General features: G+C 34.8%; 6 protein-coding genes, 1 long non-coding RNA gene and 2 pseudogenes across 14 annotated transcripts in view; all 9 read left to right on the forward strand.

Annotated features, from left to right (window-relative positions):
• Positions 1-572: 572 nt before the first annotated feature.
• On the forward strand, positions 573-1244 carry LOC146915136 (albumin-2-like). The gene has a single exon (XM_085721253.1). It carries the CDS (start codon positions 573-575, stop codon positions 1242-1244), a length of 672 nt encoding a protein of 223 aa, XP_085577379.1.
• A 16208-nt stretch (positions 1245-17452) lies between these two features.
• Positions 17453-18130, forward strand: LOC146915137 (albumin-2-like). Its single transcript, XM_085721254.1, has one exon. The coding sequence runs from the start codon at positions 17453-17455 to the stop codon at positions 18128-18130; it is 678 nt and encodes a 225-aa protein (XP_085577380.1).
• Positions 18131-20991: 2861 nt separating this feature from the next.
• Positions 20992-21681, forward strand: LOC146915138 (albumin-2-like). Its single transcript, XM_085721255.1, has one exon. It carries the CDS (start codon positions 20992-20994, stop codon positions 21679-21681), a length of 690 nt encoding a protein of 229 aa, XP_085577381.1.
• Positions 21682-35296: 13615 nt separating this feature from the next.
• LOC146915139 (uncharacterized) lies at positions 35297-37903 on the forward strand. Of its 5 annotated transcripts, none has more exons than XR_015014487.1 (5): positions 35297-35515; positions 35621-35958; positions 36534-36628; positions 36724-36925; positions 37488-37903. It is a non-coding gene; the product is annotated as an uncharacterized LOC146915139 (long non-coding RNA). The 5 variants fall into 5 exon arrangements; XR_015014486.1 differs by lacking the exon at positions 36534-36628 and having other exon boundaries at positions 35621-35708; positions 35817-35958; positions 36727-36925; XR_015014485.1 differs by lacking the exon at positions 36534-36628.
• Positions 37904-43285: 5382 nt separating this feature from the next.
• Positions 43286-44274, forward strand: LOC146915140 (uncharacterized; annotated as a pseudogene).
• Positions 44275-44871: 597 nt separating this feature from the next.
• Positions 44872-49660, forward strand: LOC146915141 (uncharacterized). Of its 2 annotated transcripts, XM_085716292.1 has the most exons (3): positions 48434-48517; positions 48670-48800; positions 49190-49660. In XM_085716292.1, exons 1-3 carry the CDS (start codon positions 48434-48436, stop codon positions 49485-49487), a joined length of 513 nt encoding a protein of 170 aa, XP_085572418.1. In that variant the 3' UTR covers positions 49488-49660. The 2 variants fall into 2 exon arrangements, 1 of the variants encoding a protein (XP_085572418.1); XR_015013252.1 differs by lacking the exons at positions 48434-48517; positions 49190-49660 and adding an exon at positions 44872-44971 and having other exon boundaries at positions 48670-48719.
• A 2174-nt stretch (positions 49661-51834) lies between these two features.
• Positions 51835-57631, forward strand: LOC146915142 (DNA-directed RNA polymerases IV and V subunit 2-like; annotated as a pseudogene). The gene is made up of 5 exons (XR_015016597.1): positions 51835-52054; positions 52101-52192; positions 52967-53019; positions 53094-53383; positions 54231-57631. The product of XR_015016597.1 is annotated as a DNA-directed RNA polymerases IV and V subunit 2-like (transcript).
• A 344-nt stretch (positions 57632-57975) lies between these two features.
• LOC146915143 (uncharacterized) lies at positions 57976-69732 on the forward strand. Of its 2 annotated transcripts, none has more exons than XM_085717680.1 (14): positions 57976-58252; positions 58333-58896; positions 59245-60456; positions 60599-60926; positions 61423-61678; positions 61767-61983; positions 62069-62421; positions 62500-63030; positions 63953-65153; positions 65240-65593; positions 65899-66136; positions 66553-69152; positions 69266-69403; positions 69536-69732. In XM_085717680.1, the coding sequence occupies exons 1-13, from the start codon at positions 58115-58117 to the stop codon at positions 69287-69289; spliced, it is 8016 nt and encodes a 2671-aa protein (XP_085573806.1). In that variant the 5' UTR covers positions 57976-58114; the 3' UTR covers positions 69290-69403; positions 69536-69732. The 2 variants fall into 2 exon arrangements, with proteins under 2 accessions (XP_085573806.1, XP_085573807.1); XM_085717681.1 differs by lacking the exon at positions 69536-69732 and having other exon boundaries at positions 66553-69057; positions 69134-69152; positions 69266-69384.
• Positions 69733-142158: 72426 nt separating this feature from the next.
• The window catches only part of LOC146915144 (uncharacterized), a 4110-nt gene continuing 2089 nt past the window's right edge, over positions 142159-144179 (forward strand). The window contains exon 1 of the mRNA XM_085721256.1: positions 142159-144179. This exon is cut by the window's right edge and continues 280 nt beyond it. Within this exon, the coding sequence (XP_085577382.1) occupies positions 142159-144179 (2021 nt within the window).

Here is a 144179-nt window from a genome sequence, read left to right on the forward strand (position 1 = left end):
AAAAACGTTGTCTTGATAATAATTTAGTTTTGAATGTGCAATTGCTCTAAATTTTTATTTTTATTTTGATTCCTAACAAACTCCAAGAGAAGACTTTGTTAATTTCATTAGTTTTAATTGCATTTCAAGAGAAGACTTTGTTATGGGCCTTAATTATTCTTCTTAAAAAAATATTTAATCAGTCTTTAACTAATGTAATTATATTAGTCCTCTAAAAAAATGTAATTATATTACTGACTTAAAAATTCTTTTAAATCTTTGTTAATGAGTTGCACTCAACTGGCAGCATTATCATCTGGCAGCATGCTTAATTAAATGCATGATTGGCAAGAAGGCTAGGGATTAAACTTTAAACAATCCTAGAAGCAAGGTCTTAAAAAATTTAAATTACCATCCATACCCCTTGAATAGCTTAGGTGTCCAAACGTGTTTTGGACATTATTTCAAATTGAGTAGTTTGTGTTCACATTACTACAGGTAACATCCTTCTATTTAAACAGAAGCTTTCACAAACTGATAGAAAAACGTATTCATATCCCTTTCCTTAAAATAAATATACCTCCAATAAGAAAATGTCACACTTTGCTGTTGGTGCCGCATTCCAGTCATCTGTCGCATATCAATGTTACATTTTCGTGAAAGATCAGTATGTGGTTTTAAATTATAATAGCGCAAAAAACGATATTGTTAGTGGCCCTGGCGATATTACTGATGGGTTTCCAATGCTTGCTAACACTAAATTTGAAAAAGGAATAGATTGCGCCTTTGATGTCGAAGACAATGATGCATTCATCTTCTCTAAAGATCAATGTGCCAAAATAAAATATAATCCACGTTCAGAAGCCAAAATGTTTGCTGCTCCTATTAAAATCGGTGAGATGTTTCCTTGTCTCGTGGGAACCCACTTTGAACATGGAATAGATGCTGCAGTTAGTTATGACCGTTGCAAAGCTCTCTTATTCAAAGGAGATCGCAGTGTCTTGCTAAACCACTTCTCAAAGTCTTGTGAGGCAACCGAAAAGATTGCTCATCGTTTTAGTTGTTTGTATGGTACAGTGTTTGAGAGTGGAATTGATGCAGCTTTTAGTGTGTATGGTCGACGTCGATTTTACATTTTCAAAGGAGAACGCTGTGCATTAATTGACTACGCTGGATCCAACATCAGTGACTATATTGTCGGAGGAAGAATAACACGAATCAGTGCTGATTGGCCTGTTCTTCATGAGATGGTAGAAGAAGAATAGATCTAATCGTACAGAACTTCTAGAAAAAAAGATAATTAGTGATCAAGTTTGGTGACGAAAAAATGAAATATTTCTCTTATTTTCTAGTCACTAAATTTGATGACAGAATTAAAGATGGAGATTTCATGTTTTCATTCAAACTTCTTCATTGATTAATTTTTCTTTTAGTGCGTGCATGATCACAAATATATGTTCATGTGTGTGGAAATAAGTGTGGTAAGCTGCTAGTTGCTTGCTCCACCTCTTGTGGTTGTTTTCTTGTGTTGTTAACGTTTACTTTCAGCACGTCGATGTTTGATGTGCATGGTTATTTTGCTTCCTTTTCTATGTAATAATAAATGTGATTGTGAAGATTCATTATTTCACATTTGTTGAATGTTTCTATTTATCAATGAAAGCTCATCCTTTTTGTCAATTTCATCATTTCAAATATCATCTATTTCGTGGTATCTTCTACCTTTAAGGCTCTTGATTTTCTGGCTTTCCCTTTTTCTTTTAAAGCAATCAATTTATTTGGATTGTTTGAAGGTTCCTCGTCTCATGTTGCCTTAAAGGAAATTGTTGGAACATGTGTGGAAATTGAGTAAAAAAAGACTAAACACAAATTCCCATGTTGGGTAGAACTAGTGTTGTGTGAATTGAAAAAAGTGGAAGTCCCACATCGGATGGAACACACACATTAATAGTGTTTATATAGTGGGGGTGTACCTCTAATTAATGGGGGTACATAAGCACTAGAGAAAAAATATATATTGATATATATATATATATATATATATATATATATATATATATATATTATTATTTGGAAAATAATTATTATTTGGAAAATATATATTGATATATATATATATATATATATATATATATATATATATATATATATTTGGAAATGATAAATTAAATAATTAATTTAATCATTATTAGAAAGTGCTTACTTAGTCCCCAAGTTTTGCTAAAATATTTTGGTACATAATATAATATATTTTTGTACTAAATTTAATATATTATTATTATTTGGAAATGATAAATTAAATAATTAATTTAATCATTATTAGAAAGTGCTTACTTAGTCCCCAAGTTTTGCTAAAATATTTTGGTACATAATATAATATATTTTTGTACTAAATTTAATATATTTTAGTACTCAATTAAGATATTTTTGTACTAGATCTAATATGTGAATTACTTAATCGCAAAGTAATATGTTACTTGTTCCCAAAGTTTCTCATATTACTTGTTCCCAAAGTTTCTCACTTATTAGTTGTGAATTTTCTCTATAAATAGAGAGCTCACACAGTGCATTCCACACACCAAAGAGTTTCATTGAGTTGTCGGGAACTCTTTCTCTCTTCTCCCTTTTTTGACTTGTGTTGACGAGTCTTTCATCTCTTCTCCCTCCTTCGACTTGTTTAACAAGTCCTTCTCCTTTTTCTACTCCTTTCTGTCCCTTCGGAATTAAGAGTGTTCTTAAGACCATAGTCCCTTTTCGGTTTAATGTCCCTTCGGAATTAAGAATGGTCTTAAGTTCATAGTCCCTTCGGAATAAAGAGTACTTTTAAGATCATAGTCCCTATTTGGAATAAACAATGTCCCGTCGGAATCAAGAATGATCTTAACGGTATATAAAAATTATTCAATAATTTTATTTGAGGAGAAATGGTGGTAACACCATATTTGAGTGGTCATAGTACCATATTGTTTGGAGAACTTAAAGGTTAGAATGGTGGAAACACAATATTTGAGTGGTCTTAGCACCATAATAGAATGGTAATGATACCATATTAAAGTGGTTTCAGTATTAAAAAGTGGTCTTAGTACCATATTTGAAGGTGTAATTCTCGAACGGTTTTCTACAGTGCAGTAGTTAACCGCACAGTTGTAGCTGGGCTTGTTTTATCCTGGAGGCGGCGTGGTTGATAGTCTACCTTGCACAACTTTGGGTAGTGCCACGAAACGTCTTAAAGAGAGTGACCTGGTCGTGACTCAACCTAGTAACAACTTCGGTAGATAATAGAATTTGGAAATCCAAATACAATAGTTTGAATATCCAAAAACAACAATTTTAAGACGTTTCTATCTGCTATGTCTACCGAAGAAATTACTTATTGAGGTTGCGTAGTCCCTTAATATAAAAAAAGGATAAATCAAGCTATAGAATTACATCTTTCGACTGAAACAATGAAGTGTATGTTGTTATAACAACAACACTAAGAAATTCACATATCTGACTTGGAATTTGTTTGAAATTTATTTTCAAATTCAAAATCGAATTGTGAGTAAGTAACTTTAATTGTTTGGAGAATAGAACCTGTGTTGCATCGTCTACTTGACAAACAAATACAAATAACAGACTAGTTGAAGCAAGCGGTGGTCAAGTATTGGAAAAAATTTGTACAGTACAATGGCAAATGTAAAAGATGCAAAGGTTCTAATTAAGGTTGAGCATGAGCTTACCATATAAGAAGGATGTTGTGCTTTTTTTTTCACTAGACCAACATTCTGTTCGAGTACATGGACTAAGATTTATTTGGTAAATTAAAGCACATGTACATCTTTAAGAAATTGAGATCGAGTACCATTTTTTGGACATATATGAACTCGACCACTCAACTATTTTTGGATGTTAATCCTATAAGAACAGGTCTAGTGACTTGTACTCTATGCATTCTTATGAGAAAAGACTGCACTTTGATGGCATGATCAAAATTAAATTCTGCTTCTATTTTATTAGTTGTGTGATTTTAATATTTGACATGTGAACAAGCTTTTAATTTTAAATTTGAGTAACTTGGATTTAATTCCAACGTTATAATTAGACAATTTTATTTATTGCAGTCAAGATATATGAACCAAAAGTTCATATAAATCAGAATTTAGAGAATATGAATCTCTAGACATAATAAATTATGATATGTGTGAATTTGATGACACATAAATTAGAAATGATAAAATGATGTTTTTATCATATTTATTGATGACTGTGAATTTTGGAAAATAAAATTGATATGCTTGAATGTTCAATTTTTATAACGAAAATTGAAATTTATAGAGTACCCAAGTCTAAGAACAAAAATTCTAATTAAGAAATTTTTGAAGAAAAGACAATCCAACTTGTCTTATTTTTGAACTTGGGATTGTCCGGACTATATTTGGATTCTGGACCCGGAGAGTTGAACTCACTAGTAAAGCCTATGAATGTGTATTCATCGGGTATGCGATAAAATAACGAAACATATATGTTTTATGACCTAAATGTTAAAGTGATCATAGAATTTAAAGATGCTGATTTCTATGTAAATGTTTACCCCTTTAACTAAAGAATAGTGGGGGCACTAGTGGGGGCTCTAATGGGAGCACGACATTAGTGGGGGCAAAATAACTTCCCTTCTAAAAATTAAGAACTAGTGGGGGCACTATATCTAATCACATTCATGTAATTAGAAATAGTTATGAAAACATCATACGAGATGTTATAGAACCTCAAGGAGGTAAGAAAGCTAAAAATGCTAAAAGAGTATGAACTTGGTTTATACATTGGAAGAAGATTCATTAAGCCTTAAAGACGTTATATCCCATTGGATGCTGAATTATGGCAAAAAGCAATAAACGATGAAATGAATCTTCTAGAGTCTAACAAAACATGACACTTGGTTGACTTGTCTCATAGTTGCAAAATCAATCGGTTGTATTTGGATTTTGGAAAAAGGAACTAAAACCTGATGGTACGGTTGATGAATACAAGGCTCTCCTTTTAGTCAAAGGTTTTAGACAAAGAGAAAAATATAGACTTCTTCGACATTCATTCACCAGTCACGAAAATCATATCCATAAGAGTACTAGTCCCTTTAGCCGCCGTTCATAACTCGATAGTACTCCAAATGGATGTGAAAGTTGCCTCCTTTTATGGTGAACTAGAAGAAGAAATCTATATTAAACAACCTGAAGGTTTTGTGATTCACGGACAAGAAAACAAGCTCTGTAAGTTAGATAATTCTTTGTGAGGTCTAAAAAGGAATGACATAAATTTTTTGACATTCTAATGCTATCGAATGAGTATAAAGTGAATGAAAGTGACAAATAATATTTGTACGATCATAGTCTCTATGAAGACAACTTGCTCATATTTGGTTTAAAGATTCATGTTATGAATTATGTGAAATCATTGTTTATCAACAACATTGATAAGAAAGACCTAGACAAAGTTGAAGTAATTCTTGGTTTCAAGATTACTAGATCAGAAAATAGAACTTTTTTGATAAATCTCACAAAGTTGAGAAGATCTTAAAGAAATGTAATTATTTCACCATAAACTTGCAATCATATATTATGATCCAAGTGTAAGAACACTTGAGATGGAGTTAAACAAATAAAATATGTGAGCATCATTGGCAGTCCTTAGGTAAGCCACTGAATGTATTAGACCCGACATTGCCGATGTCGTAAAACTCTTGTGCAAGTTTACTAGTAGACGGATGAGAAGCATTGCCATGCTAAAGAAAGAGTCATGAGGTGCCTTAAGAAGACTATGACTCTAAGATTACTTCACTAGGAGTAACCTATTGTACTTAAATGGTACAAGATATAAAATAGAACATCTTTCAGATGAATATTTAGCGACTAGTGTTTGCATATTAAACATCACTAAAGGAGTTGTTTGTTAAAACAAATGATATTGACTCAGTCCACTATGGAATGAATCTGAGATGAGAGCACTAGAGAAAACTAGTGGAGAAGCAAGTTGACAAGATGCTTGCTAATTGAGATCCCTTAGTTGATAAAACTGTTTCCAGAAGTGTTAATTCATTGTGATAGTCTGCAGCTATTACAAAAATTGAGAATCGTTAGAGACGATAATTAAGGCATGAACACATAAAGGATTAGAGAGCTAGCTACTCTCAAAAGGAACGGTTAAAGTAGATCATGTACGTACTGATAAAGAATTAGTTAATCCTTTGACGAAAGGAATTACTAGAAAGAAAGTCCTAAACACATCCAATAGGATGGGACTAATGCCCAAAGGTCACAAGTGATGGTAACCCGACCTACATGACTAGAGATCCCAAGAAATAGGTTCAATGGGTAATAACAAGTCACAAGTGATAGAACATGCTATGATAAAAGTAAGAAAGCATGATTCCTGCAGCGATAGAAGGATGAGATAATAGAAACTCTTAATGAGATCTATACTCTATTTGGAGTGGAGTACATAGCTACAGGAGTACTCTTGATAGACTCACCTATAGGAATGTGGAACTAAGGGCCGGTTCATATGGGATTCAGGGCAGAATACCTAGAGCGTTCGTTAAAACCGGGATACATGTGCAAGGCCATAAACGCACGGGCTTTTAGAATACACCTTATGAAAAGGTTTGTGTGTGAGTTCTATGTCTGAGATAGAGTTCAATGCTGTAAGCAACTCTTGTTAATCAGAATTTTACTCGCTATGCAAAGGTTCAAGTTGTAGGCGACACCTTTGTTTACTAGCAAATCTTATGGAGACGTTTCTGACGTTATTTCTGAACCCATTTTTAAAATTCAAGTGGGGGATTGTTGGAAGATGTGTGGAAATTGAGTAAAAAAAGAGTAAACACAAATTCCCGTGTTGGGTAGAACTAGTGTTGTGTGAATTGAAAAAAGTGGAAGTCCCACATCGGATGGAACACACACATTAGTAGTGTTTATATAGTGGGGGTGTACCTCTAATTAATGGGGGTACATAAGCACTAGAGAAAAAATATATATTGATATATATTTTATTATTTGGAAATGATAAATTAAATAATTAATTTAATCATTATTAGAAAGTGCTTTCTTAATCCCCAAGTTTTGCTAAAATATTTTGGTACATAATATAATATATTTTTGTACTAAATTTAATATATTTTAGTACTCAATTAAGATATTTTTGTACTAGATCTAATATGTGAATTACTTAATCGCAAAGTAATATGTTACTTGTTCCCAAAGTTTCTCATATTACTTGTTCCCAAAGTTTCTCACTTATTAGTTGTGAATTTTCTCTATAAATAGAGAGCTCACACAGTGCATTCCACACACCAAAGAGTTTCATTAAGTTATCGGGAACTCTTTCTCTCTTCTCCCTTTTTTGACTTGTGTTGACGAGTCTTTCATCTCTTCTCTGTCCTTCGACTTGTTTAACAAGTCCTTCTCCTTTTTCTACTCCTTTCTGTCCCTTCGGAATTAAGAGTGTTCTTAAGACCATAGTCCCTTTTCGGTTTAATGTCCCTTCGGAATTAAGAATGGTCTTAAGTTCATAGTCCCTTCGGAATAAAGAGTACTTTTAAGATCATAGTCCCTATTTGGAATAAACAATGTCCCGTCTGAATCAAGAATGATCTTAACGGTATATAAAAATTATTCAATAATTTTATTTGAGGAGAAATGGTGGTAACACCATATTTGAGTGGTCATAGTACCATATTGATAGTTTGGAGAACTTAAAGGTTAGAATGGTGGAAACACCATATTTGAGTGGTCTTAGCACCATAATAGAATGGTAATGATACCATATTAAAGTGGTTTCAGTATTAAAGAGTGGTCTTAGTACCATATTTGAAGGTGTAATTCTCGAACGGTTTTCTACAGTGCAGTAGTTAACCGCACAGTTGTAGCTGGGCTTGTTTTATCCTGGAGGCGGCGTGGTTGATAGTCTACCTTGCACAACTTTGGGTAGTGCCACGAAACGTCTTAAAGAGAGCGACCTGGTCGTGACTCAACCTAGTAACAACTTCGGTAGATAATAGAATTTGGAAATCCAAATACAATAGTTTGGATATCCAAAAACAACAGAAATGGTTAACAAATGCAAAAAAAATTAAAATTAAAAAACACGATTCAAATCATCCTTTTTTTTGTTCTTCTCCCACCTTCAGTTAGTATCAAAGCTCTAGTCTCTTGACTGACCACTCAACTGTGCAAGAGTAAAAATCATGTTTATTGTGGAAGAACTCTCAAGTAATGAATTTATTTGATCTGATTGAAGGTGCCTTCTAATGAACTATTCCTGAAAAAAAATAGTTATTTTAGAAAACCAATATATATAAACCATTATAAACACTTGAATAGAAGGCAAGCGGACAACAAGCTACGTTGCCAAGCCTTTTTGGATGGCAAAACCAATTCTCGTAAACACAACATTTATGGATCTAGGAATCATGACAATGCTATGCATGTCCTTTTGAACTCTATGTAGAAGGTCAACAACCTCTGGTGCTAAGAAACCGAAAGTGTCAAAAGTAAATGGTATAAAAGCACGTTGATTGTCAGAGCACGTTTTCTCATGTTTTCTCAGAGTCTTGAACAAAGTTCAGAGTCTTATGCAGCAAATAATGTAAAGAGATAGAGAGAAGAGAAAAACACAACAACTATACAGGTTCATTCCACAATCCGGAAGTAGTCCTGTCCCCTTTGCACTTCAAAGGATAGTTCACTAAAATCAATATCTGATTACAATTGCTCAAGCAAAAAAACAAGAGACTTCAAACTACTCAAGTAGAAAACCAAGTGGTTTCCTATGCTCAAGCACACGGGCAAGAGACTTCCTATGCTCAAGCACAAAAGCAAGAGACTTCTAAACAAACACAATTGCAAAGAATATGTTTGAGGTTGAACACTTGATATACAATCAGTAGTGTTCATAATACAAATCAGATACATACTCTTTAAGACTCTAGAATTTCTAAGATATGAAAGTGATTAAGAAATTCAAAGTGAACTTGATTTGAAAACAATTTCAGCAGAGTTTTGGAACTTGTAAAATTTTTGTGAGTCTCTTGCAATCTTCAAGGCTTCACTCCTTTATACAGTGGTGTGAAAGAGACGTTGTTTGTTGCCAGCAGATCAAAAGAGTAGTTGTTGAAGTTTGATAATCACTAATGATATGTTGTTTGATTTGGTTACTGTCCTATGAAGGAACAATTTCAAATTCATTCTCTGAATAGAGAACAACCAGCCAAGTCACAGCCGTTGTCTTGTACTACTGCACACATGATGAGTGGAGTAGTGGAGGTTGTACAATTGTACTATGTCCTTTTTCCTACGCTCTTTATAGTGGATAAGCATCCAATGCCTTCTAATTCCTCTAAAATAGTCGTTGTTCCAGGCTTTCATTCCTTCTGCAATCATATGCATTCAGAATAACAACTTTTAACTAACTCCAGCTTCTAGTCTTCAGACTCTGATGAACTTCAGCTTCTGTGGCTCTACAGACTCTCTGATGATGTCAACTTCTGGTAGTCACCTTCTGATGGTCTTCAGACGCTCTTTGTCTTCAGACTCTGTCTTGAATCTTGCAACACTAGCTTCCTTTTTGTAAATTCCATTGCTCTCATTTGTTCTTTCAGAACCTATACTTGACTTTATAATTTTTGACTATGGTCCTGCACACTTGAACAAATATTAGCATATCCAATTGACATTTTAATACCTTGATATCATCAAAACTTAAAGGTGTTAATGTTAAACACATTTTGTTCCAACAATCTCCCCTTTTTGATGATGACAAACACTGGTATTAAAGGTCAATTGTTGTTAATCTAATTAACAAGTTGACTTTAGGGTCTGAGGTTTGTATGCTCCCCGTGAGTCTGATAGTTCTTAGGTGAGGTTTGTAAGTTCCCCCTAAGTTCCATCCATGTTAATTAAATTCATTTTAAACTTAAAAACGTCACTCAGAAATAATCTCACATGAAATTAAAGACTAAGAGATGAGAAGCAGGTTCTCCTAATTTAATTTTAAGTTAAATTAGTGAGCTCAGAGCCTAAATGTATATTATATCTACTCACCCTTTTGTCATCAACAAAAATTAAAAACAATAGACCAAAAAGAGAAGTAAAAAGAACATGAGATATTTCTAAGTACACATCAGAGCATGGTTAAAACAATGTATAATAACCTAAATATTGAAGTATTAGAGCAGGTTAACAAAGTATCAGAGAAAATAAGATGAGGAACAAGTATCAGAAGCATAAATATAAGAAACATATGAGACAATAGAAACAACAAAAATTGTGTGCAATCTAAGGTTAGGTTTGTTTCTTCATCAACTCCATCATTTCCTTCATCATTGCCTTCATCTCTTCTGATTGCTTCTTCAAGGTTTCCTCAAGAGCATCTGATCTTCTAGCTTGGGCTTCTTCCCTTGCTCTATGCTCTTCTTTCATCTCAATCATTTGTCTCTTCAACTTTTCAGACAACATCTTTTGTTCAAACAACTCTTGCTTTAGCTTCTGAATCTTCTTAGTTTGCTCAGGATCTTCCTTTAGCTTCTCAAGAATTGGAATATCAGCTTTGACCTTCACTTGAGTTAACCATGAAATGTTAAGATCCTCTTTGACTGCAGAAGTTATAAGAGAAGAGGCATCCAAGAAGAATGGAGAGTTTGATAAATAAAGTTTGTGTCTTCAAATTTCCACTTCTTCCATGCTTCTGATTGTAACAGCCTGATTTTTCGCTAGATTTATTTTATTATTTATTTAATTGCTTTTATGTGCATTTGTATGTGCTCGTATGTGATTATTTACCTATGTGTGTATTTTGGTTGGGATTTGTAGAATTCGGTGTTAGAAGGGTATTTTAGTCATTTTGGACTCAGGGGTATTTTGGTCATTTTGTGAGTAGGGGTAGTTTAGTAATTTTGATGAAGATTATTTTTAGTGCTTAGTGAGAGCTAGTATTATTTTACTAAGTTGCTAGAGAGTGTAGTAATTTATTTATAACCGGTAAGTGACCGTTATTATTTCATTTTACTGTTAAGTGGGTAGTAACATTTTGAATTAGATTAGTAATGGGTTAAGCCCATTAAGGCATTGTGAGTTGAGCCCCATTATGTAGAGCCTATATAAACTCTAGTGTTAGAGAGAAATAGGGTTTACACCATCATTTTTCTATTTAAGAGAAGAGGTAGAGAGAAAGGGCAAGAGACGATAAGGGTTTGAAGAGGAAGATTTAGAGAGAGCTAGAGGGAGCTAGAGATTCAAGTTTGGGAGCTAAAGTGTGTTGGATATTTGTATGTTGGCTTCACTTTTGCCTAAAACAAATATTCACTTCAGATGTAGAACACAATGTTCCAACATCCAGACCTGGTCTGTACGTTCTGTGCTTTGCCTATGTTTACGCATGCGCTTGCTTGAATGAAGGAATCCACACCAGCCTGAGTTGGTCTGAACCGTGTGCAATTATGAGGAGATCAGAACATATGTGATTTCTTAAGGAAGTGTTAAAACGACTTAGGAAAGTTTTTTAAGGAGATGATAATGTGACTTTTAATGAGCCTACTTTCTAGTAGTTTCCTTATCCGACTATGTTGATTGAGCATTAAGTCACTGATCCGATTTGAAGCATGATTGAAGGGATGACACGCCTTGCTTCAGTATATAAAGGAGGCTGCAAGACCTGAAGAATTATTCAAGACATTGTTTAACAAAATAGAGTTTTTGTTTAGGTTTTGAGTCTTATATCTTGTGAGCCTTTCGTGTATCATCTTGATGCATGTTTAGGACTGTACTTTGAGTTGTAATACTGTGCACTACTCCGAAGCTTTTAAGCAAGGAGTTAGGTAGATTGTGAACTGCATCTAAGCTTTTAAGCAAGGTTGCATGTTGTTATTTTTTAGGGTAACCTCATTTGATTTGAGTCTGTAATTTGGGAATCACAGGGGAATTTGATCTGTTGTAAGGGAGTGAGATGGGATCTCAGATCTAGGAGTTCCTAGGTTGAAGTCTTGTTGGGGTAGGTCCTAGGTCATAAGTGCAAACGTGGTTTGCTGAGAGCTTTTGAATACGAACTGCACTAGTAGATTTCCTTCCTGGCTTGGTAGCCCCCAGAGTAGGTGACGTTGCACCGAACTGGGTTAACAATTTCTCTGTGCCTCTTTTCTTTCCTGTCTATTACTTTGTTTTATTATGATTATGTTTGTTAGCTTAATGTTCTAAACATCATATACAACATCTTAAGCCTAACGTGCCAGAATATCAAAGTGAAGCCTTAGTTGGTGATTGTGAAGAATTAAGGTAAGGGGGTTAGAATTCAAGCATAATTAATAGTTGTTGTTCTTCCCTAATTCTTTGTTTAAGTGGTTAATTTGAAATTGGTTGTAGAAAATCGTGCTTAATTTTGGTGACATGATTATATACATGAATTGAATGATAATTGTGTTGTTGTTGTTGAATTTGTATGTCAAAATGGGTTTATATGTATATGCCATGTTTCAAAATGATTATGATGAAGGATGAAGTTGTGGTTGTTATATTGTCGATGAAATCATGATTAGATGTTGTTGTTGTTGTTGTTAGATGTGTTGTTGATGAATTGATGCTTTGGATATCATGTATTGGTGGATTATGATGAGAATTGAATGGTTGTTGAAGGTTTTGTAAAAATGGGTTGATTTGCTAAATTGTGTTAGACTGGTGTTTGATTTCATGTTTGGTTGTGTTTTTGAAAGCCCTTTTCAGTACATATACATGTAAACAACCTTTGGGAACAAATCTGGATGTTGGGGGATCAAAATTTGGGTTTTTGGGTGAAAAATGGTGTCAAACTCGTAACTACAGGGGAAATTCGGTAAGAAACTCGCTAATAGCAAAACTGTTTGGAACTTTTTCGCTAATAGCATTCTCTGTTTTGCGTTCTTGTGTCTTTTTCCCTCGTTTCTGTTTTGAACTGGCTTTTGGTGTAAACATGAAAGTTTTAGATAATTGTTTTAGCTTTCGAATGGTCTTGGTTTGACTCAAAAATGATTTTTAGATTTTGAGTTATGATGAAAATACTCCAAGTGGGTCTTAGTAAAACTTTATGAAAATTCAGCATAACCCCGAATTTTAAATGAAAACTGGTGTTGATCAGTGTAAAATTGGCCTTAGGTGTAAACACGAAAGTTGTAGGTAAGGATGTTACCTTTCTAATGTGGTTGGTTTGACATGAAAATGATTTTTGGTTTTTGAGTTATGAGGAAAATACTCCTAAGAGGTCTTAGTGAAATTTTACGGAAAATCCGCATAACTATTTCTAAGTCAACCCAAATCTCATGGATTGTTTCTTAACTTCAAACTTATGTTCTATGACTTCAATTAAGGTGTTTAATGATATTTAAACTATGATGTGATGGATCTAACTTGTTTTGAATTGAAAATGAGAATTTCTTGAAAAATGATAAAGAGAGACGAACTTCATGATTTTCATGATTTCGTCGTATTTAGCCGGTGAAACGTAACCGTATGCTCTACTGCACTTATATGTGGCCTAGAGGTATACTTAGTTGAGACATTGGATCTTGTTTACTTGGTTTTGGTTTAATTACTTCAATTATTTTGAAATGGTGAAGTTAGAGACGAATTTTGATGAAAATGGTTTTAAGAGCCGAATGCTTTATAAATCCTTTATGAATAGATTGATATGATCGTAAGAAGATGTATGCATGATTGTTAGGTGATGAATATGATGTTTGTTATCATATGTTGTATTGAATGGAGTTGTTGAACTTTATGATAAAGTTATATGTTGTTGATAGCCGTTGGTTATAGCCGTTGATTATAGCCGTTGAATATAGTCGTTGAATTGTTATGAACATATGCATAGTGGATTGAGTCATATGTTCATGCATCATATGTCATGTCGGATGTTATATCCATATTGCCGTTGAATATAGTCGTTGATAATGATGTTTTTGTTGCATCATGGGTGACGACCTTGAGGAGATTTGGTACCACATGCATATATGTGTCTAGTCTAGGTGCATATCATTATAGCATGAGTCGTAATTGTTTTATTGGATGATGAATGTGATGAAAGTGTGATTGATGTATACATACTTGTGATGATTGATATTGTTGTGTGAATGTGTAGTTGGAGGTCAATTGTTCATAATAATTGGTGAAGAATGGAATTGAACTGAATTGATTTGATGTATTTATGCCAAGTTGTTTATTATTAATTATGATTGATGTAAAGCTAACCTCCAGTGGTTTGACCGCCTACCTGTCTGTATGGATGGGTAGACGTTGTGCAGGAGTAGTTGCTTTTGGTGAGTGCCTGGATAGCGGGAACTTTTTCCGTTATCAGTTGGAGTCGTAGGTTTAGGCTCTGATTAGGCTGTAGTGTCTTTATGTTATTGTTGGACTCTGTTTTTATGTTGTTGACATTTCCCACTTGTCGGGACTTGGAGGATTTTATATGATGGTGTATTGATGACCATGACATGTTTATGTTGGAGATAAATGATTTGTATCCGATGTGACTATTGAGGTATTATATATATATATCTATGTGATGATTTGGATTTTGTTTAGACGTAGCGTCTATTTCTTGAATATTTGCTATATTCGCGTGTTTTATCGCTTTAATAGAAATAGGGCGTTACACTGATCACTTCCTTAAACCAGTTGTTGAAAGTCTTCTTTAATTAAGTTTAGGTGTTTGGGACCCATTGGTATGCATTAAAAACTGAAAAACGACAAAAAATCAAACTTGCCACGCAAAGAGGGGGGCGCACGGTCGTGCCACCTAATATCGAGTGATGAGGACGGTTCGTACCCAGGCACACGGTTGTGCTTACTTGCTAGAAGGAACGAGCAAACACATTGAAGCAAAGTACCATTTTCTCAGAGAACAAGTGAACAAAGATGCTCTCAAGATCATACATTGCTTCAGTAATATGCAGCTTGCTGATATGTTCACAAAAGCCATTAAGATTGATAGGTCCAACGAGCTTAGAAGTTTGATTGGCAATGTAGAATTGGAAACTTGAATTAAGGGAGGATGTTAGTTTCTAATTCAAGCTTTAGTTAGTATTTTTTAGTATGTTAATCTAAGTTTGTTTTGGTTAACACATAATTAGGAGTTTGTTACAAGTTGGTTACAAAACTAGCTTGAGTTTGTTATCTTTGTTTAGATAGCTTACTAAGGAAGCAATGTGAATAAGCATCTTATATAAGTCATGTTGTAATCATTTTTCACTACTAATGAAACTCAATAGATCACAACTATAATCTTCTCTTTCTTCTTTCAATTTCTCTCAATTTCAAACCCAAATTTCATAACCAAAATCTCATTGCTTGCATTAGAAGCAAGCATAGAAGCAAGCATAGCTGAGCTATCAATCATCATGTGGTTTCTAACACTATATATTCCATCGTATTAGCTAGTGAGTAAAAAGTATACCAAATTCACTTAATAGAATAAAAAATCTCCAAAAAAAGATTTAGTGACAGCGAAATTACAGAGATATTTCATTTTTTCTGTCGTTAATCTTAGTCATTAATTTAACTTTTCCTAAAAGCGACGTGCCATTTGAGCTAATCTTGAAATATTTCATCATGAACGCACCAATCATCCTTGTAAGAAGAAAAAGCTGCATAATAAGGCGGATACGTTCATAATATTCTCCTTTAAAAATTAAAGTTTAATTCCTCAAAGTAAGAAGAAAAATATGAATCAATTCTTTATTCAAAAACTGTACGAACCAAAGTAAGAAGAAAAATCTGAATCAATACCTTTGCCGATAAAATGGTAATACATGAGATTATTAGATTGATAGTCTATTAGGGCATACTTGTCCACTTTAAATAACAAAACTTGACTCTGCGTAGATAAGGAGACACGACGCTGATCGGAACTGAACCTATATCTGTTCCGGGAATTTTTGTTTGTGGAGCGAAGCATATTATGGCACATTGATTTCCAAAAAAGATGAATGCCTCATTGCCATCAGTGTTTAAGGCACAATTTATTACGTTTTCAGATAGTGTTTTAGCAATCTTTGGAAACCAATGAGAAATACGAGTCAGCGCTTCAACAATTTTCTTTAGCATCCATGATTATATTTCAAAAGCACATAGTTTTTATTAACGAACATGTATCATTCGTTGGACTGAGATGAACGTAATGCAGCATCTATGTAATGAGATGGCATATTTCTTTTTGGATGATTTATTTATTTCTTTTAAGATAAAGTAGATAATATGTTTTTACTTAAATTTGCACACGTTTGGATGTGACCAATCTGAATCACAGATTGTAATCATGGAAAAATAATGTTGATTATTTAAAGACCCCGCAGCTTCTATTATTTATATATTAAAGAGTGACCAAGACAATTAACAATGTCTTTTCTTGGTTACCAACGATGAATTAGTCAAAGTGGTAAGGGTTTGATATCTCTGGCTCTTGCACAAGGAGATAGCACCTTGTAGGTCTCAAAAGTTTTCATGCGGATATAGTCACTACCAAACGATAGTAAAAACATCGTGCTGATAACATGGTAACGAAAAAATGATCTTCTCTTGTTTATAAAATTATGTGGTTAAATCCAACTTGCTTACTAGATTTATTTTTCGACAAAACTTGCTTACTAGATATTAATGAATGACCAAGACAGTTAACAAAGTCTTCTCTTTCCTTATATAAAAAGTTTTGTCTTAGTGTTTGACCTTAGGCTGCGCTACTTAGACACACAACTTCAAATAAAAAATATTTAGGGACGCATAGAAATTGAAACAAAAACGAAATATGCAATTGCTCCTAGAGGTAACAGAATTGATTCTTTATGTCTCCAAATCAATGGTAAGAGGCTTTTACCATGAATATATTTTGATTTTTATTTTGATTCCTAACAAACTCCAAGAGAAGTCTTTGTTAATTTCCTTTTGTAAAAAAAAAAAAAAAAAGTCTTTGTTAATTTCGTTAGTTTTAATTTGCATTTCAAGAGAAGACTTTGTTATGTGCCTTAGTCATTCTTCTTAAAAAAAGTGCCTTAATCGGTCTTTAAAATCTATTGAACAATCCTTAAAAAAAAAAAATTATTGAACAAGTTGGATTTAACTAATGTAATTATATTAGTCCTCTCAAAAAAAATGTAATTATATTAGTGACTTAACAATTCTTTTAAATCTTTGTAAATGAGTTGCACTGGCAGCATGCTTAATTAAATGCATGATTGGCAAGAAGGATTTAATTTAAACTTTATAAAATCCTAGAAGCAAGGTCTTCAAAAATTTAAATTACCATCCATACCCTTTGAATAGCTTAGCTGTGTCCAAACGTGTTTTGGACATTATTTCAAGTTGAGTAGTTTGTGTTCACATTATTACCGATAACAATCCATCTATTTAAACAGAGGTTTTCACAAAACGAAAGAAAAACGTATTCATATCCCTTACTTTAAATTAAATAATCCTCCTAGTAGAAAATGGCAGGTCATACCGTTGGTGCTGCTTTCCGGTCATCTACCAGCCGTCAATGTTACATGTTCGTCAAAGATCAGTATGCGGTTATAGATTATTGTCCGGGATACCCTAAGAGTCGTGTTATTAGTGGGTCGGGCGATATTACTGATGGGTTTCCATCGCTTAGTGGAACTATATTTAAAAATGGAATAGATTGTGCCTTTGACATTGAAAACGACGAGGCATACATCTTCCTTGGAAATCAATGTGCCAAAATTAGGTACACACCACGTTCGGAAGCCAGAATTCTTAAAGGTCCTAAGCCAATTGGTGCCATGTTTGATTGTCTTGCAGGAACACGGTTTGAAGATGGAATAAACGCTGCAATTAGGTACGACAAGGGGAATTCGTCCGTTCTCTTTTTCAAGGGAGATCACACTGTCTTAGTAGACTACAACTTAAATTCTCGTGAGGGAACCGAAAAGATTATTCGTCGTTTTAATTGTTTGTATGGTACAGTGTTTGAGAGTGGAATTGACGCAGCTTTTACTTCTAACGTTTATCGTCAATTTTACATTTTCAAAGGAGAGCGCTGTGCGCGTATCGAATATTCCGATTACAACAATTCTGTTATTTTCGGAGGTAGAATTAAACGAATCAGTGATGAATGGCCTGCCCTTCATGACATGTTTGAAGAATAAATCTAATTGTACGTGACTTCTATAAAAAAGAGAGTTAGTGATCAGGTTTAGTGAGGAAAAAATGAAATATTTCTCTTATTTTCTTGTCACGAAATGTGATGATAGAATTTAAGATGGAGATTTCACATTTTCTTCCTAAACCGTCTTCATTAATTTAATTTTTCTTTTCTTGTGTACATGAGCACAATTTATGTTCATGATTGTGGAAAATAAGTGTGGAAGGCTGCTAGTGGATGTGGCTAACTCTCTTGTGGTTGTTTTCTTGTGTTGTTAACGTTTATTTTCTGCACGTACGTGCATGAGTATTTGCTTCCTTTTCTATGTAAGAATAAATGTGATTATGAAAAATTCATTATTTCACAATTCACATTAGTTGGATGTTTCTATTTATCAATGAAAGCTCATTCTTGAGTTGTCAATTTCATCATTTCACATATCATCTAGTTCGAGGTATCTTCTACCTTTAAGGCTCTGGATTTTCTGGCTTTCATTTTTTCTATTAAAGAAATGAATTTATTTTGATTGTTTGAAGGTTTCTTGTCCTCATTTTACCTTAAAGGATATGGTTAAACAACGCATAAGTTTTTAAAATTCAAAAACAGGATTCAAACCAATTTTTCTTGTGTTCTTCTCCCACCTTTAGTCAGTATCAGAGCTCTAGTCTCTTGACTGACCACTTAACTGTATAAGAGTAAAAATCATGTTTATTGTGGAAGAACTCTCGAGTAATGAATTTATTTGATCTGATTGAAGGTGCCTTCTAATGAACTATTAATGAAAAAAAAAAAATAGTTATTCAAATTTTAGAATATTCAAGTTTTTAGCATTCTTAGTAACTTTTACCGTTCGCATCTTTTTTTTTTTGGTGTACAATTTGTTGAATAATTTTCAATTGGACATATTTAGGAAAACACTCACACTTTCACGTACAAACACACACTTCACGTGGATGAAACTTACACACACTATGATCAAAGAGAGCGAAAGCTCTAAAACCTTGGTTTTGCAACATGAGAAATGTTAGAAACCCACTCTCGTACCAGTAAAATCTATGTAGGTCTCACCACTTTATGTGGGATCTATTTTCAATGTGTGAGACACACACTAATTTCATCCAATAGGGAGAGAGTGTTCGTAACACTACTCTATGCAACATACTTCCTCTCATCATCTAAATATGTACTTATACAACTTACTAAATGGGATTGCAAGCAACTAACTAGTCCCAATACCACATAACTACCTCAATTCGTTAAGTTGCTTGTACTCAAAGCATATAACTAACTTTGTTAGTTAGTTAATTACTTGTACGACAAGTAACTAAATCGTCACTACTAGAAAACATCATTTCATCCTCCATTTTTGGCTTTGTTCCGCAACACTTACGCTAGTGTCTGTTTAGAGTCGGCTTAACCCAAGATAACCACCCAATGCATTCTTTTTAAGTTTACTTGATTTTATCTCATTAAATTTTTCAGGTAAGATTAACATTAGACTAAAATTAAGATTAACGTTTGATATATTTTTAACAAAGCAAAAATCATCGTGACTTGTAGTGCACATATAAACATATTCTTTATTTTTTTAAAAGGGCGCAAACCTGTTTGTCATGATTGGTAGTCTTCAGGGAATAATAATTTAGTTTTGAATGTGACATTTTTTTCTAATTTTTTTTATTATTATTTTGATTCCTAACAAACTACAAGAGAAGACTTTGTTAATTTCCTTAGTTTTAATTTTCCAATTAGCATTTCAGGAGCCCTCGGAAAGTAATTCCAAGAGAAGACTTTTTTAAGTGCCTTAATCATTCTTTTAAATCTTTGTGAATTGTTTGCACTCACCTGGCAGCATGCTTAAATGCATAATCAGCAAGAAGGAATTATCAAACAATCCTAGAAGCATGGTCTTAAAAAATTATAATCACCATCTATAACCTTTGAAGATGATAGCAGTTCAGGTTGTGTTCACATTACCGGTAACATCTATTTAAAATAAATAATCCTCCAATAAGAAAATGTCAGATCATACCGTTGGTGCTGCATTCCGGATATCACCTACTAGATAACAATGTTACATTTCGTGAAAAAACAGTACATGGTTTTAGATTATGCTCCAGCATGTACGGAGAAAGATATTATTATTGGGCCGGGCGGTATTACTGATAGGTTTCCATTGCTTGAAGGAACACCGTTTGAAAATGGAATAGATTGTGCTTTTACATTGAAAACAATGTGGCATTCAATTTTCTGGAATCAAATGTGCCAATATCAAACATACTCCCATGTTCAGGCGCCAAAATACCTATAGCTCATAATATATTTCAATCTTTAAGATGTTTCCTTGTCTCGAGAAACATTGTATGAACATGGAATTGATGCTGCAGTTAGGTACAAGGATAATTGCTTTGTTATCCTATTCAAAGGAGTTCACATTGTCTTACTAAACTACGCCTCAAAGTCTCGTGAGGGAACCAATAAGATTTCTATTGTCTTGAGGGAATAATAATTTGGTTTTGAATGCGCAAATTGCTATTTTTTTTTTTATTCCTAACTAACTCCAAGAGAAGACTTTGTTAATTTCCTTAGTTTTATAAGGCCAATTTGCATTTCAGGATTTTCGTAGCCCTCCGAAGTCTAACTTCTAGAGAAGACTTTGTTAAGTGCCTTAATTATTATTTAAAATATTTGTTAATTAGTTGCACTCAAGTGGAAGCATTATCATCTGGCAGCACGATTAAATGCATGATCTGGCAAGAAGGAATTATACTTTAAACAATCCTATTTAAACAGAGGCTCTCAGAAACTGAAAGAAAAACATATTCATATCCCATACCTTAAAATAAATAATCCTCCAATCAGAAAATGTCTCATCATACCGTTGGTGCTGCATTCCGGTCACCTACCAGAAATCAATGTTACATTTTCGTGAAAAAACAGTATGTGGTTTTAGATTATGCTCCAGCAGGTGAGGAGAAAGATATTATTAGTGGGCCGAGCGATATTACTGATGGGTTTCCTTGTCCCGTGGGTAAACCGTTTGATCATGGAATAGATTGTGCCTTTGACATTGAAAATATTAATGAGGCATTCATCTTCGCTGGAAACAAATGTGCCAAAATCAAACATTCTCCACGTTCAGACGCAGAGATACTTTTAAGTCCTATTCCAATTGCTGACATGTTTCCTTGTCTTGAGAAAACACCGTTTGCACATGGAATAGATGCTGCAATTAGGTACAGGGATAATTGGTCTGTTATCCTATTTAAAGATGCTCACAGTGTCTTGCTGAACTATGACAAAAAGATTTGTGAGGGAACCGAAAAGATTACTCGTCGTTTTGGTTGTTTGTATGGTACAGTGTTTGAGAGTGGAATTGATGCGGCTTTTACTTCTCACATTAATCGTCAATTTTACATTTTCAAAGGAGAACGCTGTGCGCGTATCGATTATGCCTCAAACAGCCATCATGGTGACTTTATTTTTGGAAATAGAATAAAACCAATCAGTGAAGAATGGCCTGCTATTCATGAAATGTTTGAAGAAGAGAATTAGTGATCAGCTTTAGTGACGAAAAAATGAAATATTTCTCTTATTTTCTTGTCACGTGGCAAAATTAAAGATGGAGATTTCATATTTTCTTCCTAAACCTTTTCAGTAATTTAATTTTTCTTTTGGTGCGTACATGACCACAATATATGTTCATGATTGTGGAAATAAGTGTGGAAGGCAGCTAGTTGATGTGGCATGCTCCATCTCTTGTGGTTGTTTTCTTGTGTTCTTGAAGTTTACTTTCAGCACGTCGATATTAGATGTGGATGGTTGTTTGCTTCCTTTTCTATGTAATAATAAATGTGATTGTGAAGATTCATTATTTCACATTAGTTGAATGTTTCTATTTATCAATGAAAGCTCATTCTTGAGTTGTCAATTTCATCATTTCGTATATCATCTATTTTGAGGTATCTTCTACCTTTAAGGCTCTGGATTTTCTGGCTTTCCCTTTTTCTTTTAAAGCAATCAATTTATTTGGATTGTTTGAAGGTTCCTCGTCCTCATTTTGCCTTAAAGGAAACGGTTAAACACAGTGCAAAAGTTTTTAAAATTAAAAAACATGATTCAAACCATCCTTTCTTGTATTCTTCTACGACCTTCGGTTAGTATCAGACCTCTAGTTTCTTGACTGACCCCTTAACTGTGATAGAGCAAAAATCATGTTTATTGTGGAAGAACTCTCAAGTAATGAATTTATTTGATCTGATTGAAGGTGCCTTCTAATGTACTATTAATGAAAAAAATAGTTATTCAAATTTTAGAATCTTCAAGTTTTTAGCATCTTTAGTGGTTCTTACCGTTCACCTCCCTTTTTTTTTTGGTATGCAATTTGTTGAATAATTTTCAATTGGACATATTTAGGAAAACACACACTTTCACGTACAAACACACAACACACACCCACAATTCATTTAAGAAAAGAGAAAAATTGAAGAAAGAAAGAAAGAAAAGAAAAAAAAGAGAGAGAAACCTAGAGAGATGCTAGAGAAAGGAAAAAGAAGAGTTTTGAAGAGAAGAGGAATTAAGAGAGAAAAATGCAGAGGAACTTGATGTTGACGAAACTTACACACACTATGATCAAAGAGAGAGGAAACTCAAAAATATTGGTTTTACAACATGAGAAATGCTAGAAACATTTTCTTTTTAACACTCTAATTAATACCCACTTTCCTACCGGTGAAATCCAAGTAGGTCTCATCATTTTATGTGGAATCCATTTCCAATATGTGAGACCCACATTGGTTTCATCCACCAGGGAGTGGAATGTTAGAAAGAGAGTGTTCATAACACTCATCTATGCAACATACTTCCTCTCATATGTACTTATACAACTTAGTAAATGGGCTTGCAAGCAACTAACTAGTCCCAATACCATATAACTACCTCAATTCGTTAAGTTGCTTGTACTCCAAGAATATTAACTAACTTCGTTAGTTAGTTAATTACTTGCACTACAAGTAACTAAATCGTCACTATAATCACCATCTATACCCTTTGAAGAGGATAGTTGTTCAGGTTATGTCACATTACCTGCAACATCTATATTTAAGCAGAAGCTCTCACAAACTGAAAGCAAAACGTATTCATATCTCTTAATTTAAAATAAATAATCCTCCAATAAGAAAATGTCACATCATACGTTGGTTTTAGATTATGCTCTGGCAGGTAAGGAGAAAGATATTATTACTGGGCCAGGCGATATTACTGATGGGTTTCTGTCGCTTGCAGGAACTGTTAGAAAATTTTGTTTTCTAAGTATTGGTCTTCCATTAATATATAAAATTTAACATTTGGTTGAATGGTATATATTCCATGTAAATGCATGAGTCTGAAACTAAGTCTTTGATACCACATGGTTGCAGTGAACCCGTATCTGAAAAAAATTTGGTTTCATGAGTTCGAGGCCGGAAGAAACTCAAGAAGATACGAGAAATATTTGTATATTCATTGTATGTTTCAAGTACAAGGTAGTCGTCCTATTTATATTATAGGATTGAGACAAAGAAACACAAACTATAATTACACATAACATAATTAATTACAATAAGTAGATATTTATAATAAATCTTAACATCCCCCTCAAACTCAAGTGGGCAAAGCTTCAACCAACTTGATTTTGGACACTAAAATGCGGAAACATCCAAGAGAATGAGGTTTTATGAACAAATCAGCCGGTTTACCAAAAGTGTCAATGGAGATAAGATGAAGTTCACCACAGATAAGATGATGACGAATGAAGTGACAATCAATTTCAATATTTTGGTTCGCTCGTGGAAAACATCGTTAAGGAAAATTTGAATGGAACTTCGATTGTCACAATATAGATAAGTTGGTGAAGATTATGATGTCTCTAACAAGATGAATTGTTAACAATATGAACAACGTATGAAATATTTGGCTGAGTAACAGTGAGGTATATCAGACTACCTATAAGCTGCCAATAAAGAGTAGCAGCATTAAGTGAAGTACCATCTTGAGGACTAAATCATAAGTTTGGTTTAAGAGGAGTGTTCAATTTTACTATCACTAAGAACTGCTCGAGAGACAAGATCAGAATCATACTTAGCCTGTGAGAGACATAAGCCGTTACTCGAAAGTAATTTAATGGTCGAAGATCCTTAATCCTAAAATGTTGACACAAGAATTTCTTAAGCTCTTTAGTTCCGACAGAATCATCTCAAGTGATTATCATGTCATCAACATAAAGAAGCAAGACAACAGTGCCATTATCAATTTTTCGAGTATAGAGAGCTGAATCATGACCACTAAAAGAGAAAATCAATTGGGTGATAGTCTTGTGAACCTTAGCAAACCAAGCTCTAGGACCTTGTTTGAGATCATAAAGAGCCTTAAGAAGGGGACATACTTTATTTTTTTGACAAGTATATCCTGGATGAGGATGCATGTAAACCTCTTCTTCTAACTCGCCATTGAGGAATGTAGTTTTAACATCCATTTGAGTGAGTCTCCATTGAAGTAGATATAATAGTCACAAGGAAGGGGGTTTGAATTGTGACCCTTTTAAAATTTAATCATGTACTTAAAAATGATTCTCAAATTGAAACTTGGAATGGTTAAATTAAAACAGACTTTAGAATTTCTGAAGTGTTAGTGTAAAAAAAATATTAAATGTAAATGATTGTGTGTTGTATAACACCCTAAACCCAATATGCATTAAATCATGCAAATAATTCAATTAAATCAAAAGAGCTCAAGATGTCACCACTTCGTTTTTTCAAAACATGCATAATTTCAATTTCATAAAACTTGCAGAGGAAAATCATCATGCATAATAACTCATCAACATGTAATAATCCTCAAATAGATGAGTAATTAAAACTCAACACCATAACTCAGGTTTCAAATACATAACCATAATCTCATCAAGTAAAATTCAACAACGGATAAATGACAATAAACATAAATGTCTGACACCCTAATCAGAGCCTAACTAGACTTTGAGCAAAAGGTAAAAGAGGTAGCTCCAAAAGCAGTCCTCGAGTACTCACAAGCAAAGCAGACCCAGTTCTACACGCCGTCTACCCATTCATACAAATAATAATAAAATAGCATTCAAGGATTTAAAGTATTACACATATACATACTCATCATTCCTAGAATACTAACATCATATGAATGTCATCTTAAATTCAATCATAGCATATAAATTCTCAATTCAACATCATAGTCAAGTAAACATGTGCATACACATTTCCACATCAAAAGGTCCCCACATCACCAACTAACATCACAATTTCAATTGGACACATTGGTAAATATGGACTTTCAGCACAACTTTTCCGAATTTAAAATGAAAACTGGTATTGATCGGTACAGAATTGGTCTTAGGCGTAAACATGAAAGTTTTAGATAATTTTGTTAGATTTCTAGTGGCTTTGGTTTGATGTGAAAATGATGTTTGGTCTTTAAGTTATGATGAAAATACTACAGGGAGGTCTTTGCGAAATTGTACAGTGACAGCATTCTCTGTTTCATGTTTTTGCGTTTTGTTCATATGTTTCTGTTTTGAATTGATCTTTGTTGTAAACATGAAAGTTGTTGATATTTGTGATATCTTTCCAGTAGCTTTTGTTTGACATGAAAATATGTTGTGCATAATTTATTATGTTTTTACAAAGATACATAGTGAATTATTGTTGATGTTTAAATACGATGTTATATGAAGTTGTTTATGATTGATGAATATGATGTTTTAAGATGTTGTTTATTATCATTTGATATTGTTATATTATGATATGACATGAATTATTTATGTGATCCATATGTTGTCAAGATGCTAAGATGTTAAGACGTTAAGATGATAAGAGTTGTTAAGTCGTCGAGTCGTTATGAAGTCATCAAGTTGTTAAGATGTTATGTTGTCAAGATGTCAAGATGTTAGGATGTCATAGATGTTCATGAAGTTGTCTAAGTTGTACGAAAGTTATGTCGTTGCATTAAAGTTGTGTCGTTGCATAGTCAGAGATGGGGGCTTAATGCCCGACAGGTTCTTTATGACCTTAGCGATGGGGGCTTAATGCTCGACAGGTTCTTTATGACCTTAGCGATAGGGGCTTAATGCCCGACAGGTCCAAATATGACCTTAGCGAAGGGGGCTTAATGCCCTGGTGGTACCACATACATGTTGAAGTTGTCTAAGTTGTTGTTGAAGTTGTCTAAGTTGTTGTTGAAGTTGTTGTTGCATTGTAGAGTCGTCATAACTTATATTTAATTATGATTTAATGATGATGATGTTTGACGATGATGTTGTTCATGTTTGATGATGATGTTTGATTTTGATGATGATGTTTGACGATGATGTTGTTCATGTTTGACGATGATGTTGTTTAGGATTGATGATGATGTTGATTATGATTTGTTTATGATGGTTGAATATGAAGTTGTTATGATAAGATGCTATGTGATTTATGATATGCTGATATGTGAATATGATAAGATGTTATACGTTTACTAATGATGATGCATGATGATTCCTCGTGATTATATTTAAGATGGATTGTTTGTGATTATGTTTATGGTTGATATATAATGTTATGAGATGGTTATGAATAGTACTTGATGTTATATGATGTTGTTTATGTCTATGCTTATGATGCTATGATTAAAAGGATATATGATAATGCTTATGACTAATATTTGTAGATATGTGATGATATTTATATGATGATATAATATGAAGTATATGACTAATGTAGGAAGAATAATGATACTAGTTAAGGAAGTTTAAGTTGCTAGATATGATTAATGAATTATAGGATGTTTAAGTTGTTGAATGTACATTACATGATTTATATGCTTTATATTATTGTTTGAGAAATATCACCCCTCTGCTTGGAAATGTTGCTCTTCGTATGGGTAACTTGCAGGTAATCAAGATTAGAGGCATCGTGAGTGGACTCCTCACATGTGTGTCTAGGTGCTCTGATACGTAACGGGATGGGATTATGTCTTCTATTTTTATTCCTTACGTATTACTTATGGATTTTTATGAATAAATGTTGAACAAGACTTATGAGATTTTATGTTGAGGCCCTTGTGCCAAAGATTTATTTAAGTTGTTGAAATTATTCCGTTGCGAAGTTTAAAATAATATGATATTGGATTTTGAAGGATAAATATTTATTTATTCAGTTTATGTTTTTAGAAAAAGAATGCGACATTCCGTTTAAGTTGAATTACTCTGATTTTTATTATGAAATTCTTATGTTGGGAAAACGGGGTGTTACAATGTGGCTTGCTGACTGTGTATTTGTTTTTTTTTTAATTTTTAATTTCCACGTGGCACACATAATAATTATTTAAAAAAAATAATACTAAATATCTGAAATACCTAAAGTACCCCTAATGCTTAATAAAATAAGAAATTTTTCCAGAAAATATAAAAAAAAATTGAAAAAAAAGTAATATTATCTAATTGTTTTATTTTGAAAATTAAGTTCCATAATTTTCTTTTATAAAATTATATGAACCTTTTTTTCTAATTTTTTAATTTCGAAAAATATTTTGTAAAAATTATGGAATAAAATTTTCAAAAAAAATCTTAAATTAAGATTTTGACAATTAAAATAAAATAGAATTTTGGATTGTATAATTTTTCAAATTTTATTTTCATATTATAATTGGAATTCAAAAAAAAATTATTTCCAGATTTTAAAAAATTAAAATATTTTACAGAATTTTTATTTTTTGTTGAAAAAATAAAAATAAAAAAATTTATTTCAAAAAAAAATCTGAACTTTTTTTAATTTCGATTTTGTTTTCTATTTTCTATTTTTTATTTTAATAATTAAAAATTCAATTTCTTCTCTCTTCTCTTTTTCTTCAGCAACTTTCTTCTTCTTCCCAACAACATTCTTCATATTTTCATCAAACTCAATCCCCAAATTTTTTACCTCATCAGCTTCTTCCCTCTATCTCATCTTCTCTTTCAAGAACACAACACAACATAGCTAACACCACACAACAAAAACAACAACAACAACCCACAATAACACAATTCCCTCACTTTTCCTCTCAAATCCAAAAACACAAACCACAACAGCAACAAACACAAACCCAGGAATAGAAATGCTTTTTTCCTCTCAAATCACGGCAACAACAACAACCCACAACAACAACACGCAACAACGACAAATTTCCCTCAAAAAATTAGCCGCCGCCGCCAAACAACTGTCAAACAAAATTCGCGTTTGGGTTCGTTCTCCGGCAAACAACTGTAACACCCCCGTTTCCCAACATAAAAATTTCTTAATAAAATTAGAGTAAATCATCTCAAACGGAATGTCACATTTCATAAAAATCATAAATGGATTAAATAAATATTTATCCGTCAAAAATATAACCACATAATCTTTAAAATCTCGCAGCGGAGTTATTTCAACGTCATAAATAGTCTTTGGCACTAAGGTCTCATTATAAAAGTCTCATAAATAGTCTAAGACATCATAATTATTTCAATTCAACAGCTTCATTAAAAATCTCATAAAACAATACGTAAAGAATAGGAAAACAATGTCAAAACTCCCATCCCGTTACGTATCACCACCTAAAGACACAATGTGAGGAGTCCATTCACGACCACGCCTAGTCTTGATTAACTGCAAGTTACCCATATGAAGAGCAACATTTTCAAGCAGAAGGGGTGAGATTTCTCAAACAATAGTATTAAGTAGGTAACTCATTAATTACATTTAACAACATAAACTTCATATAATTCAACAATTATACTCGAATACATAATTATCATCAATTCATCTTAGCAATATATCATCATATAACAGTCATAATCATCGTCACATATCACATATTCATAGACATCATCACCTATCTTCTATTAGTAAACATAACATCATCACATATCGTCTTAATCATATTTCGTCATTAGTCACTTCGTTAAAACATCACAACTTAACATCCTGACTCAACAATGCATCTAAACTTTACTATGCAACTCTTAACATCTTAAAACGTCTTGAATCATCATGAAATGCAAATGCATGTGGTACCAATCTAGGGCATAAGCCCTCGTCGCTTATTGATAGAGCCAAACCGCAAGTGCACGGTCTATCGAAGTAATAGTAGTAAAAGAGTATCGTTCCGCTAGGGAGTTATGAATTCAATTAACTTTTAGAGAATGATTAGAAAAGAAGAAAGATTATAAAAAGGGAGGTTTAGTTGCTGAAGGTAAATAACAATAATAATAAATAAAGAGCCTTGGGATTATTGGTTCGTCATAACAACGAATCTCTTCACAAGCAAGCCTTAAACTTATAATTATGCGTTAATCTTAATTTCTAAGGACAAGTTTCTCTTTAGCATATCACAGCTTCTCTCGAAGTCAGTGAGTGTATCCCTCCAACAACCACACCTATTCTCATGGGTGATTGCCTTTGGGACCCTTGAAGATCGAAACTTTATGTGTCCCAAGGTTTGCTAGACTATTCTCATGTTTCGCAAACCTTGTCTAAATTCACTTGTTCGGATATCAAAGCTCCGCGTTCGCTTTATGAATTGATATCTGTGATGATGAATTAACCATTATCAAACCCTCCGCGTTCGCTTCCACAGTTTGATAATAATTAATTCATGTTAAAACGGTGAATTTAGATTAGGAATTAAGGTAACATATAATTAGGGTTTAAGGCTTGGCTTGATCCGGATTACGTCATTAGACTTATCCAACAATCCCAAGACAAAGAAGAGTCTACTCACTAACGTTCATTGTAGACATGGGGGAAGAAGAGAGAAAGCAATAAAGTAAAAGAACAATAATATAAACGTGAACTTTTATTCCAAGAACAAAAGATGAATGTTTATGATGGAGTGCTACTCTATTTATAGCTTTACAATTGACTTAGAAACTAAGCTACTATAAGGGCAAAACAGTAAAGCTGCAACGGAGTAACTTGGGCTTGAAGAAAAGCAGCAAAAGTGGTCCTGGAGGGTGGCACGGCCGTGCCACATGTTGGCACGGGCCGTGCCAAGCTTCTGACTTGGTAGAGACATATTTTTGTCTCGTATCTTCGTATTCTTGTATTGTATTTGCTCCAGTCCTCTTTCTTTTGCTCCAAGACACCTTCCACCATATATTCGTTCCTAAAATATAATAAAATGCAATTTTTTTTTTTGGTTACAAAAAGTTTAGGTGGGTTCGGCTCCGGTAACCACCAGGGTCAGGGCAGGCCTCAGGGCTCAGAGGAATTTCTTCACAAAGAGCGCTTATAGAGGTTCTTACAGATCACCCACCAATACTGTCCTCACATCGGCAGAGGGAGTCGAACACACAACCTTCTGCAAGGAAGTGGCCCGCTCCTTACCAACTGAGCCAACATGTATTGGTTATAATAAAATGCAATTTGAAGTAAAAGATTCAAAAAGGAAATAATATTAAAATAAAATAAAACCAAATCTAAATAAAACGATACTAAATAATGCATAAAAATAGACTAAATTATGACTCATCAAACTCCCCCACACTTGAATCTTTGCTTGTCCTCAAGCAAAAGGCAATGGACATAGCAGCAACTAAAAGATTATTATGGCAATATTAAAAACATAAGTCTCAAAGAAAGGTTTTGTCCCAAGTACACTAATTACAATCTCAAATATTCCTCATGAACCTATTCTACCCAACATCAAGTCTTAAGTGAGTGTGTGTGTGCAGTCCAACCCTTTTCTTGCTCCTGTATAAGACAGATATTATGAGGAACAGGTTCTATCCCTAGTGCTAAAGTAACCGAGAAAAGTCCTTTCTTCATTTCATATAAGAGTGATGGGAATTTGAGTTAAGATTAAATTAATTTAGCAATTAAGCACAAGGGGCTGCAGATGCTTAGGGGCTATCTATCCTCATAGGAAGTCTTCTAGGATGTAATTGTCCTTTCCCCCTAGATTCAAAATCACCCTAAGCAGTGCTGCAAAATTTTATTTTATTTCATCTCCGCGTAGGAAGTCTTTTTGGATGTAATTGTCCTTTCCCCCTAGCATTGATGAATTTGTTTCACTTTAGGTTCAAATTAGGGAGTCACCACCACAATTAGGAAGTTAGGGATTGTCCTTTCCCCCACATGTTGGTGCCATTCTCCCGCCCCATTTAACATTAACAAATTAATAAAAATATAACAATTAAGAACAATTTGATTAATTTTCCCACACAAACTTATACTACTTTTACTCTTAAGACTTTAAAGGGTCTAAGTTAACACTAAAGATAGAACGTGCTCCTTAAAATACCTATTCATACATTTGCTCAAGGATTGCAACCGGTTGCTTTTCTCATTGGAGAATTTTCACATTAAAACAAGATATGGGTATAGTAAGAACACAAGAAACACTAGAAACTACTTTCATGTACAAGAAGCAACCTAAGGAAAAGACAAAACAAAAATTTTCATGCCATATTTACATTAAAAACAAGCTACTTTAGTTATGCCTCTTGCTATAAAAACAAAACAAAAGAATAAAGTTCAAGGGAGTTTGGGAACACTACGACTCTAGACACTTTATTAGGCTCCCCCCACACTTAGGGGAAGCATTGTCCTCAATGATTCAAAGAAAAAGAAATTAAAAGAGAAGAAGTAGAAGAAGAGGAAAGAAGAAGGAGTAGAAGAGAGAGTAGGAGAAGGAGAGAAGAGATAAGGGAAGATAGGAAGAGGAAAGCTCACAATTGTACATTGAGGTCCATAAGGTGGACTTTGGAGGGTGAAGGTGTTGCGTCATGTTTCGGAGCATGTGATTATTTTCTTCATTTATTCAATTGCTCCTTTGGACATTGTTCTTTTCAACACCTTGTCCTTGTTTCTCGGTGCTTATTCTTTGAGCTTTGGTTTGCATCTATGCCCGCCGTTCATCATTATAGCTTCCACCGGCTTCTTGTTCATGGTGCAAGTTTGCACCTACCTCCTCTTCATTACCATCATCATCACCATCATTATGTACCTGTGGGTTAGTACCAACATAAAGCAAATTTTCCACCACCTCCGGATTAGTTATTTCCGAATTAGATAGAATAGTCAAACAAATTCTCCATTCATATTGGTAATTGTGAATAGGGCCATGGGTTCTAAGGAAGGACAAAATTAGTATATAAGTCTAGATAATAGTTCCCCTCTATCCTCTTGATCCCTTGATTCACACTCACCCCAAACTTCCTAGCAAGAAAAGTGATGATTCCACCTACCATTATATCACCCTTATCATTCGGTTTCTTTTTAACAATTGAAACAAGATAATCAAGAAAATAATAGCAAATGTTAATATGATGGTTATAAAGCATAGTCCACAACATAAACAACTCATTAATCCTCATCATTCCTACCTCTTTCCTAGTCTATTATGCATCCATGCCCATCTTTGGTTTTCATTAAACTCACCGGCTTCATGGCCATGATATTCTTCCTCTTGGTGCAAGTTAGCACCTTCTCCCACATCATCATCTTGCTCACTAAGAACCTGCACATCATCAACATACAACAAATTTGCTTCCACCTCGGTGGTAGTCCGAGATGGGTTAGGAAGTAAAAACATGATAGGCACAATAAACTTGAGTTGGTGATGGAGTGAGGTGTGATGAAATTTATAGCAATGAGGGTGTCCATGTTAAGTCTATTGTTTCCCTCAATATGTTTGATCCCCTCATCCTCACCAATGTGAAGATGCCTAGCTATGTATGTAATGATGTCACCCACCACTATATCTCCTTTACTTGTCGGTCAAGTACCGACAAAGTCTAGGTAATCAATCAAATAAAAGCAAGTGTTGACCGGGTGGTTGTAGAGAATTGTCCAAAACATGAAGAGCTCATCGGTTCTAGTGTTTCCTAGCTTGGTTCTACCCCAAATAGTGCAAGCCATTACCCTTTGAAGGTACCTAAGTACGGGTTTGTGAATGTTGCTAGATTTATTGGCTCTAGAGACAAAGGAGCTAAGGTCGGTGATACGTTCCCAAAAGACAGCGGGTTGATAGTCAACCGGCTTAAGGCTAGGATCCCAAGAATCATGGATATACCGCACTACACCATTTGTTGCCTCTGGCAACACTTTTTTAGCCAACATGTAAAAATTGTTGCCTAAAAGTCGCTAAGGCAACGTTTTCTGATTGTTGCTAGAAATATTTTCGCAACACCCGGAAAATGTCCCCTAAAATACTTCTGGGGACGTTTTTAGAATGTTACTTTGTTATCTTTTTGGCAACGATTGTTAATTGTCCTCCAAAATACTTCGGTGGACGTTTTTTGAGTGTTACTCTAATATCTCTTTCGCAACAATTGTTAATTGTCCCCTTAGATACTTCTGGGGACATTTTTAATGTATCACTATATTATTTCTTAGAAACTTCTATGTTTGTATGTTGATGATTTGAGTTTTTTTTTATGAGTTTGATGGATTCTTAACAAGTTTTTATTTTATTTTATTTATTTGATGAAAACCGATACCGATGTTGATATTTTATAATAAAAATGATTAAATCAGAAGAAGAAAAGACGAAAGTGTTATCTGAAATGAAAAGACACCGTTCATAATTTTCAAACGTTATTGCAATAAAAAGAGTGGAAAGACGGATAAAGATTTTGAGTTGAATTTTTTATAATTCCAATTATACCCTTAAACAAATTTTCCTATACTGATGTTATAATGTTTGTGGTATTAAAAAGGATGTGGATTTATATTATATTTGTTAAATTATTGTTGTTATTGAAAAAGATAAACATGATTTTTTTTTGGGTTGTTGCGATTTGAAAGTCACAAGTATTTTTATTAATAATTTTAATCAAAATCAAAATTTCATATAAAATACCGTTCATAATTTACATGTGCCAGCGCAATAAAAAGAGCGGAAAGACAGACAAGTGTGTTGGAACAAAATGAGTTTAAACAATGCATCTTAAAATTTGATGATAATAAGGTATTAAAAGATCAATTGGATATACTAATATTTGTTCAAGTGTGCACGACCATAGACTAAAACTTATGTCTTAAAACAAAGTATTAGTTATGGAAAACCAAATTAGAGCATAGGAATTTTTCAAGAGAAGCCAAGTTGCAAGTCAAAATCTGAAGAAGTCGGAGTCTAAAGTCTATCCGGAAGCTGAATGATCAGAGTCTGAAGTTTATCAGAAGTTGAAGGCAGACAATGAAGTCAATAAAACACTAAAAAAGCGTCTATTCAGCGGTGGAGCCATGAATTTTATAGAGTCTGGGCAAAAAAATTATCGCAAATTTATATGTGACATTATATATATATAGACACACACACACACTCATATCGTATTTGTTATTTTTTTTTTAATATTTAAATTTATTCTTATCTATTTGTTACATGTGTTATTTTTATTGAAAATTAAAGACATTTTTGAAAAATGAAAAAGTCAACCCAAAAAAGCTAAAAAAGATTATTTTCTTTATATATAGTATAGATAAATAGTCATAAATCAAAATAAAATGGGATCGTCATTTTGTCAGAAAAAGTACAATTTGAAATAAGAGAGATGGAATATAACCTACCAATAGTGTGCTAAATAAAACTATGAGGTAAATGGCCTTTCCGATACCTCTTTACGGTGAATGTTTGAATAATATCAACATTATCAAGTGACATTTGTTGTGTGCGTGTGAAAAATATTTGAGTTTGCCCAATTTTATTTTTTTTAAAGTGGGTTAATGTGCTATTGGATTGGACCTAATATAAAGAAAGTATCAATTGATTCCGGGCGAGTGGCCGGAGTCGTCGGGAGGTGTCTCCGCCACTGCGTCTATTAGTGTCGTCGAGATAAGTATATAAAATAGTAATAAATTTTGTTAAGAGAAATAATAATATATATAAAATTTATTTTTTATGGTTATCTATATATACATATTTTTTTTGAGGGAGGTTATCTATCTATATATACATATATAAACACTTTTTTTTTAACGGATATAATAATAAACATAGTTCTTCAAAAAATATTAATAAACTTAGTTATAGACTTATCGTATACACCTATATTACTAAAAAGAAGTTTTTTTTTTTTTTTTTTAAGAAAAAAAGAGAGAGAAGTTATGATATATATATATATATATATATATATATATATATATATAATAAAACGTCAATAGCTTCTTTTCTTCTCTCGCGTTCAGCTTCTTCTTTTCCCTTCAAATGAACGTATCACCACCGCCATCCACCCATTCTCGGCGCAGGTCTGACCATTATGTGTACAGATCGGAAAAAGTAAGGCAGCTTTCTTTACCCTCTCGACGAGAGCTTTCCATTGGTGCAATTAATTTCATAAAAGGAGCAGCTTTTTCGTCGACCCTTTTTTTTCTCCGTCGTGGTAAGGGATTTTCCGGCCACCATACTTTGTCTTTCTTCTTCTTCTTTTATGTTTCAGTCATATTTTTAACAAATTCCTTCTTTTCACTTCATTTGTTGGTAACAGTACCAATTTGGGAAAACCACCGTTTTGGAGTTTCTCTGCTACCGTGAACACCGTACCGGAGACAATTTGGGGCTGAGATTGAAACAAGGTGAATTAATTTTCTCTTTTTCCTCCTTGAGTTGACCGAAACATCAAAATTCATTTCCCTAATTTTCTCAATTCTCATGTTTGGTTGAAATTTTTATTTCATGCGGAGTCCTCTCGCCCAAAGAGTGTGTATATATTGAACTGTTAAGGGCGGGAATTTTAATGGAGTTGCAGAAGAAGAAAGTGTCGAAGAAGATTAAGAATCACAGCCTTATGCTAATTATTTAAAACTTTGTCTCAAAATGACTAAGGTATGTTCTCTAGTAAGCTTGAATTTGAATGGTAATTATAAGATAATGTTACTAAATTAATAATTAGAATGAGGTGATTAGTAGAATTAATATTTTAGTTTGTTGATGAAGAGGGAATTAATAATGAGATTTGTTAGAACACCTAATGTTACACTAGTTGATTCTTGAATTAATCTTTGAGTTGTCGTGTTCTTTATATTATTGTGTTTTGCCATTTTTGCCAAGAGAATGATAAAGATGATTGTGAGTTAAAGACCAGAGGGAGAGGACCTTCACATTTATGTCCCCATACCTTCGATTTAGGTACCAAACTATATGAATCCTTGTATGTAAAAGTAAAATTATTTATGTTGTGTCTCTTAATTTAGATTAGGAGGAGCATCTATTTCTTTTTTATCTTTATTAAGTATATGATCAAATGCTTTATGAAAAGCAAATGCATGGAATTTAACAAAGTTGATACTTTAAAAAGTTGAAATGAGTTGGTTTAGGGACATCATACTTTACACCTTTTGAAACCATGTTTGTATTTTTTTAAGAAACTATTAAACATAAAATGTTTATCCTATTGACAGTAACATATTTAGAGACATTAACATCACAAAAATGTGTAGCTATGAATGAAATGTGATAGGCACTGCCTCAGCAAAAGTTTTTTATGCATACACCAGTAAGTGTTAACTAGGATTAATTTTTTAGAATTTTTAACTAGAAATTCCTCTTTAAAATAAACAATTATCACTTGTCTATGCTTTAAAATGCAAGAAGGATTAGATGTTGGTTCGCGTAGGAATACTGGTCAAAGTCCTGCTGAAGGATTAGATTTACCTTTTCAAGCTAGATCAAGTGCTAAGTTGAAAAGAGATGGTACTGCATCAAATTAAGCAAGAAAAAATTGAAAAGTTGCATGAGAAGCTGCAGGGAAACAATATAGAAATGCCTCAAGAGATTGTAGAAGTTGTAGACGGTAAATCATTTTCTTGTCTCATGATTATGATTTTATAAAATCATTTTCTGTTTGTGTTGCAAAATTTTATGCATATATTTTGTTTTGCTCGTTAATATATATGCAAAAAGTTGTTAGTAGTGACATCACTTGAAATGTAGGCAAGTGCCTGAAATTGTTAACTTGCGTGTGTAGGGTCTGAATTAGTGTTGTGTGAACTTATGATTATGTTGTTTGGCTGAATTTTTTAAGCGTGTCCAAGGTTGGATTCTGATTGTGTTGCAAAATTTTATGCATAAATTTTGTTTCTGCAATTTGTGGTGTTTATGCGAACTTGTGATTTATTTTTCTGCATTTTGTGTTTGTTTCTGTGTTGCATAACATGGCACAAGTTGCAGAAACTTAAAAATGGGCTTGTAATGATAGAATAAGGAAGGGAAATGTGTAAAACAAATTTCCTATTTGCGGTTATGTTGAGTGTGTTTTACTTGTTGTTTTGGTTTTTATTTGTGCGAGGTGATGTCCTGATTGTCCTTTGAACCAACAATATCTATGGTTGATGTATTTTGTTGTTCTTATGCAGCAAGGTATCAATGAATATGTTGAAAAGGATGACATAGATGAGGAATTGCAAGAGGAAGACGTAGATGATGAATTTCTCGAGGGCAACATAGGTGATGAATTTCAAGAGGATGATATAGATGATACGAGGACGGCCTAGATGATGAAATTCAAGAGGATGACATCGATGATGAATTTGAAGTGGATGATTTGGATGATGAATTCCAAGATAAACTTGAATAAGTTGGATGGTGTTTTATTTTAGATTGTAGTTAAACCATTAAACTTGACCGAACTATGGTTTTGTTATTTTGCTAGGCTCATACTTCGAAGCATTAAACTTAATAAGTAATGTTCAACATTTTGATTACTCTTATGTGTTGAATTAATGTTTGAACTATTTTATTATATTACATCTTTTGTGGATGTATTGCTAAATTCGATCATGTTTTGAGTTATAATTGACAATTTTAATATTGCCTTTAAGCTATAGTTACATTTCAAAAATAATTGGAAAATTGTAATATTTTACGAGAATACTCTAAAAATGTTGCCTGTAAGCTATGGGGACGTTTTTATATCTTCTTACTGATTCACATTTAAGGCAACAATTATTAATTGTCGCATCCTATGGCAACATTTAAAAACGTCCCCTTAGATTCCCCGAAAAATCGTCCCCTATTCCTAGGGTTTAGGGGACGTTTCAAAAAAGTGTGCCCAAAGATCATGAAAAAACGTCCCCATAGACTATAGGCGACGCTCGCATAGGAGACCCCTGAAAAACGTCCCCTATACTTTTAGGCAACGTTTTTCATAGTTCTGGCAACATTTTTCAATTGTTGTTATAAAGGATAAATGGTGTAGTGGTACCCCTCGTTTGCAAAACCTAAGGCATCACAAAAGTGCTGAAGAGACATATCATAATCAATATTCATTAGCCTAAAGGAAACTCTATGGTTAGGGTTATCATAATTCAACCTATCTTTAGTAAAAACAATGGAACTCAAAAATTCATAGGTGAAATTCTCATAATCCCTCATAGGTTATAACATATTAGTCCAACCTAGCCTTCCTATCAACCTATAGACATCATTTCTAAGCTCTAGCATATTCAAAGTATGAGAATCAGGATATCGAGAAGGATGCAAGGGTTTAAAGATTAGAATTTTATACCTATCCCTTTGTGAGTTGTCCTTAAACTTGATCCCATGATTCTTGGCTTATGCTTGCTTCTTTGAGGGAGGTCCTCCTTGAGACCTTGCTAGTTCCTTACTACTTCTTCTTGAAGCCATTAGACCTTGACCTTGGGTTGACTTTGTGTGGTTTGGTTGAAGGTTAGGGTTTGGAAGATTTGTAGTGGAAAAGGATTGGTTTAGAGTTGGGGTTGATGTTTGGAATGATGAATTGGGATAATTTGGTTAAGAATTTCTTGGATTTGGTGGAGTTATGGAGGTTTGGAGGTTGGGGGTTAATGGAGTTTTTAGAGAGAAGTGAGTGAATGGGGAAGGCGAAGAAATTTTTTGAAGGTATGTGGTGCAGAAGCTTGGCACGGGCAGTGCCAATATTGGCACGGGCAGTGCCAACATTCTGCCAGTTTTTTGGTTTTGGGTGGTTTTGGGTTGGCACGGCCGTGCCAACCTTAGCACGGGCCGTGCCAACATTCTGGTCACGGGGGCTTCAAAATTTTCAGTTTTTCTTGAATCATGCTTGGACAATTACCTACAAAACAACTTAAAACAAAGAAAAACAAACAAAAAAAAGCAATTAAATGCGTGGGTTGCCTCCCACGAAGCGCTCGTTTAATGTCATTAGCTTGACGATCAAAAGGTTTCTCTATCCGATACCTAATCTCTCACTAAGGGACAATGGCATCAAACTAATATTCTCCCCCAAATCACATGTGGTTCTTTCTATAGTCTTGGATCCTATGACATATGGTATGGAAAAACTCTCTGGATCCTTAAGTTTAGATGACAATTTGCTTTGAATGATTGCAATGGAGTTCCTAAACTGCTCATCTAACTTGGACTCATCAAACCCTTGTGGGAAATGAATTTTTGGATCATATGGTGGTGATATGTGAGGCTCTCCACTTTCTACTACAACTTTCTCACTTTGTGGCTTTTCACTCTCTACCTCAACCTCAATTTTCTTGGTTTCCACAACGGGGTCTTCTAATTGCTTACCACCCCTAGGTGTAATAGCGTTTATTAGGCTTTTGGGGTTGGCTTCAGTTTGGCTCGGGAAGACTCCGGAGGGTTGTGGGGAAGAGGTTACTTGTTGGGCTACTTGAGGGATTTGAGTCTCAAGCATTTTGTTGTGAGTAGAAAGAGAATCCACTTTTGCGGAAAGCCTATTGAGAGAGTCATTCAAAATTCCAGTTTTGACTTTAAACTCTTGGTTATGCCTAATGTTATCTAATTCAAAATTCTCTATCAAAAGTTCCAAGTCGGATTTTTGAGAGACTCTTTGGTTGTTTGCAAAACCGGGTGGTGATGTTTGTTGTCCAAAAAGATTTTGAGGGGTTTGAAAAAAAATTTGACTATTCCTAAACCCATAGTTTACCTGCTCGGGACTTCTAACAACATTGTCTAGTTGACATTCAACACCAGTGTGACCAAAAATTTCATAAGCTTTACAAGGTGGTGAAAGGGGGGAAAAGGTCCATTGATAGTAGTTTTGAGCCATGCCTGAAATCAAAACTGTTAAAAGATAGAAAAAAAAGAAATAAATAAATTAAGAGAGAGAGAGAGAGAGAAAGAAAGATATGTATTTTTTTTTTTATTTAGGAAAGAAATATAAACAAAATATAGAATAAAATAAAATAAAGAAAAAGATTTTTTTTTTTTTATATATATAAAATCAAATAAAATAAGGAAAAAGATTTTTTTTTTTTTATTTTTCAGTCTAATCACTATTAAAAAGTTAATCAAATTACAACAACTCCCCGGCAACGGCGCCAAAAACTTGATAGAGCCAAACCGCAAGTGCACGGTCTATCGAAGTAATAGTAGTAAAAGAGTATCGTTCCGCTAGGGAGTTATGAATTCAATTAACTTTTAGAGAATGATTAGAAAAGAAGAAAGATTATAAAAAGGGAGGTTTAGTTGCTGAAGGTAAATAACAATAATAATAAATAAAGAGCCTTGGGATTATTGGTTCGTCATAACAACGAATCTCTTCACAAGCAAGCCTTAAACTTATAATTATGCGTTAATCTTAATTTCTAAGGACAAGTTTCTCTTTAGCATATCACAGCTTCTCTCGAAGTCAGTGAGTGTATCCCTCCAACAACCACACCTATTCTCATGGGTGATTGCCTTTGGGACCCTTGAAGATCGAAACTTTATGTGTCCCAAGGTTTGCTAGACTATTCTCATGTTTCGCAAACCTTGTCTAAATTCACTTGTTCGGATATCAAAGCTCCGCGTTCGCTTTATGAATTGATATCTGTGATGATGAATTAACCATTATCAAACCCTCCGCGTTCGCTTCCACAGTTTGATAATAATTAATTCATGTTAAAACGGTGAATTTAGATTAGGAATTAAGGTAACATATAATTAGGGTTTAAGGCTTGGCTTGATCCGGATTACGTCATTAGACTTATCCAACAATCCCAAGACAAAGAAGAGTCTACTCACTAACGTTCATTGTAGACATGGGGGAAGAAGAGAGAAAGCAATAAAGTAAAAGAACAATAATATAAACGTGAACTTTTATTCCAAGAACAAAAGATGAATGTTTATGATGGAGTGCTACTCTATTTATAGCTTTACAATTGACTTAGAAACTAAGCTACTATAAGGGCAAAACAGTAAAGCTGCAACGGAGTAACTTGGGCTTGAAGAAAAGCAGCAAAAGTGGTCCTGGAGGGTGGCACGGCCGTGCCACATGTTGGCACGGGCCGTGCCAAGCTTCTGACTTGGTAGAGACATATTTTTGTCTCGTATCTTCGTATTCTTGTATTGTATTTGCTCCAGTCCTCTTTCTTTTGCTCCAAGACACCTTCCACCATATATTCGTTCCTAAAATATAATAAAATGCAATTTGAAGTAAAAGATTCAAAAAGGAAATAATATTAAAATAAAATAAAACCAAATCTAAATAAAACGATACTAAATAATGCATAAAAATAGACTAAATTATGACTCATCACTTATGAGCATAAATATACTCCTAGGGCATGACCCCTCGTCGCTATTGAGCAAAAGCTCCTAGGGCATGATCCCTCGTCTCTGTTGAGCAAAAGCTCCTAGGGCATGAGCCCTTATCTTTTAAATGAGTATGCATGGACTCAGCATCTTACATCTCAGAAACTTCATGAACATCTTATAACTTCTTTGACTTAGACTGGCATTTACAACTTAGTAAAGATCAACAGCAACACATGCATCACTTATAAATTCATATCATAACGTTGTAATTTAACAGCATCAAATGATAATCAACAACATCTTAAACATCGCATTAACATAAGCATCATAAGTAACACATAAAGTGCATATATAACAATCTCACATCATTAATAATTTAGTCATATTAACTTAGTCTTTTAGGACAGCTTCCAATAACTTAAATATCATTCATTCTCTACTCAAGGTCCATCTTTAAGCTACACGTGCGAAAGAATAGCAATAAATCGAATTGGGCAGAATGGGCTACTTGCTCGCTGCGGCGAGCAAAACAAGCTCTCTGGAGTCTCAAACCTACTTGCTCTCAAGGCGAGCTAACTCACTCGCGGTGGCGAGTACATGGGTTGCTCGCTGCGGCGAGCGATGAACAGTAGGCTCGGGCAGAATTCGGTTTTCTCAAAAACTCACCTAATCTCTTGGTTATAACCTCAAAACAGCTTCAATTATTTGTCTTATGAATCATCTAAGGTTTGTACATCATTCTCACATCAATTAAACGGTTTACTAACATCTAATCATCAAAATTCTCATCAAATCCTAATCTTTATAATCTCACAACTCATCCTAAAACATGTTAGATGCAATCTAATGAATCACAGACTTAATATTAGTGAAAGATAGTCCCACCCTTACCTTATAACAGATGAAATGGGCAGCCTCCAGGTCTCCTCCCCTTCTCTAGACTTTTCTCCCCTTTTCACCAAAAACTGATCGTACGTTATGTCTTTCTCTAAACCTAACTTCTCTATTTATAACACCTCTTCTATTCTTTCTATTTCCTCTTGAACCGCCAAACTCTCTAAATTTATAAAACGGCCCCACATCTCTATATTTATTTTATTTTCAAATCTAATTTTATTAAATAATAAAATAAGTCACAACATCTCATAACATCTCTAAAAATCACATAACACATAAATCATATAATATTATAAATCACGTAAATCTCATAAAAATCATATAAATCACGTAAATCTCATAAATCTCATAAGGAGGAAGAGAAGAGAGGAAGGAGGAAATGGGAATGAGAGAGAAGGGAGGAAAAAAAAAGAACAGAAAGAGAAGGGAGGATAGGGATTATGGACGAGAGAGAGAAGGAAGGAGGAAATGGTGAAGAAAAGATTTTTTTTTAATGTTTTTAATTTATGAAATTAAGTTTTAATAAAAGAAATTCAAATGGAACAAAAGAAATTGGAAAATAAATTTAAAAAGCCACGTCAGCGTGCCACCTCTTTAATTAGTGCACAGTCAGTGTGCCACATCATCTCTTTAATCCAGTCAGATGGCCTTAGGGGGGTAAACCAAGGAATCTTTATATTACAGGGGGGAATCTCCAAGTTTTTTTCTTAGGGGGTATACCAAAAGTCCCCCAAATGGCGGGGGGTAAAAGATTATTAACTCTTAAATGTATATGTGTGCCGAAAATGTAGAAGAGGGTTTCGTATTTTGTGGGGATACTGCACAGACCATTGCAAGGGGAATTGATTTTAGGTTCCAGGATATCAAATCTCTCTTGTATATATTTGTGCTAGAATCAATGAGAAGTTTTGATAACCACGGAAAAGATAAAGTGAAAGTTTCAGAAACCTTTTTGTTGAATCAAAACTTTCGAACTCATGCTTGAGTTTTGAAATTATCCCAGAGCACCATTGAGCTTCTTTATCGTTTTTTCCCTCATTCCATTGATGTTTTGAAGTTTGAGACCAGTTTGATATACGGGGAAGCTCCAGTTGTTCTTGAATGCGGAAGTAGAAAAAATGTCATTGTAACTATTTTTGGCAACCCTGGACATGACAGTGGGAAAATTGTTGGCTTTGGAGCAGAGCAAGTGATTTTGGTCCGTGATGATTACGCTCGGAAGGAAATTTTAGACTATGTTGGAAAACAAGCTCTGGTTTTAACTATTTTGGAGTGTAAAGGGCTTGAGTTTCAGGTAGTTAAAAAACCATCTTGTCTGATTAATTTTGTTTTCAATGTTTTGTTTATTTATTTTAATGGTCATTTATGTTATTTTGCAGGATGTAGTGCTGTACAACTTTTTTGGCACTTCACCTTTGAAAAATCAATGGAGGGTGATTTATGAGTATATGAATGAACAAGATATGCTGGAACCTACAGAATCCAAGTCTTTTCCCAGTTTCAATGATTCCAAACACAACTTTGTGTTCTGAGCTTAAACAACTATATGTGGCTATAACTAGTACAAGACAGAGATTGTGGATTTATGAGAATGCATAGGAGTATTGTAAACCCATGTTAGATTATTGGAAAATGAAGCGTTTTGTACAATTCAAAGAACTGGATGATTCCCTTGCTCAGGCAATGAAAGTTGCTAGTAGTTCAGAAGAATGGAAGTCTCGTGGCAAAAAGGTTGTTTTTGTGGTCCGCCATTAGATTCGTTGTGCTTTCATAGTAATGAATTTTATTAATATGTCTCATTTTTCTGTTAGATAGTTATTATAGATTTATAATTTTCTTTGCGGATTAAATTATTTCTATAGAGGGGTAACCTTGGCGCAACTGGTAAAGTGGTTGTCATGTGACCATAAGGTCACGGGTTCAAGTCCTGGAAACAGCCTCTTGTGTAAAAACAGGGTAAGGCTGCGTACAATACACCAAATGGTGGGACCCCTTCCCGGACCCTGCATATGCGGGAGCTTCGGTGCACTGGGTTTCCCTTTTATTAAATTATTTCTATACCTAAATACCTCGTAGGTGATATTATACTATATCACAAATAGTCTTATACTTTCATTACAATGTAATGCGTAGAGCAAAGCTTTTTGTTTTACCGCATTTGTATAGTATTCTTTTTTCTCTAAATGATATATTATTTTATCCGTTCCTTTGCAGTTATATTATCAAAATAATTATGAGATGGCAACAATGTGTTTTCAGAGAGCTAGGGACTCTTACTGGGAAAAAAGGTCTAAGGCTGCTGGTCTTAGGGCAACTGCAAACCGTTTACATGACTTGAATCCTAAGGATGCAAATGCAATCCTCAGGGAAGCTGGTGAAATTTTTGAAAGCATAGGAATGGCCGAGTCTGCTGCCCAATGTTTTTCTGATTTGGGAGATTATAAAAGAGCAGGTATGAACTTCGGTTTTGGCATCTATATCGTTATTTTATGGCATTTTCTATTGAAAAATGTAAGGACATCATTTTAGAACACAAATAGCATGTTTATACTACAAGTTCCATATTGTGTTCATTTTTCCCGATTTTAGTTTGAATCTGCTCTAGAATTTTAAATTATAAAGTTCTTTTAACTAATGAATATCAATCCTCATAATACAAATTGGTTACAAGTGGTTCTGTAATATAAAACTGGACACCAACATTTGGAAGTTGTCTCCTTGATTTTGATTTTATGTGTTGTTTGGTATTCGGATGATTTCTCTTTTCTACTCACCTTAATAAATTAATTCTTCTATGTTAGTAATAACATTGAACAACAGTACCACACTTATAAGCATGAAGTGTGTATGAAACAGTGCCAAGCACCTACAGTAAATTTGTTTACTTCAAGTTATATAACTGTTCTTTCACTATTTGTTCTTCCAAAGATATGGAGAGTATATAAGGAAATAGAAGAAATGCTAAAATCATATATGTAGGAAGCGGTTGATATGCTAACAGGTTGGCTAGTGATGGTATTAGGAACAATTTTATTGAGAGGTTATTTATGGGGAGAGGGCAATCTGGTAGTCGTAGGAATATCTCACATCTTTGGGAACTGAGAGATAGTTTCTTTTATTCAATCTGAACATTTTGTGACTTGCATATTTCCTCCAGACAAAGCATGTGTTGTGGTTACAACTTTCATCTATACCTAACTTTTATTGTAGTTACCGATACTATTTAAATGACTTCAGGTTATGTGAGTGTCGGTAATAGTTTTGTTGTTGATGATTCCGTCTGATTTGAGTTATGGATTTGACTTATTTTGTTGTAGAAGCAAATATTATAGGGTAATCATCTTTTTTTAGTCCCCTAATGGCAATGCCAAAGCTTACACACATTTTAATTGAATCTCATGCTTAGATTATTTTTTGCATTATGAACTTTTACTCAAAATTAATCTTATTTTTGCTAACAGGGAAGCTTTACTTGGAAAAATGTGAGTCTGATTTGAAAAGGGCAGGGGATTGCTTTTATTTAGCTGGTTGTCACAAAATGGCTGCTCAAGTGTATGCTAGAGGAAATTTCTTCTTATATTGTTTGAATGTTTGTGCAAAACGTGGATTGTTTGACATTGGCTTACATTACATTCAGCACTGGAAACAAAATGAAAGCGTGGATCCTGGTAAGGCTAATAGTCATAATCTGTACGCAATTGAACAGAAATTTCTGGAAAAATGTGCCCGAAAATATTTTGGCTACAAAGATATCAAATCTATGATGAAGTTTGTTAGAGATTTTCATTCGATGGATTTGAAGCGTGAGTTCTTACAATCATTAAGCTTAATTGATGAGCTTCTTGAATTAGAAGAGGAATCAGACAACTTTATGGAGGCTGTAAACATTGCTAAGATGATGGGTGATATTCTTCATGAGGCTGATCTGCTAGGAAAAGTTGGTGAATTCTTGGAAGCATATGAACTTGTGCTTTTCTATGTACTTGCAAATTCTCTTTGGCATGAGGGAAGCATAGCATGGCCCATGAAGCAATTTACGCAGAAGGCCGAGCTTTTGGGAAGAGCGTTGGCATTTGCAAAGGAAGTGTCAAACAGATTTTATGAGCTTGCATCAACAGAAGCTGAAATACTATCAAATGAGCATGATAACATTTTTGAAATAATGAATCAGTTGAAATCCTCTCGCATCTACAAGAGTATCCAAGGGGAAATATTATGTTTGAGGAAACTGCTGGATTCTCATTTTCGTATGAACACCTCTAAGTATGTATGCCAAGACAATATGTTAGATGTTTCTGCCGAAGGCATGATTTTGAAAAATCAATTTTCTGTGGAGACATTGTTTTATTGTTGGACATGTTGGAAGGATAACATTGTTCATATGCTAGAATCCCTTTTAAATTTAAAACCTCAAGAGCCTCATCAGCATTGCAGTTATGTAAAGTTTGCATTCAATTATTTGGGTGCTCAGAAGCAGATTTATAATCTCAATGACATTTACCTTTTGCTCATCCCTGACGCAAACTGGGTGAAGAAATTGGGAGATAGATTGCTAAAGAAGAATGGTAGGCTAGTCTCTGTTGATTTTCAACCTTTACTTTCTGTTGTTCAAAATTATTGGAGTTCAGGGTTACTATCTGTTGGCATGGATGTTTTGCGCAACCTCGATGCACTCTACAAGTTTTCAGTTAATAAGGCTTTTTCTGAATTCTGTCAGGTACAGTCTTTATTGTATATCTATGAGGTCTCAAAATTTCTTCTCAAGTCCAAATGTTTTAGCCATGGACACTGTAACTTGAAAATATTTTACAGAACACCAATCGAGTGTTTATTCCACCTTCTAGTCCCCCTTGACTGCAAGAAAACACTGACAAAAGAAATGTTTTATCTAAGGGAAACTAAAGCTTGTCAGAATATTTTGAAAGAGGTGATCTATGAAAACACTAAACAGAAAGGAAGATTGACCTATGGTCAAATTGGAAGGGTGGTAGTTATGGTTCTTGGCACAGCTAATGTAAAAGATGAACTGTTGTTGCAAATTCTGAAAAGATTTGAAGATAACAATACACCCTGGAAAGAATTCATTGAAAGCGTACAGTCAAATTCAGAAAATGAAATGACTTTTGAGGTTGGTCGCACTTATAGGCTTTTCAAAGCATTGTAGTATACTTGTAGTGTGAATTGGATGAAGGAAGTTGACTATATGTCTCCCAGCTGCTTTATGTATCTTATTGAGAGGCTACTGCTGTATGTATCACATTTGAACGGCTACTAGAAATGTTTCATTTACACAACAAAGTCATCTTTCACGGAAGGGCTTATTTGCCAAGATGAAAATTTTCTTTCAATGTTGAGCATTGTGCCTGTTGTAGAGTCAGACATAATATCTGTCCTTGATTTCATTGCAAATATCCTGCATGAGTTATTTCATGATCAAAATGGTACCAAAACCTGGATTAAAAAATCAAACTTGGATGTGAAGAATGATTTTACATTGCTTCTCATTAGATTGGTTACTTCAGTGTGTTTGCTTCATCTCAACTTTGGGGGTTGTGTACATTTACTTCACTATTTCTTGAAGAACAGCGATATAACCGCTCAATTTCCTTTGGAATTTTGCAATGTTCTTCGGAAAGGAAATAAATACATGGGTTTGGAAGTCATTTTTGATGCATTCAAAGTAATTGGAAACCCCTTTGGTCATTGTCAGGTTTCATAACATTTCTTCCGAAATCGTGTGTTCAGATGCTGTTTTTGTGGATTAAGGGACGTGCCAAATAGAGAGCTCATATTACAAACATTATTTCCCAGCAGAGTCGACAGTATGGCCGTGGAAACTGCAACAGTAATAACAGAACCCTCTATTTCTATTTTAGATCAGGAATCAGATGGACAAATTCAAGATGGAATTGACATGTCTATGAATGTTGTCTGCTTCTGGGATTTGTCGGAAAAATTTCAGTCGGCAACCGATGTTTCATGTCTTACAATAATACAGGTGCGCCCATTTTTTCCCGTGTTTACATAAAATGCAAATATGCCCATTTTTTCCCGTGTTTAAATAAAATGCAAATATAAGCCTCTATCAAAATATTTATATTATTTTATGACAAGTATATTGTTTTTTCACCTTTTTCATTATTTCTTCAGGATTTTTTTGATCCTTGCATTCAACTTTTGACTTCGTTGGTACAAAATCCTATTAATCTGGAAAACAAAGATGAAATGGGAGAGTTGGTGAGTTTGCTTGATGAAATGAAGCAACTTAAAGCCTCGTCGAGGTAAGTTATATATGTAACTTGCCACAAATAATCTTATTCAACTTTTTTGGTTCATAACTTTAAGACTTTGCAATATGTTTCGTTTTGCTTTGCTGTTAAATTTTAGTTTATATATATGTTCACATATCCGATATCATATATGTTACGAGAGATATTATGATAAATGTAGATTATCAATTAAATTTTCAATCGAGGATACATATGTATCCTTAATATACCTAAACGGCTTCCATTATCGGTATCAAACAAATAGCGGTTTATACAAGCTAAATCTTCTAATCCATAATTTGGAAAAAGAAATAATTTAAAATTCATTAGGGTTTTTTTTTCGCTATCAAGATCTTTATTTTTAACCAAAACTTGACAAAAATTATTTATTTCATTATCAGCCTCTTCTCCAATGATTCGGTGATAGAGAAGTGCACTGCAAATGAACTCTCAAAGAAAATTTCTGCAATGCCATCAAAAGTAGCACACATCTTGAATCAGCTGAATTTGTCTTGCAAGAGGAATACCAATGTTCAGTCTGATCCATCACAAGCCAACACTGCAGTAGGCAATGATGGTCGTGGACAAAATGTTTTGAAGGAATCAAAAGTAAACATGTCCAATAATTCTCAAGGAACTAACAAGGGGAAGAAAAACAAATCCAAGAAAAAACAGGGAAGGAAAAAAAATGGGAAGTGAAAATGCACTTATGATAAACTTGTCATGTCTTTTGTTCATGCAAATGTTGTAGTAATTTTTTGTTTAAACTTCAAACTGTTGCTTTGGTATTTCCTGACTATGGAATCTTTGCAGTAAACCTTTGAAAAGTATTTTAAAGATTAATTGATATGTAAATGTATCCCTTTATCATACTTGGTCTTTGTACACTTCTTTTCAGCTTGGTATTTTTCAAAGTTCTCTGATGAATCATATAGTCTTTCTTGGAAAAAATGTAAAAACAGTTAATTTCGGTTTCTTTTTTTGGATTTAAATTTAAAAATGCTTAGTGACACAAACTAGTTGTACAAAGTGAGTGATTAATTCTAGTTGTCTTTCAAATTGCAATAGGCGTCAATAGTAAGATGATGCATTTCACATTGTCTTAGATGACTCACCAAAATTTAGACTTGGTGAAGAAGGAAGTAGGGGTAATTTTGGCTTTTCGTATTTGTCTTTGCTGAGTCATCAGAGTGATTTCACGGTTAGATAGTGTCATGTCATTGCCATGTCAGTAACCCGTGCCAAATCAGTAATCAAACGAGATTAAGACTAGAAGGGAAATAATTAATGTTTACGGTGGCGGCTGTTTGAAATGATTGGTAAGTTAATAGACGAAAACTCGAATGATGTATATTTAAGCAACAAAAATTTAATAAATGACTTCATTTGACCATGCATACACCCTTTAATAATTTACTATACCCTTGACTAACTTACTTCTATGAATGAGAATTTCATTTAAAGAAAATGCTAACAAATGTCTTAAGGGCATTGTTTAAGGATCAAAAAAAGCAACTTTTGCATAAAAAAAAATGTAATTATGATTTTGACTTGTGTTTGACTTATATTTTTAAGATAAAATTTTCTTTTAAGTATTCTTTAAGCAATGCCCCTCATGACACTTATTAGCATGACACTTCATTTAATTGATGATATTGTTCAATAATATCATGTTTTTCTAATTAACATTTGTTTGATGCAATCTATATTTATTAATTGGTCTTGCTAACCAATGCCCAAGTAACACTCGTTAAATATTCTAAAATAAGACACTATTGTTCGATAATTTCCAATGCACTAATTACACAAATTTTCATAAAAAATTACTCTATCCGTTTCAAAATACATGTCGCATTTTTACAACGTGCACTATTCGTATGACTTACTTTGACCCTACTTTCTAATTAATATATAAATACAAATGTTGGCATGTAATATGTTTTTTGATTTGTCTCGACATATTTTTTTAAAATATTAAATTCTTATAGTTTTTTTTTTAGATAATTAAAGATATTAACGGTCAAAGATGTGCATTGACATGTATGAAGTGGTTGAGAGCGACATGTATTTTGAAACGGAGGAAGTATCATTTAAAGTTCTTAAAAAGTGTCACCGAACACTCATTAATATTTTACTTTATTAAGTAAACATGACCCTAAAACTATTTTATTGACATCTCATAGTTTTTTTGGGAAAATACTTGGGTGACATAATGTCACCGTGACATTAAAATCTAGGCCACACAAATGTACTCATGGATGTGTTGTGTGGCCCAGATGCAAATGGCAATGTATGTTGTGTGGCCCAGATTTAATGTTACGGTGGCATTATGTCACCCAATTGCTGCCCGTTTTTTTCCACTTAATACCATTTACGCTTCATTTGAGGTGTCATTCTTAATATTGGATCTAATAGAAGTTTTCTAATTTTTAACCTTTTCAACTAGTGTCCCAAAAACGCTAATTAACATGACCTTAAATTAAATAGAGCTCCACTTTTTAACAATAAAAATTCTAACACATGTCTAAGGACATATGTTAAAAATATTAAATATAGAAATTATATATTAAAATTTATGTCAATTTATTTTTAAAAAATTGAAAAATTACTGCATGTTAGCACTACCTTTAACAAAACTGAGACTTGTTATTATACTATAAAGAGATTACAATTTTGCAAAAATAAAGAGATTAAAATTTAAACCTTTATTTGAGCATAAATTACTATTTTTTTGCTTAAATTAGTAATGTGGTTCTTTAAGGTGGGAAAGTACTTACAAAAAATTTCCCACCATGGAAAGTTGCTTTTGCCCAAAAAAAAATGGTGATTATTTTTTTATTTTTTTGGTACAAAAAATGGGGATTATTGAACAACAAGAGTAGTACTACTACACATTTCCGCAAAAACTCAGTCACACTCCACAGTACACTAATGGAGTAAATTGTACCAAAACCCTTTCTCCATAAACCCTAATTTTCCATCTCCGTACAACAATGGAGGATCACATAGGTTCAAGCAAAGACGCTAACAGCATATCTACACAGAAATGGACATCGACCTCAACGATGAAGAAGAAGATCCATCCGAAATCCTCAACGAACTCGGCGAGGATATGGTCAAATACTTTTGCAAAAGAGCTTTCGTCATGTTCTTCGATCAATACGGTTTAATCAGTCACCAAATCAACTCCTATAATCAATTCATCACTTCTGGTCTTCAATCCGCTTTTGATTCTTTCGGTGATCTCACTGTTATGCCATGGTTAAGTTTGGAATGTAACGCTTGATCGACCTAAGTTTTGGTGTGGTGAAGGGAATGCTCAAGAGATGAAGATGCTTCCTAGACATGCTAGGTTGCAGAGGATGACTTATGCTTCCAAAATGAAAGTTGATGTTCAACTTCAGGTTAGTCATTTTTTTAAAGTTTTCAATTTGAAATGTGGGTTAACTTCATTTGGAATTTTTTTGTTCTTATTTCATGTTTTTGTGTTATGTGAAATGATTTTTTGACTTGAAAATTACTTGGGTGTCTTTTGGTTTTTGTGTGTAAATAGTGGGAAAAGGTTTGGTGGTAGTTGTTGTTGTTGTTGTTGCTGTTGTTGTTGTTGTGTAGATAGTAGTAGAGCTGGAAATAAACACATAGGTTGTGTTTGTATTTTGATGTTCAAATAACACAACTGCGTGTGTATGTGTGTTAATCACAGGTGTATTTTGATGTTCATTTTGAAAAGTGGGTTAGTATGATTTGAAATTTGTGGTTCCTGTTTAATGCTTACACCCTCCGGTCACTATTATAAGCAAAATTTTGCATTTTAGATTCATTCATTAAATGATGTATGTGGTCTATAATAAAGACCATATACATCATTAATTGAATGAATCTAAAATGCAAAGTTTTGCTTATAATAGTGACCAGAGGGTGTATGTGTTAACAAGAAATGATTTTTGACATTAAAATCACTATCAGCTTCTGTAATGTGCTTTCATTGAGGGGACGTAAATGTAAAACAGTACGTTCTAAATGAAATGGTTGGGTAATAAATCATGTTAAAACCTGTAAATTAATCTCTTCTTTAGTCATCGCCAGCATGAGTATAACTTTATAAGTATCAACTTCCCAAACTTTACATGGATTGATCTAGTCTCTGGCATTGTCTTAGTAGCTTCAAATGTGTGTAGTGCAATGATTACTTGATTTGTCTTTTAAGTTTAAAGTTCAAAGCTGCTGTCTTGTATGTTTGAACTATTGCTTTATGATAAAAATTTAAATGCTTTCATTTATTTTAATGGAAGCTTATGGTTGCAGGCATCCTTCTCATTGGGGTAAGGTTTGTTTCCTTTCTACCCCAGATGGTGAAAATTGTGGACTGGTAAAATTTGGCTGTCACAGGAGTAGTAAGTACCAATGTAACTGCATCCGTAGTTCCTCAGCTGTTTGATTGTGGGATGGAAGAACTTATTGATGATACTATGACCGTTCTGGGGAAAAAAGACAAAGTCTTCCTAAATGGGGACTGGGTTGGAGTTTGTTCAGATTCCACATCATTTGTAGCAGAGCTACGAAATAGAAGACGGAGAAATGAGTTGCCTCATCAGGTTCGCTTTTAATCTACCTTTGTCATCTTTTATATATTTTTAAAGCACTTACTTTACATATGAGTCATGGAGAGAACCCATATGGTGGAAAAAGGTTGTTGTATTGCTGTTAATTTGATATTAAATAGCTTAACCTAAAGCATTTCAACTTGCGTAGCAGATGATACATTAATTAACAAATAACATAGTTATTTATGTATTAAGTATCTGGAAACTTGGCCTTTATTGAATATAATAACTTTGCAGCTTAGTTTATGTCCAACATATGATTAAATGGTTAGCATGATAATATTATTTGTTTGAAATTTGCTTTCTGTGTGAGCGAGACCATGTCTCTATATACACTACCTCTGCAAAACACTGTCATTTATGTGTCCCTCTCCTCTGTCAAAGATTGATTTATATATATTATGTTCTCAGTTATCTTTCAATTTACTCATTTGTCAATAGCTTGCCATTATTTCAGTTTTGGAACTTTATTGTTTTGATAAGATTGTGATAGCACCTTTTATAGAAATAGAGAACAACAACTTAAAGTGAAACAATTGCTCAAAATACTAAATTAAAGAATCTCAATGCTGAGCATGCACATCCCCCACTTTCCCCTTGTGAGAAGCTTCCAATACTGCTTTTTTTCACATTTCTTCCTCCTACGTTATGTTTTCAATTATGTTGACTTTGTAAGCTTTCGATTGTATTATTGTTTCCCTATTTTTTTTCCTGGTTCAGTATATAAAAAATATGCCGTAGCAATTGCAATGTAAAACATATGCTGTAGTAATTGCAATAAATTTGTGATTTTGTTGATTTTGATTCTTTGAGCCTAGCGTAAACCATTTCTATTTAGGTGGAAATCAAAAGAGATCAGTATCAACAAGAAGTGCGCATATTATCTGATGCAGGAAGGATTCTCCGTCCACTCTTGGTTGTTAGTAATCTGCTCAAGATTAAAGGATCTAAGTCGGAGCATAAATCTTTCCAGTCCCTATTGGATAATGGCGTGATTGAGCTGATTGGTCCTGAAGAAGAAGAGGACTTCAAGACTGCTTGGGGTGTTCAGTATTTGTTTGGCAAAGAGGGAAAATCTTCCGTGAAGTACACACATTGTGAACTTGATATGTCGTTCTTATTGGGTCTAAGCTGTTCACTTGTTCCATTTGCAAATCATGACCATGCTAGGAGAGTGTTGTACCAATCCCAGAAGCATTCTTCTCAGGCCATTGGCTTTGCTACGACAAACCCAAATATAAGAGTCGATGCTTTGTCTCACCAACTGTTTTATCCACAAAGACCACTCTTTCAGACAATGACATCCGATTGTCTCGGAAAACCTGGATATCTAGGTCAGAGTAAAGTTGTTCCGAAGTCTGAATTCTATAATGGGCAGAATGCAATTGTGGCTGTCAATGTACATCTCGGATATAATCAAGAAGATTCCTTGGTTATGAACCGTGCTTATTTGCAACGAGGTATGTTCAGATCTGAGCATATAAGGAGTCAAAGCTGAAATTGAGAATAAGGAATCTTCAGAAAAGAGAAAGAAGCCTGAAGACATTGTTAATTTTGGAAAGATACAGAGTAAAATTGGTCGAGTTGATAGCCTTGATGATGATGGCTTTCCATTTGTTGGAGCAAATTTGCAGAGTGGCGATATTATCATCGGGCGGTGTGCTGATTCCGGGACGGACCATAGTATAAAGCTAAAGCACGCCGAAAGGGGTTATGTTCAAAAGGTTGTGCTGTCTTCGAACCGTGAATTAATTTCAAAACCACAAAGTCCATGATATATTGTGACTTCCGTTCAAATCAAAAAGTTACAGGTACTTCCGTTCAAATCAAAATCGAAATTTTTTTTATCAATCTAAGATCAAGTCATATGAATAGGATCTGAAAAGAAAAAAAAAATACAAATTAGCAAGAATAATAAAAATCAAAGAAAAGTAAGCGGGTCAAATTCTCCAATTTAACAGCAAATGATCTGCTACCATTAGAGAAGCATATCTAGCATTACCTCAATCAGCCACTGAGTTCAGCGACACAGATGAAAAGGTGGAGGGACAGGTTTCCGATGAGAAAATGGTGAGTTGCTAGTTGCTGAGGAATTACTGTAGAAGCAAATCAAAGAAGATTAGATGGAATTACTAAAATTAATAAATAAGGATTAATAAAATAAGGGAAAAAAAGGCAAGAGGATGCAAATGAAATTGGTACGATTTTTAGATGAAATTTGTTAGGTTAAATTATTGGCTAACCTAATGCAGCAAATGAACGGGAAAATATTAGGTTAATTTACTGCAGACTTAACAAAATTAATAAATAAGGATATTTTTCGTCGTTAACTAAATACCCCACTAATAACGACAAAAATGGATAGGACTCCTAGGTCCTAGGTAGCCTAGTAGCAGCAGCTGTTTTGGCTAAGATAAGAAGATGAAAAATTAAGGAAAAGAAACGACCCGACCCGACCCACCACCTTGTGGCTTGTGAGTTGTGTTGTGTCACCTTGGTAATAATCACTATGACCGACCATAGTCATTGGTCAGTCCGTATAAGACAAAATTCGTGCAAACTTGTTGAGGAAGGAAACCAAACGACCTCAACTTTTTACTTTACATTTATTTTCCTAGTCATGTTTACATTTAAATGAAAAGTTTTTTTTTTTTTTTTGAAAAGTTACCACTTTATTTTTCAAAACCTATCACATCCAATCTTTACCGTACATCTTTTTTCTCACTATCAAAATCAAAGCGAAAGTAGTATTTTTTTGTAACTGATGACCACATTAATCTTAATCTTCTGATATATTGAAATTGAAATTTTAAAATTGTCTTAGAATATACATTTCGTTGGTCAAAATATTATTTGGCACTCTTTTCGTTTCACAATGAGTGTCATTTTAGTTAAAAAAATGTTTTGAAATAAATATTACTTTACATTTTCAATACAACTTTATTTTCTTTCTTCCAACTTTACCCTCAATAAATACTCCAATTTTTCTCGCACACAATTTTCAATGCAACTTTAAGTTTGTCCTTTTTTTTTATAAAGCAAAGGCAGTTTAGTAAAAATGGTATGTCTAATGATTATTTAATTTTATTTCATAATCTGTGTATCAAAACCTTAAGTATTAGACAATAACTCTTGGGCATTGGTCAAAATTTTATTGGTCGTGTTAACCGGTGTCCCAGGGCATTGGTTAAGGAATCCAAAGGAGGAAAATTTGAATTAAAAATAATACTTTTTTGACTTTTGAGAAATTGATTACACAATTTCTAATGCAAAAGTTACTATATTTGCTTCCTTAACCGGTGACCTGAGACACTGGTTAACATTTTTCAAATTTTATAAACACCCATATGACAGTATACAAATACTAATAAGGATTTATACGAAAGTAAATAAATATGAGTCTTGTTTTTTTTTTTTTTTTTTACAAGAAATATGAGTCTTGTTAACGAGTGTTTTTAGGAAATTCTTTAAACATTCATAATGTATAAATTATTTTTTAATAAAATTAAAGATTTTAATTTTCAATGCAATAAATGCAAAAACTTTCATAAAATATACCAGTAAAAATTGACATGACAATATTAATGAACATAAAGTAATTATAAGTGTTTGTTACCAACTAAAATGACTATTTACCCCAAAATCATTTGGATAATTACTGAAAGGAAGTTACTTCTTCGGGTGATTCAGACTAGTACATTTTGATTTTGATTTTGATTTGTGTGTTTGGTGTGCCCGTGGCTAAAATTGATTCTGACAAAATTGATTTTGATAGAACTGATTTTGGTTAAAAGCGTGTTGAGTATAAATTGATTTGTGTTTGGATACCTTTATGTAGAAGTGATTCTTATTAATTTATTTTGTTTGGATAGTTGGGATCAAAATTGCTTTTGAGGGTGTAATTACCAAAAGGGGTGTATTTAAACACTATATTTACAAGTTTTTTGTTTCAATTTAAACTATTTAAAATATACAACATAAATTTAAATAACGGTCCAAAATTGATATAAAATATTAATTTTTTTTTTCTGCTATAGGTAATTATTTTAATTTTTGTTGGTAGAAGTTTTAATTTCATAGGGTCCCACCATTTGGTGTATTGTACGTAGCCTTACCTTGTTTTTACACAAGAGGTTGTTTCCAAGACTTGAACCCGTGACCTTACGGTCACATGACAACAACTTTACCAGTTGCGTCAAGGTTACCCCTCAATATATAGTTATATTAAAAAAAAAGAAATTGTTGGTTGACTACAAAATAATTAGTAGAGTTAAATTACAAAATTCATGTGTATGCGAATAAGCATTATACTAGCAGAACATTAATTTATTTTAAACAACGTGACAATAGTTGCACGATATATTTGGTTACCAGTCTATGGGCAATTAAGTAAAAGGCAATTAAGAAAGATATATCAGACATCAAAGTTATGGTAGAATTGATTCTCTGATATGCAAAAGCTACAAATTGGAGAGTTGGCTAGAATCAATTCTAGCAACAAGAATTGCTTTTCTCTAAAAGATCCAAACATCTTTTTAGTACATTAGAAGTGAGTTTGGCCGTGTCATTTCTATTTCTATTCTTGGTTATTAAGAAATCCATTTCTTTTAGTTTTATTCCACTGTTACTGTTTCTACTCATTTCAGTGTTCTATCTATCAACCAAAAATCTCTTCTTTAGATTTTTGTTTTGGTTGCTAAGAAAGAAGAAAACCTCTACACAATGAACCGTTCAACTTCAACTTCAACTTCAAGGAGGAAGAAGAAGAAAACTACTTACCATGACAATCGAAACTTCATAGACACCATCTTTTCTTGGTCTCTCCAAGACATTTTTAACCAGGATCTTTACAACAACAAGGTTTTCAACTTTCTTCTCTTACTTTATCACCTTATCTTTCTTTGACATTACATTTTAATAGTTTATTTTTGTTTTTGTAGCTGGATCATATTGATTTATCATTCGATTCCGCTGAACGATATTTTCAGTCATTTGTGTATCCGTTGTTGGAAGAAACTCGAGCACAACTCTGTTCTTGTATGGAAATTTTATCAAGTTCACCTTATGCTCAAGTCATTCCACTTGAACATTCATGGTCACATTCCTATGGTAGGAATCACTATGTTGTTAAAACTGATACTTGGAAAAACAGGTCATCTGGTCATGGAAAAGAGTTATACAAAACATTGTTCGGCGATGTTTTTATTTTGGCTGATTTTAAACCTGAAACGGTTAATGATTTGCAAAGGTCTGGAAGGAATTGGAGTTTTGTGTTATCGGCTGGGATTCTTGATGAAGAGATTGAAGGTGATGATGATGAGACTAAACTTATATCTACTTTTAAAGTCATCGCTTCTAAAGACATTGAGATTGATGAAATGGGGCAAAAATCTTTGTTTATTATATTCTTGATGAATATAATCCCCAACAGAAGAATATGGAGCGCGCTACATATGGATGGAGATTCAAAGCTGATTCAAAAGATTTTATGTGCTAGTGATGTGGTAAAAGTGTTGTTTTTATGTTAAAGATTTGATTCAGTGATTCAAAGTCTATAAATATAAGATTATCATTTGTTCCCGTGAAATAATTGTAGTTTATGTCATTTTGATATTCACCATTGATTGATTGTTATGGTTATAGCATTATTATAGAAAGAAAGTATGTAGTTGGAAGTTCTATTGTTTAATTATTTATAAAGGATCATGCTAACAAGTGCCCGAGAGACAATCTTTAGCATTTCCCTTTGTGGTGAATGGCATTTTCTAGTTTATTGATATTGATCCTTCCAAGTAGAACATATTTTGACATTTCATTTATGCAAACTCTAACGGATGTATTTTGTAGTGCAGGTTGAGGAAAACTGTTATTACTGTTCTCCGAAGACTGATGCTCTTAGGGACGAAGAAACATATCAAAGGTTGTCCTCTGAGTTGAATGAGTCACAAAACAAGGCTATTTGTGCTTGCCTTTCTTCCTTCCATTGCAATCACAAGTCTACAGTGGATCTTATTTGGGGTCCACCAGGAACCGGAAAAACAAAAACATTGGGCACACTGCTTTTTGCTCTATTCAAAATGAACTGTAGGACTCTTGTTTGTGCTCCAACAAATGTTGCCATTAAGGAAGTGGCATCGCGTGTCTTGAGCATGGTGAGAGAATCGTTTGATAGAAATTCCGATGCTTTGTTTTGTAATTTGGGAGACATGCTGTTATTTGGGAATCACGAGCGGCTCAAAGTTGGTGCAGAAATTGAAGAGATATATTTGGACTATCGTGTGAAGCAGCTCATACTGTGTTTCAATGGTTGGAAATATTGTTTTGCTTCAATGATCGATCTTCTTGAAAACTGTGTTTCCCACTATCAGATATTCATTGAGAACGAGATGGGAAAGGAACAAGATCAAACTGATGACAATAACTTTAATAGGGCAAAAGATGACAGCCCATCAGATTCTGGTGTGGGGATTCACAAATCTTTTGTTAAGTTTCTCAGAGAGAGGTTTCTGGCTATAGCATCGCCACTCAGAGACTGCATTTCCATCTTATGTACTCATATTGCCAGAAGTTGTATTATGGAACATAACTTGAAAGATTTGGCTCATCTTATTTACTCTCTCGGTTCATTTCAAGCTTTGCTGTTTGAAAATAACATTGTTTGTGAAAAATTGGAAGAGCTTTTCTCTCCTCTAGAAAGTCAACACCGTTCTTTCGAGTCAGTTGTTGTAAGTGCTGCTGAATACTCATTGCACCAGAGCAGAACTGAATGCCTTTCTCTATTAAGAACCCTTAAAGTTTCACTTGGTGACCTCAACCTTCCAGATGTTGTGACTGAAGAGTCAATCAGAGAGTTCTGTTTACAATCATCTTTATTAATATTTTCCACTGCTTCTAGTTCCTTTAAGCTGCATTCTGTTGACATGGAACCTCTAGACGTTTTAGTAATCGATGAAGCTGCACAGTTAAAGGAATGCGAGTCAATCATACCTCTACTACTTTCGGACATAAATCATGCCATTCTTGTTGGAGATGAACGCCAGCTACCAGCCATGATTGAAAGTAGTGTACGTATTCTGAAAATGACCCTTTTAGTTAACTTTTAGTACCCCTGGTTATAAAATTTTACTAATGTTCCCACATTTTTACTAATGTTATAAAATTTTCTATTGACAATTAATAATAATACGTGTCCTTAATATGTCGAAGGTTTCTTTTGAAGTTGGTTTCGGAAGAAGTTTATTTGCGAGACTGAGAAGATTGCGTCATCCAAATCACTTCCTCAATATACAGTACAGGATGCATCCTGCAATTAGTGCCTTTCCAAATTCATGCTTCTATTTGAACCAAATTCTTGATGCTCCAAATGTTATTGCAAAGAACTACAGGAAACAATATCTCCCCGGGCAAATGTTTGGTCCATATTCCTTTATAAATATAATTGGTGGCATCGAAGAGTTTGATGATGCTGGACGAAGCCGGAAAAATATGGTTGAAGTGGCTGTTGTGATGAAACTAATCAGAAATTGTTTTAGAGGTTTGTATGTGTGCGAGTGTGTATAATTTATGTATATAAATCTTCTGTTGTTATTTATCATGTTTGAATTCATGCACTCTCTGCACAGGATGATACTAGTCCGTAGAGAAAATATTTCTTTAGATTGTGATTGGTTTAATGTTTGTTTATCGGTAACATTTCAAGCATTAATGTATTAACAGTCCTGTATAATGTTATTGTGTTTATTTTCCTTTAGAGAAAATACTTCTTTAGATTGTGATTGGTTTAATAAAAAGATAATTTTTTTTGTTTGCTAAACTTTATAGTTTTTATAATGTGGTCAACTTTATCGGGAAAACAATATTTTTTATTTTAAAATGATACTAAAAATACCCTCAAGCAAAGGACATAAAGATACATTATAAAATTGTGGTACACACTAGATATTATGTATTATTTTTTAATGATCTGTTAATGCGAAGCATATTTCTAATAGAGAAATACTGCCTGCTTAATTATTTTGCGTGGAATGCAGCATGGCTTGAGTCAAATGAGAACCTCAGTATAGGTGTAGTGTCTCCATATGCTGCCCAAGTTGTTTCACTTCAGGATATGCTTGGACAGAAGTATGATAAGCACGAAGGTTTCGATGTGCAGGTGAAAACAATAAATGGTTTCCAGGGTGGGGAGCAGGACATAATTATCTTATCCACCGTCAGAACTGATTGTAGTACTTCACTTGGGTTCATTTCCAACAACCAGAGGACTAATGTTGCTCTCACCAGGGCTAGGTAAAACCTACTAAGTGCTGTTACAATTGCATTTGTTTTTGTCCAAAACGAATGTTTGCATCAATACTATTGCTTTTATATTCAACAGGCATTGTCTTTGGATATTGGGAAATGAAAGGACCCTAGTAAGTCAGGAAAATGTATGGAAAGATTTGGTACTTGATGCTAAAAAGCGACAATGTTTCTTTAATGCGGATGAAGACGTGGATTTAGCGAAAGGTATCTGGGATGCCAAGAAAGAGCTGGATCAACTTGACGATTTGCTTAATGCAGATAGTCTCATTTTCAGAAACTCTAGGTGGAAGGTATTTGGATTACGATATTGTAATATTACTTATTGTGATCATGTGCTTTACCTTTTGTTCCTTTTAATCCTCAACACCTGTGCAGGTTCTTTTTAGTGATAACTTTCTCAAGTCATTTAAAAATCTTCCGTCAAAGCGGACAAAGAAGTCGGTGCTTAACCTCTTACTCAAACTCTCTAGTGGGTGGAGACCAAAAAGAATAAAAGTGGATTTGCTTTGTGGAAATTCATCCCAGATGTTAAAGCAATATAAAGTTGAAGGTCTTTTTATTGTTTGTTCAAAGGACATAGTAAAAGAATTGAATTTCACTCAAGTTTTAAGGATATGGGATGTACTGCCTCCAGAGGATATTCCGAAAGTAGTGAAGCGTCTTGATAGTATTTTTGGAAGTTATACTGATGATTTTATAAGGCGCTGCAGTGAGCAATGTTTTGAGGGGTAAGTACTTAGAGTTGTAGTTTATTACACCCTAAGCTACTATAGCTAACTGATTGTGGTTTTGTTTTGCTTTTCTAGGAAAATGGAGGTTCCAATGAATTGGGAGAAATCAACAGAAATCATCAAAATTAAGAATCTTGATAGTAATGGAAATGAAGCAGAATCGAGTTGCTGCGATCAAAGAATTTATGTTGAGAATTCAAAGGTTGAGGAAAGTTTTTTATTGATGAAATTCTATTCTTTATCATCTGTTGTGGTTAGCCACTTGCTATCTGATCGTAACAGTAATGAGCTGGAACTTTCATTTGAAGTATCAGATGAAGAACGTGACATAATACTCTTTTCTAAAAGTACATTTGTACTGGGTCGCTCTGGTACTGGGAAAACCACTGTTTTGACCATGAAGTTATTTAAAAAGGAGGAATTGCACCATGCAGCTCTTGAACACACATATGGAATTAAGAGTGTTGAAGTTCCTTGTTTGAATGATGAGAAAGAGTATAAAGACAGTTCTACTGTGAATGACAGGCCTGTCTTACATCAATTATTTGTAACAGTGAGTCCCAAACTTTGTCAAGCAGTGAAACAACAGGTCGTTAGAATGAAAAGGTATGGAGCTAGTACTTCAGACTCTCAATTTTTCTTTCTTCTTGTTAGATAAATTACTGTTAAAATATCTTGTTGAGCCCTATGTGTCTGTCAAAGGATATCTTCACCTACTTATTAATTCCAAAAGCTAAAAATGTGGTCTATAATACTAGGACTTGTTTATTTTTAGTATCTTTAACTTATCTGTTTGTTTTATCTGTGTTATTTTTTTAATAAATACACATTGATTTTTTTTGTCCTGACAATATCTGTGTGATTGTTTTCATATAATTTTTGTTGTTTCTATACATCATTTTATAGTTTTCTTTATGTAATTATTTTGTGATCTATTATGTTGCTTTTTATCATTCATAATATGGTTTTGTTAGTTTTTATCATGCATATTTATTAACCAATATTTATTTTAGGAATGCACAGTTTTTAGACTAATATGTTTATTATTGAAGCAAAAAAGAACTTATTTTTTAAAACATTAATGATTTCCCCCAACATTTCCTGCATGAATTGCAATTTCAGTAGTGAATTGCATGCTAAGGTGCACCCAGGCGGATGGACTGCCCCCCGAACTTTGTACTATTTCACTGTGTTCTTAAATGCCTATTGGCCTTCCTTGTATGTCGCTTAGTGTTAATTTCGCCTCCTTATACCAAGTTTTTGGCTCGCCTTCCGGTATATAGTAAATTTCTTCTGAGATTACAGTTTTTAACTTCGCATTCTACTTAAGAAATTAAGTAATGGTGTAAAGGATACACTGTTGTAACTCCTTAATTTTAGTAACCATTGTAGTATCACTTTGCAAGTATTTTAAATAATTTGGTCCTCATGTTTATTCACTGAGTTCACTTAAGTTTAATTTATTTCATAGTTTTTATGCAGTCTTTAATTGGTATCTAATCTAATATTATTTGTCTTGTGCATACAGATTCATATGTGGCGGGGATATTTCTGCCAAAAGTTGTTCTATTGATGAAGATATAGTCGATGTTGATACAGCAATACAGTTTAATAATATACCTGATTCTTTTGTTAATCTTCCCACCAACTCATATCCACTTGTGATAACTTTTCAGAAGTTTTTAATGATGCTTGATGGGACTGTGGGGAATTCTTATTTTGAAAGATTTAGTGATGTATCTTCTTTAAGTGAGAATCTTGGTGTAAGATCTGTTGCTTTGGAGACTTTTATAAGGAAGAAGGAGGTGACGTATGACAGGTTTGATTCATTATATTGGCCACATTTCAATTCCCAATATACCAAGACGCTAGATTCGTCCAGAGTGTTCACTGAAATCGTGTCTCATATAAAAGGGAGTATGGAGTCTGTGGAGCCTGGTGAAGCGAAGTTAAGCCGTCAGGATTATCTATCATTGTCTGAAAACCGGGCGTCAAGTTTAAGCAAGCGGAAAAGGGAGATCATATACGATATTTATCAAAGTTATGAAAAAATGAAAATGAACAAAGGGGATTTTGATTTGGCTGATATTGTTGCTGACCTTCATCGCCGACTCAGAATAAACAAATATGAGGGTGATGAAATGCACTTTGTATATATTGATGAAGTGCAGGATCTAACCATGAGTCAGATTGCTTTGTTTAAATATGTGTGTCAAAATGTAGAAGAGGGTTTTGTTTTTTGTGGTGATACTGCACAGACCATAGCAAGGGGAATTGATTTTAGATTCCAGGATATAAAATCTCTCTTTTACAAGAAGTTTGTTCTAGAATCAAAGAGAGGAACTTATAACCAAGGAAGGGATAAAGGGAAAGTTTCTGAAACATTTTTGTTGAATCAAAACTTTCGAACTCATGCTGGAGTATTGAAATTGTCTCAGAGCACCATTGAGCTTCTTTTCCGTTTTTTCCCTCATTCTATTGATGTTTTGAAGCCTGAGACCAGTTTGATATACGGGGAAGCTCCGGTTGTTCTTGAATGTGGAAGCAGGAAAAATGCAATTGTAACTATTTTTGGCAACACTGGACATGAGAGTGGGAAAATTGTTGGCTTTGGAGCGGAGCAAGTAATTTTGGTACGCGATGATTATGCTCGAAAGGAAATTTTAGACTATGTTGGGAAACAAGCTCTTGTTTTAACTATCTTGGAGTGCAAAGGGCTTGAGTTTCAGGTAGTTTAAAAATCATCATATCTGATTCAATTTTGTTTTGAATTCTATGTTTATTTATTTGAATGATAATCTGTGTTCTTTTACAGGATGTACTGCTGTACAACTTTTTTGGCACTTCACCTTTGAAAAATCGATGGAGGGTGATTTATGAGTATATGAACGAACAAGAAATGCTGGAACCTACAGAATCCAAGTCTTTTCCAACTTTCAATGATTCCAAACATAATATTTTGTGTTCTGAGCTAAAACAACTATATGTGGCTATAACTCGTACAAGACAGAGATTGTGGATTTGCGAGAACACAGAGGAGTATTGCAAACCCATGTTTGATTATTGGAAAAGGAAGTGTCTTGTACAATTCAAAGAGCTTGATGATTCACTTGCTCAGGCAATGAAAGTTGCAAGTAGTCCAGAAGAATGGAAGTCACGTGGCAAAAAGGTTGTTTTTATGCTTGATCATCATATTTATTGTGCTGTCTTAGTAATGGATTTTATTAATATGTCTCATATTTTTTTTATACTGAATCATTAAGCAGTATTACTTCTCAGCTTGTTTTTTTATTTTTTTATTTTCTTTGCAATTTAAATTATTCCTATACCTAAATGCCTCTTATGTGATATTATGTGATAGTTTTATACTTTTTTTTACTGTGTAACGTATAGAGCAAAGCTTTTGGATGTGCTGCTTTTGTCTAGTATTATTTTTGCTCCAAATGATATATTCTGTTGACTGTTCCATCGCAGTTATATTATCAAAATAACTACAAGATGGCAACAATGTGTTTTAAAAGAGCAGGGGACTCTTATTGGGAAAAAAAGTCCAAGGCTGCTGGTCTTAGGGCAACGGCAAATCGGTTACGTGACTTGAATCCTGAGGATGCAAATGCAATCCTTAGGGAAGCTGCTGAAATTTTTGAAGGCATTGGAATGGCTGAGTCTTCTGCCCAGTGTTTTTTTGATTTGGAGGATTATGAAAGAGCTGGTATAAACTTTAGCTTTGGCATCTATGTCTATAGTTTTATGTCATTTTCTGTCAAAAAATATTAGGATATCATCTAAACATAGCTTTTGTTATAGAAACTTACACTTTTATTATAACTATTTATTATTTACAACATTCATCTAGACCTAACTTTTGTTGTAGTTACTGATATACTAATTTATTGACTTCAAGTTATGTGAGTGTTATTAATTATTTTGTTGTTGATGAGTTCATTTGATATGAGATAGGGATTTAACTTATTTTGATGTACAAGCAAATATTATAGTCTAAACATCTTTTTTAGTCTCCTAATGAGATCACCGAAGCTTGCACACATTTTTATTGATTCTCAGGTTTAACTTATTTTTTGCAAGGTGACTTTTACTCTACAAAATTAATCGAATTATTGCTAACAGGGAAGCTTTACTTGGAAAAATGTGAAGAGCCTGATTTGAAAAGGGCAGGCGTTTGCTTTTATTTAGCTCGTTGTTTTGACATGGCTGCTCAAGTGTATGCTAGAGGATGTTTCTTCTCGGATTGTTTGAATGTTTGTGCAAAAGGTGGATTGTTTGACATTGGCTTACATTACGTTCAGCACTGGAAACAAAATGAAAGTGCTGACCCTGGTTGGGCTAATAGTCATGATTTGTACGCAATTGAACAGAAATTTCTGGAAAATTGTGCCCGCAAATATTTTGACAACAAAGATATCAAGTCCATGATGAAGTTTGTTAGAGCTTTTCATTCGATGGATCTGAAGCGTAAGTTCTTACAATCGTTAAGTTTACTTGATGAGCTTCTTGAATTGGAAGAGGAATCATGCAACTATATGGAGGCTGTAAATATTGTTAAGATGATGGGTGATATTCTTCGCGAGGCTGATTTGCTAGGAAAAGCTGGTGAATTCTTGGAAGCATATGAACTCATGATTTTCTATGTACTTGCAAATTCTCTTTGGTCTGGGGGAAGCAAAGCATGGCCCTTAAAGCCGTTTACACTGAAGGCCGAGCTTTTGGGAAGAGCTTTGACATTTGCAAAGGGAGTGTCAAGCAGCTTTTATGAGCTCGCGTCTACAGAAGCTGAAATTCTATCAAATAAGCATGACAACATTTTTGAAATAATGAATCAATTGAAATCATCTCGCATTCATAGCAGTATCAGAGGGGAAGTATTATGTTTGTGGAAACTGCTGGATTCTCATTTTCGGCTGAACTCATCTAAGTATGTTTGGCAAGACAACATGTTTGATGTTCCTGTTGAAGGTATGATAATGAGGAATCAATTTTCTGTGGAGACGTTGTTTTATTGTTGGACATGTTGGAAGGATAACATTGTTCAAATGCTTGATTTCCTTTCAAATTTCAAAACTCAAGAGCTTCATCAGCATAGCAGTTATGTAAAGTTTGCATTGAATTATTTGGGTGTTCAGAAGCAGATTTATAATCTAAATGACATTTACCTTTTGCTCATCCCTGATGCTACCTGGGTGATGAAATTGGGTGATAGGTTTCTAAAGAAGAATGGCAGGCTAGTCTCTGTTGATGTTCAACCCTTAGTTTCTTTTGCTCAGAGTTATTGGAGTTCAGAGTTACTTTCTGTTGGCATGGATGTCTTGCGCAACCTCAATGCACTCTACAAGTTTTCAGTTCATAAAGCTTTTTCCGAATTCTGTCAAGTGCAGTCTTTATTGCATATCTATGAGGTCTCAAAATTTCTTCTCAAGTCCAAATGTTTTAGCCATGGCCACTGTAACTTAAAAACATTGGAGAGATTTTACAGACAGCCAATTGAGTGTTTATTCCACAATGTAGTTCCTCTTGACTGGAAGAAATCGCTGGCAAAGGAAATGGTTTATCAAAGGGTAACTGAAGCTTGGCAAGATATTGTGAAAGAAGTCATAAATGAAAACACTAAACGGAAAGATACATTGACCTATGGTCAAATAGGAAGGGTGGTAGTTATGATTCTCAGCACAACTAATGTACAAGATGATATGTTCGTGCAAGTCATGACTAGGTTTGATGATAAAGATGACTGGAATGATTTCATTCAAAGCATGCGGTTGTATTCAAGAAATGGGTATACCGATAAAGCGATTATAGAGATGCATAGCACTTGTAAACTTTACCTTGCATTGCAACATACCTGCAGTGTGAATTGGATAAAGGAAGTTGACTATATATCTCCCAATTGCTTTATGTATCTTGTTGAACGGCTACTGCTGTTGACTTCATGCTGGAAGGGGTTTATGTATGCGACAAAATCATCTTTCACTGAGTGGCTTATTTGCCAGGATGAAAATTCCCTTTCAAGTTTGAGCTTCATGTCTGATGAATTAGACAGTGCCCATGATTTTATAGCCAGTATCTTCCGCGAGTTTGTTTATGATCAAAATGGCACCAAAACCTGGATTAAAAAATCAAACCTGGATGTGAAGAATTATTTTCCATCTCTTTTCCTGAGGTTGGTTGTTTCAATGTGTTCACTTCATCTCAGCTCTGGGAGTGGGAAGTATTTACAATTACTTTGCAAGTTGTTGGGGAAGAGACATATAACCAATCAACTGCCATTGGAATTTTGCAATGTTCTTCAAAAAGGAAAGAAACACCTGGGTTTGGAAGTCATTGCCGAGGCATTTAAAGTGATTGGCAATCCCTTGATAATTGCCAAGCTTAAGAACAATTCTACAGAAATTGCGTGTTCAGATGCTATCTTTGTGGATTTAACGATATGCCAAAAAAGAGAGCTCATATTACAAACATTGTTTCCTAGTACAGTTGACTATGTGGCTGAGGAAACAATTGCAGAAGCCTCTGATTCAAAATCTAAGGAGTTTCCTTCAAACCTTCAAGATAAAAGTTCTGCTTCTGTTTCATATCAGGCATCAGATGGACAAATCAAAGATGAAATTAACTTGTCTGTGAATGATGACTTCTTGAATTGGTTGTATAATTTCGAGTCTTCAACTGATGTATCATGTCTTAATAATGTTTCACCTGATTTCATGATGATGAAGGTCAGCCAGGTTTTTGTTGAGTTTAAATAAAATAACGTTATTACATCAAATGATTGATATTTATATTCTTTTATCACAAGTAATTTTTTCTTCGCTCTTTTCATTCTCTCCAGGGTTTTTTGGATCAAATTCATTAGACTTTGGAATTTGTTGGTACACAACCCTGTCAAGATGGAAAACAAAATTGAAATGGAAGAGTTTGTGAGCTTGCTTGATGAAATGAAGCAACTTCGAGCCTCTATGAACATGAGGTAAGTTATATAGTAATTGTAGACAAGTTTTTAGGTTGCTGTCCAATACTAATCAGCACTTTAAGACATTGCAATATGGTTTTCTTATTTTGCTTTCCTTACTTGTAAATCTTTCTGTTGTTTATTATCCAGCGATTCGGTGATTGAGAAGGACACTGTAATTGTACTTTCAAAGAAAATTCTTTCAGGACGATCAAAAGTAGCGCACATCGTGTATCAGCTGAATTTGGTTTACAGGAATACCAATGTTGAGTCCGATTGTAGGAATTGCCTTAGTATTCCGTATGATATTATTAAGTTTTTTATGAGACATTAGTGAGTTGTCTTCAGTTATGTTTTGTTTTAAAGACAATAATCTTAGGAGTTTCTTTTTGTTTTAAGTTATGTTTCAGCTCTATTTATAGAGCATTAGAGTGTTTGTAATGGTGAGCTTTATGTTATAAACATATTTTTGTCTTCCAATATATCATTTCCATAATACCTTTTCTCTCATATCCCTTCTAAAACCAACACCGATCCATCACAAGCCAGTACTGCAGCAATAATGACCACGAGCAATATGTTTTGAAGGAATCAAAAGGTAACGTATCCAACAATTCACAAGGTGCAGTTAATTCAGGACATGAAAAGGCCAAGGAAAATGACAAGGGGAGGAAAAACAAATCCAAGAAAAACAAGGGAGGAAAAAAGGGTAAGAAGTGAAAATTGTCGGGTGTTCTGTAAATGCAAATGCTGTAGTAATTTTTGTGCTTTCACTTCAAACTGTCTTGTTATGGTATTTTTTGACTGTGGAATCTTTGCAGTAAACTTTTGATAAGTATTTTGAAGATTTATTAATGATAACTAGAGCAAAATACTCGTGCATCCACAGAACCGTTGATTTATAATTGACTAATCACCTACCAATTTGTGAAAGGTAAAAAAATCATTCCTAACACCAGATTCTTCATCATCAGACATCACTCCTCACGGCACAGCCAAGGTTGATATATCATGCAAGAGTACAGATGAACATGGATGTTTACATTCCAACCAAGAAATGACACAGATAAAATAAAGAATTCATGCATTATAAAAAAAAAATATATTGAAATCATTTTTCTTTCGATTGAAGTCTTTTTCATGATAAAATTATAAAGAAATTATATTTGTATAACCATTTTTTAACAATTTTTGTGACAATTTTTTCTCTCATACTTATATTATGTTTTTACTTCTCTCTCAGTTGCTTTGGTTTTTTGTGTCAATACCTTATTTTCTTTATAGATCATAGTTGTGCAATAAGTTGTCATTAAAATGGTTGTTCAAATAACACGACTCAAATTTTAACGTCCTCCACACCACCTTTCCTCAAAGACTACCCAAACTTATCTCATTCTGTTTTACTTATTTAAGTCCCAAATAACTGTTATATGTTTCGATAGACTGGGAAAGAGAAAAATGTATTCTTACCGTGAAATTTGTTTTAGAAAGTGAAATGTATTGGAATTACAAAGGAAAACTTTGTTTCAATTTCGATTCTCTCCCGTGTCAACTTGAGTGGATTAATTTAACTTCTTAAAAGAAAAAAAAAAGTAACGTTTTATATAGACTAACAAACAATTAACACACTAATTACTATCTCTACGTCAACAACAACAATCAAGCTTTATCGACTCGAACATTAATTAGTGTGAAATCGTTAAATCTTCATACATAATTATCTGTCCCACTATAATCATCGTGAAGAACAGACTGGGCACGTTGCATGAAAACAAAAATTAAGGAAGAATATTTATTCAATTATTCTCCTCAGAAAAAAGAATATTGATTTTCTGAACTTTAAAAGGATTTTTAACTTTTAATCAGCCAAGTTCCTCTAGTACGATACTCCTTAAGTCTAGAGTTTACGAATTTGTAAGAAAATGTTTAAAAATAGCTGCTACTACTACTAGATAACTAAAAAGTCCACAAGCTTTGCCCCATAATTATCTTTAGGCTAAAATAGGGTTTTAGTCCCTGCAAATATGTCTCGTTTTGGTTTTAGTCCCTCTAAAAATTTTTTGCTTTTTGGCCCCTGCAAAATTTTTTGTTTTTTAAAATAGTCCATGACCCCATTTTTGTGATGGTTTGCATAAGTGACACACGATGACTGAACCCATTTTGTACTTTTTGGTCCCTGCAAAATATTTTGTTTTTTAAAAAGGTCCCTGCAAAATTTTTTGTTTTTGAAAATAGTCCCTCCAGGGACTATTTCAAAAATCAAAAAATTTTGCAGGGACCAAAAACAATTTTTTTTTATACAGGGAGTAAAACCAAAACGATGCATATTTACAGGGACTAAAACCATATTTTAGCCTTATCTTTAAAATAGTTTTACAAGTCAAACATTTTTAATACAAGACAGCCCCAAAGTCCACAAGCTTACTTAAGGAAGGAAACGAAACGATTTGTTTGTTTTTAATAAAGAATGCTATTTTTTTGTGTAAAATAATGAAAAGGTCTATTTGTTTGAAAAGTTACTTTTATAAGACTATCCTAATTCCCACTCAGTTCACAACTTTTTCTCAATATTGAGAGTGCATGCATAATACAGTTCTTTATTTCTATTCTTCTTTAGTATTAACAAATCCATTTTCAAGTTTCCACTCATCATCAGTTCAGTGTTTCATGAAGTGAAAACTCTTGAGATTCTTAGTTAGGAAGAAAACACAATGAACCGTTCAACTTCAAGGAAGAAGAAAGCTAGTTACTATGACGATCAAAACTTCATCAACACCATGTTTTCTTGGTCTCTTCAAGACATTTTCAACCAAGATCTTTACAAAAACAAGGTTTTGAAAACTTCTTTCTCTTACTCTATCACATTGTCATTTTCTTTTCTTTTTCACCTTTACATTTAAATTGCTTTTTTTGTTTTTTGTAGATGGATTATATCGATTTATCATTCAGTTTTAGTGAACAATATTTCAAGTCATTTGTGTATCCTTTATTGGATGAAACTCGAGCACAACTATGTTCTTGCATGGAAATTTTGTCAACTTCATCTTATGCATAAGTGATTTCACTTGAGGATTCAAGATCACATTCATATGGTAGGAATCACTACGTTGTTAAAACCGATAATTGGAAAAACAGGTCCTCTGGTCATGGAAAAGATTTATACAAAACATTGTTTGGCGATTTTTTATTTTGGCAGATTTTAAACCTGAAACTGTTAATGATTTGCAAAGGTCAAGAAGAACGTGGAGTTTTGTGTTGTCGGCTGGTTTTCTAGATGAGGAGATTCAAGGTGACGATGATGATACTAAACTTATGTCTACTTTTAAAGCGATTGCTTCAGAAGACATTGACATTGATGAAATGGGGCAAAAATCTTTGTTTATTATATTCTTGACGAATATAACTCCTAATAGAAGAATATGGAACGCACTCCATATGGATGGAAATTCAAAGCTCATTAAGAAAATTTTATGTGCCAGTGATGTGGTAAGAATGTTATTTTTATGTTTTTTTTTTTTTTTGAAGAAGCAATGTTATTTTTATGTTGATTTGAGTTGGTGTTTCAAAGTCAATATAGTGTAATTTAAATTATAAGTTGTTCATGTTATTTTGATATTCATTGTTGATTGTTGGTTTTAGTTTTTTATAGCACCATTGTGGAAGAATGTAGTCGGAAGTTATGTTACTTGATTTTTTAATAAATTTGTCAATGGAATTTTCTAGTATTGTTATTGTTGAAAAGTGACTCAAAAATGTGATCCTATCTGTCAAAATCGGTGGCCAATTTGTACCACACGGTGGCCGATTTTGACCTATTTTTTGCAGACTTTTGTTTCTGGAAAAATCGGTGGCCGATTTTGCAACCTCGGTGGCCGATTTCGCGCAGGAGGAGAAAAATAAAACAGCTTGTGGGCCTGTTTTGTTCCAATTTTTGAGGGATGCTTTCCACTATAAATATAAGATTTGTATCAGATGATTATGTGTGTAGAAAAACAAGGTTTAGAAGCCAACATACAAACTAGGGTTTGTAGAGAATTTCTCTTGGCAACAAACACTAGGGTTGGGATTGTTTTGATTCACCTTGAACAAAGCACTATTAAGATTGAGTCTCTTGGTCACGGGAAGAGTCTGGGACTGAGGGTAGAGTTAGGTTTGAAGACTAATTCTTGTAACCTTCAATATCTCTTTGTAAAGAAACTCATATCATTATAGTGGAACGGAGAGCTGCTCTCTCCCCCAGAGTAGGTCATCATTAGACCAAACTGGGTAAACAGATTCTTGTGTTCTCCTTCTTCCTTTATCTCTTGCTGTTTATTTTTGTTTGAATTATTTTGTCATCCGCTTCATTTGATTGCTTGGTATTAATTTGCTCCACGCATCAATTTTTATTATTGGTGTGGTTTTCATAACGAATTCACAACAATTGACGCCCACCGTGGGGCAAAGGTCAAATCAAAAACCAGGTATCATGGGTTCGAAGTGGGATATTGAAAAGTTTACCGGTAGTAACGACTTCTGGTTGTGGAAGGTAAAGATGAGGGCAATTCTAATTCAACAAAAGTGTGTTGAAGCATTGAAGGGAGAAGCACAGATGCCTGCGCATCTAACACCTATTGAGAAGGCAAGATGAATGATAAAGCTGTCAGTGCTATCATTCTGTGTCTTGGGGATAAGGTGTTGAGAGAGGTAGCAAGAGAGACTACTGCTGTGTCTATGTGAAATAAACTTGATTCATTGTACAAGACCAAGTCCTTGGCACATAGACAATGTCTGAAACAACAACTCTACTTTTACCGAATGGTGGAGTCAAAACCTATAATGGAGCAACTGACGGAGTTCAATAAGATTATTGATGATTTGGCGAACATATATGTAAATCTGGATGACGAGGATAAAGCCTTACACCTACTGTGCGCTTTACCTAAGTCCTTTGAGAATTTCAAGGATACAATGCTTTATGGCAAGGAAGGCACTATCACTTTGGAGGAAGTTCAAGCAGCTTTGAGAACCAAAGAGTTAACCAAGTTCAAAGAGTTGAAGGTTGATGATAGTGGAGAAGGCTTGAATGTCTCAAGGGGGAGAACTCAAAACAGAGGAAATGGGAAAGGCAAGAATTCCCAAGTCAAAGTCTAGGTCGAAGGGTGGTGGTAATAAAACACAGTACAAATGTTTTATTTGTCACAATCCAGTTCACTTCAAGAAAGATTGTCTAGAGAGAAAGGGCAATGGAAGTGGTAATCCATCCGTTCAGATTGCAAGTGAAGAGGAAGGTTATGAGAGTGCTGGAGCACTAACTGTGACAAGTTGGGAACCTGAAAAGGGCTGGGTCTTGGACTCTGGGTGCTCTTATCACATCTGTCCGAGAAAGGAGTACTTTGAAACATTGGAGCTGAAAGAAGGTGAAGTTGTTCGCCTTGGTAATAATAAGGCTTGCAAAATTCAAGGTATGGGTACTATCCGTCTCAAAATGTTTGATGACCGTGATTTCCTTTTGAAGGATGTGAGGTATATTCCTGAACTTAAGAGAAATTTAATATCTATAAGCATGTTTGATGGTCTAGGATATTGTACTAGAATTGAACGTGGTATGATGAGAATTTCTCATGGTGCATTATGTTATACCCTAATTTTGGACCTAAAAATACTAGTCAATCTTTCCTTTCTTGCATTATAAGTCATTTGAACTGTCTCTGATCAATTGCATCTTTCTCTGCATTTTATTTCAAAGTTATTTGCAAAATTCACATGTAAGGGTATTTTAGTCATTTCCCATGTCAAATTTCTTTCAGTCTTTTAAAAGTTTGTTTGAGTCCTTTCATATAGTTTGAATAAGTCCCTGTTTCATTCTATGTCAAAATCCATTTCAAAATTTGCATTTGAAGCCATTTTGAGTCAGTTTTGCCCCTAGGGGCATTTTGGTCATTTCAAGTGTCAAGTCACTGTTTAAATCCTGAAAATTGTCTCTGAGTCTTTTAATGTTGCTTATGTGAGTCTTTGATTCAATTCCTTGTTAAAAATCCATTTTAAAATTGCATCTGAGTCATTTTTAGTCGTTTTTAGCCCCAGGGGCATTTTGGTCATTTCACACGAAATTTCGGCAGAGAGGTACTTTAAAGTACCTCATTTAGGCCATTGGTTCGTTTTAGTCCGTTTTGTCAATTTTAATTGTCTCACTTTACGTTTAGTCAAATTACCATTTTTATTCCAATTTTATTTTTTTCTAAGCCCTAAGGTTTCTAATTTTGCATTTTTAGTCCTTGTGTCTTTTTTTTCTTTTTTATTTTTGTCCATTATTTTTTATCATTTTGCAGATTAGTTTTTTACAGTCAAGTCCTTTAAGTCCAAAATATTGTAAGGTGGTCCTTCTCTTGTCCAGATTATCCTTTTAAGTCCTTTCTATTTTGCAAGTTAGTCCCTCAATTTTACAGAATTGCAGGAAGGTCCTCAGGTCCCAATTTGAGCCCAAGTTCGAATCAAACAGGTCCAGTACAGGTGTCAACAACACATTGGTCCAGAATACTACACTTGGCCTATAAATAGAAGACACATCACCAATTACACAGAAGATTTCACCACACAATCATTGCCAACTCATCAATAACAGAATCATCTTTCTCTCTCTCCTCCAACTCTCTCCGCCGTAACAAACTATTACGGCCACCACAGTCACCACCGTAACCGTTTCCAATTCATCAAAAATATACACAATTGCACCAAATTCAACACAAAAACACTCCAAGTCAATGAAAGTTGCAAAGATCGAAGCAAATTCAGCAAAAACGTTCAAATTGAATTGAGTTCTCAGAGATTACTTGCGTAATCTTCATCATCGAACCAAAGGATCCTCTTCCTGCAATTCGAACGTAAAAAAACGCGATCACAGGGAGGATTTTGAAGAAGAGAAGAGAGGGAATCAAAAAAACCAGTGAAATCACAGAGACGAAGGGTGAGAAGACGCAAAGCTTCGATTTATTTTCGAAGTTGATTCAAGAACGCATCAGAGACAAAGAAGAGGCTTAAGCATCTTTCTCACGTCTTTCTCTTCGGTTCGAATCTCCAATTTCAAACAGGTAAACGCGTAAACCTCCTCGTTTCTTCCTATTTTTTCTTCATCGAAGGCTTACGAACAAAATAAACGGTGAATCAAGTAGATCAACAAGTCCTTAGACTTGTTCGTTCGAAAAAGTGAAAAAGATTCAAAAAGAAACTGAAACCGAAACCCTAACGCATGAATCCACAAAAATCCACCGTTTATTTTGTAAAACCAAGCATATATTCGAAATCAGCATGAAAAATAAGTGCAAAATTAGGGTTTCGTTTCCAGATGCTTCGAAATTTTGAAGATGCCGTAGTTTTAAACCTAGATCTACAAGGTTTCACCGTTCTTTTTGCAAAACTGAGTGTAAATCCATAACCAGCGCAAGAGATAGTACAGTTTAGGGTTCAGATTCATGTAGATCTGAAGAGATTAGGTTTCCGTCGCCGGCGGTGGTCAAGTCCGCCGGAGAAGACAACCGGTGAGGCTAGAGAGAAGGGAGAGCGTTTAGGTTAGAGAGAGGAAGTTGATTGAGGAATGAGTTAGACCGGTACTCCCATCCTTTTATAGCTAGCTAAACCGGACCGGTCTGATACCGGTCCACCCCATGCGTCCTGAGTCGCTAGATCCAGGGTTTAGCTTCCTGGGTTGATCTGACGCCTCTGAACCCTTCCTGTGCGATCCAGACCCGTTCAAGGTTGGGCTTGGGCCCTTGTGTAACCTTTTTCATTTTGTATGGTTTTTTTCTTGCTGTTTGCACTATAGGACTTGCTTCCCACGCCCTCGTTTGTTCAAAATTCCTTTAGAAAAATTCCAAATAATTTTCCATGAACTCTTGATAATTTTCTTGGTGTTCTTGCAATATTTTTGCACTATAAAATTTGATAAAAATGTGTGTGTATAATTTCTTGTTACTTTTTACTTTTCTTGTTATTTTTCAAGGAATTTTGCTATGATTTTGGACATGGTATATTGATGCATGCTATGGGTACTTAATATGTGATTTTGAGATGTGTTTACCACTGTTTGTTATGTTTACCCCACTTTTATGTGATTGGTTTGTTAGTTTTCTTGTTTTGCTAGCCTTGTGTAAATAAATGATGTAAATATGTCTAAGTTTGCTTCCAAAATGTCAAGTAAATCATGTAGCCTTAATTCCCATTCCAAAACTTGTTTCTAAACCTCTAAAATGTAATTGGAATGTGAGAATTATAGGCCACTTGGTTCTTGCATTTTATGAACAAATTTTAGCTATATTTGCACTATTTTCTATCCTTTATATTCTAGTATTTCTCTTACTTCATTTCTCTTGATATTGTCATGTGCTACTAATTCCTTTCATTTCATATTTCATATTCACCATAAGCATCTCCATTTCATCCCATTTTCATCTCTATTCTTCTTGCAATATGATTTGTACCAAAGTTAGAATGTAAACACTTAGGAATTCTTGTAATATTTTTACTTTCATGCTTTTAATTTTCTTGGCAAAGAGGCCATAGAATGTATCTAGGGTATGATGTAAAGGACAATGGACTCTAATGATGTACACCGACACAAGCACCGACACATGCACACACATCACTAAGTAGCTAGAATATGCATGTTTAGATGTATGTTTAGGATTGTATGCTTAGATGAATGCCTAGGGTTTATACTTAGAAAAAAACCAATTTTCCAAACAAATGTGAACAACTTCACTCAAACCTTTTCCAAATAAACCTTGGGATCCAATATCCCATTGTATTTTCTTTTCCATTTTCTTAATCAAATTTCAATGAAAATAATCAAACTTTGACCATATTTTGCAATTCACTAATTCAACCTCACTATTTTCTAATCTCATGCCCTTGAGGCCTCTTTCTATTCTTCAAAATCCAATTTTCAAACTTAAAATCAACCAACAAAAACAAAAAAACATTTTTGAGAGAGAACTACGGTGGATTTGATCCCTTAAACGGGTACGTAGGCAAGGAACAAAATTCCTTCAATTCAACTAAAATAAAATTCCAAAAACATTCTTCTCCCTCCAATTCTTCATTTAGTAATTCTTAGGTGTAAATAACATTTCAAAATAGCATTTAAAAATAAAGCGCGCGCGTAGAAATTAAAGACGGTTCCTATAGGTTACTATAGTCGTTATGGGTGCCTAACACCTTCCCATAGCGAAAACAACTCCCGGACCTCGGTTCTCAAGGGTTTTGCTTACTTTTTCCCTTCCCAAGAAAAAAATAAGATATCACCGGTTTAAAAGGTTCAAACGTAATCAATGTTTGACACCCGAAAACCAAGATAAAACAGCTGGCGACTTCACTGGGGAGATTCGAGAGTTACGCCTAGTCTTTATTTCCACGCTTGCGCTCTTTTTACTTGTTTCTTTTACTTACTTTCCTATGTGAATAAATGTTTAATTTCTTGCAAACGTGTGGGGTGAGAATATCAAAAGTCCTGCACCCGGGCTGAGTGAACTTAGGATTTAGGGGGGATATAATCGACAATTCATTCCGGGGGTTGCCTCGTGTTTTGGATTATGCGATCAATCCCACATAGCTGAGGCATTTTGGAGGTGATGTTGTCGGCGCGAGTTGTCGCGTTTAGGCACTTTACTTCTAATTGTTCTATGACGCTATGAACCGTAGATAACCAAACCCATCCATGGCCATTTTCTAGGACGTAGTGCGGAGGCTAAACCGAGTGTCGTCTCGAGTTTTAGTCGTCACGCGATACTACACTCAAGTTAGACCTTCCACGTATAATCATGGAGCGAGTGTTGACTCGTGACACCATGAGATACGCCGGAGAGGTTGCAACTTGGGAACCTTTTTAGAACCCGGTTACTATTATCCTAAAGCCCTAGTTTCACCGGACACCGTGTCCACCCATGACTCCTCGACTTTGAACTTCAAACCCACCATGTTTTCTCCGAACTTGAACATAATCATGCATTCATGCATACATGCATACATGCATAAACTTTTTGTCATGCATCGTTATCGGAGGGCTTAGACAAATTGAAATTGTAAACATTGTAGGGATGAAGATGACTAAATCCTACAAGTTCAAGGAAGTGGATTTGGCTAGTTTGAGGGATTTGGCACTCAAGATTGAGGATCCGACTGGTTTCCGACGCCGTTACGGGACTTTACTTCCTATTCTCCATACTAATGTGGATGAGAAGCTTGTGCACACTCTAGTGCAATTCTATGATCCGGGGTATCGGTGCTTCACTTTTCCAGACTTTCAGTTGGTGCCTACTCTAGAGGCTTATTCTTCCTTGATGGGTTTATCTATTGCTAAGGGGGTACCTTTCTCAGGACCTGAAGATCCTCTTCCTCCATTGGTTATTGCTAAGGATCTCCATCTCAAGACCACCGATGTCTCCAAGAATCTTGTTACTAAGGCACACATCCGAGGGTTCACTTCAGAGTATCTTCTTGGGAAGGCCAACCTCAATACCACTTGTCAGGACACTCTCGAGGCTATTCTTGCACTTCTCATCTATGGGCTTATTCTCTTTCCGAATCTGGATGGCTTCGTGGACATGAATGCTATTATGATCTTCCACTCCAAGAATCCGGTTCCTACTTTGCTAGCTGACACATACCATGCTATTCACGACCGTTCCAGCAAAGGTCGTGGATACATTCTTTGTTGTGTGCCTCTCCTCTATAGGTGGTTTATTTCGCACCTTCCGCAGTCTTTCCACGACAATCCGAGGAATTGGTCTATTTCACAGAGGATTATGGCTCTCACTCCTAATGAAGTGGTTTGGCTCACTCCCGCTTCTAGGGTTAAGGAAATTATCTTTGGTGGTGGAAAGTTTCTTAATGTACCTCTTCTCGGTACCCGGGGTGGAATCAACTACAACCCGGAGCTTGCTTTGCGACAATTTGGTTTTCCGATGAAAGATAAACCCATCAATCTTGCTACAGCTCCTTACTTCTTTCACTACTCCAATGCTCCCACCGGAATTAGAGAAGATTTCATGCAAGCTTGGACTAAGCTTCGGAAGAAAGAGGTGAAGCATATGGGTGTAAGGTCCGGTATTGCTCATGAGGCCTACACACAGTGGGTGATAAACCAAGCTGAGGAGATTGGTATGCCTTACCCCTCTATGAGATATGTGTCTGCATCTGTTCCTACCATGCCTTTGCCTCTACTCCCACCTACCCAGGAGATGTATCAGGAGCATCTAGCTATGGAGAGTCGGGAGAAGCATCAGTGGAGAGCTAGATACTATGAGGCTGAGAACTTGATCATGACTTTGGATGGAAAAGGTGAGCAGCAGACTCATGAAGTCTTGACACTGAAGAAAGAGTTAGCTAAGGCTAAGAGGGAAATTGAAGAGAAAGATAGGTTGCTTATGAGAGACTCTAAGAGGGCTAGGGGTGCCCGTGACTTCTATGCACGATACTGCGACTATGAGTCCGACTCTGAGGACGACGCTTCCACTTCCTATGCTTGAGGACCTCCATTTCCTGTTGTTATTTCCATTTGTTCATGTTGGATTTGTCTTGTAAAACTATATGTTAGTTGTTTGATTCCCGTTTATGTTAATTGTTGTTTAGTAATGTTTACAAGTTTATAATTTGTCTAAAACCCTTCGGTAACACAAAAAGAGTCTTTTTGCATATGCATTAACACATTTCATGCATCATATGCATTCATTGGCTACAAAAAACTTCTCTCGTGCTCATTGCCTCCTGGTTTTGTCCGCCGCAGTCTGAAAAGTGGCTCGTGTTCGCAAAGTCTACCAACCAGACAGAATTCATCAAACAAGATTTCACAAGAGAAGGATGATGGCTAACTTTGAAGAAGAAAATGCTCAGCTCCGTGCCGAATTGGCTGCTATGAAAGAGGACCTGGCTAAGGCTCATGACGCTATGTCCGCTATGATGGCTTCACAGGAACAACCAGCCACTTCTATTCCAGTTACTGCTGAGGTGATTCCCTCTATCCCACTATCTACCGTGGCTACTGATGCTCGCTTTGTTATGCCCAACGGCCGTCCTTATGGCCTCTCAGCTTACTACTCTCCTAATACTGCTGCTGGTGTTTCTGGTTTTGCTGGTCAAGGACAGATTCCTGTGTCTACTGCTATGCCTCAGGTGACTACCGTTGTTACCGACCCTATTGTACACACTATGCAACAGGTGATTGATGTTGATACTCCGCGCGGACAAAATCCCGCAATGGAAGCTATGAAGAGACAGTTAAGGGAGTTGGCTGGAGAACTCCGTGAGGTCAAGGCTAGCCGAGGAAACAATGGTGCTCCTGCTAAAGCTCGTGATCTGTGCTTGGTATCCCGATTTGAGGTTCCTAAGAAATTCAAAGAGCCAGAATTTGACAAGTACAATGGGACTTCTTGCCCACATAACCATGTTATCCGGTATGTCAGAAAGATGGCTAACTACGCCGACAATGATGCACTGATGATCCACTGCTTTCAGAGTAGCTTGACAGATGATGCAGCAGATTGGTACACTAGTCTGAGCAAAGATAACATTCATACCTTTGAGGAACTCGCTGCTGCTTTCGAAGGTCAATATGAGTTCAACACCCGTCTGAGGCCAAACAGGGACTCTCTCAAAGCCCTATCTCAGAAATCAGATGAAACATTCCGTGAATATGCCCAAAGGTGGAGAGGGGCAGCCGCCCGTGTCTCTCCTCGACTTGATGAGGAAGAGTTAACACAGACATTCCTGAAGACTCTGAAGAAGGAATATAAGGAGAGAATGATAGTCTCTGCTCCTAACAACTTCTCTGATATGGTTACAATGGGAACGCGTCTAGAGGAGGCCGTCCGAGATGGTATTATTGTCCTAGAGAAAGGTGAATCTTCAAACAGTGCACCAAAGAAGTACGGTAACGGACATCACAAGAGGAAAGAATCTGACGTAGGGATGGTGTCTGGAAACCCGTCTGCAGCAGCCATGCAACTACCTCTGCCTTATCACTACATGCAATACTCTCAACACCCTTTCTTCCCACCATTCTACCAGCAATATCCTCTGCCACCGGGTCAACCACCAATGCCCGTCAATGCTATCCCTCAGCAAGTGCAACAACAGCCTCCTGTTCAACAGCAACGACAGCAACAACAGGGTCCCCGACCCAAGCCTTCTTTTCCACCAATACCAATGCGGTATGGTGAGCTGCTCCCAACTCTATTGGCTAAGGGACACTGCGTCACCAGACCAGGCAAGCCTCCGCCTAATCCATTACCTCCCAGGTTCCGTCAAGACCTAACATGTGAATTCCATCAGGGTGCTCAAGGCCATGATATTGAAGGTTGCTTTGCTCTGAAATATATTGTGAAAGATCTGATAGAAAAGGGACGGTTGACTTTTGAGAACAGTGTTCCCCATGTCCTTGACAACCCGCTTCCAAACCATGCTGCTGTCAATATGATTGAGGCCTTTGAAAGGGCTCCTGTCCATCAAGAGGATCCCAGGCTGGATGTCCGCAATGTCGTTACTCCCTTGGTGCCATTACATGTCAAACTTTGCCAGGCTTCTCTGTTCAATCATGATCATGATTCTTGTTCAGAATGTCTGCAGAATTTTATGGGCTGTTGTGTTGTGCAAAGTGATATCCAGAGCCTGATGGATGACAAGTACTTGATTGCCAGTGATGTATGTGTGATCGTACCAGTGTTCCATGATTCTCCTGTTGAAAGTGCAAAGAATGTTGAGCCTCTGGTGATCAGGCTACCTGGTCCTGTATCTTATACCTCTACCAAAGCAATTCCCTACAAATACAATGCAACCATGATTGAGAACAGAGTGGAAGTGCCTCTCGTATCCCCAGCTACAGTTGATAATGTTGCTAGTGAAGTTACAGCTCTGAGAAGTGGAAAAGTCCGTCCGCCCTTGTTTCAAAGACAGGTGTTAACACCTATTGCCACGGTAACTCCACCAGTTGCTCCTCCTGTTGACAAGAACACCAGCCCAGCAGGCCAATCTATTGAAGAGTCCAATCTGGACGAAATCCTGAGGCTTATCAAGAAAAGTGACTATAAGATTGTTGACCAGCTGCTACAAACCCCATCAAAGATATCCATCTTGTCTCTGCTCATGAGCTCAGAGGCTCACAGGAAGGTGTTAATAAAGATACTGGAGCAAGCTTATGTTGACCACGAAGTCTCTGTGGATCAGTTTGATGGGATAGTGAGTAATATTACCGCCTGCAACAATTTGGGATTTGGCGATGATGAACTCCCCGCAGCAGGGAAACATCACAACTTGGCTCTACATATCTCGGTGCACTGTGGATCTGATATGATATCCAACGTGTTGGTGGACACTGGATCATCGTTGAATGTAATGCCTGAGTCCACACTAAGGCAATTAAGTCATCACGGAATTTCCCTGAGGGGTAGTAGCTATCTGGTTAAAGCTTTTGATGGATCCCGCAAGGATGTTCTCGGAGAGGTAGACTTGCCAATTACCATTGGTCCAGAGACGTTCCAAATCACTTTCCAAGTTATGGACATCAACGCTTCTTACAGTTGTCTCCTCGGAAGGCCGTGGATCCACGACGCTGGAGCGGTAACTTCTACATTGCATCAGAAGCTCAAGTTCATGAGGAATGGTAAGATTGTCACTGTGCATGGTGAAGAGGCATTTCTAGTTAGCCAAGTATCATCATTCTCTTGTGTTGAAGCAGGGTCCGCTGAAGGGACATCATTTCAAGGCTTGACTGTTGAGGGCGCGGAGCCTCGAAAAGCTAGTGCTAGCATAGCTTCGCTAAAGGATGCCCAGAAAGCTGTTCGAGAAGGGCAAGCTGCCGGCTGGGGCAAAGTGATTCAGATTCTGGAAAACAAGCGTAAAGAGGGCCTTGGATTCTCCCCGACATCTGCTGTTTCAAAGGGAACCTTTTACAGTGCTGGGTTCATCAATGCTATTACTGAAGATGCTGCTGAAGGTGGTCACGTGCCTGCATTTGTTATACCAGGAGGCACCGTGAGAAATTGGGAAGCCATTGATGTTCCTTTAGTCATGCATGCTTCCATGTAATGTGTTTTGTTGCTCATGTTTTCTGTTTTCAAAATAACAATCCTTTCGCTCTGCCCAAGGCGAAAGTGATATCTTTGTAAGGGCGTGTTTGTTTCGGCATTGCCGTTAATCAATAAAAAGTTGTCGTCTTTCTCACGACTCTTTGTTTTTTACTTTTTAGTGCCTTTTTCTTGGAAATAATGGTAATGCCAGAAAAAACCAAAACATTTGTTATTTTTCTTATTAATTTCAAAAATCTGCATGAAAAACATTTTTCTAAAATCATCCCAATCATATTATGCAGATTGAACCACAATAAACCCGTTGAACACAGTGACCCTATGGTTCCTCCAAATTTTGAATTCCCTGTATATGAAGCTGAAGATGAGGAGGATGATGAAGAGATACCGTATGAGATCACTCGATTGCTTGAGCAAGAAAGAAGAGCCATTCAGCCTCACCAGGAAGAGATTGAACTTATCAACCTGGGTACTGAAGAAAAAAAGCGAGAGATCAAGATCGGTGCGGCACTTGAGCCAGAAGTGAAAAAGAAGATCACTCAGCTTCTCCATGATTATCCAGATGTCTTTGCATGGTCCTATGAAGATATGCCGGGTCTAGATCCCAAGATTGTGGAACATCGGATACCGACAAGACCTGAATGTCCTCCTGTCAAACAGAAATTGAGAAGGTCTCGTCCAGACATGGCTCTTAAGATCAAGGCTGAGGTACAGAAGCAAATTGATGCGGGTTTCCTCATGACAGCTGAATACCCTGAGTGGATTGCCAACATCGTACCAGTACCAAAGAAAGATGGGAAAGTTCGAATGTGCGTTGATTACAGAGATCTGAATAAAGCCAGTCCAAAAGATAACTTCCCATTGCCTCATATTGATGTTCTTGTTGACAGTACTGCTCAATCCAAAGTATTCTCTTTTATGGATGGTTTCTCCGGCTATAATCAGATACGAATGTCTCCTGAAGATAGAGAAAAGACGTCCTTCATCACTCCGTGGGGAACGTTCTGTTATAAGGTAATGCCGTTTGGCTTGATAAATGCTGGTGCTACCTATCAAAGAGGTATGACAACTCTGTTTCACGATATGATTCACAAAGAGATTGAAGTATATGTTGATGATATGATTGTGAAGTCAAGTGATGAAGAGCAGCATGTTGTGTATTTGAAAAAGATGTTTGAAAGACTGAGAAAGTACAAGCTGCAGTTGAATCCTAACAAGTGCACATTTGGCGTAAGATCTGGAAAGTTGCTAGGCTTCATTGTCAGCCAAAGAGGCATTGAAGTTGATCCTGACAAAGTCCGAGCCATCAGAGAAATGCCGGCCCCTCAAACTGAAAAGCAAGTCAGAGGTTTCCTCGGACGTCTGAACTACATTTCAAGATTCATATCTCACATGACTACTACCTGTGGACCAATTTTCAAATTGCTCAGAAAAAATCAGCCTATTGTATGGAATGATGAATGTCAAGCAGCTTTTGATAGCATTAAAGAATACCTGTTGGAGCCACCTATCCTTGTCCCGCCAGTGGAAGGAAGGCCTTTGATTATGTATCTGTCAGTGTTAGATGATTCAGTGGGCTGTGTTCTCGGTCAACAAGATGAGACTGGTAAGAAAGAGCATGCTATCTACTATCTGAGCAAGAAGTTCACCGACTGTGAGACTCGGTATACGATGCTTGAAAAGACTTGTTGTGCTTTAGCCTGGGCTGCCAAACGCCTGCGTCATTATATGGTGAATCATACAACTTGGTTGATATCCCGAATGGATCCAATCAAGTACGTCTTTGAGAAGCCTGCTGTAACTGGAAAGATCGCACGTTGGCAAATGTTGTTGTCTGAATATGACATTGTATACAAAGCTCAGAAAGCAATCAAAGGAAGTGTCCTTGCTGAGCATCTTGCTTGTCAGCCTCTTGATGATTACCAGCCAATTAAGTTTGATTTCCCTGATGAAGAGATTATGTATCTGAAAGCAAAAGACTGTGAAGAGCCACTGATCAATGAAGGGCCGGACCCCAATAGCAAATGGGGATTGGTGTTTGATGGTGCTGTCAATGCTTATGGTAAAGGAATTGGGGCCATCATTGTAACTCCGCAGGGGCACCACATTCCTTTCACCGCTCGAATAACTTTTGAATGCACGAACAACATAGCTGAATACGAAGCATGCATCTTGGGCATTGAAGAAGCTCTCGATCTGAGAATTAAGCACCTTGACATCTATGGAGATTCTGCACTTGTTATTAATCAGATAAAGGGTGAATGGGAGACTCATCATGAGAAGCTGATCCCTTACCGTGACTATGCAAGACGTTTGTTGACATACTTTACAAAGGTTGAGCTGCACCATATCCCTCGGGATGAAAATCAGATGGCTGACGCTCTTGCCACTTTATCCTCTATGTTTCGTGTCAATCACTGGAATGATGTGCCTGTAATCAAAGTGCAGCGTCTTGATAGACCCGCTCACGTGTTTACCATTGAAAATGTACCAGATCAAGCTGATAAAGATGTGAATGATAAGAAGCCTTGGTATCACAACATCAAGCAATTCTTGCAGAACCGTGAATATCCACCTGGTGCTTCCAACAGGGATAAAAAGACTCTGAGACGGTGGGCTAGCAAATTCCTTCTGGACGGAGAAATCCTATACAAGAGGAACTATGATATGGTCTTGTTGAGATGTGTTGACAAACAAGAAGCTGAGAAGTTGATGCATGATGTACATGATGGTACCTTTGGGACCCATGCTTCGGGTCACACCATGTCAAGAAAGCTGTTAAGAGCCGGCTATTACTGGATAACCATGGAGCGTGACTGCCACAGACATGCCAAAAGATGCCACAAATGTCAAGTTTATGCTGATAAGATTCACGTGCCTCCACATGCTCTCAATGTTATCTCTTCCCCATGGCCTTTCACTATGTGGGGCATTGACATGATCGGAAGAATTGAACCAAAAGCGTCCAATGGACATCGTTTCATTCTAGTGGCAATTGACTACTTCACCAAGTGGGTTGAAGCTGCCTCCTATGCCAATGTGACCAAGCAAGTGGTTGTCAAGTTTATCAAGAATAACATCATCTGTCGATATGGTGTTCCCAACAAGATCATCACTGACAATGGTTCCAATCTGAACAACAGCATGATGCAAGCTTTATGTGAAGAATTCAAAATTGAACATCACAACTCTTCCCCTTATAGACCTCAGATGAATGGTGCAGTTGAGGCCTCTAACAAGAACATCAAGAAGATTGTTCAGAAGATGGTCACTACTTACAAAGACTGGCATGAAATGCTACCTTTTTCCCTGCATGGTTACCGTACTACAGTGCGCAGTTCAACCGGGGCAACTCCTTTCTCTCTTGTATATGGTATGGAAGCAGTTCTCCCTCTGGAAGTGGAGATTCCATCTCTTCGAGTAATCATGGAAGCAAAATTAACTGAGGCTGAATGGTGTCAAAGTCGGTACGATCAATTGAATCTGATTGAAGAGAAACGTATGGATGCCATGACTCATGGACAGTTGTATCAAGTGCGAATGAAGAATGCTTTTGACAAGAAAGTCCGACCTCGAGAATTCAAGGAAGGCGAACTTGTATTGAAACGAAGGATAAGTCAGCAACCCGACCCAAGGGGCAAGTGGACACCTAACTATGAAGGTCCTTATGTTGTCAAGAAGGCTTTCTCTGGGGGTGCTTTGATTCTTACACACATGGATGGTGTTGAACTTCCAAATCCTGTTAATGCCGATATAGTCAAGAAATACTTTGTCTAGAAAGAAAAGAACAGCGTGGTAGGTCGAAAACCCGAAAGGGCGGCCTAGGCAAAAATGCGCTTCCCGGTGGATCGAAAACCCGAAAGGGCGATCCAGGCAAAAGTTAGGGACAAAAAAAAAATGAATATAAAAAGCTCGCTGAGATTGTACGCAACTCAGGCAAGAATGAGCGCCTCGATGAGCCGAAAACCCGAAAGGGCGGTTCATGCAAAAATGAGGTTGACAATAAAGACAAGTAACTATGTTTGGCAAATCACCATCACCCCTTGGGGCATCTGCAACTGTCAATGATCTTCTTCATCAGAGGCTTCTGTACTTGTGAATTCAAAATTTCTATGAAATGTAGCGGTCATCGTGTTCAATGTATCACCAACCAATAAAATTACCATTTTCCAAGCTTTGTAAATCCGTGGAGTCGCGCCCTTGGCTGACTTTCACTCTTCTACATCAATTTGAGCCTTTCTATTGTTTGAAACTCTATTTCCTTTCTACTTTCAATGCTATATACAAAACATTTTCTTTCCATTTGATAATGTCAATGTCTGAAACAAACATCTTTGAAAATCGAAAAATCTTTTTCTGTCTATTTTGAAAGCAAACCTGAGCAACAGGGTACATTTCAATGAAACATGCATGAATAAATGAATATCAATGTCTATTTCAATACATGTTACAAGCAGGTTACTCCCCAGGATGATCTGTGGTCAATGGCAAGAATGAAAAAACAGAATGAAAATGAAAAAATGAAAAAAAAGAAAATAAAAAGCTCGCTAAGTTGAAAACCCGAAAGGGCGGCTTAGGCAAAAATGAGCACCCCGCTGATTGACAACCTATGAAGGCAATTCAGGCAAAAATGGGGCAATGCAAAGAACCTATTCCCCGGTGAATCGAAAACCCGAAAGGGCGGTTCAGGCAAAAGTGGGGTTTGAAAATGAAAAATGAAAGAATGGAATATTAAAAAAGCATTGACCACAGATGCGAACATCCAATATTTACCCAGCACTGACACGCCTAGCAACGGCGACCTATATCCGAGGACTTTCCAAGGGTCCCTCCTTTACAAGTTTTATTGCCCTCAGCCATGGTTTCGATACGTCTCCCAACGACGGTCTCCCCAAAAGAGGTTTTTCCCCCGTGAATATGTTGCAGCACGAGCCACTACGTGCCCAATCTTCCAATGTTTCGTCAGTCTTCATGAAACTTCCTTGTCAAACTGCCAATCGATCATGCATTTCAAGCATTCATACATGCATAATCATGCATTTTATGTGCTCATACATCCAATAATCTTGCTATACCATACATACATGTTGCATATCCAACTGTCAACTGTCAAATTCAACTTCAAATTTCAATTCTAATTCCAATGTCAAGTTCAATTCAATTTCAACTGTCAAATTCGAAGCAATTTCCAATCTCAATTTCAGTTTCAACTGTCAAATTCGAAGCAATTTCCAATCTCCAATGTCAATTCCAATCTCAATTTCAATGTCAAACTGTCAAATTCAACTCAATTTCAATTGTCAAATTCAAAGCAATCTCAACTTCAATAACAATGTCAATGTCAACATTCAATGACAATTCCAATGTTGACATCCAATGACAATGTCAATGTCAAATCTCCAATCCCAATGTTGACATCCAATGACAATGTCAATGTCAATCTCCAATTCCAATGTTGACATCCAATGACAATGTCAATGTCAATCTCCAATTCCAATTCCAATGTCAATTTCCAATTTCAATGACAATCTCCAATGTCAATCTCCAATTTCAAATCCAATGTCAGTATCCAATGTCAATGTCAAATATCCAATGCCAAAGCCAATGTCAATGTCAATGTCAATGTCGATGTCAATTCTCAATTCAAATCAATGTCAATTTACTCTTGGGCCAACAAAAATGGTCATGTCTACTTTCAAATTAAGTCAATGACAATTTACCCTCAATTGGTATCTTGTTAAACCAGACTCTCAATTTGTATCTTGTCACTGGTCAAGTGCCAGGTTCGATCCAAAAAAGAACCACTTGTACCTGCTTATATACCTATGCTTCCGAACAAACGGCAAGTTCGATAGAACAGTTTGTACCCAGCTCATACTCTGTTATCGGTCAAACGACAAGTTCGATAGAACAGTTTGTACCCAGCTTATGCTCTGTTATCAGTCAGACGGCAAGTTCAATCTGAAGAACAGTTTGTACCCCAGCTTATGCTTTGTTATCGGTCAAACGACAAGTTCGTTCTAAGAGAACAGTCTGCACTCTCCCACATGATGTGGTGATAATCTAACAAGCAAGTTCGATCCAAAGAAACAGCTTGTATCAACCCTTTTATCTATGTCTCCAGCCAAACAGCCAGTTCGATCCAAAAAGAACAGTTTGTGTCTGCTTATCTGTTTGTATCTTCAACCAAGTGTCAAGTTCGATCCAAAGAACCACTTGTATCTGCCTATATGTCTATGTTTCCGGGTCAAGTGTCAAGTTCAATCCCAAGAACAGCTTGCACCCACCCCTTGTCTTGTGTTCCTTGGTCAAGTGGCTAGTTCGACCCAAAGAACAACTTGCACCTTATTATTCCACTCCCTGGTTTGTCTACCCTATCAATGTCCACCGGAGTCCCCAGTGACATGACAGGTTCCATAGACTCCCGTTGCTTGTCTTACATTCATAATCAAAATGTTGCATGGCATTTACATTTCTGAAAATCTGAAAGTGTATTTTTATGTCCAAAAGCAGTGCAAATGTTAATATTTAAGTATCTTCGTCCCGTCAACTCTAAGACTTCGTCTCTTGACTCTCCGGACAAAGAAACTTAAATAGGGGCAGCTGTTATACCCTAATTTTGGACCTAAAAATACTAGTCAATCTTTCCTTTCTTGCATTATAAGTCATTTGAACTGTCTCTGATCAATTGCATCTTTCTCTGCATTTTATTTCAAAGTTATTTGCAAAATTCACATGTAAGGGTATTTTAGTCATTTCCCATGTCAAATTTCTTTCAGTCTTTTAAAAGTTTGTTTGAGTCCTTTCATATAGTTTGAATAAGTCCCTGTTTCATTCTATGTCAAAATCCATTTCAAAATTTGCATTTGAAGCCATTTTGAGTCAGTTTTGCCCCTAGGGGCATTTTGGTCATTTCAAGTGTCAAGTCACTGTTTAAATCCTGAAAATTGTCTCTGAGTCTTTTAATGTTGCTTATGTGAGTCTTTGATTCAATTCCTTGTTAAAAATCCATTTTAAAATTGCATCTGAGTCATTTTTAGTCGTTTTTAGCCCCAGGGGCATTTTGGTCATTTCACACGAAATTTCGGCAGAGAGGTACTTTAAAGTACCTCATTTAGGCCATTGGTTCGTTTTAGTCCGTTTTGTCAATTTTAATTGTCTCACTTTACGTTTAGTCAAATTACCATTTTTATTCCAATTTTATTTTTTTCTAAGCCCTAAGGTTTCTAATTTTGCATTTTTAGTCCTTGTGTCTTTTTTTTCTTTTTTATTTTTGTCCATTATTTTTTATCATTTTGCAGATTAGTTTTTTACAGTCAAGTCCTTTAAGTCCAAAATATTGCAAGGTGGTCCTTCTCTTGTCCAGATTATCCTTTTAAGTCCTTTCTATTTTGCAAGTTAGTCCCTCAATTTTACAGAATTGCAGGAAGGTCCTCAGGTCCCAATTTGAGCCCAAGTTCGAATCAAACAGGTCCAGTACAGGTGTCAACAACACATTGGTCCAGAATACTACACTTGGCCTATAAATAGAAGACACATCACCAATTACACAGAAGATTTCACCACACAATCATTGCCAACTCATCAATAACAGAATCATCTTTCTCTCTCTCCTCCAACTCTCTCCGCCGTAACAAACTATTACGGCCACCACAGTCACCACCGTAACCGTTTCCAATTCATCAAAAATATACACAATTGCACCAAATTCAACACAAAAACACTCCAAGTCAATGAAAGTTGCAAAGATCGAAGCAAATTCAGCAAAAACGTTCAAATTGAATTGAGTTCTCAGAGATTACTTGCGTAATCTTCATCATCGAACCAAAGGATCCTCTTCCTGCAATTCGAACGTAAAAAAACGCGATCACAGGGAGGATTTTGAAGAAGAGAAGAGAGGGAATCAAAAAAACCAGTGAAATCACAGAGACGAAGGGTGAGAAGACGCAAAGCTTCGATTTATTTTCGAAGTTGATTCAAGAACGCATCAGAGACAAAGAAGAGGCTTAAGCATCTTTCTCACGTCTTTCTCTTCGGTTCGAATCTCCAATTTCAAACAGGTAAACGCGTAAACCTCCTCGTTTCTTCCTGTTTTTTCTTCATCGAAGGCTTACGAACAAAATAAACGGTGAATCAAGTAGATCAACAAGTCCTTAGACTTGTTCGTTCGAAAAAGTGAAAAAGATTCAAAAAGAAACTGAAACCGAAACCCTAACGCATGAATCCACAAAGATCCACCGTTTATTTTGTAAAACCAAGCATATATTCGAAATCAGCATGAAAAATAAGTGCAAAATTAGGGTTTCGTTTCCAGATGCTTCGAAATTTTGAAGATGCCGTAGTTTTAAACCTAGATCTACAAGGTTTCACCGTTCTTTTTGCAAAACTGAGTGTAAATCCATAACCAGCGCAAGAGATAGTACAGTTTAGGGTTCAGATTCATGTAGATCTGAAGAGATTAGGTTTCCGTCGCCGGCGGTGGTCAAGTCCGCCGGAGAAGACAACCGGTGAGGCTAGAGAGAAGGGAGAGCGTTTAGGTTAGAGAGAGGAAGTTGATTGAGGAATGAGTTAGACCGGTACTCCCATCCTTTTATAGCTAGCTAAACCGGACCGGTCTGATACCGGTCCACCCCATGCGTCCTGAGTCGCTAGATCCAGGGTTTAGCTTCCTGGGTTGATCTGACGCCTCTGAACCCTTCCTGTGCGATCCAGACCCGTTCAAGGTTGGGCTTGGGCCCTTGTGTAACCTTTTTCATTTTGTATGGTTTTTTTCTTGCTGTTTGCACTATAGGACTTGCTTCCCACGCCCTCGTTTGTTCAAAATTCCTTTAGAAAAATTCCAAATAATTTTCCATGAACTCTTGATAATTTTCTTGGTGTTCTTGCAATATTTTTGCACTATAAAATTTGATAAAAATGTGTGTGTATAATTTCTTGTTACTTTTTACTTTTCTTGTTATTTTTCAAGGAATTTTGCTATGATTTTGGACATGGTATATTGATGCATGCTATGGGTACTTAATATGTGATTTTGAGATGTGTTTACCACTGTTTGTTATGTTTACCCCACTTTTATGTGATTGGTTTGTTAGTTTTCTTGTTTTGCTAGCCTTGTGTAAATAAATGATGTAAATATGTCTAAGTTTGCTTCCAAAATGTCAAGTAAATCATGTAGCCTTAATTCCCATTCCAAAACTTGTTTCTAAACCTCTAAAATGTAATTGGAATGTGAGAATTATAGGCCACTTGGTTCTTGCATTTTATGAACAAATTTTAGCTATATTTGCACTATTTTCTATCCTTTATATTCTAGTATTTCTCTTACTTCATTTCTCTTGATATTGTCATGTGCTACTAATTCCTTTCATTTCATATTTCATATTCACCATAAGCATCTCCATTTCATCCCATTTTCATCTCTATTCTTCTTGCAATATGATTTGTACCAAAGTTAGAATGTAAACACTTAGGAATTCTTGTAATATTTTTACTTTCATGCTTTTAATTTTCTTGGCAAAGAGGCCATAGAATGTATCTAGGGTATGATGTAAAGGACAATGGACTCTAATGATGTACACCGACACAAGCACCGACACATGCACACACATCACTAAGTAGCTAGAATATGCATGTTTAGATGTATGTTTAGGATTGTATGCTTAGATGAATGCCTAGGGTTTATACTTAGAAAAAAACCAATTTTCCAAACAAATGTGAACAACTTCACTCAAACCTTTTCCAAATAAACCTTGGGATCCAATATCCCATTGTATTTTCTTTTCCATTTTCTTAATCAAATTTCAATGAAAATAATCAAACTTTGACCATATTTTGCAATTCACTAATTCAACCTCACTATTTTCTAATCTCATGCCCTTGAGGCCTCTTTCTATTCTTCAAAATCCAATTTTCAAACTTAAAATCAACCAACAAAAACAAAAAAACATTTTTGAGAGAGAACTACGGTGGATTTGATCCCTTAAACGGGTACGTAGGCAAGGAACAAAATTCCTTCAATTCAACTAAAATAAAATTCCAAAAACATTCTTCTCCCTCCAATTCTTCATTTAGTAATTCTTAGGTGTAAATAACATTTCAAAATAGCATTTAAAAATAAAGCGCGCGCGTAGAAATTAAAGACGGTTCCTATAGGTTACTATAGTCGTTATGGGTGCCTAACACCTTCCCATAGCGAAAACAACTCCCGGACCTCGATTCTCAAGGGTTTTGCTTACTTTTTCCCTTCCCAAGAAAAAAATAAGATATCACCGGTTTAAAAGGTTCAAACGTAATCAATGTTTGACACCCGAAAACCAAGATAAAACACATTAGTTATAGCTAAAGGGTCTAAAATACATGGTTTATATATTTTAAAAGGTTCCACTGTTATAGGTCATGCATCGGTTGCTAGTGTAGACACTCTGGACATAACTAAACTGTGGCATTTGAGGTTAGGTCATGTCAGTGAGAAGGGTTTGGTTGAGCTAGCTAAACAAGGTTTGCTAGGGAATGAAAAATTGAACAAACTAGATTTCTGTGATAATTGCACATTAGGCAAACAACACAAGGTGAAGTTTGGGGTGGGTGTGCATAAATATAGTAGGCCTTCTGAGTATGTTCATTCGGATCTTTGGGATCCAGCATCAGTTAAAACTCATGGGGGAGGTTCATATTTCATGTCTATTATTGATGATTTTTCTAGAAGGGTATGGGTTTATATTCTGAAGAATAAAAGTGACGCTTTTGAAAAATTCAAAGAATTGCATACACTTGTAGAATATCAGATTGGAACTAAACTGAAAGTGTTAAGAACTGACAATGGCTTGGAGTTTGTTTCAGAGCAGTTTAATGAGTTTTGCAGGAAACGAGGTATAAAGAGGCATAGAACCGTGGCATACACACCTCAACACAATGGTCTTGCTGAAAGAATGAACAGACCTTGTTAGAGCGTGTGAGGTGTATGCTGTTGGGAGCTGGATTGTCCAAGAGTTTCTGGGGAGAAGCTGTTAGTACTGCAGCATATTTGATTAACAGATGTCCATCAACAGGGATATATCTCAAGACACCTATGGAGGTTTGGAGTGGGAGACCGGCAGACTACTCTAATTTGAAAGTTTTCGGGGCTTTAGCATTTGCTCATGTGAGACAGGACAAACTTGATGCTAGAGCTGTGAAGTGTATTTTCATGGGTTATCCTGAAGGTGTGAAAGGTTACAAACTGTGGAAGATGGAACCTGGAGGATCAAAAGTTATTATAAGCAGGGATGTTACTTTTGATGAGACCCGTATGGGGATGAAGTGCAAAGACCTGGATACAAGCTCAGAAACGGGGGTAGAGAAAATTCAGTTTGAGGTGGAGCCTACCACTGATGAAAGGGAAGGGGATGATCAGACTCCAGTACCTGATGAGAGTGAAGGCCAATAAACAATTGATCCAGACTATAAGCTAGCAAGAGATACGCAAAGGAGACAAATTAATCCACCTGAAAGATATAGTTATGCTGACCTCATATCTTATGCTTTGACTGCAGCTGAAGAATTGCAAAACTCGGAACCAAAGAACTTCATGGAAGCATTAGAGAGCAATGAAAGCTAGGACTGGCTGAAGGCAATGAATGAGGAAATACTTTCATTGGAAAAGAACCAGACTTGGAAACTTGTTTCATTACCTAAGAATCAAAGGGTAGTGGGAAGCAAGTGGGTGTTTAAGAAGAAAGAAGGTATACCAGGGGTCGAAGCACCAAGGTATAAAGCAAGACTTGTAGCAAAGGGTTTTACTCAGGTGGAAGGGATTGATTACAGTGAAATCTTTTCACCGGTGGTAAAACATTGTTCTATGAGGGTACTTATGGCGATTGTTAACATGTATGATCTTGAGTTAGAACAAATGGATGTGAAGACCACATTTCTAAATGGAGAGTTGGAAGAAACTATCTATATGCAACAACCAGAAGGTTTCGTAGAAGATAATTCAAAAGTATGTCTGTTGAAGAAATCTTTGTATGGGTTGAAGCAAAGTCCAAGGCAGTGGTATCGTCGGTTTGATGAGTTCCTTATAAAGGCTGGTTTTGTGAGAAGCAATTATGATAGTTGTGTTTACATGATGAGAAGGAATGAGAAAGTCATTCTCTAACTTCTCCTTTATGTAGATGATATTCTTATGGCAAGTTCTGACATGCAAGAGATTCAGAAGCTCAAGAAAAGATTGAATGATGAATTTGAGATGAAGGATCTTGGTAATGCAAAGAGGATACTTGGTATGGATATCATAAGGGACCGAAACAAAGGTGAGATGTTCTTATCTCAGCAGGGGTACTTGAGGAAAGTGGTGGAGCGGTTCAGAATGAAAGATTCTAAAGTCGTTGGCACTCCTCTTGGTCATCACACAAAGTTGTCAATAAAGCAGTGTCCTCAATCCGATGAAGAGAAAAGCAAGATGGAGGGTACTCCCTATGCAAGTGGGGTTGGAAGCATCATGTATGGTATGGTTTGTAGTAGACCGGACTTATCCTATGCAATAAGTGTGATAAGCCAGTTTATGGCAAATCCGGGTCAAGTGCACTGGCAAGCTTTGAAGTGGGTTCTGAGATATTTGAATGGGACTTTGACAGGTGGTCTGAAGTATACAAGGTCACAACAAGGAAGGGATGCTTTGGAGGGATATGTGGATGCGGACTATGCAGGTAATGTAGACACTAGAAAATCTCTATCAGGATTTGTGTTTACATTGTTCGGTACAGCAGTTACTTGGAAGGCAAATCAACAATCAGTTGTAGCTCTTTCAACAACTCAAGTAGAGTACATTGCCCTTGTTGAAGGGGTCAAGGAAGCCATATGGTTGAAAGGTATGATTGGAGAAATGGGGATTAGTGAAGGGTGTGTGAAGATATATTGTGATAGCCAAAGTGCCATTCATTTGGCAAATCATCAGGTGTATCATGAAAGAACAAAGCACATTGACATTCGTTTGCACTTTGTTAGAGACATGATTGAGACAAAGGAGATCATGGTGGAGAAAGTGGCATCGGAGGAAAATCCAGCAGACATGTTCACCAAATCATTATCGAGATCAAGGTTCAATCATTGCTTGGACTTTATTAACTTCATTGAAGAATAGATGAAGGTTGGAGAGAGCAGCAAGGTGATTGATGGTTAAATTGACATCATCACTATTTTAGAGTCAAGGTGGAGAATTGTTGAAAAGTGACTCAAAAATGTGCATCCTGTCTGTCAAAATCGGTGGCCGATTTGTACCACACGGTGGCCGATTTTGACCTATTTTTTGGAGACTTTTGTTTCTGGAAAAATCGGTGGCCGATTTTGCAACCTCGGTGGCCGATTTCGCGCAGGAGGAGAAAAATAAAACAGCTTGTGGGCCTGTTTTGTTCCAATTTTTGAGGGATGCTTTCCACTATAAATATAAGCCTTGTATCAGATGATTATGTGTGTAGAAAAACAAGGTTTAGAAGCCAACATACAAACTAGGGTTTATAGAGAATTTCTCTTGGCAACAAACACTAGGGTTGGGATTGTTTTGATTCACCTTGAACAAAGCACTATTAGGATTGAGTCTCTTGGTCACGGGAAGAGGCTGGGACTGAGGGTAGAGTTAGGTTTGAAGACTAATTCTTGTAACCTTCAATATCTCTTTGTAAAGAAACTCATATCATTATAGTGGAACAGAGAGCTGCTCTCTCCCCCAGAGTAGGTCATCATTAGACCGAACTGGGTAAACAGATTCTTGTGTTCTCCTTCTTCCTTTATCTCTTGCTGTTTATTTTTGTTTGAATTATTTTGTCATCCGCTTCATTTGATTGCTTGGTATTAATTTGCTCCGCGCATCAAGTTTTATTATTGGTGTGGTTTTCACAAAGAATTCACAACAGTTATGGAGACAGGCTATTTCCAAGTAGAACATATTTTGTCATTTGATTTTTTCTACAACTAATAAATGTATGCATTGGCGCTGGTTGAAGAAAGTTGTGATTATTGTTCTCCGAGGACTGATGCTCTTAGGGATGATGAAACGTATCAAAGGTTGTCATCTAAGCTGAATGAGTCACAAAACAAGGCAGTTTGTGCTTGCCTTTCTTCCTTTCATTGCAATCATAAGTCTACCGTGGATCTTATTTGGGGTCCACAGGAACCGGTAAAACAAAAACTTTGGGCACACTGCTTTTTGCTCTATTCAAAATGAATTGCAAGACTCTTGTTTGTGCTCCTACAAACATTGCCATTAAGGAAGTGGCATCGCGTGTATTTAGCATGGTGAGAGAATCATTTGATAGAAACTCTAAAGCTTTATTTTGTAACTTAGGAGACATGTTGTTAATTGGAAATCATGAGCAGCTGAAAGTCGGGGCAGAAATTGAAGAGATATATTTGGACTATTGGTTAAGCAACTCTTGCTTTGTTTTTCCCCATCTAATGGTTGGAAATATTGTTTTGTTTCAATGATTGAACTTCTTGAAAACTGTGTTTCCCTCTATCAGACATTCATTAAGAATGAGATGAAAAAGAAAAAAGATCAAACTGCTGATAATAACTCTAATAGGGCAAAAGGTGGAGGCCCTTCAAATTCTGGTGAGGGGATGCACAAATCTTTTGTTGAATTTGTTAGAGAAAGGTTTCTGGCTTTTGCATTGCCACTCAGAGACTGTATTTCTATCTTATGTACTCATATAACCAGAAGTTGTATTATGGAACATAACTTGAAAGATTTGACCTGCCTTATTTACTCTCTCTGTTCATTTCATGCTTTGCTGTTTAAAAATAATATTGTCTTTGAAAAACTGGAAGAACATTTCTCTCTTCTAGAAAGTCAACACAGTTCTTTTGTGTCAGCTGTTGTAAGTGCTGCTGAATATGAAGGTGAGAAAAACACTAGAAGGGGGTTGAATTGTGTTAGCTATTTCTTCGTTTTCTCCTAAGCTGAAAACACTTGGTCAGAAGCAAATAGAAGACTGCTTCTGAAGTGAAGTTCAGAACTAACTTGCAGCGGTGTTCACAATACAAATCAGATACAAACTCTTTAAAACTCTAGAATTTCTAAGATATGAAAGTTGATAAGAAATTCTAAGTGAACTTTTGAATGCAGAACAATTCCAGGAGAGTTTTGGCACTTGTAAATTATTGTAGAGTCCTTGCCAATCTCTAAGTTTTCACTCCTTTATATAGAGGTGTGAAAGAGACGTTGTGAATTGCCAGCACATCAAAAAAAGAGTCGTTTGAAGCTTTGATCAATCACCAATGATCTTTTGCCTGATATGGTTATTGTCCTATGAAGGATCAATTTCAAATCCATTCCAGTTGAGAGGGAACATCGTTGCAGGCAGAGCTGTTTTTCTTGTCTTGTAGCAGAGACAAAAACAGAGTAGTGGAGGTAGTGGTTATACACTTCGTACAATTGTACTATGTTAACGCTCTTTAAAGAGCAAGCATCCAATGCCTTCAAATCCTTTCAAAATAATTGTTGCTTCATTCTTCCAGTCTTCTGCAATGCTTAGACGAGATTAAATCCATTGAACAACCTTTGAAGCTTTAAGTCTTGTACTCCTGATGAACTTCAGCTTTTGGTGATGAACTTGCTTCTGATGAGATGCTTCTGATGAATTCATTTCTGATGACGTCATCACTTCAGGAGCACTTTGTCCGCAGGAGCACTTCTCTTCAGACGCTTTAAGCTTCCTTTTTGTTGATTCCTTAGCTCTCTTTTGTTCTTCCAGAACCTTTTTAAGATGTCAAATTTTGTCTATAGTCCTGTACACTTGAACAAATATTAGCTTATCAAATTGACAATTTTTAATACCTTGTTATCATCAAAACTCTCAAAGGTTTATTGTTAAACATATTTTGTTCCAACAATCTCCCCCGTTTTGATGATGAGAAACAATAGTATTTAAAATGTGCAATTGTTGTTAATATAATTAACAAGTTGACTTCAAGATTTAGAGGTTTGTAAGCTCCCCCTGAGTCTAACAGTACTTTAAGGTGAGGTTTGTAAGCTCCCCCTGAGTTTTATCCATGTTAATTAAATTCATCATTAAAAAGAAAATAACTCTCAAAATAATCTCATATTAATAGACTAAGAGATAAGAAGAAGGTCCTATTAATTTTACTTGATTAAAAATTAAATTAATGGGGCTCAAAGTCTATAAATACTATACATCTACTCCCCCTTTTGTCATCAACAAAAAGTATAAAAACTAAAGACAAAGAAAGAGATAGGACAAAGATAATGAGAAAAATTCTATAAACAGAGCATTGAACACACACAAACACACACACACACACACACACACACACACACACACACATATATATATATATATATATATATCAGAGCAAAAAACACAAAATTAGAGGTATAAACATAAGTACAGAAGCATAATAATTGATCAGAAGCGCAAAAGTTGAGTTTAGAAGAAATATTAGATCAGTAGCAAAAATGAAGTCAGAAGCACAATAAGTTTAAGAAGATGGTAAACAAGGATACTTAAGACAAAAACTAAACAAGCTAAAATATGTGTGCAACTAAGGATTGGCTTGGTTGGCTTGTTTGTTAAACATTTCCATCATCTGCTTAAGCATCTTGTTTGTCTATTCTTGGTGCTGCTTCATTGCTTCTTACTGCAGCTTCATCTCATTCTTAAAATCCTCATTACTCTTGATCCGATTCTCTTTTCTCACTTTTACTTCTTCGCTTTCCTTCAGTAATAGTCTTGTATTCCAACAAAAGTAGCTTCTGTTCTAAAAGTTCTTTCTACAGCTTCTTTTTCTCTCTCTCCAAATCAGCTTTTATTTTTATCAGATCCAAGCTATTAGAGGCTGATTTAATGTTAACCTTGCTCAAGAAGGTTAAGTCCAATTCCCTTGGATGCACACCAGTAGGAATGAAGTCTGTAACATCTCTTCGTTTGATGCTTGGAGGATTCTGCACCAAAGTTCTCAGAATCTTAACTTCCTGCAGATTGTTGCCAACACCTTTCAGCCAATCTTGAAGCTTTTATTGAGCTATGTCTTGAGCATCAGAACATGTTCTTTGAAGTGCAGTCAAGATGTAGTCAACTCTTTCCTTCAATCTTTGTCATTGCTTTTCATAGCTTTCCTTGTGAATCAAGTCATTCCTAGCCTGAATTAACTTGTTCAGCCTCTTAAAGATATTCTCACACACACCTGTTAGAATAGTAGAATCTAGAAATAAGGTTGGTGGTGAGGGTACTTATGGTTTGGTAGGAGCAACAGTTTGAATAGCCAAGTAGAAGATGATGGTTGGCTGTTTGTGGATGTTGGAGTTTGATTGTTGGTTGAGGGTTGATCTGAAATAGACTTTACAATCACATTAGAGGAAGAGTATAACTGCTCATCCTCAACATTAGAAGCTTCTGATGTGATCATAAAGTCTGGTTCGCTGACTGTTTCAGGTTGGTCAGGAACAAGTTGTTCGGGAATAACAAGTTCAGGTGTAGAAATATCAGGGTGGGTTGTTGAGGCCATTTATGAGTATTGGTGCTTGTTGTTGAAGGCTTTCTAAAGCAACTTCATCAGAAGCTACTTCAGAGGCTTTTTGTAAGTTGGACTCAACACCTGACAGTTCACCTGATAGTGACTGACCAGAGTCTCTACCACTGATGTTTCTGTGGTTTGGGTAGTTGAAGAAGGACGAGATTAAGATTCAACATTAGGATTGGATGGCTCAGAGCCTATATGTTCATCTATGAACTCTGCATCAACAGGGACAACATTTAAGGGTTGAATCATAGGTGGTTGGAAAGGATGGTTAGAGGGTAGTCTTTCACAGACTTTGTTTCTCATCTCTGACATATTCCCTATCCTTTGATCAACAATGGGAATCATAGGCTCAAATGAGATGCTTTTTGTAGGTCTTTTTTAGTGTTTGATTGATGGTGAAAGGCCTTTGTAGGTGGTTGAGTAAACTTGGCCAATGGGTATATCATCGAAATCTAAAGAAGATGATGAGGATGTGGATTGGGAGGATATGGAAGGGGTTAAATCTGATTCTACTACAATAACATTTTCAGAGTGTGGAGAATCAGGATTACCTATATCAGCTTCTGGTGCAGCAGCTCATGAACTAGTAGCTTCATCCTCCTGAGCTTCTTCAGTAGTCTTTTCACTCACAACCATCAGAATATTCCCAGCTTCTGAAGTCACTAGCTCTTGCACAACTTCAGTAGCTTTGACAACCTTCTGAGCATCTGTAATTGCATTTGCTCTAGCAAAACTGGATGCAGGGACCTCAATATCTCTTGCAATCTCCAGGGCCTTCTGAAGTGCAGCAGCATCTTCAGCCTTCTTTCTCTTCACCTCCCTTGTAACCAAACCAGCAACAACAACAATCTGATCTTCATCTTTAGCCACATATGCTGCCTTTTTCAATTTCCTCACAGTTGTCAACCTCTTCTTCTTTGGAACAAAAGGTTGATCAAGAACAGTTTGTGAGGAAGCAACAACTTTGCTACTTCTGGTTCTTTTGTTCAAAACCGCATCAACATTCAGGTCCTGAACCTCTTCTTAAATTGTTGGTAAGCCAGAACCACCAACATTCACTTTACCAGGAGCTTTCTCTTTCTTTGCCTTTTTTGCCTTCTTAGCAGGTTGTTCAGCTTCCAAGTATTCATCCTTGGTGATTGCTTTCCTCTTTGATTTCCTGCCCTTTGCTACTTGCAGAGCACCACCATACATATTCTCAGGTACATCTTCAAGTCTGATGACCTTGCCAGTTGTTGCAAAGTGGTCTTTAATGTAATTCATTTGGACTTCCAGAGGATCCTTCTTGCATATTGGAGGTAAATCTTCCATCAGATTTGACTGAGCATTTGAAGCACTCAAGTCAGTACTGAGCTTTGTGAAGACCTCAATCAGTTAGCACTGCATCCTTATATGGAAGTAAATATGGATTAGTTATTGATGATGATTACAACAGATGGACTTGGGTAAAATTGCTGAAAAGTAGGGATAATGCTTATGATGTATTCAGCAACGTCTGAAAAAGAAATGAAGAATTTAAAAGTTAGAAGTGATCATGGTGGTGAATTTGAAAATGAGCCTTTTGAAATTTTTTGTGAAAAACTTGGAATTATTCATGAATTCTCTTCTCCTAGAACTCCACAACAAAATGAGGTTGTATAGACAAAGAATAGAACTTTACAAGAAATGGTTATAACCATGATTCATGAAAACAATTTGGTTAAACATTTCTGGGCAGAAGCAATGAATACTGCATGTTATGTCAAAAATAGAATCTATATCAGACCTATCTTGGAGAAAACAACATATGAACTCTTTAAAGGAAGAAGACTCAATATCTCTTACTTTCATCAATTTGGATGTACCTGTTGATGACATCCAGTCATTACTTAATTTTCTATGTATTTTGATCACAAAATGGAGTTCACAAAGAGATTTATGCAGCAAAAAGAGCAGAAAAACTGAAGAAAATGAAAAGAATAAAACGTGTCACGATTTGGTAAAAACGTGACACAATTTGGACAAGCCAGAAGTAGTTGATTTGACATTCAGGAAACGTGTCACGATTGTTAAAAAGTGACACGATTTGGTGAAACCCTAATTCAGTTTCTTGCTCCACAAAGTGAAAACGTCTCACGATTTACTTAAAATGTGACACGATTTTAGGCGAATTTCTGTGCCTATTTAAGCTGAAGTCTATTCCAAAAACAAGGGTTGTGCGATTTTGAGACTACAAGACGGCTACAAGGGCGATTTCTTCATCCTTCATTTGGTTTGTGTATGTTTTAATTCCTCTAATGATTATTTTATTTATAAACACCATTATGAGTAGCTAAATTTATTAGAGGTTAGGTCTGAGATGATTCTTTGTAACCTTAATTGATACATGTTGCTGTGAAACTCTTTTTATTGTGAATGATAATCTAGTTTTTATTCAATTCAATTGTTCTTATTGCTTTTTATATCCTGATCAAATATAAACATGATTTAGTGACAACGAAATACTACTAACCATAGCTTTCGACTTAGACCTAATTGAATTGTTCTAATAAACCTAGCTAGTCTAGGAATGGATAATCGTTTGTTAGTGATATTAGGTTAACGTACTTAAACCTTTAAAGATTGTTAGACCACCTAAGGAATTAGGGGCTGTAGTTTTAGAGGAGGGTCATAAATCAAGGGATTGATTAGGACTATTTTGTTAACTATTGTGGGACTAGAAAATCATTCATAAGAATAGGTGCAGTATACCAATTAGGGGAACATAGATGATTCGAAAGACCTAAACTTATCTCTCTCTTATTCTTAAAAACCAACTTTATTTTCCGTCATTACTTTTATGCAATCAAACCAATCTACTGCCTAGTGGCAAAACAAAATAACTTTTATACATCCTAAGTTCCAACGTAATTGAATTATTGAGATTAAAAACAATCCTCATGGGATCGATATTTTTACTACTTCGATAGTATTTGGTGCACTTGCTAAACTTCTATCAAGTTTTTGGCGCCTTTGCCGGGGACTGTTGATTTATTTTAACAAGGCAATTATGTTATAATTTAGGATATCTGCAATTTAATTTTCTGTTTTAAATTTCTTTGTTTCAGTATTCATTAATTACTTTGTATTGTGCAGTGCTACTAAGGTATTTTGCTGTTTATGCGAGGTAAACAGAGCTCTGATGACTTAGAGAACGATCTGGAAATAGAAAGGACTGCTAGAGCACTCCGGAAAGCTGTCCGGTTGCAAAGGTTGTCTCAATCAGTGCCACCTAGTGCACGAGTGCCGATACTAGAGCCATTGTAACGCCCGTCGTAATTATTTAATTATTTGATGAGTTTAGTATATATATATATATATATATATATATATATATATATATATATATATATTATATGATTTATATGTGTGATTTATGTGATTTAAGAATTTGAGTAGTTTACATGATTTATAGATAAATTATGTGATTTTCAAGATTGACGTGGAGTATATGATTTCGTGAAGTTATTATGTTAGTATGACTTATTTTATTATTAAATAAAATAAGATATGAAAATAAAATAAAAATATTAAGAAGTGGGGCTGTGAGGTGAGATGAGTAAATTTAGAGGTGAGTAGAGTGATACGAAAAGATAAATAGGGTAGACAGAAGTTAGAAACGTTTTTACGTAACGCTTTTAGATAAAAGGGAGAAAAGTCAGAAAAGAGGAGAACAAGAGAGAGAGAGAGTTGCGATTCTGCAAAAACCAGGTAAGGGTGAGACTAAATTTCAATATTATTAAAGGTATAATTCTGTAGAATGAATTTAACATGATTAGGTTGAGATTTTGTGAGAATTGGGAATTCAGGTTTATGATCGATTTTGATGATTGAACCATGAAAAGATGTTAGAATGATGCAAAACCTGTGTACAGACCTTAGATATTACCTAGGGTGATAATTAGATGCTTTTTGGATGAAAGAACCATGAGGATAGATGAAAAGTTGTGATTTTGTTTCTGGCCGTACTTACATTCATCGCTCGCAACTGCGAGCAGAAACACTCGCAACTGCGAGCTAGGAACCCATCGCTCGCCATTGCGAGCAACATTACTCGCCACTGCGAGCAATCCTGAACCACTCGCCGTTGCGAGCAAGTAACTCGCCGTTGTGAGTAACCCTTTTTAGGAGTTCCAGAGAGCACGTTTTGCTCGCCGTTGCGAGCAATTATACTCGCCATTGCGAGTTAAGCTGTTAGTTGCCCAATTTGTTCCCCATGCGATCCTTTCGCACGTGTAGTCATGAGTTGATCTTAGAATTGAGAATGAGGGTTGTTTAGGATCTTTTCAGAATTTCCAGAAGTCTGTTTAGGTGACTGAAATTATTAATGATGAAGCATGAGCTGTTCAAGCACTGTTATATGTTGTAATCTTGTTGTTATTCGATGCTGTTGGCAGTAATGTTTTGAAGTTGCATGAGTCGGTCTAAGTTGTAAAGATTAAAGAAGTTGTCGATGTTTCTGGAATTGTAAAAGATGTTCACGATGTTATCTAAGTTGTAGAAAGATTGAGTCCATTGCATACTCATTAAAGATGGGGGCTTGATGCCCCGAATGGTACCACATGCATTTGCATATCAAGAAGTTTCACGATGATTTAAGTTGTTAAGAGTTGCATTGTCAAGTTGAGTCGCGCTGTCAAGTCAAGTGTTAAGCTAAATATGATGTCTGATTATGATTTTAATGATGAGATTTAATGATGATATTTGATGATGACAATTGATGATGATATTTGATTATGATTGATATGATGCTAAGTAATAAATGTTGATATGTTAGTAATGATTTATGTTGTTAAATGCATTTTTGATGAATTATATGTTTAATTTATTGACTGTGAAATCTCACCCCTTCTGCTTGAAAATGTTGCCCTTCGTATGGGTAAATTGCAGGTAATAAAGACTAGAGGCGATCGTGAGTGGACTCCTCACATTGTGTCTAGGTGCTCTAATACGTAACGGGAGTGGACTTCTCAGTTTACTTCCTTATGAACTTTTTATGAATAAATGTTGAACTAAAACTTTGAGATTTCTGATGAGGCCTGCGTGCCAAGACTTTTATTCATGTTGAACTATTTCCGCTGCGTAGTTTCAGACTTTTATGATGTTGAACCTGGAAAGATAATTATTATTATTATCTATTTTATGATTTTCAAGTAGTATGTGACATTCCGTTTAGGATTTAAATACTCTAATTTATTATGAAATTTTATGTTGGGAAAACGGGGTGTTACAGCTATCACCTACAGAATCTGAAACAACTTCTTCTCCTAAATCTATCATGGGAGAACCAGCACCTAGACCAAAGTTAGGAGACTATGGGTTAGCAACTCATCGTGGTCAACTGACCCACACTTTCCAACCAGCTAACCCCGTTGCTTTTGAAATCAAAACCACTGTTCTCAACTGTTTGAGGGACAAACAATTTGATGGGACAGAGAGCATGAGCCCACATGAACATTTGAGCCGCTTTGCTGAAACATGTGAGTTCTGTGTACAACCTGCCACTGTGACTGATGCACAAAAGAAACTCAGGTTGTTTCCTTTCATCTTGATGGGAAGAGTTAGAGCTTAAGTTCCTAGAGAAGTATTTCCCTATGTCTAAATATTGGGAAAAGAAAATGGAGATTTCAAACTTCAAGCAAGAGGAGAGCGAGTCACTATATGATGCTTGGGAGCGATTTAATTTACTTCTTAAGAGATGCCCTAACCATGAGTTAACTGAGAAACAATATCTCCAAATCTTCACTGAGGGGGTAACACCTAACACTAGGATGTTCTTAGATGCTTCTGCGAGAGGTAGTCTTGAGAGCAAAACTGATTGATGACATCCTGTCATTACGTAATTTTCTATGTATTTTTATCACAAAATGGAGTTCACAAGGAAACATATGCAGTAAAAAGAGCAGAAAAACTGAAGGAAATACAAAGATCAAAACGTGTCATGATTTCTTCAAAACGTGACACGATTTGGCAAATCAGAAGCAGTGGTTCGACATTAGGGTAATCAAGTCACGATTGGTAAAACGTAACACGATTATGAGAAACCCTAATTCAGTTTCTTGCTCTACAAGGTAAAAACGTGTCACGATTCACTTAAAATGTGACACGATTTGGGTGAAATTCTGAACCTATTTAAGCTGAAGTCTATTCCAAAAACAAGGGTTACGAATTGAAGAGAGCAAAGTACGATTTTGAGACTACAAGACGGCCAAGAAGGATGATTTCTTCATCCTTCCACCACTTTGTGTATGTTTTAATTCCTCTAATGATTATGTTATTTGTAAACACCATTATGAGTAACTAAATTCATTAGAGGTTAGGTCTGAGATGATTCTTTGTAACCTTAATTGATACATGATGTTGTGAAACTCTATTTATTGTGAATGATTATTTAGTCTTTATTTAATTCAATTGTTCTTAATGATTTTTATATCCTGATCAAATATAAACATGATTTAGTGAGAACGAATGACTACTGACCATAGCTTTCGACTTAGACCTAATTGAATTGTTCTGATAAACATGGTTAGTCTAGGAATGGATAATCGTTTATTAGTGATATTAGGTTAACGTGCTTTAAACCTTCAAAGATTATTACACCACCTAAGGAATTAGGGACTGTAGTTTGAGAGGAGGGTCCTAACTCAAGGGATTGATTAGGACTATTTTGTTAACTATCGTGGGACTAGAAAATCATTCATAGGAATAGGTGCAGCATACCAATTAGGGGAACATCGATGATTCGAAAGACCTAAACTCATCTCTCTCTTATTCTTAAAAACCAACTTTATTTTCCGCAATTAATTTTATGCAATCAAACCAATCTACTGCCTAGTGGCAAAACAAAATAACTTTCATACATCCTAAGTTCCAACGTAATTAAATTATTGAGGATAAAAACAGTCCTCGTGAGATCGATATTTTTACTACTTCGATAGTATTTGGTGCACTTGCCTAACCTTTGAATTTCCAACCCTTTTATACCAAAAATCTTCATCTTTTCATCTCCAAATCACCAAACCATCATCATCTACCTTCATCATCATCCACAAACAACCAAACTTCATCATATTCATCATCTCCATCACAAACCTAACCCTAATATTCATCTTCTTCTTCAAACCTTAACTTCCATCAACCCAACCACCTAACCCTAACAATGGTTGAAACATGAAACAAAGGCAAGTCCCAAGCCCCATCCCAACCATCCAAAAAGGCCAAAACTGCGCCCAAACATAAACCTCCTGTTAAACTTAACCCTAACACCGCACCACCACCATCTGTCAACCACAGGTTTTACAACGTTGCTGCCAGAGACCGTTTCAAAGACATCCGAGGCTATAGAGTGATCCCTAAGAGAGGGTTTGATTTTACCAAACTTATATCCAACCCCGAGTTCCACCAAGTGATTACTGAGAGAGGGTGGGAGTCCCTTGTGAGCATGATCTTCGAGCAAGCAAACAAGACGGTGGGGATTAAATTCTATTCAAATGCCAGGTTCATGGGGAGGAAGTATGTGTCCTATGTGAGGGGGAAGGAGATTAACTATAGCCCTGAGAGGATCAACCAGTTGCTGGAGATTGTGCCACCAGAGGCTTGTGATGTGAAGAGGAGAATGGAGGAGTGCAAGAACTGGGATGATGAGAGGTGGGAGGAGAATAGATGCAAATGATTCAATAATTTGGAGTTCTGGGAAAAGTGTGTATATATAGTAAAGGGTGAAAACACTCAATTTTTGCACAAAAATAACAGAGTGAACCGATTCACTAAATGCTTGAATTGATTCAGACAACAAAAAAAACCATGGAAGCATGAAGGATGAAACGATTCAACGCATATTTGAATCAATTCATGTGAACCCATGATGAAGATTGATACGACTCAAATATCTTATGAAACGATTCAAATGCAAGTCAGAGAGTTTTATGAGACGATATTCAAACAAATAAAAAGATGATTCATTCATGAATCGATTCAATGAAGATGTGAATCGATTCACCTGAAGTCAGAGACATTAGTGAATCGATTCAGACTGTATTTGAGTCGATTCAACATGATAAGCACTGAACTTTGACACTTTTTCAAAAGACACAAACACAACAAGACTAATACACATAGATACCAGGGTGCTTTAACATGCTAGCTATAAGACAAACATCAAAACAATAAACAAAGCGAAACAAAGCTACGGAACATCATAAAAATCATATAAACTAAATAGTGTAGTCTTCGTAATGAAGCTCCTACGGCGGTTCCCAGGGATTGACAAAACTCTTCTAGCACTTTCCTCAGAAATTTTCTCAGAGGTTCCTCTTCGGTTGTTCTCTACACGCTTGAGTCAGTCGTTCTGTTGTTGAAGTATGTTCATCAGGTTTGCCAGCAGCTCTTTCATCTCAAACGACGGTGAGATCTGAGGGAGCTGTTGTGAAGGAGCGTCTTTCTCTCGTCGAGGAGACGTAGGAAGATCGTTGAATCAGAGGCGGCCGCGACATCGTCAAGGATATTATCGTCTTCTTCTGGATCCACTGTTTCGTGAATCGAGGTTGTTCGATTCTGGAGGACTTGAGGCGTCGAACGCAATGTCCGACAGGTTGGAGGATGACCCACGACAGTTCTCCCATGAACTTTAACCATGCTTTCAATGGTAGGAACGATAACTGTTAACCATTGTGGTGGAGGAACGTGTAACCGAAAATGCCTACGGCGGAGATGTGTGTAACTGAAAACAGTTACAGTGGAGGATCGTTGGACCGTGGCAGTTTAGTGAACGATCCCCTCCTTCTAGCGCCAAACGATATGTCCTGTGAGAACAGTTGAGTCACAACGGCGGCAGAGAGTGATCCGGTGATCGGCAATGACTTCCGATGCGGCTACAATGTGTCTTCTGCGGTGGAACGAAAGGTGTCTGCAGGCACGTTAGCACTCAGGCGCTCAAGTCAGTAATGGAAGTAAGAGAAAAAGTCTAAGAAGTTTTGTGAAAAGTGTTGTGTACCTTGAGGGTGAAGCAAGTTCACCCTTATATAGGCGCATTCGTGGCATAACATTCTCCGGGTTATGCGACGTATGATAAGGAGTGGGGAAGGACACGTGTTGCGTGATCCCGTCAAGGAGGTGTGCTCGAATGTGGTACGACGCATGCAAGTTGGCGTGCTCCCTTGAGTGTGTAGCCTTAAGGAGGCGTATTATTGTACATGTGTAGTCGTGTGAGTGATCAAGAACAATATTAATCCAACATAGGGGTTTGTTGTTTGAATTTTTTTTTAAGTATACTTGGATGGTAAATTTATCTTTGGATTTAGTTTTTCCTTTTGTAGATATGTTGTCGCTTAGAATTTATCGAAGTATATTTGATAAAGCATACTAAGGAAGTTGATTTGACAACACATGTGATATTATCTAGAGAGGATGAACCATTGTATTCAAATAATACAATGATGTTAATTATATATGATCCCAATGACAATAAATTTAGAAGTTGATTTATCTCATTGATGAATAAGTTGTTTCTTAGTAGACAACTAAGCAGACTTGTATAAATTTATTGTGTAATGTTAGTTTAATTATATAGACTTAATGAAATATAAGATTAATTTACATAGAGACTTCTTAGTCAATATTTGTGAATTTAATGAATTCGTTGACAAAAATCCCGAGAGGAAATTGAAGGAAATAGGACTATGCCACTGTAAAACGGGAAGTGATGGAAACTCAACCTTTGTGTTTGGAGATACCATGATGAAGGCTCATATGGGAAATTAAGTCACTTGTTAGTTACGTTAACACTAAAGTATTTTGTTCTTTTCCTACAGTGTTTTGACATGGGTATGAGAAGTGCTAGTTAAAATAAAATTGTGGGGGTAAGCTTTAAGGACTTCTAATGATTACCATAAGCCCTTAATGGCGGTGTATGGTTGTAACATGCACCAGATAGAATCAACAATAAGTGAAACCGCTTGCATGAGACTAAGGCGGGTCACTAGAGCACTCATGAAAACCTGATGCAGCGTACGTGATGGAACAAAAACAAAATATCAAATCCTCGTTGATTCTACGAATACCCGAGAGATTGACAGCAAAAGGTTGAGAATTTCTCAAATTTTATTAAACATCAAGTCTCCTTCTCATGACGGCAAAAACAAATATAAATAGTGTTAACAAAACCCTAAGGATGTAACAAAACAAACGAAATTACAAAAATATCCCGAAATACTAATAAAATTTAAAACAGCTATTTCCACCCCCTTAAGTGTTGTCTTTTAGTGGAATAGACTTTTTCACTGCATCATCCTCTCCGGGGTGGAAAAGATTCGCCCTCGAATCAGAAGCCATCTCATCTTCGGAAGAAGCATCCATAGAGTAAGGGATAAGGTGCTTGACATTAAAGACATCTGAAGTGTGAACATGACTAGGAAGCTGCAAACGATAAGCATTCTGGTTGATCTTTTCAGTAATTTCCAACGGGCCAATTTTGCGAGCAGCAAGCTTGTTATACTCATGAGCAGGAAAACGGTCTCTTGTCAAAATTGCCCAAACATAGTCACCAACAGAGAATTCAACAATCCGGCGTTTCTGATCAGCCTGTAACTTGTATTTCGCAGTGGAAGCAGTCAGACGTGAGTGGGTTTGTTGGTGTATCTGATGCAGCTGGTCCATAAACTCTACTCCGGTGGCATGGGGACGCACCTTGCAGGGAAGCGCCAACAGATCAAGAGGACCACGGGGAACCAAGCCATAAATAACCTGAAACGGACTGAAGCCAGTGCTACGATTGACCGCATGGTTGTGAGCAAACTCTGCTTGACAAAGCTTGACATCCCAGGATTTAATATTTTCACCAACCAAACTGCGTAGCAAGTTACCAAGTGAGCGGTTCACCACCTCAGTTTGACCATCAGTTTGTGGGTGGTAAGCACTACTAAAGTTGAGCGTCGTGTTTGCTGAACGCCAGAGACTTCGCCAAAAATGACTGAGGAAACGAGAATCACGGTCAGAAACAATGGACGTTGGTAGTCCGTGTAAGCTGTAGATTTCGCGGAAGAAAAGTTGGGCTACATTAACAGCATCTGATGTGCGCTTACATGGTATAAAGTGCGCCATTTTAGAGAAGCGGTCGACCACCACAAAAATGGAGTCGCTTCCCCGCTGTGTACGAGGAAGGCCAAGCACGAAGTCCATGCTGATATCTGTCCAAGGCTGAGTAGGAATAGGGAGAGGAAGGTATAAACCAGCATTAGTAGATGATCCTTTGGCCATCTGGCAGACACGACAACGGGCGACAAAGCGATCAACTTCCTTGCGCATCGAGGGCCAAAAATAAGAGCTAGAGACAAGATGGAGAGTGCGATCACGGCCCACATGACCTTCATTATGCAGTTCCTGTATGATCTTCAAACGCAGGCTGCTCATAGGAATGCATAGCTGCAGCCCGCGGAAAAGAAAGCCATCTTGTAATAAGAAATCAGTGCGTTCTCAGTTCTGTATTTTTAGTAAAATTGCAGCAAAGAAAGTGTCAGTAGCATATAAGTCCATAAGTGAATCAAAACCCGGGACTGTGATTCGTATTTCGGAGAGTAAATTGTGACGGCGGCTTAGAGCATCAGCCACTCTATTAGAAACACCTGCTTTATGTTTGATTACAAAGGTGAACTGCTCCAGATATGCTAGCCAAGAAGCGTGACGGTCAGAGAGCTTTGGTTGGCTACCAAGGTATTTAAGAGCATCATGGTCGGTGAAGAGGACAAATTCACGGTGAAAAAGATAATGGCGCCAATGTTTGACCGCCTGAAAAATTGCATAAAACTCCACATCATATGTGCTGTAGCGAAGTTTGGCAACAGACAATTTCTCACTGAAGTAGGCAACTGGACGACCAGATTGGCTTAGAACAGCACCAATACCAGTTTTGGATGCATCACAATGTAGCTCAAATGGTAGAGAGAAATCTGGAAGCACTAGAAGTGGCGCTGTAGTTAATCGATGCTTGATTTCCATGAAGGCAGATTCAGCATCAGCTGTCCAGGTAAATTTAGTTCCCTTCATACAGTCAGTAATAGGTGCCATGATGCTACTAAAATGAGGGATAAAACGCCGGTAAAAGGATGCCAGGCCATGAAAACTGCGCACCGCAGTAATAGAAGTAGGTTGCGGCCACTGCTCAATAGCGGCAACTTTGTTATTGTCAACAGCAAGACCATCCTTAGAAACAACATATCCCAAAAAATGGACAGAATCTGTCATAAAAACACACTTGTTCGTAGCAACATAAAACTTATCGCGACGTAAGACAAGCAGAACTTCACGTAAGTGTTGGAGATGCAGCTCAGGATCAGCACTATAGATAAGGATATCATCAAAATAAACAACAACAAATTTACCAATAAAAGGACGCAAAGCCTGATTCATAACCCGCATAAAAGTGCTCGGTGCATTAGAAAGCCCGAACGGCATTACCAGCCACTCATATAAGCCTTCACGCGTCTTAAAGGCAGTTTTCCATTCATCACCCGGACGGATTCTTATTTGATTGTAGCCACTCTTCAAATCCAATTTACTGAAAATTGTAGCCCCGGATAACTGATCAAGTAATTCATCCAAACGCGGTATCGGGAAGCGATAACGAACTGTGATCTTATTAATAGCACGACTATCCACACACATACGCCATGTGCCATCTTTTTTTGGGGTGAGGAGGGCGGGAACAACACATGGGCTAAGACTCTCACGGATGTGCCCCTTAGCAAGTAGCTCTTCTACTTGACGACGAATTTCTTCATGTTCTTTCGGACTCATTCGGTAATGGGGGCGATTAGGTAAAGAAGCTCCCGGAACAAGATCAATATGGTGTTGAATGTCACGAAGTGGAGGCAGTGTATCAGGAAGTGTTTCAGGAAAGATGTCTCTAAAATCCGCCAATAATGGCGCTACGACAGAGGAGGTAGCACCGAGAGGCATATCATCAACAGTCACGTGCTTAGATAGAAGGACAAAAACAAGTCCCGACTCAGTCATAGCTTCCTCAAAGGGGGCTCTAGACAGTAAAGTGGTACTGTCCCCAGCAGTGCGAATCTTACTGGGTAGTAGCACAATCTTTTTCCCACGAAAAAGAAAGGAGTAGGTGTTATCATGACCATCATGCATAACCGAGCGGTCAAATTGCCATGGACGACCCAGAAGAAGGTGGCAAGCATCCATAGGAACCACGTCACAGAATATCTCGTCGGAGTATGTAGGGCCAATAGAGAAGGAGAGCAGTACTCGGTGGGACACAGTGATGCCAGTACTCTTGTTCAGCCACGCAAGTTTGTACGGTTTGGGATGCTTTTCTGGAGTTAATCCTAATTTCTGCACTGCTAGTTCAGAGAGCACATTTTCACAACTGCCAGAATCAATAATAAGTTGACATACCTTTCCTGCGATTGTGCAAGAGGATCTAAACAGGGCAGTACGACGCCAATCTTCATCAGTAACATTAGAATTGAGAAAGGTACGCCGCAACATGAGTAAAGGGCCCACATCCCCCTCTACAAATTCATGTTCAATATCTCCATCAACTGGTTCAGCCTCAGTGTCAAAAATAGGTGGAGAGTCCACGTCTAAATCATTAGCCAGCAAACCTCTCGAGTTGGTTTTTGCCGTATTACGACAATCTGCTTGCCGATGGCCTAATTCACCACAATTAAAACAACGAATGCCGCCAGTGGGACGTGGCTGTTGTGACATGGGACGTGGCTGTTGTGGCATAGCAGAATGCGGTTCAGGACGGCTCGAAGGCATAGAAGAATTGGCATTTATGGCAGGGGTAGGATTGACACGCCGTGCTAACTGTCGTTCAGCCTGTAGTGCGCGTTGATGGGCTTCTGCAACTGTCACAGGGTCAAACATATTAAGAACATCACGGAATTGCGGGCGCAAGCCGCCGATGTATTTAGAAACAAGTTGAAGAGGAGATTCTGCAGTTTCAGTGCGCGCAAGCAATTCATAAAATTCAGTGGTGTAATCATCGACAGATCGATTGCCCTGACGAAGGAGTTGAAAACGCTGATACAACTCACGTTCATAATTGTATGCAAGAAAGGCAGACTGCATGTGTTTCTTAAATTTCTCCCAAGAGTTTATTTTGGCCTTTCCCATTCGTGTACGATTTCGCTTGGTCTGCTGCCACCAAGCTTGAGCCCGTCCACGCAATCGCATGGTGATCAGAGGAACACGACGATTATCCGGCACTTCTTTGAAATCCAGAATTTCCTCTACTGTGTGTAGCCAATCAATAAGTTCATCTGCGTGTAGATTGCCGTGAAATTCAGGGATGTCGACCTTGAATCCTGCTTCCCAACGGCGATCAATACCGTGACGGTCAGCATAAGGGTTGACATTGTCTTCGGTGTCAGAGTCAGAGGGTGTCGGTGGCTGGAGGGCAGCCAGCTGTTGTGTCAGTTGCTCTACCTGCAAACGCAACTGTGCAATTTCCTCACGTTGAGTCGCGTCATCTAGGGTAGCATGAGGAGCACGGTTCCGTGGCGGCATGGTGAAGAACGTACAGACAACTGATACCAATCTGATGCAGCGTACGTGATGGAACAAAAACAAAATATCAAATCCTCGTTGATTCTACGAATACCCGAGAGATTGACAGCAAAAGGTTGAGAATTTCTCAAATTTTATTAAACATCAAGTCTCCTTCTCATGACGGCAAAAACAAATATAAATAGTGTTAACAAAACCCTAAGGATGTAACAAAACAAACGAAATTACAAAAATATCCCGAAATACTAATAAAATTTAAAACAGCTATTTCCACCCCCTTAAGTGTTGTCTTTTAGTGGAATAGACTTTTTCACTGCATCAAAACCAGACATGCGCGCGACCTAAATGCGCAACACAACTATAACATGAGAATTGTGGAGGTGTGATACGAGTGTTAGACCTTTAACATACACCAAATATCTTTAGTTAATATAGCTTGCTACACCAATATCATAATCGATCAATTTAAAATCCTACTACTATAAACTCTTCAAAATTCCTTTAGAACACTCATTAACATTGTCCAACAAACCAACATCATCCACAAATATTATTGAATATAAATGGAGAAAACAAAAAGATAGGCGGAGCAATTATTGCCTTCATTATAATAAATGTAATATATTTTCTGTATACAGAACTGCTATATGGTACGACAATTGTTCTCGTGCACTTCTCAAATTTTTATTGTTGAGTGGTTTCGAAGATAGTTAATTTATGGATGAGTGTATTTTCATATCACTCAATTGTTAATGTAAGATGCCCATGTTAATTTACCTTATAAGACTTTCTCGAATACATGAAACAGAAAGTTAACTATAAGAATTTGTCATATACCAGAAGCAAATTAACTTTTGTTTGTGAAATTTCAAGGAAGGTGATATTTATTAATAATCTACTGAACATATATAAATACAGTGAGAATATAAAATAGGAGAAGCCATTCTATAATAGAGAAAGAAAAACTTTCCATTCTATAAAATAGGTGATATTTTAATTGTGATTGTGGTGTTAGACAAGGAGATCCCTTATCCCCTTTGATTTTTTATATTGTTGAAGAGGTTTGGCGTAGAGCACTTTCCATTGCTTCCTATCATGGCTCGTTGATTCCCATGAATTATTGTCGTGGTGTTCATGTTCCTACTCATGTGATTTTTTCCTGATATTATGTCTAATTCTCAATTGAATCCTATTGAGGAGAGTCTTACTTATCCCATTAAAATATTTTGGCTGCCTGATTTTTTGTTGGTGAATTGGGAATTATGAGTTTTCAGGAATTATTCACAGAGTCAAATTGAAGCTAGCCACTTGGAAAGGCATGCTTTTATCTATCATGTTCTGAATTCAACTGGTAAAATCGATGATACATAACATGCAAGTTTATTTTTTCTTGATACTCCCTCCGGTCACATTTATAAGCAAAAAGTAACTTTTGATAAGTTGGATAGGTGGATCTAAAATCTTATATGAAGTGGTGATATGCTAACTGGTAAATTTTGCATGCATGGTTTCTCGGGCTAATATATACGCATCGATTGATAATTAGATGCTCGCTCAGTTAGGCATATCAATACTTCTCTACTTCTGAAGCTTATGTCTAGTGATGTCCAATGGGCTTCCCTATTTTGGCGGAGAATCTTCAAGCATAAGTGCCCCATCAATCACAATTTTCAATCTTTTATTTGATCTAGCTTGAAGACTTATTTTGATGAGGTAGCTGCAAACGCTCAATGATTTTATTGGTATCTGTGTTAATATTTTCTACTGGATGTTGAAATAGGGACACCATTTTCCTAGACAATATTTTTTCTACAAACCATTTTCCTAATTAAAAAATAAGGGTATTTTTAGCAAAATCTAGTAGGAGAAAACAAATCCACCAATTAAATAGGATTATATTTGACGTACATGTATTTGAATCCAATTCTTTAGGCCCAATCTCAAGCCCATATATTTATTTATTTTAGTTAAATTGAGTTTTCTAGGCCCAAGCCTATGCTAGTTCCTAACCCTAAAGTCACTATGACCTCTTGCTACTCATTATATATATTAGACGCTGTTGTATCTCATTTTCCTCAGTTCCTTCTCCTACTTTGTTTGTACCTCGTTTCTTCTCCATTTTCTTCTTCTTGATATATTAGGCATTCCATTTCCTGTTATCTCGATTATTCTTAGTTTTGTTTCTCTAAATTTCTTGCAACATCTAATTTGCTATGTGAGTCCGACAATTACAACTGTCTTATTATACTAGCAAACTCATAAGAAAACTAGATTTTTAAGTTAAACTTATCAAATCCATTTTAGATCTGATTTTATGAATCAAGTTGGGCTGGCGATACTCTCAATATGGTTAGTTGACCCAGATATGTGTTCGGTTTCTCGTCAAGCGACTATGTTCTCTCGATCAATCCCGGTTTGTATAAGAATTCATCAAGAGTAAATTGAACATGAAATTGAAGATTATGTTATCGAAACAAGCATATATAAATTTCAATTATCATATAACGAAGTACAAAAGGTACGCCATTAATACCGAAATCTCCAATCTTTTGTATATTTATGTTTCATTATATAAATTGATATGCATATCATATTTTTTTCTATGGGGTTTTGGATCATTTAAGTTAATGTTGATAGTTTTGATATTGTTCATACTTATATTATGTGAATATATATTGTTAAGATTGAGTTATATCTAACTAGAATATGAATTATCTTAAGAAAAAATTGTACTTTCAAATTTAGAGGATGATTGTTACATTTTCTGAAGAAAAAAAAATTACATTTGTTTGAAAAATATAATCAAATTTAAGAGTTTGTTTAGTTAAATAAATTGTCCCTATCAACATTAGAACTTGTTTTTAGTCCCTACAAAAAAAATCGTGCTTTTTATTCCTTATAAAAAGAGATTTTTTTTTTGCAATAAAACTGTTGTACAATTATCGTTATTCTAATAAATAAAATTCATGATCCTTATGATGCAATAAATAAAATAAAATAAAATAAAGAAAAAAAAACTGAAGTATATTAGGATTTCGGATTATTTCTTTACATATTAGTATTGGAGTTATTACCTGATTTTTCTTTGTGTGCCAAATTTTCTCTCTCTACATCCCGTCTCTCTTACATTCGAGACACTTCCTATAAATTGAGGTCCTTTAAGATGCTTCTGTTTCAAATATTAATCCAAAGAGCTATTACTTCATATGGAGCGAAGAATTTTATTTGAGGGGATTCATGGGTGTATATAAGTATCTTGACCTTAAGTTGGAAGATGGTTCCAAACTACGTGTTAGATTCATGTTTGATCCAACTGATGATGAAATTGTAGATTATTACCTGAATGAGGAAGATCTATTATCAATTTCTTCCATTTCATGACATTCTAGAATTTGATGTGTTTCAAATTGATCCAATGGATGTTTCCTAGAGATTTGTGATATGACATTTTTACATGGTTAACTTTGAAACACTTAAAATTTTAGAGTGTCATTAAATTGAATAGATTATTAATAGACCTTTTTCATCAGATAATAATCTACAATTTCATCATTATCTGGATCAAACGTGAATCCAATAGGTAATACGGAACCATCTTTCTAAACAAGCTCAGCTTACTTATCTACAACCATGAATCCTCTCAAATAAATTTTTAACTCTATGCGAACTAATAGCTCTTTGGATGAGTATCTGAATCAAAAGAATCTTCAATGACATCAATTTAGAGTGTCTTGAATCTAAGAGAGGATGTAGAGACACAAAATGTAAGACACATAAGAAAATAAGGAGAAATCATAATTCCAATACTAATATGTAAAAAAAATAATCTAAAACACTAGTAGAATTTAGGGGTTTTTTTTCTACTTTATTTTGTTTTTTGCATAAGAAGAATCATGCATTTAATTTAGAGTAATGATAATTGTATAACCATTTTATTACATATAAAATCACACTTTTTATAAGTGCTAAAAAGTGCAATTTTTTTATAGGGACTAAAAACAAAAAATTTAATATTTATAGGGACCATTTACCTAATTAAACAAACTCTTAAGGTTAATTATATTTTTCAAAAAAAAAATGTAATTTATTTTATTAAAAAATAAAATCCTTATGATGCAATAAATAAAATAAAATAAAGAAAAAAAACTGAAGTATATTAGGATTTCAGATTATTTCTTTACATATTAGTATTGGAGTTATTACCTAATTTTTGTTTGTGTGCCAAATTTTCTCTCTCTACATCCCGTCTCTCTTACATTCGAGACACTTCCTATAAATTGAGGTCCTTTAAGATGCTTCTGTTTCAAATATTAATTCAAAGAGCTATTACTTCATATGGAGCGAAGAATTTTATTTGAGGGGATTCATGGGTGTATATAAGTATCATGACCTTAAGTTGGAAGATGGTTCCAAACTACGTGTTAGATTCATGTTTGAACCAACTGATGATGAAATTGTAGATTATTACCTGAATGAGGAAGGTCTATTATCAATTTCTTCCATTTCATGACATTCTAGAATTTGATGTGTTTCAAATTGATCCAATGGATGTTTCCTAGAGATTTGTGATATGACATTTTTACATGGTTAACTTTGAAACACTTAAAATTCTAGAGTGTCATTAAATTGAATAGATTATTAATAGACCTTTTTCGTCCGATAATAATCTATAATTTCATCATTATCTGGATCAAACGTGAATCCAATAGGTAATACGGAACCATCTTTCTAAACAAGCTCAGCTTACTTATCTACACCCATTAATCCTCTCAAATAAATTTTTAACTCTATGCGAAGTAATAGCTCTTTGGATGAGTATCTAAATCAAAAGAATCTTCAATGACATCAATTTAGAGTGTCTTGAATCTAAGAGAGGATGTAGAGAGACAAAATGTAAGACACATAAGAAAATAAGGAGAAATCATAATTCCAATACTAATATGTAAAAAAAAAAAATCTAAAATTCTAGTAGAATTTAGGGATTTTTTTCTACTTTATTTTGTTTTTTGCATAAGAAGAATCATGCATTTATTTTAGAGTAATGATAATTGTATAACCATTTTATTACATATAAAATCACACTTTTTATAAGTGCTAAAAAGTGCAATTTTTTTATAGGGACTAAAAACAAAAAAATTAATATTTATAGGGACCATTTACCTAATTAAACAAACTCTTAAGGTTAATTATATTTTTCAAAAAAAAAATGTAATTTATTTTATTAAAAAATAAAATCCTTATGATGCAATAAATAGAATAAAATAAAGAAAAAAAACTGAAGTATATTAGGATTTCGGATTATTTCTTTACATATTAGTATTGGAGTTATTACCTAATTTTTGTTTGTGTGCCAAATTTTCTAACTCTACATCCCGTCTCTCTTACATTCGAGACACTTCCTATAAATTGAGGTCCTTTAAGATGCTTCTGTTTCAAATATTAATTCAAAGAGCTATTACTTCATATGGAGCGAAGAATTTTATTTGAGGGGATTCATGGGTGTATATAAGTATCTTGACCTTAAGTTGGAAGATGGTTCCAAACTACGTGTTAGATTCATGTTTGATCCAACTGATGATGAAATTGTAGATTATTACCTGAATGAAGAAGGTCTATTATCAATTTCTTCCATTTCATGACATTAATCTAGAATTTGATGTGTTTCAAATTGATCCAATGGATGTTTCCTAGAGATTTGTGATATGACATTTTTACATGGTTAACTTTGAAACACTTAAAATTCTAGAGTGTCATTAAATTGAATAGATTATTAATAGACCTTTTTCGTCAGATAATAATCTACAATTTCATCATTATCTGGATCAAACGTGAATCCAATAGGTATTACGGAACCATCTTTCTAAACTAGCTCAGCTTACTTATCTACACCCATGAATCCTCTCAAATAAATTTTTAACTCTATGCGAAGTAATAGCTCTTTGGATGAGTATCTGAATCAAAAGAATCTTCAATGACCTCAATTTAGAGTGTCTTGAATCTAAGAGAGGATGTAGAGAGACAAAATGTAAGACACATAAGAAAATAAGGAGAAATCATAATTCCAATACTAATATGTAAAAAAAAAAAAAATCTAAAATTCTAGTAGAATTTAGGGATTTTTTTCTACTTTATTTTGTTTTTTGCATAAGAAGAATCATGCATTTATTTTAGAGTAATGATAATTGTATAACCATTTTATTACTTATAAAATCACACTTTTTATAAGTGCTAAAAAGTGCAATTTTTTTATAGGGACTAAAAACAAAAAAATTAATTTTTATAGGGACCATTTACCTAATTAAACAAACTCTTAAGGTTAATTATATTTTTCAAAAAAAAAATGTAATTTATTTTATTAAAAAATAAAATCCTTATGATGCAATAAATAAAATAAAATAAAGAAAAAAAACTGAAGTATATTAGGATTTCGGATTATTTCTTTACATATTAGTATTGGAGTTATTACCTAATTTTTGTTTGTGTGCCAAATTTTCTCTCTCTACATCCCGTCTCTCTTACATTCGAGACACTTCCTATAAATTGAGGTCCTTTAAGATGCTTCTGTTTCAAATATTAATTCAAAGAGCTATTACTTCATATGGAGCGAAGAATTTTATTTGAGGGGATTCATGGGTGTATATAAGTATCTTGACCTTAAGTTGGAAGATGGTTCTAAACTACGTGTTAGATTTATGTTTGATCCAACTGATGATGAATTTGTAGATTATTACCTGAATGAAGAAGGTCTATTATCAATTTCTTCCATTTCATGACATTAATCTAGAATTTGATGTGTTTCAAATTGATCCAATGGATGTTTCCTAGAGATTTGTGATATGACATTTTTACATGGTTAACTTTGAAACACTTAAAATTCTAGAGTGTCATTAAATTGAATAGATTATTAATAGACCTTTTTCGTCAGATAATAATCTACAATTTCATCATTATCTGGATCAAACGTGAATCCAATAGGTATTACGGAACCATCTTTCTAAACTAGCTCAGCTTACTTATCTACACCCATGAATCCTCTCAAATAAATTTTTAACTCTATGCGAAGTAATAGCTCTTTGGATGAGTATCTGAATCAAAAGAATCTTCAATGACCTCAATTTAGAGTGTCTTGAATCTAAGAGAGGATGTAGAGAGACAAAATGTAAGACACATAAGAAAATAAGGAGAAATCCTTATTTTGCTCAAAAAAAAAAAAAAAGAAGAAAATAAGGAGAAATCATAATTCCAATACTAATATGTAAAAAAAAAAAATCTAAAATTCTAGTAGAATTTAGGGGTTTTTTTTCTACTTTATTTTGTTTTTTGCATAAGAAGAATCATGCATTTATTTTAGAGTAATGATAATTGTATAACCATTTTATTACTTATAAAATCACACTTTTTATAAGTGCTAAAAAGTGCAATTTTTTTATAGGGACTAAAAACAAAAAAATTAATTTTTATAGGGACCATTTACCTAATTAAACAAACTCTTAAGGTTAATTATATTTTTCAAAAAAAAAATGTAATTTATTTTATTAAAAAATAAAATCCTTATGATGCAATAAATAAAATAAAATAAAGAAAAAAAAACTGAAGTATATTAGGATTTCGGATTATTTCTTTACATATTAGTATTGGAGTTATTACCTAATTTTTGTTTGTGTGCCAAATTTTCTCTCTCTACATCCCGTCTCTCTTACATTCGAGACACTTCCTATAAATTGAGGTCCTTTAAGATGCTTCTGTTTCAAATATTAATTCAAAGAGCTATTACTTCATATGGAGCGAAGAATTTTATTTGAGGGGATTCATGGGTGTATATAAGTATCTTGACCTTAAGTTGGAAGATGGTTCTAAACTACGTGTTAGATTTATGTTTGATCCAACTGATGATGAATTTGTAGATTATTACCTGAATGAAGAAGGTCTATTATCAATTTCTTCCATTTCATGACATTAATCTAGAATTTGATGTGTTTCAAATTGATCCAATGGATGTTTCCTAGAGATTTGTGATATGACATTTTTACATGGTTAACTTTGAAACACTTAAAATTCTAGAGTGTCATTAAATTGAATAGATTATTAATAGACCTTTTTCGTCAGATAATAATCTACAATTTCATCATTATCTGGATCAAACGTGAATCCAATAGGTATTACGGAACCATCTTTCTAAACTAGCTCAGCTTACTTATCTACACCCATGAATCCTCTCAAATAAATTTTTAACTCTATGCGAAGTAATAGCTCTTTGGATGAGTATCTGAATCAAAAGAATCTTCAATGACCTCAATTTAGAGTGTCTTGAATCTAAGAGAGGATGTAGAGAGACAAAATGTAAGACACATAAGAAAATAAGGAGAAATCATAATTCCAATACTAATATGTAAAAAAAAAAATCTAAAATTCTAGTAGAATTTAGGGGTTTTTTTTCTACTTTATTTTGTTTTTTGCATAAGAAGAATCATGCATTTATTTTAGAGTAATGATAATTGTATAACCATTTTATTACTTATAAAATCACACTTTTTATAAGTGCTAAAAAGTGCAATTTTTTTATAGGGACTAAAAACAAAAAAATTAATTTTTATAGGGACCATTTACCTAATTAAACAAACTCTTAAGGTTAATTATATTTTTCAAAAAAAAAATGTAATTTATTTTATTAAAAAATAAAATCCTTATGATGCAATAAATAAAATAAAATAAAGAAAAAAAACTGAAGTATATTAGGATTTCGGATTATTTCTTTACATATTAGTATTGGAGTTATTACCTAATTTTTGTTTGTGTGCCAAATTTTCTCTCTCTACATCCCGTCTCTCTTACATTCGAGACACTTCCTATAAATTGAGGTCCTTTAAGATGCTTCTGTTTCAAATATTAATTCAAAGAGCTATTACTTCATATGGAGCGAAGAATTTTATTTGAGGGGATTCATGGGTGTATATAAGTATCTTGACCTTAAGTTGGAAGATGGTTCTAAACTACGTGTTAGATTTATGTTTGATCCAACTGATGATGAATTTGTAGATTATTACCTGAATGAAGAAGGTCTATTATCAATTTCTTCCATTTCATGACATTAATCTAGAATTTGATGTGTTTCAAATTGATCCAATGGATGTTTCCTAGAGATTTGTGATATGACATTTTTACATGGTTAACTTTGAAACACTTAAAATTCTAGAGTGTCATTAAATTGAATAGATTATTAATAGACCTTTTTCGTCAGATAATAATCTACAATTTCATCATTATCTGGATCAAACGTGAATCCAATAGGTATTACGGAACCATCTTTCTAAACTAGCTCAGCTTACTTATCTACACCCATGAATCCTCTCAAATAAATTTTTAACTCTATGCGAAGTAATAGCTCTTTGGATGAGTATCTGAATCAAAAGAATCTTCAATGACCTCAATTTAGAGTGTCTTGAATCTAAGAGAGGATGTAGAGAGACAAAATGTAAGACACATAAGAAAATAAGGAGAAATCATAATTCCAATACTAATATGTAAAAAAAAAAAATCTAAAATTCTAGTAGAATTTAGGGGTTTTTTTTCTACTTTATTTTGTTTTTTGCATAAGAAGAATCATGCATTTATTTTAGAGTAATGATAATTGTATAACCATTTTATTACTTATAAAATCACACTTTTTATAAGTGCTAAAAAGTGCAATTTTTTTATAGGGACTAAAAACAAAAAAATTAATTTTTATAGGGACCATTTACCTAATTAAACAAACTCTTAAGGTTAATTATATTTTTCAAAAAAAAATGTAATTTATTTTATTAAAAAATAAAATCCTTATGATGCAATAAATAAAATAAAATAAAGAAAAAAAACTGAAGTATATTAGGATTTCGGATTATTTCTTTACATATTAGTATTGGAGTTATTACCTAATTTTTGTTTGTGTGCCAAATTTTCTCTCTCTACATCCCGTCTCTCTTACATTCGAGACACTTCCTATAAATTGAGGTCCTTTAAGATGCTTCTGTTTCAAATATTAATTCAAAGAGCTATTACTTCATATGGAGCGAAGAATTTTATTTGAGGGGATTCATGGGTGTATATAAGTATCTTGACCTTAAGTTGGAAGATGGTTCTAAACTACGTGTTAGATTTATGTTTGATCCAACTGATGATGAATTTGTAGATTATTACCTGAATGAAGAAGGTCTATTATCAATTTCTTCCATTTCATGACATTAATCTAGAATTTGATGTGTTTCAAATTGATCCAATGGATGTTTCCTAGAGATTTGTGATATGACATTTTTACATGGTTAACTTTGAAACACTTAAAATTCTAGAGTGTCATTAAATTGAATAGATTATTAATAGACCTTTTTCGTCAGATAATAATCTACAATTTCATCATTATCTGGATCAAACGTGAATCCAATAGGTATTACGGAACCATCTTTCTAAACAAGCTCAGCTCACTTATCTACACCCATGAATCCTCTCAAATAAATTTTTAACTCTATGCGAAGTAATAGCTCTTTGGATGAGTATCTGAATCAACAGAATCTTCAATGACATCAATTTAGAGTGTCTTGAATCTAAGAGAGGATGTAGAGAGACAAAATGTAAGACACATAAGAAAATAAGGAGAAATCATAATTCCAATACTAATATGTAAAAAAAAAAATCTAAAATTCTAGTAGAATTTAGGGTTTTTTTTCTACTTTATTTTGTTTTTTGCATAAGAAGAATCATGCATTTATTTTAGAGTAATGATAATTGTATAACCATTTTATTACTTATAAAATCACACTTTTTACAAGTGCTAAAAAGTGCAATTTTTTTATAGGGACTAAAAACAAAAAAATTAATTTTTATAGGGACCATTTACCTAATTAAACAAACTCTTAAGGTTAATTATATTTTTCAAAAAAAAATGTAATTTATTTTATTAAAAAATAAAATCCTTATGATGCAATAAATAAAATAAAATAAAGAAAAAAAACTGAAGTATATTAGGATTTCGGATTATTTCTTTACATATTAGTATTGGAGTTATTACCTATTTTTTGTTTGTGTGCCAAATTTTCTCTCTCTACATCCCGTCTCTCTTACATTCGAGACACTTCCTATAAATTGAGGTCCTTTAAGATGCTTCTGTTTCAAATATTAATTCAAAGAGCTATTACTTCATATGGAGCGAAGAATTTTATTTGAGGGGATTCATGGGTGTATATAAGTATCTTGACCTTAAGTTGGAAGATGGTTCCAAACTACGTGTTAGATTCATGTTTGATCCAACTGATGATGAAATTGTAGATTATTACCTGAATGAAGAAGGTCTATTATCAATTTCTTCCATTTCATGACATTAATCTAGAATTTGATGTGTTTCAAATTGATCCAATGGATGTTTCCTAGAGATTTGTGATATGACATTTTTACATGGTTAACTTTGAAACACTTAAAATTCTAGAGTGTCATTAAATTGAATAGATTATTAATAGACCTTTTTCGTCAGATAATAATCTACAATTTCATCATTATCTGGATCAAACGTGAATCCAATAGGTATTACGGAACCATCTTTCTAAACAAGCTCAGCTTACTTATCTACACCCATGAATCCTCTCAAATAAATTTTTAACTCTACGCGAAGTAATAGCTCTTTGGATGAGTATCTGAATCAAAAGAATCTTCAATGACCTCAATTTAGAGTGTCTTGAATCTAAGAGAGGATGTAGAGAGACAAAATGTAAGACACATAAGAAAATAAGGAGAAATCCTTATTTTGCTCAAAAAAAAAAAAAAAGAAGAAAATAAGGAGAAATCATAATTCCAATACTAATATGTAAAAAAAAAAAATCTAAAATTCTAGTAGAATTTAGGGGTTTTTTTTCTACTTTATTTTGTTTTTTGCATAAGAAGAATCATGCATTTATTTTAGAGTAATGATAATTGTATAACCATTTTATTACTTATAAAATCACACTTTTTATAAGTGCTAAAAAGTGCAATTTTTTTATAGGGACTAAAAACAAAAAAATTAATTTTTATAGGGACCATTTACCTAATTAAACAAACTCTTAAGGTTAATTATATTTTTCAAAAAAAAAATGTAATTTATTTTATTAAAAAATAAAATCCTTATGATGCAATAAATAAAATAAAATAAAGAAAAAAAAACTGAAGTATATTAGGATTTCGGATTATTTCTTTACATATTAGTATTGGAGTTATTACCTAATTTTTGTTTGTGTGCCAAATTTTCTCTCTCTACATCCCGTCTCTCTTACATTCGAGACACTTCCTATAAATTGAGGTCCTTTAAGATGCTTCTGTTTCAAATATTAATTCAAAGAGCTATTACTTCATATGGAGCGAAGAATTTTATTTGAGGGGATTCATGGGTGTATATAAGTATCTTGACCTTAAGTTGGAAGATGGTTCTAAACTACGTGTTAGATTTATGTTTGATCCAACTGATGATGAATTTGTAGATTATTACCTGAATGAAGAAGGTCTATTATCAATTTCTTCCATTTCATGACATTAATCTAGAATTTGATGTGTTTCAAATTGATCCAATGGATGTTTCCTAGAGATTTGTGATATGACATTTTTACATGGTTAACTTTGAAACACTTAAAATTCTAGAGTGTCATTAAATTGAATAGATTATTAATAGACCTTTTTCGTCAGATAATAATCTACAATTTCATCATTATCTGGATCAAACGTGAATCCAATAGGTATTACGGAACCATCTTTCTAAACTAGCTCAGCTTACTTATCTACACCCATGAATCCTCTCAAATAAATTTTTAACTCTATGCGAAGTAATAGCTCTTTGGATGAGTATCTGAATCAAAAGAATCTTCAATGACCTCAATTTAGAGTGTCTTGAATCTAAGAGAGGATGTAGAGAGACAAAATGTAAGACACATAAGAAAATAAGGAGAAATCATAATTCCAATACTAATATGTAAAAAAAAAAATCTAAAATTCTAGTAGAATTTAGGGGTTTTTTTTCTACTTTATTTTGTTTTTTGCATAAGAAGAATCATGCATTTATTTTAGAGTAATGATAATTGTATAACCATTTTATTACTTATAAAATCACACTTTTTATAAGTGCTAAAAAGTGCAATTTTTTTATAGGGACTAAAAACAAAAAAATTAATTTTTATAGGGACCATTTACCTAATTAAACAAACTCTTAAGGTTAATTATATTTTTCAAAAAAAAAATGTAATTTATTTTATTAAAAAATAAAATCCTTATGATGCAATAAATAAAATAAAATAAAGAAAAAAAACTGAAGTATATTAGGATTTCGGATTATTTCTTTACATATTAGTATTGGAGTTATTACCTAATTTTTGTTTGTGTGCCAAATTTTCTCTCTCTACATCCCGTCTCTCTTACATTCGAGACACTTCCTATAAATTGAGGTCCTTTAAGATGCTTCTGTTTCAAATATTAATTCAAAGAGCTATTACTTCATATGGAGCGAAGAATTTTATTTGAGGGGATTCATGGGTGTATATAAGTATCTTGACCTTAAGTTGGAAGATGGTTCTAAACTACGTGTTAGATTTATGTTTGATCCAACTGATGATGAATTTGTAGATTATTACCTGAATGAAGAAGGTCTATTATCAATTTCTTCCATTTCATGACATTAATCTAGAATTTGATGTGTTTCAAATTGATCCAATGGATGTTTCCTAGAGATTTGTGATATGACATTTTTACATGGTTAACTTTGAAACACTTAAAATTCTAGAGTGTCATTAAATTGAATAGATTATTAATAGACCTTTTTCGTCAGATAATAATCTACAATTTCATCATTATCTGGATCAAACGTGAATCCAATAGGTATTACGGAACCATCTTTCTAAACTAGCTCAGCTTACTTATCTACACCCATGAATCCTCTCAAATAAATTTTTAACTCTATGCGAAGTAATAGCTCTTTGGATGAGTATCTGAATCAAAAGAATCTTCAATGACCTCAATTTAGAGTGTCTTGAATCTAAGAGAGGATGTAGAGAGACAAAATGTAAGACACATAAGAAAATAAGGAGAAATCCTTATTTTGCTCAAAAAAAAAAAAAAAGAAGAAAATAAGGAGAAATCATAATTCCAATACTAATATGTAAAAAAAAAAAATCTAAAATTCTAGTAGAATTTAGGGGTTTTTTTTCTACTTTATTTTGTTTTTTGCATAAGAAGAATCATGCATTTATTTTAGAGTAATGATAATTGTATAACCATTTTATTACTTATAAAATCACACTTTTTATAAGTGCTAAAAAGTGCAATTTTTTTATAGGGACTAAAAACAAAAAAATTAATTTTTATAGGGACCATTTACCTAATTAAACAAACTCTTAAGGTTAATTATATTTTTCAAAAAAAAAATGTAATTTATTTTATTAAAAAATAAAATCCTTATGATGCAATAAATAAAATAAAATAAAGAAAAAAAAACTGAAGTATATTAGGATTTCGGATTATTTCTTTACATATTAGTATTGGAGTTATTACCTAATTTTTGTTTGTGTGCCAAATTTTCTCTCTCTACATCCCGTCTCTCTTACATTCGAGACACTTCCTATAAATTGAGGTCCTTTAAGATGCTTCTGTTTCAAATATTAATTCAAAGAGCTATTACTTCATATGGAGCGAAGAATTTTATTTGAGGGGATTCATGGGTGTATATAAGTATCTTGACCTTAAGTTGGAAGATGGTTCTAAACTACGTGTTAGATTTATGTTTGATCCAACTGATGATGAATTTGTAGATTATTACCTGAATGAAGAAGGTCTATTATCAATTTCTTCCATTTCATGACATTAATCTAGAATTTGATGTGTTTCAAATTGATCCAATGGATGTTTCCTAGAGATTTGTGATATGACATTTTTACATGGTTAACTTTGAAACACTTAAAATTCTAGAGTGTCATTAAATTGAATAGATTATTAATAGACCTTTTTCGTCAGATAATAATCTACAATTTCATCATTATCTGGATCAAACGTGAATCCAATAGGTATTACGGAACCATCTTTCTAAACTAGCTCAGCTTACTTATCTACACCCATGAATCCTCTCAAATAAATTTTTAACTCTATGCGAAGTAATAGCTCTTTGGATGAGTATCTGAATCAAAAGAATCTTCAATGACCTCAATTTAGAGTGTCTTGAATCTAAGAGAGGATGTAGAGAGACAAAATGTAAGACACATAAGAAAATAAGGAGAAATCATAATTCCAATACTAATATGTAAAAAAAAAAATCTAAAATTCTAGTAGAATTTAGGGGTTTTTTTTCTACTTTATTTTGTTTTTTGCATAAGAAGAATCATGCATTTATTTTAGAGTAATGATAATTGTATAACCATTTTATTACTTATAAAATCACACTTTTTATAAGTGCTAAAAAGTGCAATTTTTTTATAGGGACTAAAAACAAAAAAATTAATTTTTATAGGGACCATTTACCTAATTAAACAAACTCTTAAGGTTAATTATATTTTTCAAAAAAAAAATGTAATTTATTTTATTAAAAAATAAAATCCTTATGATGCAATAAATAAAATAAAATAAAGAAAAAAAACTGAAGTATATTAGGATTTCGGATTATTTCTTTACATATTAGTATTGGAGTTATTACCTAATTTTTGTTTGTGTGCCAAATTTTCTCTCTCTACATCCCGTCTCTCTTACATTCGAGACACTTCCTATAAATTGAGGTCCTTTAAGATGCTTCTGTTTCAAATATTAATTCAAAGAGCTATTACTTCATATGGAGCGAAGAATTTTATTTGAGGGGATTCATGGGTGTATATAAGTATCTTGACCTTAAGTTGGAAGATGGTTCTAAACTACGTGTTAGATTTATGTTTGATCCAACTGATGATGAATTTGTAGATTATTACCTGAATGAAGAAGGTCTATTATCAATTTCTTCCATTTCATGACATTAATCTAGAATTTGATGTGTTTCAAATTGATCCAATGGATGTTTCCTAGAGATTTGTGATATGACATTTTTACATGGTTAACTTTGAAACACTTAAAATTCTAGAGTGTCATTAAATTGAATAGATTATTAATAGACCTTTTTCGTCAGATAATAATCTACAATTTCATCATTATCTGGATCAAACGTGAATCCAATAGGTATTACGGAACCATCTTTCTAAACTAGCTCAGCTTACTTATCTACACCCATGAATCCTCTCAAATAAATTTTTAACTCTATGCGAAGTAATAGCTCTTTGGATGAGTATCTGAATCAAAAGAATCTTCAATGACCTCAATTTAGAGTGTCTTGAATCTAAGAGAGGATGTAGAGAGACAAAATGTAAGACACATAAGAAAATAAGGAGAAATCATAATTCCAATACTAATATGTAAAAAAAAAAAATCTAAAATTCTAGTAGAATTTAGGGGTTTTTTTTCTACTTTATTTTGTTTTTTGCATAAGAAGAATCATGCATTTATTTTAGAGTAATGATAATTGTATAACCATTTTATTACTTATAAAATCACACTTTTTATAAGTGCTAAAAAGTGCAATTTTTTTATAGGGACTAAAAACAAAAAAATTAATTTTTATAGGGACCATTTACCTAATTAAACAAACTCTTAAGGTTAATTATATTTTTCAAAAAAAAATGTAATTTATTTTATTAAAAAATAAAATCCTTATGATGCAATAAATAAAATAAAATAAAGAAAAAAAACTGAAGTATATTAGGATTTCGGATTATTTCTTTACATATTAGTATTGGAGTTATTACCTAATTTTTGTTTGTGTGCCAAATTTTCTCTCTCTACATCCCGTCTCTCTTACATTCGAGACACTTCCTATAAATTGAGGTCCTTTAAGATGCTTCTGTTTCAAATATTAATTCAAAGAGCTATTACTTCATATGGAGCGAAGAATTTTATTTGAGGGGATTCATGGGTGTATATAAGTATCTTGACCTTAAGTTGGAAGATGGTTCTAAACTACGTGTTAGATTTATGTTTGATCCAACTGATGATGAATTTGTAGATTATTACCTGAATGAAGAAGGTCTATTATCAATTTCTTCCATTTCATGACATTAATCTAGAATTTGATGTGTTTCAAATTGATCCAATGGATGTTTCCTAGAGATTTGTGATATGACATTTTTACATGGTTAACTTTGAAACACTTAAAATTCTAGAGTGTCATTAAATTGAATAGATTATTAATAGACCTTTTTCGTCAGATAATAATCTACAATTTCATCATTATCTGGATCAAACGTGAATCCAATAGGTATTACGGAACCATCTTTCTAAACAAGCTCAGCTCACTTATCTACACCCATGAATCCTCTCAAATAAATTTTTAACTCTATGCGAAGTAATAGCTCTTTGGATGAGTATCTGAATCAACAGAATCTTCAATGACATCAATTTAGAGTGTCTTGAATCTAAGAGAGGATGTAGAGAGACAAAATGTAAGACACATAAGAAAATAAGGAGAAATCATAATTCCAATACTAATATGTAAAAAAAAAAATCTAAAATTCTAGTAGAATTTAGGGTTTTTTTTCTACTTTATTTTGTTTTTTGCATAAGAAGAATCATGCATTTATTTTAGAGTAATGATAATTGTATAACCATTTTATTACTTATAAAATCACACTTTTTACAAGTGCTAAAAAGTGCAATTTTTTTATAGGGACTAAAAACAAAAAAATTAATTTTTATAGGGACCATTTACCTAATTAAACAAACTCTTAAGGTTAATTATATTTTTCAAAAAAAAATGTAATTTATTTTATTAAAAAATAAAATCCTTATGATGCAATAAATAAAATAAAATAAAGAAAAAAAACTGAAGTATATTAGGATTTCGGATTATTTCTTTACATATTAGTATTGGAGTTATTACCTATTTTTTGTTTGTGTGCCAAATTTTCTCTCTCTACATCCCGTCTCTCTTACATTCGAGACACTTCCTATAAATTGAGGTCCTTTAAGATGCTTCTGTTTCAAATATTAATTCAAAGAGCTATTACTTCATATGGAGCGAAGAATTTTATTTGAGGGGATTCATGGGTGTATATAAGTATCTTGACCTTAAGTTGGAAGATGGTTCCAAACTACGTGTTAGATTCATGTTTGATCCAACTGATGATGAAATTGTAGATTATTACCTGAATGAAGAAGGTCTATTATCAATTTCTTCCATTTCATGACATTAATCTAGAATTTGATGTGTTTCAAATTGATCCAATGGATGTTTCCTAGAGATTTGTGATATGACATTTTTACATGGTTAACTTTGAAACACTTAAAATTCTAGAGTGTCATTAAATTGAATAGATTATTAATAGACCTTTTTCGTCAGATAATAATCTACAATTTCATCATTATCTGGATCAAACGTGAATCCAATAGGTATTACGGAACCATCTTTCTAAACAAGCTCAGCTTACTTATCTACACCCATGAATCCTCTCAAATAAATTTTTAACTCTACGCGAAGTAATAGCTCTTTGGATGAGTATCTGAATCAAAAGAATCTTCAATGACATCAATTTAGAGTGTCTTGAATCTAAGAGAGGATGTAGAGAGACAAAATGTAAGACACATAAGAAAATAAGGAGAAATCATAATCTATATTATATAAATTTAGGACCCTTTTTTCAAGTTTCAATATGGTATTGACATGTGCCACTCTTGAGAAACACTCTTGAGAAACCAAGCATTCTCAAGCATTTGGATTTTAATGACCTTCCATGTAGCATTCTCAAGCATTTGGATTTCAATAATTTTCCATATTTATATTTGTAACCATATATATCATTTGTATTATAATTTAATGTAATATTAATATCAATAGTAATTTTTTCTAATACAAATTATTAGCGCAACTATGACCGATTGATACCCTATCAATTTTTTTTGTCAATCCATGAATTTTTTTTATGCGGTAATGAAATTAATGAAATGAACTACTATTCTTATTTTCATAATGATAATGTACTAATGAAATGAACTAACTTATATTCTTATTTTTGATTTTTTTTTGTTACATATAATTGACATTTAGATAGTAACTTTTTTTATTTGAGGGAAGATAGTAATCGAAATTTGATATAAAAAAACAAATTTTTTAAGAAAATATTTTAAATGCATTGAACATGCATTAATCTTATTTTTAATTTGGTCAATGATTTGCATAAGTTTTTTTTTTTGCTAAAAAAGCTTCAAATTTCAAATAAACATAATTTGGATATAATTATGCATTGAATTACTTTAACACAACCAAAAAAAAAAAAGAACCTTATCAATCAATAATTGCCTTGATACACGTCCTATTCTTTTTTTTTTTAGAATGTTAATAAAAATATTATTTTACCAAATTACCCTGAGAAATATGTCTATAAATTAGACATATGGTTAACATCATCTCACATCACAACTCCTCTCACACTTTTTTCTATTTTTTTAGTTGTTTATTATTTGTTCTTCGTAGCTCTTAACAACCAAATAACCCTCAAATACACTTTTGTTTCTGATATTCTAATTGTTTGCTCATGGCTTGTGGAAGACATACACAAAGATAAACTCCTTTACTCATCGAAAATGGTTATAAACGATAGCAAGACTGTTTTACAGTTTTTAATGAATTCAAATTATCAAAATCAAGAATTTTACATGTTATAGTTCTTCGTTCATTTTTTTTTTTGTATTTACATTTTTATATTGTTTGTTTTTTACGTTGTTTTTTATATTTAAATTATTTATTTTGTTTTTCGATGTGATTAAAAATGGTGACTCGCTCGAAGAAGAAGAGTCATGTAATGAATCCTTAAAAAAAAAAAAGAGTCATATAATGAAGCATTACAGAGATTTGAGGAAAAAATGTATTTATTCTATTGAAAATTTTAGTAATGCGCCTTTTATTCCCATGATTTGTAATTATGAATTAATTTTTTTTGACAAAAGTATTAATTAATTGTATATGACATAAACATGAAAAAAATCAAAATCTATATAATATAAATTTATCACCTATTCCAAGCCTCTTCTCTCCTTTTCTTGACAAGTGTCACTATTTTTAAAGGTTTTAAGGTTTCATTCAAAGAGCGACATGTGGCGCTCTAATCTTCTTCTATTCTAATATTTTATTTATGGAAATGTTATAATTCAATGTTTTTTTTTTAGAAGACCAATTAAGTTGTGTTATTATATGTTATTTTTTTATGGAAATGTTACAATTCAATGTTTTTTTTTGAAGACCAATGATATTGTATTATTATATTATTTGTATAATCGTGTAATGTAGTGTTTAGTTATCATATATTTTATAGTTGGTATTAAGGAATGAAATTTTAACGAGATTGTTTTATATAATATGATATTTCAATTATAACATGAAAATACGTGCAGAATAAATAAAAAATATCGTTGAAAATAAAAGGTTAACCCACGCTGATATTTATCCCTGTGCTAAAATAAACGTTAAACCTTCTCTAAAAAAAATTAGCCTTAAACCAAAAAAAATACAAATTTGAGATTAAATTTTAGAAATCAATCATTTCGAATTCAAAAAATACAAATTTTAATCAAATAATTTAATTTTTTTTAATAAACAAATAATTTAAATTAAAATATTTGAATGCAGAGATTAAAATAAAACAAGTAATGGAATAATTATTTAAATGTTAAAGAGATAAATAATTGATGTATGTCAAATAATAAAAATATGATTTGATAAGAGTGTAACTTTTTAAAATAATTTTAATTAAATTTGGTAATAACCATTAATTTTTTATATAATTTGAATTAACATGTTCTTTTTTAAGATAATATACTTTTGTTTCTATTTTCAAATGTATATTGTATAATAATAATACCGTATAACAATGTTTATTCAAAACAAAACAAAAATAATGTTATACATTTCTTAATTTTTATCTTAATTTTTATTTTTGTAATAATAATAATCATGATGTTGGACAAATTATTTTTTTTTACAAATGATGTGAAACAATTGATTTGGTTGTAATTATGTCAAAGATATTTTATTCAAAGTGACATTAAAACAATTAAACACAATATGATTTGATTTTCCTTAATAATAAGGAAAAACTTCCCCTCAAAAAAAAAGGGAAAGACCATATATAAGAGATGCATATAGAAGTCGACCGAAAAAATAGCAAATCGATTAAAAAGGGCAGGAAAAAAAATAGTAAGACTTATGTTAGAGAATATATGTAACCGAAAATTAAAAACGATCGCGTGTAATTACTCTCATGCCAAATTAGATCCATTTAGTTTACCAAATTACCCTCTGGAAATTATTATAAATTAGACCTATGGCTTCACCAATTTTCACATCACAAATCACAACCTTGCCTCTTTTTCTGTTTGTTTAGTTTTTTCCTTTTTTTTTCGTTGTTCATCTTTTTGTTTGTTTTATTATTTTTTTGATTCAATTGAGTATGATGCTCATTGAATTCGTTGCTGATATATGTCGTTCACATAAAGAAATTTGAAGTATCAATGATCGAATCATGTGGTTGATTTTCTTAGAATTTTTTTTTGCTTAAATTTGTTGGATTTATTATTTATACCTTAACATAATGTTTACATCGGGAACAAATTTATTATATTTAGTACTTTTAGATTAATTCAATTGTAGCAAACTCCATTTTTATCATAATTGTTCTATTGCCCTATTATATATTATTATTTGTACCTTAAATGTTTTTTTATATAGACTGCAATAGTTGCTCAAAAAAAATATAGACTGTACTAATATAATATATGATATAATCCCGTAAAATAGTGCAATTATTTAAGTGCATTAATGAAAGATGGCTGCAAATAAGTAATACTAAGTAGTAATATAAACCGGTAACAAAAAAAAAGTACTCTGTCCCATTTTAAATGACATAATTTAAAAATATATATTGTTTACATAATATAATTTGATCATATTTTTGTACTAATATATAAAGACAAAATATAGTATATAAGATGTTGGATTTGTCTCGATTAATATTTTTAAAATATCAATTTTTCATAATTTTTTTAATAGATTATTAAAGATATTTAAAGATATTTACGGATGGAGTAATATAGACCGTTTCATTAAGCAAAAGCCTACAAAATATCTTTGTAATTTATTATCGCCGAATAAAACAAATAAAAGGCTTTAATGACATTTTTTATTTTGTTTTGACATATTAATGACGTTGTTATTACTACATTAAAATCAGTACACCTTCACTACCAAAAAGATCAGTACACCTTTCGTCTCATTTTTTTTATGATATTAAAGCAAGGATGTTAAATTTTACTTGACAACATGAGCTATGTCGTTTTCACAATTAACTAATATTAGTCAAATTATTTTCTACATTCATGAAAAAAAAGTATACATTTGGTTTTTGAACACATTTACATTTTTTTACACATTTAAATAAAAAAATTAAATAGATATGTACATCATGAGTATTTTTTTTTAATAAAGATGTACCTCATGAGTATTTGTTTCCCCTAAATAAATCATGAGTATTTTTTTTCTTTCTAATTTAATCGTACAAATTGTTGATAATTAATGTACCATTTAATTGTCAATTACTACATCCATGAAAATTTTTTTGTGATTGCTTCATACATGTTGGCTATAAATATTGTGTTTGAAGCTCACACTTTTTACACCATTTTAAGTTACAACTCACAATTTTCATATCACTACTATACATTGTGCTTTTTGGTTTTAACATTCTCACTCAATTTCGAGATTCATACTAAAATTTTGAAAATTTTCTCGAGATCATTCTTTTATTTTATTCATTTTTACTTCTTTTTCTCATTTTTTTTCTTCTTAGATCTAATTCTTAAGACTGGATCAATTTCTAATATTTTTTCATAGGTACAACAATTAAACAAATTTCTCTCTGTTTTTCTTTGTCAATTATTCTTGATCTTTATTCACTTTCTATTTAGTTGTTGCAGAATTGGATCTCAAACGTTGAATGTGATGAAAGAATCAACATATGATTTGAACTTTGAAGAAATTGGATTAAACACTTTGATTAGAATGGATGTATTTTATTAGTTTTTTAAGCAATGATTATTCTTTTGTACAACTATTCATCTAATTAGTTTTAGAGATATAATATGTTTTTGTAAATGATAGATATTTCACATTCCAAATAGTAGTTTTTCTATAGATTAATGATTATGTTGTACTTTCAACTTTGATGTGCATCTACGAAAAAATGTTGTAAGAATTGTCATATGTTCATTATGAATTTTTTCTCATTATGAAATCTAACAGGACTGCCGCTCCGCTAGGGTTCCGCCGATAGCTTTCCGGCCAGGTTCATCTGGTAACGAAACAGAATTGAATACGATCATTCAGTTTCTTCAATTTGTGGACGCGCAACCGTGATGATGCCTCCGGGCGTTGCAAAGGTTGGGTAACATGAGTCACATATTAGAGACATATTTGATTGGTTTTTCTGTTTTTGTTCTTTTCTGCATTCTGCGGTTTCTGCTGTTCACAATTCTTCATTGCCATCACTTTTTGCTACATTGCACGCCTGTCCTACAACAATTTATAGAATTAGATTCTTACAATTGAGGTCGCGCAACCGCGCTAATGCCTTTGTGCATTACAAAGGTTGAATTATGTGTGTTTCATTATTAGAATCGTTCTTGAATTGTCAACGGATAATTCATGGCATACACGTGCCTCTGGCCGTGTGTGTCTGACAATGTACCACCCGCTTCAGCCTTGATACAGTCGGCAGCACCAGTTCATAATGTTGCAGCTCCCAAATCTTTTGCTGCGGCTTTATCAAGTGCATCATCGGCTGAAGAGGAACCCTTTCCCACTCCGTGCATTAAGGGAGATGCATTAAGCATTAAAATCGGTCAAGAGGAATACCGTAAGGGTTTAGAAGATTGTAAGCATGCGTTAAGGGCTCGTCTGACCCTTAACAAAGGTGATAAACCATACTCGGCACGTGACCTTAGTTCCAAAATTGATAAAGTATGGAAGACTATGGCTGGTTGGAAGATGGTGCCCCTTGGTAAGGGGTTCTATGATTTTCTTTTTGAATCGGCGGAAGATTATCGGAAGATTTGGGCATTAGGTACGGTTAACCTTAAGCCGGGCCTGCTAAGGTTCTCGCAATGGACAAAGGACTTCAAGTATCAGACACAAAAACAGACACATGTAACAATTTGGATACGCTTAATGGAGTTGCCACAGGAATATTGGAGGGAGAGAACTTTGAAGGAAATTGCGAGTGCGGTTGGCACTCCAATTGATATTGATGGACCTACAAGAAACCGTACTTTTGGTCACTTTGCTAGAATTCTTGTCGACATTGACCTCTCAAAGCGGATCTATGATGAGATCCTTGTTGAGAGAGAGGGTTTTGCCTTCATGGTTGAGGTGCAATATGAGAGGCTTCCATTATTTTGTCATCACTGTTATGCTATTGGACACAGTGTTGAAACATGTCGTTGGATACGTCCGCAGACATTGAAAGACAAGAATGATTGTGGGAAACAGATTGTGGTGGCCGAGGCTGCCCCCAAGCCTACCTCTCGGCAAAACAAAGGTGTGGGTGCTTCATCTTCGACTGCTGGTAAGAATGTGAGCTGGGCTCCTATTGTTTCAACAGTTGTTACCACTCAGAGAGTCCCAGTTTCAACCACACCTGCACCTACTTCATTGGTCTCAATGTCACTGGCTTTACCGCCTTCAATTCCTGCCCCTACTTTGCCTGTAAGATCGCAATTGGAGTCGGTTGTCTCATCTACAATGGACACTTCTCAATCTCACAGATTTGATAGAGCTACTTCCTTTAGCATTCCACTGCACAATGTTTTTGATCTAATTGCTCCTGATGAGCCGTCAAACAATATGCCAGTACTTGACCTTGTTTCCCCTGATGAGCACGTTGACGTGCATCCTGTAGAAGTGGCAAAGTTGACTCAGGAACCGAGGGAGGTGTTGGTGAACCCCTTGGTGACTGGGGATACGGAGTTGCTTCTGGATAGCGAGGAACACACTCATATGAGTCCGACGGAGCTGGGGAAGAGTCCAGAGGAGTCTAATGTGTGTGTTACTCACTCATCCCCTCTTGGGCGTGAGGACTTACGACCTAACGGGGTGGAACAGACAACTCAGATGTCCTTGGTGACCCCGGCGGCTGAAGCTGTTTCTGAACCACTTCAGGATGGTGTGGAACAAGATCATGTGAGCCCTCGGGAGCTGGAGGAGAGTCCTCAGGGTGCTCGTGAGATTGTTACAAGGCCATCCACTGTTGAGCATGATGGCATGCATGAGGCGTTGGATAATTTGTCACGGCGGCAAGACATTCCTACATTGGATCCTCCACCTGTTACAAATTCTGATGGGTCCGTATCAAGGGCTCCGGAGAGACAAGAGGTCCATCCAAGCAAAAATATACAACTGGGTGTCGAATTGTGGGAAAGAGTCCGTGAATATGATGCAAGGTCGGCCGCCGAAGCTTCTGCGGGTCTTCTGCCTGTCCTTACCAGAAATCAGAAGCAAAAGATTAAGATGCAACATGTTTTAGCACCGCAGCCCTCAAAATCCCGTGCACGGGGTGATTCTCATTCATCTGCTCAATGAATATTCTTTATTGGAATATCAGAGGTATAGGTAATTCTGAGTCCCGTACTGCTTTGAAAATTTTTTATATGACTCACAAACCTTTACTCATTTTTATTGCGGAGCCGAAGATTGATTTTGTAAATATTCCTAATTGGTATTGGCCGACAATTGGTATTACTAAGTACTGCATTAATAATAGAGGTTCTCTGCTGCCTAATTTATGGGCACTTTGGGGAAATGACGTCAGTGCTACGGTAATTTTTGTATCTGATCAATGTATAGCTCTGGAAATTTCTTGTTATCAGTCCACTATTTACATAGCCGCTGTTTATGCCAGCACCTATTACATTCGACGTAGACAACTTTGGGCTGATCTTACTCATATACAAGGTTGTTTTCAAGGGCCGTGGCTTTTTCTGGGTGACTTTAACGCTGTTTTAGGAGCTCATGAAAAAAGGGGCAGGCGCCCTCCTTCATCTCTGTCGTGTGAGGATTTTATGCATTGGACTAATGCTAATATTTTGAATCATTTGCCAACGTTGGGGTCTTTTTTCACATGGACAAATGGCAGATTTGGTAATCAAAATGTCGCTCTTCGTCTTGATAGGGCAATTTGCAATGAAGATTGGATTAATTTTTGGAGAAATTCCTCTTGTACAGCCTTGGTACGACATCAATCCGATCATCATCCTCTTTTGGTTTCTCTTGTTTTCTCCTCGGTGAGGCATGCTACACCTTTTAAATTTTTCAAGGTATGGTCATCTCATAGTGGTTGTCGTGATGTGGTGTTGGATAGTTGGAATAAAAATGTTCGCGGACAAGGTATGATTCGGTTCCAAGCTAAACTACGGAACTTAAAAAATGCCTTTAAGCTTTGGAATAGAACGGTTTTTGGGGATGTTGACAGACAAGTTAAAATGGCTATGGATGAAGTAAGCAGAATCCAACAGTTAATTGACTCCGATGGATTCACTGATCAGCTATACATGCAAGACCTTGAAGCGCAACTCATGTTAACCAAGGCTTTGAATTCCCAAGAAGAATTTTGGAGAGAAAAAGCTCGAGATCAGCGTTTTGTTAGTGGGGATCGTAATACTGCATATTTTCATAGGACTTCCAAAATCCGGGCAGCTACAAAATCTATTTCTTTTTTACAAGATGGGGATAACGTTATTACAGATCCTACGGAGCTAGAAATGCATATTTTATCATATTTTCATGCAATATTTAGCATGGAGAACAATTGTGTACAAAATGCTTTGGTGGATGACACTATTCCTTCTTTAGTGACAGAGGCAGATAATCAAATGTTGCTGCGTTTTCCTTCGAATATTGATATCAAAGATGCCGTGTTTGCACTCAATGGTGATTCAGCACCGGGTCCGGATGGTTTCGGTGGCCATTTTTATCAATCTTATTGGGATATTATTGGTCCAGATGTAGTCAATTCCGTGCAGCAATTCTTTCATGGTGCGGTGCTTCCTCCTAATATTAATTCAAACATGATTGTGTTAATTCCGAAGGTCCCAAGTGCGAGTTCTATGGGAGACTATCGTCCTATTGCGCTCGCTAATTTTCACTTCAAAATTATTACGAAGATAGTGGCGGATAGGCTTGCTAGTATCACTTCTCGTATTATCTCCGTGGAACAAAGGGGTTTTGTTAGAGATCGCAACATTTCGGATTGTGTCATTATTGCTTCTGAAGCGATTAACTCTCTTGGTAAACGTCAATATGGTGGGAACATTGCTCTTAAGGTTGACATATCCAAGGCATTTGATACTTTAGATTGGAACTTTTTGATCCTGGTTCTCAGTAATTTCGGTTTTTCTCCAACTTTCATCAATTGGATTCTTGCCATTCTTAATTCAGCCCGTCTGTCTATTTTGGTTAATGGGAAAGCGGTTGGATTTTTCTCTTGCACTCGTGGAGTTAGACAGGGAGACCCTCTCTCCCCTTTATTGTTTTGTTTAGCTGAAGAGGTTCTTAGCCGAGCCATCTCTGCTTCTGTTGCCAGGGGGCGCCTTCTTCCCAT

The sequence above is a fragment of the Medicago sativa genome, chromosome 6 (genome assembly GCF_051527215.1).
Source record: "Medicago sativa cultivar Bolivia chromosome 6, Bolivia_mono, whole genome shotgun sequence".
Classification (NCBI taxonomy): domain Eukaryota; kingdom Viridiplantae; phylum Streptophyta; class Magnoliopsida; order Fabales; family Fabaceae; genus Medicago; species Medicago sativa.

Excerpts from the sequence above, each read along its gene's own strand:
- LOC146915136 (XM_085721253.1), top strand. The coding sequence starts at position 573 with ATGTCACACTTTGCTGTTGGTGCCGCATTCCAGTCATCTGTCGCATAT.
- LOC146915137 (XM_085721254.1), top strand. The coding sequence starts at position 17,453 with ATGGCAGGTCATACCGTTGGTGCTGCTTTCCGGTCATCTACCAGCCGT.
- LOC146915138 (XM_085721255.1), top strand. The coding sequence starts at position 20,992 with ATGTCTCATCATACCGTTGGTGCTGCATTCCGGTCACCTACCAGAAAT.
- LOC146915141 (XM_085716292.1), top strand. The coding sequence starts at position 48,434 with ATGTCTATGAATGTTGTCTGCTTCTGGGATTTGTCGGAAAAATTTCAG. Across the intron at positions 48,518-48,669 it reads CATGTCTTACAATAATACAG|GATTTTTTTGATCCTTGCAT; the intron begins GTGCGCCCATTT and ends TTATTTCTTCAG. Across the intron at positions 48,801-49,189 it reads CAACTTAAAGCCTCGTCGAG|CCTCTTCTCCAATGATTCGG; the intron begins GTAAGTTATATA and ends TTTCATTATCAG.
- LOC146915143 (XM_085717680.1), top strand. The coding sequence starts at position 58,115 with ATGAACCGTTCAACTTCAACTTCAACTTCAAGGAGGAAGAAGAAGAAA. Across the intron at positions 61,984-62,068 it reads TCAGAAACTCTAGGTGGAAG|GTTCTTTTTAGTGATAACTT; the intron begins GTATTTGGATTA and ends ACACCTGTGCAG. Across the intron at positions 65,154-65,239 it reads GCAAAGGGCTTGAGTTTCAG|GATGTACTGCTGTACAACTT; the intron begins GTAGTTTAAAAA and ends GTTCTTTTACAG.